Source organism: Pelophylax lessonae, assembly GCF_965119305.1.
Source record: "Pelophylax lessonae genome assembly, chromosome: 6".
NCBI lineage: Eukaryota > Metazoa > Chordata > Amphibia > Anura > Ranidae > Pelophylax > Pelophylax lessonae.
The window spans coordinates 59,707,057-59,851,235 of NC_138773.1; the positions used below are offsets into that span (position 1 = coordinate 59,707,057).

General features: G+C 39.9%; 1 protein-coding gene across 1 annotated transcript; it reads left to right on the top strand.

Moving 5' to 3' along the window:
• The first annotated feature begins 33,257 nt into the window (after window positions 1–33,257).
• Window positions 33,258–117,498, top strand: LOC309558589 (uncharacterized protein). The gene is made up of 54 exons (XM_082261667.1): window positions 33,258–33,305; window positions 35,727–35,823; window positions 38,013–38,050; window positions 39,644–39,742; window positions 41,194–41,215; window positions 41,313–41,343; window positions 42,994–43,072; window positions 45,485–45,637; window positions 45,885–46,093; window positions 47,009–47,100; window positions 49,170–49,276; window positions 50,094–50,443; window positions 51,300–51,403; window positions 52,133–52,248; window positions 53,752–53,937; window positions 56,388–56,599; window positions 58,479–58,576; window positions 60,149–60,252; window positions 60,696–60,878; window positions 65,781–65,980; window positions 66,376–66,485; window positions 68,487–68,605; window positions 68,927–69,100; window positions 71,008–71,207; window positions 71,506–71,606; window positions 73,474–73,586; window positions 74,552–74,731; window positions 75,041–75,243; window positions 76,319–76,425; window positions 77,312–77,427; window positions 77,745–77,912; window positions 79,463–79,665; window positions 81,016–81,119; window positions 82,465–82,583; window positions 84,757–84,915; window positions 87,194–87,393; window positions 88,144–88,250; window positions 89,027–89,145; window positions 89,236–89,397; window positions 89,718–89,923; window positions 90,392–90,495; window positions 91,498–91,613; window positions 93,127–93,294; window positions 94,463–94,680; window positions 96,016–96,119; window positions 97,102–97,217; window positions 98,943–99,101; window positions 101,148–101,356; window positions 102,929–103,023; window positions 104,675–104,790; window positions 106,059–106,223; window positions 111,930–112,132; window positions 114,247–114,350; window positions 117,220–117,498. The coding sequence occupies exons 2-54, from the start codon at window positions 35,766–35,768 to the stop codon at window positions 117,369–117,371; spliced, it is 7,440 nt and encodes a 2,479-aa protein (XP_082117793.1). The 5' UTR covers window positions 33,258–33,305; window positions 35,727–35,765; the 3' UTR covers window positions 117,372–117,498.
• The last annotated feature ends 26,681 nt before the right edge of the window (window positions 117,499–144,179 follow it).

Here is a 144,179-nt window from a genome sequence, read left to right on the forward strand (position 1 = left end):
GCTCTGCTGCAGGCTATGGAGGGAAAGAAAAATTCCCCTTTTTAAGTTTTTAATTTTTAACTAGATTAGTACAGACTATGCCACAATTTAATTTTTTTAACCCAAGGGTGTATATTGAATAGTGGAATAGAAAAAAGTGTATAACTTTTGAAATCTCTCAATAATAGCACATGATGTGAACACTGAACACAGCAGTGTATGATCACAGTCAGCACAGCACAGCACTGAAGGTCGGAAAAACGATGCACACAGTGACTGATAGAAAAAGACTTTTCTCCCTCCTCCTCAGTGGGCAAAAAAGATTGTGTTCACTACACCCCACACACAGCAAAATCGATGTGGACCACTGACACCTGCCTATCTCCAGCCTCTCCCTAAAAGGATTGATAAGATCGGTCACTGCAAACCCCCCCCCCACACAGCAATATCGGTTGTATAACACTGACCCTAAAAATCAGCAGCCTCGCCCTAAAATGCCCTACAACTCGCCCTGCCTAAAACACTCCGACCTGTCCCTCAATTCTATCCGGACACAAATGGTTTTTGCCTGTCTGCCCCTAATCAGCAGCCAGCACGTATGATGTGTGCTCTGTCCCTGAACTAACACAGCAGAATGATGCAGCGGCACTCCGTCTCGAACTTATAAAGACTTGGTCACATGCTTCAGATGGCCAATCACAGCTACTAATACATTTGTAGGCATGGCTGGGATGGCTTATGGCACACCAGTTAAGCGCTTGTTGATTGGCTGTTGAAAGCCCGCCATGAAAAGCGCGCCAATGCATACAAAACCCGGAAATAAAATGACCGAACACGGATTTTTACCCGAATATACAGTAAAGTTTTCGGGTCCGTGTTCGGCTAACAAAAATCCAATTATTCGGTACGAACACGAACAATACAGTCCGTGTTCGCTCAACCCTAGTACTAACCCTTCTTCACTCCAATATGAAAACATTTTTCTCTGTACCACCTGCTGACCGCTCACATAAATATAATGCAAGCGGGCAGCAGATACAGGCACATGTACGTGACCAGCCATCTTTCAGGTATGAGACACGCATGCATGCGCCCCCTTTCCAAATAATGTTGTGATTGGACACAGCACAAGTTTGGCACCCGATTTCAGCTGAAACCTGCTGATCAGCTGTGGCCAGTCACACACAGAGCTCTGTGTTTATAAACACACAGAACTCTGTGTACATACGAACAGCGATCTGGCTGTTTGTTCTCCCTGAAAAGCAGGGAGAAAAAACAGCCAGATTAGTAAGTAAAAGCAGCATATATTACACACATTACACTTGTTAGGCACACAGTTAACCCCTTGATTGAGCCTAGATGTTAACAGCTTTCCAGCCAGTGTGATTAGCCCAGTGTTAGTGTACAGTATTATCACTGATCACTGTATTAGTGTCACTAGCAATGTCAGTGTCAGTTAGTGACCCTCCCAGATAGTGTCTGTTGGTGCCAGATTTCCCCCAGTTTATCACAGTCACACAATAGGTCGCTGATCACCGCTATATACAGTATATATATATATATATATATATACACCATAGACGCTCTAACTTTCACACAAACCAATAACCAATTAATATTATCATAGGGATTTTTTTTACCAAAGACATGCACCAGAATACATTTTGGCCTAAATTTATGATTCCGTATGCAACAGAGTGCCAGAACTAGTGCTGCTCTAACCTTCTGGCAAACTGGTGAGCACCAGCAGCCTAGTACATTTGGGTCTTTTACATACCAGCATTGCAGTAATACTTAGTGATATGGCGAGTCCCATAAGTGCAGTCCAAGCTGGTGTGGTGACTAACACAAGTATCGTCAGAATTAGAACACAGCCACATAGAGCTCATGGTGTCCTTCCTGATGTGCTTCCAAATCCTGATTGGCAGCCTACACATTCTGCAGCACCCGTACTTCCCCTATTCACTGCCCAACCTGGAACTCAGGTGGAAACAGCAAATTTAACAACTCTCCTCGATTTTTTTGAGCTGTTTTTCACGGAAGATCTGTATCGATCAATTGTGGACCAAAGTAATTTATATACCGGTGAATTAATCGCCGCCAACCCGAATTTGTTCCTTGCCAGATCACTTAATGGAATAGTATTACTATTTTTGAATTACAAATATTTTTGGGCCTAACCCTCAACATGAGCATTACTGAAAAGAATGAGTTGACGTCATATTGGTCCACAGACTCCATTGATTATATAAAGACAGACAGAGGCGCCTCTAAGTGTAGACTTTATGCAACAAATGAATCAAATGAATCAAATGAATCAAATTAATTAAATGAAATTAATTAATTAAATTAATTAATTAAATTAAATCAAATTAATGAATCAAATTATGCACTCATGTTAGTAAACATATATTCATGCCAATAAAACAAGGTTCCAGTGTGGAGAAGTGTACATCATTCGGTCATGGACATCCATCCTGCTGGAGCTGAAATCCTTTCGCCGTGGCTGGCTTGTACGGCAAGGTTAGAACCAGGAAGTAGGCTCGGTGTATTTGCTTGACAGCGAGGCTTGGTGGATAGTCGAACCTGGATGATGTCATCTGCATGCGACGTGTTTCAGAGCGTGCTTGCTGCCTGGGGGAGGGCAGCTGCGCTCCTTCTTCTCTGCTGCCATGGCCAGGGGTAGGTACAAGAAAATAATGCAATTTATGCATGTCAACGACAATGAACTCTATCATCCTTCGGGTGACCCTTAATATGATTGGCTCCACAAAACTTGGCCCCTCATATATTACTTTAACTAGGAATTTGCAGACTTGTATATGCCCCAACAAACCGTCTGTGTAGATAAGTCCCTCATTCATTTTTCTGGCCGCTTTACTTTCAAACACTTTCTCCCCAGCAAGTGTGCGAGATATGGGGTCAAAAATGTATAAGCTCTCTGAGAGGTTAACAAGCTATACGATGCATCCAGAAAGTATTTAAAGAGCTTCACTATTTCCACATTTTGTTATGTTACAGACTTATTCCAAAATGGATTAAATTCCTCAAAATTCTACAAACAATACCCCATAATGACAACGTGAAAGAAGATTTTTTGAAATCTTTGCAAATTTATAAAAAAGAAAATGAAAAAATCACATATACATAATTATTGTGATACCTTTGCTCAATACTTTGTTGAATCGCCTTTGGCAGCCTCAAGTCTTTTTGATTATAACGCTACAAGCTTGGCACACCTATTTTTGGGCAGTTTCTCCCATTCTTCTTTGCAGGACCTCTTAAGCTCCGTCAGGTTGGATGGTGAGTGTCGGTGCACAGCCATTTTCAAATCTCTCCAGAAATGTTAAATGGGGTTTAAGTCTAGGCTCTGGCTGGGCCACTCAAGGACATTCAAAGAGTTGTCCCATAGCCACTCCTTTGTTATCTTGGCTGTGTGCTTAGGGTCATTGTCCTATTGGAAGATAAACCTTCGCCCCAGTCTGAGGTCCAGAGCGCTCTGGAGCAGGTTTTCATCAAGGATGTCTCTGTACATTGCTGCATTCATCTTTCCCTTGATCCTGACTAGTCTCCAAGTTCCTGCCGCCGAAAAACATCCCCGAAGCATGATGCTGCTACCACTATGCTTCACTGTTGGGATGGCGCTTTGCATTCAGGCCAAAGAATTAAATATTTGTTTTATCAGAGTAGAGAATTTTGTTTCTCATGGCCTGAGAGTCCCTCAGGTGCCTTTTGGCAAACCCTAGGTGGGTTGTTATATGCCTTATACTGAGGAGTTGCTTCTGTCTGGCCACTCTTCCATACAGGCCTGATTGGGCGAGTGCTGCAGAGATGGTTGTTCCTCTGGAAGGTTCACCTCTCTCCACAGAGAAATGCTGGAGCTCTGTGAGAGTGACCATTGGGTTTTTGGTCACCTCCCTTACTAAGGCCCTTCTCCCCCCGTTTGCTACAGTTGGCCTGGCGGCCCGCTCTAGAAAGAAACCTGGTGGTTCCAAACTTCTTCCATTTACTGATCATGGAGGTCACTGTGTTCATTGGGACCTTCAATGATGCAGACATTTTTCTGTACCCTTCCCCAGATCTGTGCCTCAATACAATCCTGTCTCAGAGGTCTACAGACAATCCCTTCGACTTCATGACTTGGTTTGTGTCTTTCCAAATCATGTCCAATCACTGAATTTACCACAGGTGGACTCCAATAAAATTGTAGAAACATCTCAAGGATGATTAGTGGAAATAGGATGCACTTGAGATCAATTTTGATTGTCATGGCAAAGGCTGTGAATACTTATGTGTTTGTGATTTTTTCGTTTTTTATTTTTATTAAATTTGCAAAGATTTCAAACAAACTTCTTTTATGTTGTCATCACGGTGTATTGTTTGTAGAATTTTGAGGAAAATGATGAATGTAATCCATTTTTCGAAAAAGGCTGTAACACAGCTAAATCCAAACTATGGCCCTCCAGCTGTTCAGGAACTACAATTCCCATCATACCTAGTTATATCTGTGAATATTAGAGATTTACAATGCATCATGGGAATTGTAGTTCCTGAATAGATGGAGGGCCATGGTTTGGACACCCCTGCTGTAACATAACAAAATGTGGAAAAAGTGAAGCGCTGTGAATATTTTCTGAATGGACTGTACATGATATTTCCAGGTTTACGAGGGAAAAGATAGCCACGTGGGGCCCTCCAACTGCCCAGACTACATGGGGAGCTGTGGCAAGATAGCATGGGACTTGGTGTCACCCTAATTCCAAAAGGGGTAGCACTTGTACGTGGGCAATTTTTATACTGGCGTGCCACTTTTTAGACACCTTTTTTTAATTTGGAATTGGCTCATGTGGCACTGTGCGACCTAACCTAAAACTAAAGGGACAGTATAAAAAAAAAACATATGAAATAATAATAATAATAAAAAAAATATATATAAGCACCCTCATTCCCCCGTGCTCACCTACAAAGGCGGATGCAAGCATCGATCTTGTGGCGGTATGTAAACAGCAATTCCACCATGCATGTGAGGTGTCGCCTTGAACATCAGATCGAGGACACTAATTCTAGCACTTGATTTCCTGTGTAAACCTATATTGGTAACCCGTAAAGGCTTTTAAAGCGCTGCCTATGGATATTAACAATGTACGTAGTTTGTCACCATTGCACGGGCGGTATGCCATGTTTGGTATCTATTTACTCGACTTAAGATAATCTTTTATGTTTTCCCAAAAAATTGGGCAATATACTACGTTTTTGTGCATTAAAATTCAAATAAGTGTATTTTTTCCATTTGAAAAAGAATTCTGACTACACCCATGGGCAGTCCCAGGGGGTATACTCGCTCGCTCTGCTATAGCCACTCAGTTTTTTTCTGCCTAGTCAGGAGTAAGGACCTATTTCCTTGCTGGGATCTTTGGTCCTGGCAAAGTTGAGACATTGCATTGATTATAGGGACCTCAATCGCATCACGGTCAAGAACGCATACCCAATTACGTTGATCACTGAATTGTTTCACCGCCTCAAGGGAGCAACGGTCTTTATCAAGCTTGACTTAAGGACCCCTATGGATCAAGGAGGGCGATGAGTGGAAGACCGCGTTTAATACCAGAACCGGTCATTACGAATCTCTGGTGATGCCTTTTGGCTTGTGCAATGTGCCTTCTGTCTTCCAAGAGTTCATCAATGATGTCTTTCGTGATATGTTGTAGCAATGCGTGGTGATCTATTTGGACGACATCTTGATTTACTCAGACTCCTTTCAATCACACTACCTTTAGTGTATTTAGAATCTGTGTGGGTAGAACTCCATAGGGAAGGAGAAAAGGGAAAAGTAATTGTGGGGGTTTGCTATAGGCCACCTAAACAAGAGGAGGAGGTAGAGCTGGAAATTTTAGCACTACTGGGTAAAGGGGCAAAACTGGGATCAGTCATTATATTGGGGGACTTCAATTATCCCGACATTGACTGGGAAGAGGGGACTACACACTCACAGAAGGCCCGTCTATTCACGGAAACCTTACAGGACAACTACATTTCACAGTTGGTGGATTCGCCTACTAGAGAAAACGCAGTCCTGGATCTATTGATCACTAATGACCCAGACCTAATCTCGGAGGTAGAAGTCCAGGACAACCTGGGCTCTAGCGATCACAGGATGATCACATTTAGTGTAAATAACAATATAACAAGGCAAGTGGGGAACATAAGAACCCTAAACTTCAGAAGGGCAAACTTTCCAAAATTGTGCTCATTGATGGAAAGGGTAAACTGGGACCAAACCCTGGGATCACTGACCACAGAGGAAAAATGGGAATGCTTTAGGAACATATTAAGCAAATGCATCTTGCAGTGCATTCCTATGGGAAATAAATTTAGAAGAGACAAAGCCAAACCTGGCTGGCTAAACTGTAGCGTTAAAAAACTTATTAGGGGAAAAAAATTGGCCTTCAGGAAATATAAATCAGAGGGCACAGTATCGGCTTTCGAGCAATACAAGGAGGCAAATAAGAAAAGTAAACACGAAATCAAGATGGCTAAAATCAACTTTGAGAGACAAATAGCGGAGGATAGTAAAAAAAACCCAAAGAAATTCTTTAAATATATCAACAACAAAAAACTAGGGCAGAGCATATTGCACACATAATTAACAATGATGGGAGGATGGTTACAGAGGACACTGAAAAAGCAACCGTGCTGAATGCTTTATTCTCGTCAGTCTTTACGCAGGAAAAGGAGGGGTACACTGACCATGACTGTATGGTTAGTAGTAATACACAGGACTTGCCACTATGGCTAACAGAGGGTGAAATCAGGAAAAGGCTGGATAAACTTAACACAAACAAATCACCAGGCCCAGATGGCGTACATCCGAGAGTACTCAAAGAACTCAGTAAGGTTATATCTAGACCACTGTTCCTGATCTTTGCTGACAGTATTAGGACAGGAGATGTACCAGGGGATTGGAGGGAAGCTAATGTGATTCCGATTTTCAAAAAGGGGCAATTTTCCCGGGAAATTATAGGCCTGTCAGTTTGACATCGATAGTTTGTAAACTTCTGGAGGGGAGGATAAGGGACTATATCGTAGAGTTTGCTAAAGACAATAACATCATCAGCAGTAATCAGCACGGGTTTACAAATGGGCGTTCTTGTCAAACCAATCTCTTAACATTCTACGAAGAGGTGAGCTGTGAGCTAGATAAGGGCAGACCAGTGGATGTGGTGTATTTCGCTAAGGCGTTTGATACAGTTCCCCACAAGCGCTTAATTTATAAAATAAGGTCTGTAGGTATCGACAGCAGGGTTTGCACTTGGATACGGAACTGGCTAAGAGGGCGTGTCCAAAGGGTGGTAGTAAACAGCGCATACTCAGACTGGTCTGAGGTAGTAAGCGGGGTCCCCCAGGGCTCTGTCCTGGGACCAACCTTGTTCAATTTATTCATAAACAGCATTGAGGACTGGATCAGTAGTTCAATATCAGTTTTTGCAGATGACACAAAATTGGCCAGGGCAATAACTGTACAGCATGAAGCAGATATCCTACAGAATGACCTGGACAAAATAATGGAGTGGGCAACGACATGGCAAATGAGGTTTAACGTGGAGAAGTGTAAGGTTTTGCATTTGGGGACTAAAAACATAAAAAGACAATACACGTTAGGAGGGGAACCCTTGGGGGAATCAAAAATGGAGAAAGATCTGGGAGTCTTGGTTGATGATAGATTAGGCAACAGCATGCAATGTCAAGCGGCAGCTGCCAAAGCCAGCAGAATATTAGCATGCATAAAGAAAGGGATGTATTCCAGAGATAAGAATATAATCCTTCCACTTTATAAACTCTGGTCCGACCGCATCTGGAGTATTCTGTCCAGTTCTGGTCGCCAGTCCTCAGGAGGGATGTGTTGGAGCTGGAGAGAGTCCAGAGAAGGGCAACTAAACTGATTAGGGGATTGGAGGACCTTAACTATGAAGATCGTCTGCAATCGCTTGATTTATTCTCCCTGGAGAAGAGACGCCTGAGGGGGGACATGATAGCAATTTATAAATATCTCAATGGGGATCTCAGCTTAGAAAAAAAGCTGTTCAGTCAAAGGGATTGCATGAGGACAAGAGGGCATACAATGCGATTAGAGGAGAAGCGTTTTAACCGTTCTTTACGGTTAGGGCTACAAGATTGTGGAATTCTCTACCACAAGAGGTGGTTTCTGCGGGAAGTATGGTGGCTTTCAAAAGACTCTTAGACGCACATCTCAAGGATCAGGACATTAAGGGCTATGTGAGATGATTACAGCCACACACACCTACACAGGTTGAACTGGATGGACTATTGTCTTTATTCAACCTCACCTACTATGTAACTATGTAACTATATAACCTGGATGTCAGATGGGTGCTGCAACGGTTACGTGAGAATGGGCTTTTCTGTAAACTTGAGAAATGTAAATTTCCCCTGTCTCAGGTTGTCTTCTTGGGCTACATTATTTCTGCTGAAGGGATCTCCATGGACTCTCAGAAGGTTTTGGCTGTTCTACAATGGCCTCGCCCCAGTGGTCTCTGTTCTATTCAGCATTTCCTTGGGTTTGCCAACTACTATCACAAATTTATCAGGAACTTTTCCTGTTTGGCCAAACCTATCTCAGATCTGACCAAGAAGGGCAGCGATTCCCACAGATGGACGCCTGCTGCTATCCAAGTTTTTGAGGCCCTCAAGTCTGCTTTCGCTTCGGCTCCCATTCTGTCTCATCCCAGTCCTGGTTTGCCCTTTGTCCCAGAGGTGGATGCATCTGAGACGGGAGTAGGCCCCCTCCTGTCTTAGCGTCGGACACCTGATGGACCCTTACTTCCTTGTGGGTTCTACTCCAAGAAGTCTCCAGCTGAATGCAATTACAAGATTAGAAACAGAGAGCTCTTGGCCATTATCCTGGCTCTCAAAGAGTGGAGATACTTGCTCATAGTTTATGTGGTTCCAGTTCTCATTCTCAGCGATCATAAGAATCTGACATATTTCGCTCGGAGGTCAAGAGGCTCACGCGCTGTCAGGCAAGATGGGCTTTATTCTAGTCTCATTTTAACGATGTGGTCTCCTATTTGCCCGGCTCCAAGAATGTTAAGGCTGATGCCTTATCTCACCAGTATTCTGAGTTATCCAGGGAGGACTCAGTGCCGACGCCAGTCATATCTTCAGATCATTTCCTGGCTGCAATCCAGACCAACTGAATCTCTCCTCTTGGGGAACAGATCTTGGCTGCCCAACCTGATGCTCCCCTAGAGAGACCTGCTAGCAAATGTTTTGTACCTGAAGGGTTACGCATCAGAGTGTTGAGCAGGTACCACAATTCCAAGACTGCGGTCATCCTGGTAAAAACCTGATGTTCTGGGCTATTTCCCGTCAGTTCTGGTGGCCATCTCTCTGCACTGATGTTGCTGTGTATGTGGCTGCTTGTTCCATCTGTGCCCAGAACAAATCTCCTCTGCACCTTCCCTTGGGCCTACTGCATCTCATTTCCAATGGGGAGCATCCCTGGTATCATCTGGCCATCAATTTTATTGTGGAACTTCCCGCGTCTCGAGGTTACACGGTTATCCTCATGGTTGTTGACCGGTTCTTCAAAATTTGCCACTGTGTTCCGTTTAAGCGGCTGCCTACCGCTTAGGAGCTTGCCTCTGTGTCTGCCAGGGAGATCTTCTGTTTACACGGTTTGCCTAAGGAGATTGTCTTGGACCGTAGGAGCTAGTTTGTCTCCAGGTTCTGGCGCGCCTTTTGCTCTCAGTTGAGTATTCGACTCTCGTTCTTCTTGGCCTACCATCTGCAGTCCAATGATGTCGCTGAGCGTTCCAACCAAGCTCTGGAGCAATTTCTCTGCTGCCTATGCCCTTGGTCTTCCCCCTGGCATGCTTATCTCCAATGTCTTTCATGTGTCACTTTTGAAGCCACTGGTTTGCAATCGCTTTACTTCTTCACTTCCTCGCCCTTGTCCCATTCCTGTGGGCAATCATGAGTAGTATGAGGTTAGCAGCATCTTGGATTCTCGTCTTTTTCCAAGGTCAGGTTCAATACCTGAAGCATTAGAAGGGTTATGGTCCTGAGGAGCGTTCCTGGGTTCCCTCCACTGATGTTCATGCTCCCGCCCTTCTCCATACTTTCCATGCTCGCTTTCCTCAGAAACCGTATTTCACTCCTCGGAGGAGGGGCCATTGAGGGAAGGGTACTGTCAAGGTCTTACCTTGCCCTGCTGTTGGCAGCCATCTTGGACATGTGCAGACTGCTGCCTCTTATAAACTCAGATTGCATCATCACTTGCCTGATGCCTGGGTGTCGCACAATGATGATGCTGCATACCTGAATATATATTTTACCTGATGGGTTGCAGTCCTTGCCCTTGTGGTTGTGCTCCACGGTGCATTTCTGAAAGCAGTCTTCTGTTCTCTCTGTGTCAGGCTAGGAGCAGATAGCAGGAAACAGTTCAGATGTGCTGATATGCAAAGAGTTCAATAAACAAGAGCACATACCATGAGCAGGTCTGAGCAGAGCAGGTCAGCTGGAACTTGTAGTTCACCGCTGCAGATGTAGCAGGAGGTTGGCTGTTACTTGTGGTTCACCGCTGCTGATGTACCAGGAGGTTGGCTGGTACGTGTGGTTCACCGCTGCAGATGTAGCAGGAGGTTGGTTGGTACTTGTGGTTCACCACTGCAGATGTTGCAGGAGGTTCAGGGCAGCCAAGTAGTAATGCTGAGTCTGGCACTATAGTAGAATCAGGCAAAGTCTAGACAAGCTGGGTCATACACAGGTAGATGAGAGTCCAAACAGTACAGAATCAGAAGCGAGCAAAGCAGGGTCAAAACTGGCCGGGTCATATACGATATAACTATAGCAGATATTAGCTGGGTCAAGCAGGAGCATACAAGGTAACAACGATATCACGAGCACTGGTGGTGTGCTGATACAGGTTATTGAAAGGTGAGCTGGCCAATCACCGTTAATTTACAGGCAAAGGCTGTGTCAGGTGAGGTTCACTGGGTCTTAAAGTGATCCTAGTACTGACATTCGGCATTGGCAGGATGACCCAGCAACGGCAGACTACCCGCTTCTGGACTCTACCCCGGCTTGGATGCAGGGCTGTGGACATGGTACAGGAGATGCAGGGCTGCAGACATGGTACAGGAGATGCAGGGCTGTGGACATGGTACAGGAGATGCAGGGCTGTGGACATGGTACTGGAGATGCAGGGCTCTGGACATGGTACAGGAGATGCTGGGCTGCAGACATGGTACAGGAGATGCAGGACTGTGGACATGGTACAGGAGATGCAGGGCTCTGGACATGGTACAGGAGATGCAGGGCTGTGGACATGGTACTGGAGATGCAGGGCTGTGGACATGGTACAGGAGATGCAGGGCTGTGGACATGGTAAAGGAGATGCAGTGCTGTGGGCATGGTACAAGATAATCTTCTGTACCATGCCCACAGCACTGCATCTCCCGAGAAGATGCAGGGGCTGCGGAGGAGTTTCACTTACCTTTTAGTGAGGCGCCTTCCATTTAAAAATGGCGCAGCCCGGCGCCAACATATCACCGCGCATGCGCCGTCTGCCCAGTAATAGCCGAACGTGTACGGCTTTCCCGAGCGGCGGCGGAGCATGTGCAGTGCGCATGTCAGGCCGGCTGCGGCCATTTTTTTTTTACAGGTTTTAGCAGCCTCAGCGCAGGGGGGGCCTTGCCGGCCTACTGGGAAATTTCCAGACCATCCAGGGGTTTACAAGGGGAGAGACTGCCACATGTAGCAAATTTTCAAAGGACAGCGCTGTGCCTAACCCTTTATCCCTTGACCTGGGAGATCTTCGGAGCAGCTGGGTGGGCTGGTAGTCAAGCAGCCAGAAGGCCTGCTATTTTACTAAAAGGGCTAAGAGGTTTTGGTCCGTAAGGGACTTAGCCGCTGATCCAAAGAGACTGGGTGTTTCTAGCAAGGAGTGCAGTTCAGGATCTTTTCTCTGTAAATATGAAGAAAGTTGTCCCTTTTGGTTGTTAGTCAAGTCAAGTTGGGCATCCCATAACCCTCCTACCCCATCCAGGTTGTTTTTCCCAATAAAACAACAAAAATAGCCCATAGACTGATTTATTTTGTCTGGATGCAAGTGAAAAATGCGTGTGGCTTGGCTAGCCAGGAATAGGGGAGCCAGTTAGTGCTACACTTGCTGGGGTAGTGCTACACTTGCTTGCATTAAAAATGCATTAAAACATTTATTATTTTTATGATTTATTACAGAGCTGCATTCATTTGTGTCTTTTAACTATATCCTTATCTGTTTTAGCTTTAGACACACTTTATAAGATAAAAGACTGTGTTACAGGTTTGGGTAAGGTTTTTATTTTGGAGGATACTTGCACACATTTGGTTTTGGTGCAGAAGCCCAAAGCAGAAAACTTAGTTTCAGGTTCTCGAATCTGAATACCTGACACCAACATATTACCAGAAATACATGTCACCGAACACATTACAGAAGGCATGTTATTAAAAACAAAAAATGTCTCCACCCTTTTAAAGCCACTAATAAAATGTTCACTTACAGTGGAATATGATTTTTACATACTAAATAATGACAGCTAAGGCAATGAGCCAAAACCTACAGCACGTACCGACTCTTGATATAACATCAGAATCAGTCAAAATATATAATTAAAGCTTTGTTGATTGGAAATGGAAAAAAAAAATTATTTGAGCTTACAGTCTGTGCAAAACGTGACCCTGGATCCAGCCCAAAACAAATATTACAAAGTCACGACAAGGATGTCCCTCACAGCTAGCTAGCATCTTTAGTTATGAGTCATTATCTTTAGTTATGAGTCATTTTCAATATGGGGAGTTCATGAGGGGAATGTGACACCATTATTCAACTAAGTAACAATCGACAGAACCCACAGTTTTGGTGGAGTTATTTCACCACTTAGAATTAGATAAAATGTGGTTCAAACTGATAGCAGCCACACCAACGGAAACTATCCCTTTAAAATAGAAGTATGAATTTAGGTAAAAAAAAAATATTATACTCACCTAGGTGGACGCCGCATTAATCAAACATTGCTGACCGCTCAGCTCTCTGTCTTCAGACTGCAGAGAGCTGGTGACTGTCACTAGCTCTCTACTCTGCCCCTCCAGTGCTCACTGGAGTGCTGGACTGTGGAGGGGCAGGAGCGGCTGGCCCGGGCTCTCAGTGGCTCTCTGATTGCCTGAGCCAGCTGCCAGTCCAGACATCTGAGTGGATCACGACCGTATAGTCGGGATCTTTTCGAAGCCTGAACCTGCTCTATGACATCAGCCAACAGTGGACTTTAGCCCACTGTTGGCTGAAAACAGGTCACAGAAGTACAGAACAAATGGCACTTATCTGATCAATAGGTGAAGTACAGCCAAAAAAGCTTTGGCTTCACTTCTCTGTTAAAGTCCTGACCTCAAATAAATAGAACACCTTTGGGATGAATTAGAGTGGAGGCTGCGAGCCAGGCCTTCTCCTCCAACTTCAGTACCTGACCTCACAAATTCACTTCTGGAAGAATGGTCAAACATTCCCATAGACACACTCCTAAGCCTTGTCGACAGCCTTCCCAGAAGGTTTGAAGCTGTTATAGCTGCAAAGGGTGAACCCTTTGAACCCTATGACTAAGATTGGGATGCCATGAAGTTCATGCGCATGTAAAGGCAGGCGTCCCAACAGTCCTGACCTTAACCCTATAGAACCAGGCCTTCTTGTCCAACATCAGTGCCTGACCTCACAAATGTATTTGAAAGAACAATGGGTCCCCCAGATCACGCCCCCTCCCCCATTATGTGGATCGGTATCGGGTACATAATACCCCTATCCATTCACCAAAAAAGTGTACAAAAAGTAATAACCAGACAGTTTTTGACAAATCCTTTAATAAAAAATAAAAAAATAGTGTCTCTCGATGTAAATCCATTATTAATCACTCCCCTCACCGACCCAAAAAAATATAAAAAATTAAAAACGCTCTCGTCTTCTGGGAGGCCTCCCACCTTATGCCTGCTCTGTGCTTTGACATTTCTTATATAGGAAAGGGGCAGGGCCACCGGGCTTCATCACCCGGGGGCACCGCCCCCTACTGACATCACATGAGAGGCAGGTAGGATAACAATTACAGTGGGGATCGAAAGTTTGGCTAAAAATTTGTATTAATGTGCATAAAGAAGCCAAGGAAAGATGGAAAAATCTCCAAAACGCATCAAATTACAGATTAGACATTTGTATAATATGTCAACAAAAGTTAGACTTTATTTCCATCACTGACACTTTCAAAATTACAGAAAACAAAAAAATGGCATCTGCAAAAGTTTGGGCACCCTGCACAATTTATAGCATGCCCTTTGCAAGGCTGAGACCTGCCAGTGTCATGGATTGTTTTCAATCATCATCTGGGAAGACCAGGTGATTTCAATCTCAAAGGTTTTAAATGCCCAGACTCATCTGACCTTGCCCCAACAATCAGCACCATGGGATCTTCTAAGCAGTTGTCTAGAAAACTGAAACTGAAAATAGTTGACGCTCACAAAGCTGAAGAAGGCTATAAGAAGATAGAAAAGTGTTTTAAGATGTCAATATCCTCTGTTCGGAATGTAATTAAGAAATGGCAGTCATCAGGAACAGTGGAAGTTAAAGCAAGATCTGGAAGACCAAGAAAAATATCAGACAGAGCAACTCGCAGGATTGTGAGAAAAACAATTCAAAACCCACGTTTGACTGCACGATCCCTCCAGAAAGATCTGGCAGACACTGGAGTTGTGGTACACTATTCCACTATAAAGAGATACTTGTAAAAATATGGTCTTCATGGAAGAGTCATCAGAAGAAAACCTCTTCAACGTCCGTACCACAAAAATCAGAGTTTGAACTTTGCAAATAAACATATAGACAGGCCTGATGCATTTTGGAAACAAGTTCTGTGGACCGATGAGGTTAAAATTGCACTTTTTGGCCAGAATGAGCAAAGGTACGTTTGGAGAAGAAGGGGCACAGAATTTAATGAAAATAACCTCTGTGCAACTGTTAAGCATGGGGGTGGATCAATCATGCTTTGGGGTTGTATTACAGCCAGTGGCACAGGGAACATCTCACGAGTAGAAGGAAAATGGATTCAATAAAATTTCAGCAAATTTTGGATGGTAACTTGATGCCATCTGTGAAAAAGCTGAAGTTAAAGAGAGGAAGGCTTCTACAAATGGATAATGATCCTAAACACACCTTAAAATCTACGGGGGATTACATCAAGAGGCGTAAACTGAAGGTTTTGCCATGGCCTTTACAATCTCCTGAAAAGAGCAGTGCGTGACAGACAGCCCAGAAATCTCAAAGAACTGGAAGACTTTTGTAAGGAAGAATGGGCAAAGATACCTCAAACAAGAATTGAAAGACTCTTGGCTGGCTACAAAAAGCGTTTACAAGCTGTGATACTTGCCAAAGGGGGCAGTACAAGATATTAACTCTGCAGGGTGCCCAAACTTTTTCAGACACCATTTTTTTGTTTTCTGTTATTTTGAAAGTGTAAATGATGGAAACAAAATCTAATTTTTGTTGACATATTATAAGAATGTCTAATCTGTAATTTGATGCCTTTTGGAGATTTTTCCATCTTTCCTTGGCTTCTTTATGCACAAATTTTTACCTGGGGTGCCCAAACTTTCGATCCCCACTGTACCTGTCATTTTGGTGTACTCTAGATTGATGAATACAATTTTGCGCAGGAGGTTAAAGTATATATTTTTTCCTTACGCAGCCCTGAGAAGGCCAAGGATGCTGGGGCTAAGAGCAAGACATCTCGTCCCTTGGGTAAGGACAATGCTGGGGACATCCTCCTTTATGCTAAAAAGTTCTCTGAGCTCCGTGCCCATGACAATCCTGACGCTGCAACCTCTGCTGACATGTGTGCCTTTGATGAGGCAGCACAGGACCTGGGTGCTGACTGCTCTGCTATGCAGCATGAACCTGATCCTGACACAGACGAGGGCATGCTGGAGGAAGATCAACCTACACTCAGCCAGATACTGCAGGCTGTCCACAAATGCACTGCCTCAGTTAATTCTGTCAAGGACAGGCTAGGGGGACTTACGGAGAAGGTAGCCCTCCTGCGCCACGACTTACGTGAGAGAACCACGGCTGCTGAGAGTCGCATCAGCGACTTGGAGGATCAACTGCCGGCCTTGCTCACTGAGTCCAGATCAACTGCCAGACAAGTACAGACCAATAAGGATAAAGCTGACGACATTGAGAACCGCCTGCGGCGCAACAATGTCTGCATAGTGGGGCTCCCTGAGAAAGTGGAGGGCAGGGACCCCATTGACTTTATTAAAACCTGGCTCTGTGATATTTTTGGCAGGGAGGCATTTTCTCCCCTGTTTGCGGTTGAAAGGGCACACCGAGTTCCCGCCAGGGCCCTACCGGGCAACGCCCCCAGACCCATGCTGGCCAGGATCCTGCATTATAGAGACAGGGAGAAGGTGCTGTGCTTGGCCAGGGAGAAGGCTGATATCAAATTTAATGGTGCCCAAGTGTCCTTCTACCCAGATTTCTCGGCAGAAGTGCAAAAAGAATGAGCTAAGTTCTTTGATGTGAAGCAATGACTCATTGGTTTGATTTATGCCATGCTGTACCCAGCACGCCTACAGGTCACTGCGGAGGGCAGGGCACACTTCTTTGATTCGGCTGCGGACGCGGCAAACTGGTTGGATGTACACGAACCTGCCCTCCGCCAACGCAGATGGGATGATCCGGGAGAGTGAGGGATTCTGTGCTGCTGACCTGCCACTTTTGATGTCTTAGTTCTCCTGGGAATTTACCCCGGCCGGGGACATGGCCATTTTTTCCCAAGGAACTGCTACGCTCCTACCTGTGTGAATTTCTACCGTCAACGGCGGATTGTTTTCCTCCACCTTTTTGGTCTCCTACAGTTTTGGTACGTGGTTGCGCACGACGGGATAGAATAACAGTTTTGGACTTTATTTTGGGCACCGTTATATTACTCCTATTTATAGGAGTATCTCCTTCATATTTCATGTTTATATTTAATTATTATATTTAATTATTATTTTTCACTTATTGTTTTTACTTGCACTGCTGGTGTTTTCACATAATTAGGTGTGAGTTTCAGTTTATGTTTATATACAGTATACAGGTCCCTCTCAAAAAATTTGCATATTGTGATAAAGTTCATTATTTTCTGTAATGTACTGATAAACATTAGACTTTCATATATTTTAGATTCATTACACACAACTGAAGTAGTGCAAGCCTTTTATTGTTTTAATATTGATGATTTTGGCATACAGCTCATGAAAAACCAAAATTCCTATCTCAAAAAATTAGCATATCATGAAAAGGTTCTCTAAACGAGCTATTAACCTAATCATCTGAATCAACTAATTAACTCTAAACACCTGCAAAAGATTCCTGAGGCTTTTAAAAACTCCCAGCCTGGTTCATTACTCAAAACCGCAATCATGGGTAAGACTGCCGACCTGACTGCTGTCCAGAAGGCCATCATTGACACCCTCAAGCAAGAGGGTAAGACACAGAAAGAAATTTCTGAACGAATAGGCTGTTCCTAGAGTGCTGTATCAAGGCACCTCAGTGGGAAGTCTGTGGGAAGGAAAAAGTGTGGCAGAAAATGCTGCACAACGAGAAGAGGTGACCGGACCCTGAGGAAGATTGTGGAGAAGGACCGATTCCAGACCTTGGGGGACCTGCGGAAGCAGTGGACTGAGTCTGGAGTAGAAACATATAGAGCCACCGTGTACAGGCATGTGCAGGAAATGGGCTACAGGTGCCGCATTCCCCAGGTCAAGCCACTTTTGAACCAGAAACAGCGGCAGAAGCGCCTGACCTGGGCTACAGAGAAGCAGCACTGGACTGTTGCTCAGTGGTCCAAAGTACTTTTTTCAGATTAAAGCAAATTTTGCATGTCATTCGGAAATCAAGGTGCCAGAGTCTGGAGGAAGACTGGGGAGAGGGAAATGCCAAAATGCCTGAAGTCCAGTGTCAAGTACCCACAGTCAGTGATGGTCTGGGGTGCCATGTCAGCTGCTGGTGTTGGTCCACTGTGTTTTATCAAGGGCAGGGTCAATGCAGCTAGCTATCAGGAGATTTTGGAGCACTTCATGCTTCCATCTGCTGAAAAGCTTTATGGAGATGAAGATTTCATTTTTCAGCACGACCTGGCACCTGCTCACAGTGCCAAAACCACTGGTAAATGGTTTACTGACCATGGTATTACTGTGCTCAATTGGCCTGCCAACTCTCCTGACCTGAACCCCATAGAGAATCTGTGGGATGTTGTGAAGAGAAAGTTGAGAGACGCAAGACCCAACACTCTGGACGAGCTAAAGGCCGCTATCGAAGCATCCTGGGCTTCCATAACACCTCAGCAGTGCCACAGGCTGATTGCCTCCATGCCACGCCGCATTGAAGCAGTCATTTCTGCAAAAGGATTCCTGACCAAGTATTGAGTGCATAACTGAACATAATTATTTGAAGGTTGACTTTTTTTGGATTAAAAACACTTTTTTTTATTGGCCGGATGAAATATGCAATTTTTTTGAGATAGGAATTTTGGTTTTTCATGAGCTCTATGCCAAAATCATCAATATTAAAACAATAAAAGGCTTGCACTACTTCAGTTGTGTGTAATGAATCTAAAATATATGAAAGTCTAATGTTTATCAGTACATTACAGAAAATAATGAACTTTATCACAATATGCTAATTTTTTGAGAGGGACCTGTACACTTTAATAGGGCTATAAAGTGAGCTTGCACAAGACAGAGCAAGCAGATAACCTAGATATATGCAGCGGAGCAACCTTCATTCCCATGGAGCAAAGAGAAATGGACAGCCCCTCACAGTATGAGGAGCATTTGACTTGCTCCCCCTACTCCAATGGTGAAGCAATGGGTATCTGAACAGCCAATTGTCAGGCCCCATCGCTGTCACATGTAAGCCCTGACCAGACCAACTTGGACCTTGTACTGGAATTCTGAGGATGAATGAAGAGTCAAAGGAGCAAAAGGAAGGTAAATGGAAACATTTGATAAAGGAAACAAGGAGGTAGGTGGCATCTAAGTGATGGACAAAACACAAGTTCATTCTAAACAACTTGTTTTGACCACAGGTGTGAATAAACAGCAAGAAGAAATTGTCCAAAGGGCAAATGAAGACCTTGATACATCTGAAATATTACAGTTAGTCATATGTTCAAATCAGTGCCATGTGTGGAACATATTTTTGTATGCTATACAACATTGTTCAGCTTTTTCTGCTTCGAACATGAAACACAAGTGCGTCACTCCAGATATTTGTGAGAAAAATGTCCTCAGGGGCACATGACCCAGTTTATATGACCCCACCCCACCTGCCACTCAACCCCACCTGAGAATATTAAAAATAGCTGAGAAAGGATGGATGAAAGAAAATTATTAGAAATCGCAGGGCATATTCTAGATTCTGCCTTGCCTAGGGTAACATTATAAAATGCCAATTCCACCCAAGTACTGATATTAAAGTTTTAACTGCTGGGTGGAAAGCTGAATCATTGTGTAAGTAATTATAGCTCTCAGTTACCTAAAGCAGTATTAAACCAAAAAGCAAATCTGTTATATTGCAGTTTACCAATTCCTAGATGTGATGGCTGCGTTTCTTTTTTTTTAAGCTTTCTTTTCTTTATTTTCATCTGGTAATAAAGCTAGTAAGTCTGTTCTGTTTCAGAATAAGCTCTCCTGCAAATGTAGCAGTTAGTGTGTTGAGATAAACTATTTAACACTGACAGGGGCTCTTACAATGATCAGCTTTAATTTATTCATGTAAAACCTTTATCCCAAAAGAAAAAAAAAAACTCTTTGCTGTCACTGCTTGTGTAACTACAGAGTGAGCTGGAGTTTGGCTTCAATTTGCTACAGTGGATGCAAACCCACTCTGCAGGCTTGTACCTACAGGTAAGCATATAATAAGGCTTACCTGTAGGTTCTATGCATATCTCCTAAGCCTTTATGGTTTCACACTTTCCCACAGAGTGTCAAAAGTGTCAGTTGGTGTCAGATTGTCCGCCGCAATATTGCATTTCTGCCAAAATTCGCTAATCACTGCCATTATTAGTATAAAATAAAATAAATAAATAAAAATTCCAGTATATATACCATCGTTTTTAGGACAGAGATGTATGACAAAAGATGAGGATTGCTCCAGGACAATTTTTCCGTTACACAACTTGGCAGTACAGTTCACAGTACATACACTATATTACCAAAAGTATTGGGGCGCCTGCCTTTGCACACACATGAACTTTAATGGCATCCCAGTCTTAGTCATTAGGGTTCAATTTTGAGTTGACCCACCCTTTGCAGCTATAACAGCTTCAATTCTTCTGGGAAGGCTGTCCACAAGGTTTAGAAGTGTGTCTATGGGAATGTTTGACCATTCTTCCAGAAGCGCATTCGCGAGGTCAGGCATTGATGTGGACGAGAAGGCCTGGCTCACAGTCTCCGCTCTAATTCATCCCAAAGTTGTTCTATCGGGTTGAGGTCAGGACTCTGGGCAGGCCAGTCAAGTTCCTCCACCCCAAACTCACTCATCCATGTCTTTATGGATCTTTGTGCACTGGTGCACAGTCATGTTGGAACAGGAAGGAGCCATCCCCAAACTGTTCCCACAAAGTTGGGAGCATGAAATTGTCCAAAATGTCTTGGTGTGCTGATGCCTTAAGAGCTCTCTTTACTGGACTTAACGAGCCAAGCCCAACCTGAGAAAAACAACCCCACACCATAATCCCTTCTCCACTAAATGATTTGGACCAGTGCACAAAGCAAAGGTGGAGGAACAGTTTGGGGATGGCCCCCTTCCTGTTCCAACATGTCTGCGCACCAGTGCACAAAGATCCATAAAGACATGGATGAGCAAGTTTGGGGTGGAGAAACTTGACTGACCTGCACAGAGTCCTGACCTCAACTTGATAGCATACCTATGGGATGAATTAAAGTGGAGACTGCGAGCCAGGCCTTTTCATTCACATAAGTGCCTGACCTCACAAATGCGCTTCTGGAAGAATGGTGAAACATTCCCATAGACACACTCCTAAACCTTGTGGACAGCCTTCTTAGAGGAGTTGAAGTTGTTATAGCTATAATAATATAGTGTATCTCACTGATAGGAGTTTGATAGGAGTTCATAGAAGTGCAGAACTCTCTCCATTTTCAATGAACTTTCTATTCATTGATCAAGATTCAAGTGCAGAACACTTTCCATTTGTTACAGCTATCTTCCCTAGATGTTGCAGTCTATTTAACTGTAGTGCTACCCCCGTAGGAGCCGCTGGTAGTAACTGGTTCTTCCCAAATAGCACAGAGGCTGCTTGTCCCCCACAAGCACCAGTCCATATACATCAGCTCCAACAACTCTACAGGGGTGTCAAAATCAATTTGATTGTGCCACATCAGCATTATGTTTTCCCTCAAAGGGCCGGTTGCATCTGTAAGACTATATAAATGTATCTACTGTTTATCATATTAAATTGCCTCTGCATTAGATTATTACTGGTTTTAGTAATAAGAATAAGTGCATCTTCGGGAACATATTACATGTTCCACACATATTACATGTTTCTACTCCTGCAGCTGCTCGGCGATCCACTGCCTCTATGTAACAGCAGTACGGGGAGAAGTTCCATATACCAGCTTTCACTTTTTGAAGAGAGGGAGCTCCACACGGCCAACTCATTCATTCACAAAGGTCTGTGAATAAACAGACTACACGTACCAACATCCTTTGCGGCTGATGGCTTGTAGTTCTTAATGAACTACAATTGTTTGAATTCATTGACTCTCCCTGTCAGTGTGAAACTGTCTGCCTGTACAATGTACAGACAGCTTACACTGACAGTCTGCAGGAGTCCTGCATGGCACCACCGATTTGCTGCTTTCTATGCTCCAAAAAAAATTAAAAAAATAGTAAATTCAGATTTTTTACCTGCAAAAAAAAAATACGCATTTATAATTTTTTTTTTTTTTAAAGGTGAACTTATCCTTTAAGACTTAAGCTGTGAGTGGGCAGGTGCAAACCCCACTCCTGTAGCAGATGATGCAAGTCTGAAAAGGAGGGTTGGACACCACTTGTATCATCCACAAGAAACTTTATTGGAGACTGCTCAGACAGAATATGGCTTTGCCATGGTGTTCTGTCTGAGCAGTCTCAAATACAAATTCTTGTGGTTGATACTAGCAGTGTGCGGACCTTCAATGCACGTGAACTGGGATAGATTTTTATTCTCATAATAAATATAAGCAGATGTCCAGAGCATCCCCCCATTTACATCAGATGTCGAGAGCCCCCCATCTTTAGAAGTCAAGAGTTACCCACCCTCCCTTACATCACAGTGCACCATGTGCTGCTGCCAGGAGGACCATAGGAGGGTTGGCTTTAGCTGCAGGATACTGCTGAAAGGTGAGACCAGGAGAGGCATAGATGAGGGGGTGCTGCTGCTGCACTGAGATCAGTATGAGGAGTTCTGTCTCCCCTTCTGTTTCCGACTGCTGAGATGGGGGGGCAAAGACAAAAGTCTCCATGGCTGCGTGGAGAAGGGCAGGATCTGATGGAGTCAGGGTCTTCTCTGCTGTCGACTGCTGAGACAAGGTGAGGGTAGAGACGAGGTGTGTGGCGCAGCTGCAGGAGTGGTGAGAGGGCCACATGAAATTACCTGGTGGGCTGGATTTGGCACACGAGCCTTGTGTTTGACACATTTGGTCTAAGGCATGTCCTTTTTAATATTTATTGCTTGAAGAACTTTGAACAGGAGAGGGCTTAGGGCATAGAATACTCCAAAATGCTGGGCAGTAACAGGAGGACTCCTTTTTCTATATTTCTATATATATGGATTCTGCTAAGAACACAGGGGAATGGCCAGGACTCCTTTTTCTATATTTCTATATATATGGATTCTGCTAAGAACACAGGGGAATGGCCAGTACCCTGAGACAATATGAGAGCCTTTTCAGTCCACAGATACCTCTGGCACTTACATCCCAAGAGCACACAGTCACCAGGGCTCACAATTCAGGATTCTGTTTTTGAAGTCACACAGCCAGCTCCTTACAAGAAATGGCCTCTGGCCCTCATCTCTGTCACTGCTGTGGTCTCACAATCAGGTACACTGTCCACAGGCTACTTCAGGGGGCAGCAGCCCCAGAAGCGTCAGAACCCTCCTTGACAGGGAAAGAATGATCTCTATAGGGCTCCATACTATTTATCATCTCCCCAGTCACCCTCTGGACAACTCCCTGAAGGAAGTGGACAAATATACAGACTGGCCAAGGAAAAAAAAACCTAAAAGTTATCATTCAAAGGAGGGAGGCCATTTTGGAGGGGCTTAAAGGGCAACATAAAAAATATGCAATATAGTGCTTGGGGAATGCCTCAAAGTTATATGTGGAATTACAGAATCTTATGACTCCGAAGGACAGCAACAGGGACACCATATTCTAACATTACATAAGTTGCATGTCTATTAATTTTCCTTACTTTTACATATAGTAATGTATTACATGCAGAAGCAGCAACCACATATGACTGATTTCCACCCAAAAGTAAAAATTATATATCAAATTGGTAGTATCCCCGTACACAAAAAAACCCTGCAAGACAATGGCATAATGTGCTAGTATGCATCACATACTAGCACATTATGAATACTTACCCGGACACCACTAAGGGAGCTGTCATGTTCCCTCGGCGTCTCTTCTGGGTTCGGCGGCTCCGATGCTGTAAATGGCACGCGGGAGTTCACTTTCCGGCAAGGAGCCGGCAAGGAGCTCTGAAGGTCCGCCTGACCTTCAGAGCGAATGCGCCGCTGGTGTCAGCGGCTGCATGCAGGGTGAATATCTCCTAAACCGTGTAAGCCTTATTATAGGCTTACCCGTAGGTAAAAGTTAAAAAGCGGAGTATACTACCGCTTTAACTGAGTGTTGGAAGCAGCAGAGGCAATACAGCCAAAAACTATTGTAAGGTATATTCTTTAAAACTAAAAAGCTAAAGCTATCAGTATCATATGAATTGCAAAACAGGAGCAAAACAAGTCACAAACCATTTTTTTAAAAACTCACATTCTAGAGTTTAGGCAGTTGGTATGCTAAAAAAAAAAAAAAATCAAAATGCAATGTTTCGGAGAAAAGAGCAAAATTTAAGAGCAATGCAAGAGAAAGAAAGAGGAGTCAATTTTTTCCAAGAAAAAAGTACGATATTACAAAAGTGGCAAGCCTAAATATTGCACAGGCTAGCTGCCCTTTAGGTAAGCATATTTACGTGTCCACTATGTCAGAGGAAGTAATTAGGAATACTTTTTTTTAGATGAACCACTTGCCTACTGGGCACTTTACCCCCTTCCTGCCCATGCCAATTTTCAGCTTTCAGCACTGTCACACTTCGAATAACAATTGCGCAGTCATGCAATGCTGTACCCATATGGAATTTTTATCATTTTTTTCACACAAATAGAGCTTTCTTTTGGTGGTATTTAATCACCACTGGATTCTTTTATTTTTTTGCTAAACGTACAAAAAAAGACTAAAATTTTCTAAAAAAAAACAAAATTTTTTTGCAAACAGGTAATTTTTCTCCTTCACTAATGTGCGCTGAGGCTGCACTGATGAGCACTGATAGGCTGCCCTGATGGGCACTGATGAGGTGACACTGATGGGCACTGATAGGTGGCATTGATGGACTCAGATAGGGGGCACTGAAGGGCACTGAGAGGTGGCCCTGATAGGCAGCACTGATAAGCGGCACTGATGGGCACTGATTGGCACTGATACATAGCACTGGTGGTCACTGATTGGCAGCACTGAGGGGCACTGATTGGCAGCACTGGTGGGCACTGCTGGGACTACACTGATAATCAGGACACCTATAATCAGTACCCTAATTGTCAGTGCACATATCCCTAACACAAGCCAATTATCAGCTCTTTTATTCTCCTCTCACACTGTCAGCGTGAGGAAAAGAAAGAAAAGCCGATAAGCAGTTTGTGTTTACATCCTGTGATCCGCTGTCATTGGTTGATAGCTGATTACATGGTAAAGGGCCGCTGTGATTGACCCTTTACCCCGATCTGTGATCAGCTGAGTCTGAAGGACTCGGGGACCACAGAGCACACCTTTCAGCTATAGCACGTGCAGCAAGTGGTAAAGAGGTTGTAAACCTCCACCCCCCCCCCCAAAAAAAACCTGTAAGACAATGGCATAATGGGATAGTATACTAGCTCATTATGAAATACTTACCTTAGAATGAAGCCCTCCAGCGGCGCCCACACACCGCAGAGACAGCTGACATCTTCCTCAATGTTTCTTCTGAGTTTCCTGGGCTTCGGAGCCATGAGTGGCAAGAGCCACGATGACTTCACTCCCGCGCATGCGCGCAGGAGCTGCCGTTTACGGCACGTGCATTGAAGGTCCGGCACGGTAAGCAGGACCTTCAAAGCACATGCTCCAATGACGGCATCAGCTGCATGCACTATGAATATTTCCTAAACTGTACAAGTTTAGGAGGTATTCAAAATACCTACAGGTAAGCCTTATTTCAGTCTTACCTGTAGGTACAATTGCAAAATATGACTTTACTTCCTCTTTAAAAAAAAAAAATCAGATTATTTAGTTATAGTGAAAAGTCATAAATATTGTATGGGCATGCAGCACACCATGTAAGTGTTTTCACTAAGCTGCAATGCAAGATGGAGAGAACTAAGTATTAATTTAATTTACTAACTAATAATTGGACAGTACTCCTTATTTGCTAATATTCTATGTCAGAGGGGCATCTGGCAGAACTGGTCTGGGATAACCAAATCGCTTTGTCTTTTTTTTTTCTCAAATCATATACCTAACTCATTCTTAAAAATTTGATGTAGACTTCTTGAAGCCTTTTTGCTATTTCAATGTTCCAGGGGAAATGAGTAAACAGAATATATGTAAAAAATAGAGCTATCTTCTTGTTTGAAGCCTGAAAAATGAAACAGAGGCAGAGGATGAGCAAATAAGCAGGTCCTTAGGTGCCCAATGTCCTCCTTATCAACCCTTTGGTCAATGATTGTTAGGAACTGGCAGCTGGCCTGCATGATGCCCAAGGTTCTGATGGTGCACAATAAAAACCTGTGACTGTGGAACAAAAAAAAAATCAGGTTTGATGCACCTGCCAGCTTTTGAATAGTGAGACCAGGCCTTTTTTTTATAGTGAAAGTCCAGGCTAAACCTAATCCTTAACCTTCTCCCACCCTCATTATAAGTCCTATACTAACTAGCCTGAAGAGGAAAGGTGTCTATACTTACCTATTCTAAGGGTGGTCCAGTCCAGTCACGTGTTCGGCTCCCAGCGCCAGCTTCAGAGGAGAGGAGACAGCAGCGACAGCGATGGCTGTAATGCCTGGGTGGTGACATCACCCATAGGCTTGCCTGTGGGGCATCTGTTTTTGGCTGTCCCTCATCTCCCCTAAAACCAGCATTGGGAGAATGTCATGTGCCCTAGCCAGAGTGTCCTGTAAATTGGTAAGTGTAGAAATATTTCCTTCACAAGCTAGTTAGTATAGGACTTAGAATGGGGGTGGGAGCAGGTTTAAGATTAAGTTTAGCCCAGACTTCCACTTTAATTAAGGAATGGCTGTTAGGCCACACTATTGTAAAGAATTAATATTCTAAATTTCACTGAGGAGTCTGCATGAGAACACAAACTATTGGTCAGTTTTAATGCTGATGCACTGCAATTCACCAACATAATTTTTGACTAATGCAGTATTTACCTAGCCCCCAAATGGAACAATTTCTACATCCACAAAAGGAGCTTTTAAAAATTAGGTTTTAGGTATTTTATAATGCCAAAGCCCCGTAACCCAACACATATATTATTGCACAGGAGAGGCTTGATTCTAGGTTTAAATTGTATATTTTGCTCATCTGTCAACCCACTGTGGAAAAATTGTTCTTGGGTATTGGTGGTACCCAAACACCATAACTAGACAGACTTCTTTCTGCAGAGGCCAGGATAGACCATTGTAGAAAAAAAAAATATTACAGCCTTTGCAACTGTTAAACAGCTGCAGAAAAATCGGTGGTGCTACAATAATATTGCTTTTGCGAATAAGAGCAGCTATGGCTCAATTTTTTGAGGTAACTCAGGCCTACAGCAGAGGCATGAAATGTCAACAGGGGCAGGTAGAAGGATGTGCTCACAGTGGTTGGGAATGCTCATGGGGAATGGACATAGCTATGGTGGCAGCACCTGAGATTTTTTTTTATGGCCTGAAGCGGTGAAAGGAGAAACTTGGGATGCAGCAAAAACAAAAAATCTGGGAGGGTGACAAGATGCCCCACATTAATTTAATTAACAGCATCTGCACCAGGGGCCTGGTAGCTGCTGCTGACCCAGGACTGAATAATTTTCAAATAATGTCAGCTGGTCAACAATGTCTATGATCAGAGGCACTCTGGCACTCTGGATTCCAGGTTGGAAATGTTCAGCGGGTTGAGTTTCTCCTAAATCAACAGATCTGGATCCAGCTTATCCATCAGAGGGACCCCGGACCGTAGGGGACTACAAAGCCCAGCAGTCACCTCTTTGGCCCAGGAGGCTACAAGGCTCTAAAGGTCTTTCTCCTGTACGGTAATTAAGACCCACAACTTCTGGTGAGTGCATACCCCCATTATTCCATAAGGCCAATAACACAAGTACCAGCAGTTGGACTACTGGAGGACTCAGCACAAGCACTTGCACTTTCCCCACTTGGCACCAAAGTTTTTCTCATGCACCAAAGTCACTTCTGAACTTTTAATTGGACTTATTTGGCACTTATTTGCACTTAATGGCACATATGTGATTTGATTGATTTTTTTATGATTTGATTTATTGTGACCATTTATTGATTTTATACTGGAAATTTTATTGTGATTTAATACTATCTAGTCACATGCTATACACATCTATTGAGTCCAATAATTATATCTCATTTATTCTATATTTAATTTATTCATCTAATTTATTTCTATCACTTTACATTTGCCTCAACACCTCTACCCAGGCTATTGACAAGCAATTTTCCATCCCTGGCTAGTAAGCAATTTTCCATCCCACTTGGCACCAAAGTTTTTCTCATGCACCAAAGTCACTTCTGAACTTTTAATTGGACTTATTTGGCACTTATTTGCACTTAATGGCACATATGTGATTTGATTGATTTTTTTATGATTTGATTTATTGTGACCATTTATTGATTTTATACTGGAAATTTTATTGTGATTTAATACTATCTAGTCACATGCTATACACATCTATTGAGTCCAATAATTATATCTCATTTATTCTATATTTAATTTATTCATCTAATTTATTTCTATCACTTTACATTTGCCTCAACACCTCTACCCAGGCTATTGACAAGCAATTTTCCATCCCTGGCTAGTAACAGCAAGCGCTATATTAAATCCCAACTACTTTGGGGTTTTTCCTTCTCACTCAATACTTATTCTATAGCAGCTGCTATCACCACCCCCCTCCCTTTATTTATTTCCACACAACCCCCCCCCCCCCCCAATAGGCCATCCATAGGATATACACCATTTGGAGTATATATCTTTACCAAGTACTACCTGTACTTGCTGAACCATGCAGTCAGCAGCAAGGTCCATGTGACCCCAGATGCATAGTCCAGCAAGTACAGGTAGAGGTAAGGGGACAGATTGCCTTCCATGTGATGGTGAAGTATAGGGATGGTCTTACAGGCAAATAAATAGCAGCTTGGAATCTGCCACTGCAGTACAGCAGATTCTGCAAGTTCTGCAGATTCCACCAGCTGAAATGGAGGGAGTTGTAAAGACAGAAATTTGGCCAAGCTGGCATTTAGAAGCTAGGAATGGGTTGGCTAGGGTATATTTTCTTTTTTGCTCTAGCAGCTTGGTCAGTGTCATTTTCCTCCTCAATGCTACAGCTGGTGGTAGGGTGTTGGCAGAATTGAAGCAAGGCTCTTGCCTACGCCTACCCCTACTCTGCATTGCACCATCTAGACCCTCTTCCCTACTGAAAGAACCAAAGTGCAAGACCTCCGACACCCCTTTTATAGTGTCATCCCTATTGCTGGAGGCTGCTGAGGACGCATGTGGTATAGTGGGGTAGAAATGGAATGCGAGGAGCTGGAAGGGATAGAAGAGTGAGGCCTTTTTCCTGATGTGCAGCTTTTCTGGTGGTGCTCCCAACAAGCTGCATAGTGAGGAGTCAGATATCTTTTCATGCAGGTGGCACCCAAGTGACTGATGCTATTGCCACTCTTGATTCATTTAAGACACACACTACAAATAACAATGGTGCAGTCTGCTGCACACATGCTAAAAAAGGCCCACACAGCTGAGCACTAAGGAATGGACAAGGGGACAACTGTGCCCTGCATCTGTGAAGCTCTGCCATCTGATGGAATAGGATAGCTTCTTCCTCCAAATCTCCTCCAACTGCCCCTGGGATTGTGCCCCTACCTCACTTTCCTGCTCTGTTATCCAGGGCTCCCAGGTACAGTCAGAGACCTCACCATTAGCCCTCGCCTCATCACTGGAGGCAACTTCGCAGTATGCTTCAACTGAGAGAACATCACTTTCAGTTGATTGCCCATTACTAGCGTCGCCTCCCTCTAAACTCCTGCTACTCTCCTCCTCAACTTCAGTTCCAATATCAGATCCAATTAAATGCTGGGCAACCTCTTGCAGCAGGTAGCCGATGCTATGTGCTCAAATAATTCAGCCAACACATCCATGCTAGTTGGCATTGCATTTTTAGGAGCAGCTGTGGATGAGGAATCAAAATATGCCACCTTGATAGCTGTGATGCTGTGTGAGCTAGTCTGGGCCTGGGTTAGAGGAGGAGGGTGGCTTTGTTAACCTCCTCCATGTGCTGTGGCTGTATAGCAGACTAAAAAAGGGCAAGCATGCACTGACTGAAGATGATGGACCATACCCATGACAATTACTTTTGGCCTGTGAACACAGAAACTGCTTGCCCCCTCATTGCTGCACGGGAACCTCTACCTCTTCCTTTCCCAGACATGATGCAGGACTTTTTTGAGAATGTTATTTGCAGATAATGGAAGACTGCATGGTGATGAGGGGGGGGGGGGGGTGTTTGGGTGCACTGTAAGCTTTGGTGCACTATGAATTGTGGCACTTGGGTTTATTAAACAACTAAACAGCACCTCAATGATATGCGCTGCTCTGCTGCAAATAAAGGGCTGCTATTGTGATAACTCCAACAAATTAATGCTGCTGTTGTAGCTCCTGAACCCTTAAAAATATGTATATAAATAAATAAAGGACCCTAACAAAATAAAGCTAAAAACTACCACAAGGTCAAAAAAAAACCCAGACACCCACCCAATAAAAAGAAACTAAAACCCTTTTTTATTTGCTTATTTTTGGCTTAATGGAACAAAAAGAAAAACACCAAAATTAAAAAAAAAGGGCAAACAGCAGTGCCATGGGAACAGAACCTGCCATTGGCACACACACACAAAAAAAGTAGTCCAAAAAAGGCCTGTTGGATTGCATTTACATAGATCTATTCATCCCAAAGGTATTTAATGGGGTTGAGGTCAGGACTCTGTGCAGGCCAGTAAAGTTCCTGCACCCCAAACTCGCTCATCCATCTTTGTATGGACCTTGTTTGTGCACTGGTGCACCATCATGTTGGAACAGGAAGGGGCCATTCCCAAACTGTTCCCACAAAGTTGAGAGCATGAAATTATCCAAAATGTCTTGGTATGCTGATGCCTTAAGAGTTCCCTTCACTGGAACTAAGGGGCCGAGCCCAACCTCTGAAAAACAACCCCACAGCATAATCCCCCCCTCCACCAAATGATTTGGACCAGTGCACAAAGCAAAGTCCTGACCTCAATCCAAAGACACCTTTAGGATGAATGAGAGCAGAGACTGTGAGCCAGGCCTTCTCCTCCACATCAGTGCCTGACCTCACGAATGCGCTTCTGGAAGAATGGTTAAACATTCCCATAGACACAAACCTAAACCTTGTGGAAAGCCTTCCCAGGAGAGTTGAAGCTCTCTGAAGTTATAGCTGCAAAGGGTGGGCCAACTCAATATTGAACCCTAAGGGCTGGGATGTCATTAAAGTCCATGTTCATGTAAGGGCTGGCATCCCAATACTTTTGGTAATATAGTGTATATATTCCCCAAATGCCTGTTCAATATTTTCAGTACTGTGGTGATGTTCTCCAGTGGAGATTCCCAGTAAAGGGCTCCTCAACACAATGGGGTAGATTTACTAAAGCTGGTGCACTCAGAATCTGGTAGCCAGTCGCGTCACAACTTCAACTTGTGATTAAAAAACCTGAAAGCTGATTTGTTTCTATCCAGAGCTGCACCAGATTTTGCACCATGCAGTTTTAGTAAATAACCCCAACTGTGCACAAGAGTGGGGTTTTCTATTACAGCAAGTATTAATATTTTTTCCCTATGGCAAAATTTAGTGTCTATGGTATCAGAGGGAACCCATGGAGAGTACAGCCCCTGAAATTCCTGTACAATTTAATTTTATGTGCACAAATATTTCCCAGTCAGATCTTTAGCTATAAGCTGAGTGTATAAGAGGAGAACCTTTAATAATCTTCGCCAGGATGGATGAAGAGTACACCCATTGTGGTACTTATTCAGATACTAAAAGGTACATTTTAATCTAAATTAGGAATTGTACAAATCGAGAAAAGTTTTAACAATAGTCTCTGTTGTTAACTCTTAACTACATTATACCCATGTACACTGATGAACTGTTGGTGGCAAATCAGTTTACCATAATGGGAGATCAAGAATCTTTCATGTCACTGCCCCACCAAGAAGCACTGGGGATGCCAAAGAGACAGGTGCCAAAATTGGCACCATTGCTTTGGGGATTGCCCCTTTTTTGGGGGGGAGACCCCCTTGATGCAACCCCATCAAAGCATTAAAGGGTATGGCAAGAGGCTTCATGCTTAGTGCCATGGTTGATACTAGTCACCATCGTTGGTTTGCCAGGCTGGCCCTGAAATCCCTGCACAATTTTTTCTCAGTCAGATCTTTAGCCATAAGCTGAGTGTATAAGAGGAGATCCTTAAATAATCTTCGCCAGGAGGGATAAATAGTACACCCATCATGGTACTTATTCGGATTCTAAAAGGTAAATTTTAACCTAAATTAGGAATTGTACAAATCGAGAAAAATTTTAGCAATGGTCTCTGTTGTTAACTCATATCTACATTATACCCATGTACATTGATGAACTGTTAAGAGGTAGCAAATCAGTTTACCATAATGGGAGATCAAGAAGCTTTCATGTCACTGCCCCACCAAGAAGCACTGAGAGTGCCAAGGAGCCAGGTGCCAAAATTGGCACCATTGCTTTGGGGATTGCCCCTTTTTTTGGGGGAAGACCCCCTTGATGCACCCCCCAAGCATTAAAGGGTATGGTAAGAGCCATGATGCTTAGTGCCATGGTGGATACCAGTCACCATGATTGGTGTTCCAGGCTGGTAGCACTGGGAAAGGGGGTCACATAGATGTTTTAACTTTTAGAGTTTTTAAATAAAAATCTACAATAATTAAATATGTTTGGTCACCCACAACTGAGCACAGATACAGATCTCTACAGCCAATGATTACACTTCCATTGGGTAATGTAATCTTTCACTGCCTTGCCTGGTGAATTTGCAAAAAAACACTTGTCATGCAGCCAATCTGTTTATAAATGTGTTAAACAGGAGGGAAAGTAGAACCCTCCTTTAAAAATAAATAAATAAAATCACAGAATTGTTGAAATAATGGAATAAGAAATAAAACAGATAAAATGACAGAATGGGTAAAATAACAAAAAAAAAAAAAAAAAGCGTACATATTAAATTAAAAAAATTCCTGTGTGGTTATATTTTATAGGTGATATTTTATTCGGTTATTTCTGAAGAAAATAAATCCCCTTTTTCTGGGGTGCTGTGACCTAGTTATAACTAGGGGTCCTATCATTTAACCCCTCAGGTACAGGGCAGGGACAGAGAAAAGTACCTAAGGCCAGAGAATGTCCCCTGATGTATAGCACAAGCTAGGAATGCAGTGACACACAGAACAGACTTTATCTGGGCTGGGCCATTTGACTGCTGTCCAAATAGCTAAGAGCTGCAACCTTAAGCCTTATGTCAGGCTATAAGTACTCCCTATGTAGGTGACAAAGCACCAGTCTGCATCGTATTTCTTCTAAGGACAGGTGCAGAGGACTGAAATCCAGAGTAAGTACTCCTTCAATTCTCAATAGCTGTATTACCTCTACCTACCCAATCATTAGACATTAATGGCAATATAATGGATGATCCAGGTAAATGCTGGACTATCACAGTTTAAAAAATACTTTGCTATAAATGCATTTTTTTTTTTTTGCAACTTTAGGGTACTATAAAAATACTTGATTTAAGGCATAGGTTTCAACATTATTATTTCTTAATTAAATTAAAACAAAATATAAACTTAATTCTCATGTAAAAAATAATAATCAAAAAATATCTCAGCTGCTTCTTGCATTATTTGCATTTAATAACTTCCTAGTTTAGGTATTGTTTTGCACCTATATTAACTATATTTCTTAAAAGAACTGTAATTACTAGATAATACCTTTTCCCCTGATTGATGCATTGAATTTTTTTTTGCATTTTAAGCATTGTCACACTTTTACTACTGATAATTTTTATTTTGGCACTGGACATGTGTATGGAGTATAGATTCCCCTAAACATTAGATCGCAAGTCAGGTCGATCTAATGTCTTTGTGGCAGCACCAAACAGCCTCGGAAAACCATTCTCTGGGGAAACCACTACAAAAAGATGTGAAATTAATTTCTATGGTTTTACCAAAGATAAGTGGGAAATGGAATTGTCAGCTATTCTCCGTGGAGTAACTCCCTGTTTAAGGTGGAACCTGGTCCAAAAGGCCGCCAAAAACGATTGGATCTTTCATGCACTATTAACCATTGTCGATGTATAAGGCCAGCTTAAACAATCAGTTCTGTCTGAAAATCTCCTTTAATATCCCCATGCAATTAAGAAAAAAAAATGTGTTTTGCTTTCCATCTTAAAACATATCTTGGTCTAAACAGGGAATTAAAATGTATATGTCTACAGGAATAAATTTACAGCTACATTAGATGAAACTCAGTTTACATTCTTTTATTTATACAAAAATGTTTTTGAAAAATTGTGTGTGCAGCTGTTACTAATCCAAGCCTATGTTGTGTAATACAGATTTTAATATCAGTTATGCTGCTGATCTGGTTTGAGGCGTATTCCACTACCGTTATGCATAGTGCCTTTTCCATATTCAACAGCATGTGGATTCAGTGTTATTAACTATGATGATCAGTTCCACAGTAATTAACATTGATACAGCTTTTATACTTTATTTGGGCTGATGTCTGAAATATAAAGAATTTTACCCCAGTGAAATTTCTAAGAAGGGTTGTGTTTTTGATTTACAGTTAAAAAAAAACTCTTTAAGAAAATGTAAATAGCCACTCCCAAAGGTTTTTTTTTTTTTTTTTTAATAGTGCTTGTTCTGGTTATGTAAGTGTAAACCTGTAGAGCATAAATAAAATGATAGATTACTGCATTCTAAAATGTTAAAATTTAAAAAGTTAGATGATGCCCAAATACTATCATCAAGCAGTCTGGTTTGTAAATTTAGAAATCTTACAAAATGTTGCTAAATTAGTTTAAATATGGATGCATTTAAACAATGTAATATTCTGCTATTATGTCCATTCAAAACAAAAACACAGTTGGAGAGTTGGAGAAAGGACAGGCCCCCATGGCAATACTTGCTTGTTTGAACCCATATAGATTTTTTTTTTAGAAACAGTCATGAAGTAAAAAGTCAGTTCTTTGTTAAATGTATCTTTCTAAAATAATTATTTTTTTTTTAAATGGCCAATAATCTTAGTTTTGGATGGTGTTGGCAAGGGTTAGACCGCTGTTAATTTTGCTTTGCTTTCTGTGTTCCCAATGGGGAGATTTGCCCTTTAATTGTACTGATGACCATTGTCATCTAGAATTAAAGCAAGGGGAAACCCAAAAGTTGTCCCCAGAACAATCAGTAAGGGTACATTTCTACATTTCCACTTGTTCTGGGGACAACTGTCTAAGAGAGGAATTCACCTTTAACCTTGGGATATTTCCCCTCACTTCCTGCTGTGTTATTGGGACAGGAAATGAAGGGGAAGTTCCCCAATTGGACATAAAGAGCAAAAAATAAACTGGCAGGGGTTTTAACCCTTTCAAACACAATCTAAAATGAAAAAAGAAGGCTTTGGATATACATATGCCCTAATGAAAGCAATACAAAAAAAAAAAGATTAGTTTATAAATATTTCAGAATGACATAAAATTAAATATAAGCCATAACATTTTTATATTAAAGCCTTTAGAATGATTTTCCACAGTAAATCAATGTTACAGAGGGATTTAGAATTCTATTGGCTGGGTCATGTTTGACCAGTTCTTTATTTTAATTCCAGGTAGAATGTTCAGGAGTTATTTGCGCCTGTCCCACATTTACACTAGATTGATATAATCTTTCTAAATTGAGATTAGGTAATACACATACCTCTATGACAGTTAATCAACCAGTTTATATTGATAACTACAAATATGTTTATTTGACAGTAGAAAGAGGAGCACAGACACAGCCAGGTGTCTGGAAGGATGGGCAGGATATCGGCCTCAACTGTCCTTATATTTATATCAGGATTACTGCTTTCAAGTAAGTTTTTTTTAATTGTAATTCTCTACCTTTTTATTGTACTTTGTTAGCATTTTGTTTGTTTGAAACTAACCTGGCCAAATTATTAAAATAAGAATTTTGGAGAACTTGCCTCCAGCAAAATAAATGTAGTCATCTAGATTTTGGCTTGGCACACAAATGAAGGGATATTATAAAACATCATGTTAAATGATATACTGGTGACTTGGATTTACTGGAACTACATGCACCCTATTCCCAAGCCTGTGTGCTCATTTTAAAAAATATTTGAAACGTTTTGCATTTAGAGATATTTGGCCCCCTAAGGGGTTAATATAGCGCTTTCTATTAAGCAATCAGGGGTGAGCAATTTCTTGTTCACACACCTGAGTGATAACTAATTTAGTGAGGGAGTATTGCTATTCCCTAAAGGTGATAGCAGGTATAGTAAAGTGCAAGGTGCTAAATAATTAGAATAACTTAAGGTATGAATATACAATTGAAGTGATGACAAATAAATATAGTGAAAACTGTATATATATAAATATAAAATTATAAAATATATTGGATGCAAAGGTGATCAAAAATATGTGCAATAATATTCCCAAAAGTGATCTTGTGCAAAAATGTCCTAATAGGATTTCTCCAATGTTCAAATTGCTGGTATAATCGGCATGGCTTCTATCATACCGGGTGCAAACTCACCGGATTTGGTGGGTCTTGAATGCCATATAGCAACAAGACCTTCCGAGCTTGTGGCTTCACAAAGCCTAAGGTGACTGCTGGTCTCTGTGGTTCACTGTGGTCCTCAACTCCTGTAATGGAAACCGATCCTCAAGGTCCAATCCAAGGGGGGACAAAGAAAGTGCTCCAATAGTGCAGTACCGTTAAAAGGGTAATTTTATTGCCAATGATTAAAAGAAGCAGAGTAAAAACAAGTACAAAACAAAAGCACGTCCGCTCTAGGTATCTGCCGGGGAATGGAGAGCGGCGACCCGGTTTGCGTCCCACCAGGCTACCCGGAAGTGTGCGGCGTGCGTTTCACCTGCATTTAGGCCCGGTTCACACTAGTGCGACATGGGATCCAACTTGTGAGAGCACAAGTCGGATGACATGTAAAATTCAATATTTCCCTATGAGAGCCATCTTAACGGATCCGACACAAGTCGCTCTGACTTTAGAAGAGGTTCCTGCACTACTTTGGTCCGACTTTGATATGACTTCATTGTAACAAAGTGTAAAAAGTCACATTAAGTCTGATGAAAGTCAGACTAAAGTTGCAGGGCAAAGTTGGATAGGAAGTTGCGTGACTTTCATGTTGGAGCACTGTGAACTGGGGCTAATTTACATTTATTCCATATATAAAGTCAGGTTAAAAAATGCCCATGGAATTCAGTCAAAAGACTAAGGCAGCCCATAGATGAGTCAGTTTTTGTCAATCAACCAGTGGGTTGACTTTATTTCCCCTACCACACATTCAATGTGGATGGGGCAATCCTGCTGGCTGAGCTATTGTATTCTCACAGCAGAGAGACTTCTCTGCCATCAAAATACACTGATCAGCATTGCAGGTTTTAGCCTGCAGCGCTGATTAAGTGGGGAGAATCCGACAGGCTGATTGTACAAAAGTCGATCTATAGATCGACTTCTGTACAGCCACAGTGGCATACATGGATCGGAATTTGACTGGTCCCTGCTTTTTATGGCTCGTATGGGCTTAAAATAAATAAAAAACGGAAAAATCGAAAGGAAGTTTGATCAAATTTGCTCCAACAAGGAATAACTTCTTTGCTGGCCTTCTATGACAATCAGATACTGCCCAGGTTACCAATCAACAGTGTTATTTTTTTTATAAATGTTAATAGCCAATTATAGTTTGTGTAAACACATACAGACTTTTTTTTTTTAAACCATCAACAGAGATGGCTAGGAGTAGCTCTAGTGGAAGTCTATTCCAATTTTTCACATCTGTTACTGTAGAGAAAACATTCCATATATGGAGGTTAAGCCTCTTTTCCATATGGCAAAAAGAGTGCCCCCTTGTGTTTTGCAATTAGCTAAAGGTCATTTATTATTATCTGTAAGCAGTCATAGAAACTACTCACTTATTAGATCACATGCTTTACTATCAGAGTATACATGACGAACAATTTTTCAATTTCTAAGTCTTGCTCTAAATAAATATTAATTGTTATCTGTGTTATGTTTAGATCACTGTATAAATGGACAGGAAACAAGACCCAACAATGTAAGTATTTAAAATGTGTATTTATTGTTTTTATATGCTGCCCAGTATTGGAGAATTCAAGTTTTGTATTTAAAATTAACGAATGTATGTCAAATTGTGTTGCTAATTTTGAAATCGGGGCCTGGATAAAAGTCATACCATAAAAATGACATAATGCTTGAAGGTCAAAGGATCATAATATGATGGCATCAACATTTTTAATTACTGAAGATTAGGGGTTTTTTTTTTTACCAGTCTTAAAGAACTTATCTAGTCTTAGCTCTTCATGGTTTTCTTTCTTAAAAAGGAGATAGTATGATTTCCATAAAAAAACATTTTGAAGACCAACCTTATAATATTGAACTTCCTAGTTACATTTCCAGTACTTTATATGATAGAAGACAAACTGAACCTTCACACGCTAGTTGATGCCTAAATGGGTCATAATGAGCAGGTAAAAAAAATGGGTGTAAGCCCCAAGCTGTGTTGTTAGACTACATGTTGCTTTTATCAAAAACTCCTTATGCTTGTGCACAAAAAAATGCACACAATTGTAAGAGTAAATGTAAAAACAGCAGAATCCCAGGTCTAGCTTAGACAGGAATGCGATCATATCCTTGTTTTGGGCTAATTGTCGGATTTAGTAATCCTATAATATACACACATCCCTAAAAATTTTCAGTCTATGTTTAAGTTAGCAAGAAACCTCAAATGCCCTTTTAGATTAGTTTGAAGTTTTTGGGCACAAAACGTTCTTTGTGCTTTGTCCGAAGTCCTGTACCCAAATAGCTACCTTATCTATCTATGCACCGAAAAATCAATAAAGAAGTTAATTTCTGTGTACTAACATCCCAGACAAAGAGACACATGTAATAAAACTATTGTTATAACCTTTGTTTTACTAACTGAATAACATATCCCCTATTTTTTGGTCACTTGATTTCAACCCATAGAAAAAATTTGGCAATTCCACATTTGGTTTTAAAGCTTAGATGACAGTCTTGCTCAGTTTTGTCACTATGTCCATCGAGAACTTATTTTTCTTTTATCATTCAAAAATTGCCTCAGGGCACATACTGGAAATTACTTTGACTTTGGTAACCATAATTGATTGATGAACATGAAGCACCTTCTACCCCCGAGGAAAAAAGAACACACGCAAATGTAAAGGAATTCACCACGCCTTACACCGAAATAGCGCACAGTCTTTACATTTTTCAGCTTTATTCCCTTTGTACATTAAAAAGATAAATAAAAACAATGGTATTTACCAAACTGGAAAAAACTCCTATCAAGTATACCTTGAATTTCTTGGCAAACCTTTTGGGTTGTTGTTTTCCACTTTTTTGCCTGTTGCGTTTTTTTAATTTTCAAGTATCGGTATACTCTAGTACATACTACACAACATTTTTATTGTCCTGAACTAATCAAAAACAGCTTAAATAGTAGCTTCATGAAAATGATTAGGGCATGCCCTTCCTTGGCATTCTTATTCCTGTCCTTATTTTCACTGTAACTTTATAGAGGCTTTGCATTGCTATACTTTAAAAACATCAGTTGCGTTTGTTTTAAAATACAGTAACCTTTAAACTATGTTTTTTTTTTCCAAAAAAGGTATCTGGAGAACCTGCAAATGAATCTGCAGTAGAACTAGGCTCTTGGACATTTGATACAACGACGGTAGCGGGAGTTGTAGCGACGGATTCTCCAAATGTGAGGACCCTTTATTTTTTTTTACATCTTAGTTTCCCATGATAAGACCAATGTTCTACATATATTAAATATGAAGCATGAACCCAAAGTTTAGGACTACAGTCACTACTGTCATCACATTGTTATAGGCGGCTAAACTGTCATACGCCTTTTTTTTCAACCTCTTCTTTGTGTCCATGTGGATCCATACCTTTCAGTCCTTGGTATTTTGTCTGCTCTATTCCTGTTTTACATGTCCCATGTGTTCTGTCATTTTTGTCTTGATTTGTCGCCAGATAGGCAATGATTTATTAAATTGTGTCTTATTATTCAACATTCAGTGGCAAGTGACTGCTATTAATACGGCCATGGCCAGTTTGATCAAGTCTGCCCAACTTGTGTATAATTTTTCAAGTGACACTACCTTATCTCTGGTCATGTCTTATGGCATTTGTTTATAGTCCTGTTGACCTTCTATTGTTGACTGTTGGTTTACCTGACTCTGCAATTTGACTTTTGATGACTCCATTCTGTCCTTTGTTTCCTGCCTTCTGGACTGTTCATGTTTGTTGTATTACACTGTTTCACTGTTATCCCAACACTCAGTGAAATTGGGTGGCCTGCTTTCTTTGGTGCACTGCTTCTATTTTCTTTGGGGCTAAGAATAATCCTGAGAAAGAGAAAGAAAAAATTAAAGAAGGCATGTACAAGTATCACGGTGTATTTATAGTTAGATGACAGTTCCTTGCCCTACTGACTTTCCTGCTCTATCACATCAGTAGATGGAAATGGAAGCCCAGAAATAATTACCTGCCATATAAAAAAAAAAAAAGGCTGGTCACATTACCAAATTCCTTCTCATCTGGTACTGTGACGGGCCACAGTGGGATCTTGGAGCAGTAATATCTGGAAGACAAAGTATTTCCTGGATCCAATTGTATCCCTTATTATTCAGGATATGCAGCATGGCAGGGGTAGATCAGCAATACACTTTGAAGGGTCCATCCATACAAATTAGATTTTTCAGTTGAGGATGGAGAAAGGGTCTTTTTATTACCCCACCAATTGCTTTGATTTTTGGGGTCTTTAGATTTTCATCAGACATCCCTGTTTTACTCCACCAATCCGTGGAGTTTTACTAAAATGAAAAATCTAGTGGGAAGAGCAAATCTTTCTTCTTCTTCTTTGCTGCTACATGTTGAAGTTTTTGGTTTTTTTTTCAAACTAAGGTGCAAATGAATATTTTAAAAAATCTACACATAATTTAAATATTAATTTCATGTGGATTTACTCTTTACCTGTATCTGTATCTACTTGAAAAGGAGGTGCTCAACTAGAGGATAAAAAAAAGGTTATCTTGTATTCATATTAATGTTTAGTTTTTATAAATGTATTTTTAAAATGATTGAAATGGAACATTGAAAACTTTGTCAAAAGCAAAATAATTAACTGTTATATCTAACACTTTGCAGTGCCCCTCTTACGTTCAATCTGGTAAGTACACATATTGCTATTTAGGTATTATCTTTTTAATATATAGGTAAGAACTGGCTAAGTCAGTGCTTAATTCATGCATGTTTCTCCATGACAGGTCGTGAAATCTGCTCCTCCTATGTTGGACTGTGAGTATCCTCTTGAAATAAAATATTCTAAATGATGAACATAATGCTCAGAAGCATGGAAAGAACTATGTGGTGTGTTATATGATTCATCATACATAAACATCATATATAAACTACTTTAACAATAAATTTCACTTATCTGGTTCCTTTTGGTTCCTTTTGGTTCTTTAAATATAAAATTGAAAGCATTTTGTTTTATCTGTTTGATAAGTACAAAAAAACAAAACAAAAAATGATTTTTTGTGCCAGAGATCAAGTGCTGTCCTGTGTCCTGTGCACTCTTAAGAGTTATCTCAAGCAACATTTTCAGCCTTTCCCAATTTACCTCTGTGAACTACAGAACACCCCCTCCTGTTATATGAGAAGAGGGATGGTTTTTCTGTAGGCCCGCTCCACCTCTAAATATAGTGCAGTGAGTTGGCAATTTAATCCCAAGACAGGATGTATTTTCCTGGCAGGATTACTAGATAAAAAATAAAATGAAAAAAGTCTGGAAAAAAAAAACATTAATTCAGCTACCACATCTTAGAACTGATAGACTGTTCTTTGGATATACTTGAAAACCCCTCCTAAATCCTCCTAAAACTAAATGTGTATCTCCTTGCTTCTAAATTAGGAGCTTATCGTTGGATCTTGTTAAGATGGTCATCCAGCATTTTCCCCCAAAGTGTATCTAAAGCCCAAATTTTTTTCTTGCTTTTTTTTTGTTTTGGGCAAGGTAATTTGCTTTTTATTGCTGTCCTTGTCCCTCCTGAGGTGATTTGCCTTGTCTATTTGTCCTTCTGACCATTATCACTGGGACGAGAAAGTTGGATTTTCACTAGAATGGCAATAGAAGGGAAATCTTCCAATTGGGATACCTGTTCCAAAAAGAATGGTGCAAGAAGTAATTTATTTTACGTTTAAGAGATTTCCTCTACTGGTTGTGTCTACAGGACAGGAAGTAAAGATAAAAAGAGAACCCCCCCACGGGGGACACAGAAGGCCAAAATAAAAACTCAGAACCCTTAAGAATACCCATTCCCTTAAATTGGCACTTTACCAATAACAACTTAAAAAAAGTAAAATTGTCTCCAGCATTGTTACCGTTTCTTCTTCCTGGAGGCTGCCATTTTGTTGAAGCCCAGAGCCCCTGAGCAGCAGTAAATCATTAGGCTGTCAGCAGACTGACCTCTAAAAATTTGGCACAGTGTCTAAAAATAGAGAGCAACTGAGAAGCAGGATGAGGCAGTGTATTACTGGATTTTAAACAGTATAGGAAATTATTTTTAATGTTTTACATAGCTTTAATGGCAAAAGGGGCCAGCATGAAGTGATCTAGCAGGACTTAATTTTCGGACTAAAGTTCCACTTTATCTTTAAATATTTTCTTAACTTCCAAAACAAAGGTTTTGCCTCTAGATTTACCTCAATAACCTAAAATCCCCTTCTATCTAATTGATATATCCCTTTTAAATAGAGTAACCCTTAAAACAGAGGAAACAGGGAATATTTGTAGCACTGTTATTGAACTGTTTCTATGTCTTGAGTTTGGCATTTTAGAAATATTTTTCACACTATATCCACTTTATATTACTTTCCATTACTCTGTTCTCATTTATAGTATTCTTTGTTTAATTATTGTTTTTTTTTTTTTTTTTTTTAAACTAGTGATGATCTAGTTATACTTCTAGCAAAGTCCAATTATGATGTGTGCGGCAATTCTTTTCAACACTATGCTTGTGCAGACGTAAGTTTGATAGTGTTTTGTGTTTCATTACCTCTCATGAATGCCAAACATTACTGTGGTCATTGTTCAGCAAATGCATCAGCAAAGACTTGGTGTGTATTTAAGAAGGGGTTTACTTAATTACCTGTACATTAATCCCCCCCCCCACCTTCACTTATGATGATAAATAAAATATTCAGATTCAGAATACGTGATTATTAATCCCATGGGGAAATTATTGCAACACATGCTACACTCAACAAAGACAACAAAAGACCACAACAATGAACAGAACAAGAGACATAACACAATTTCCAATAACAGCCATTAGCACCAAATAAAACAAATTAAAACTACATGTTAACCACTTCTGGACCAGAAGGATTTTACCCCCCCAGGCCATTTTTTATTATTCGGCACTGCGTTACTTTAACGGAAAATTGCGTGGTCATGCGACGCTGTACCCAAATACAATTTATGTCCTTTTTTTCCCCACAAATAGAGCTTTTTTGGTGGTATTTGATCACCTGTGCGATTTTTAGATTTTGCTCTGTAAAAAAAAGTGACAATTTTGAAAAAAAACACCATATTTTTTACTTTCTACTATAAAACATTCCCAATAAAAAAAAATGTTAAAAATGTTTTTATCAGTTTAGGCCAATTTGTATTCTGCTACATATGTTTGGTAAACGAAAATCCCAAAAAGCGTATTTTAAAATTGGTTTGCGCAAAAGTTATAGCATTTACAAACTACGGGATAGATTTTTAGACTTTTTATTTGTTTATTTATTTTTTTAGTAATGGCGGCGATCTGCGATTTTTAGCGGGACTGCGACATTGCGGCAGACAGATCGGACCCCTAATTGACATTTTTGACACTTTTTGGGGACCAGTGACACTAATACAGTAATCAGTGCTAAATAATATGCACTGTTACTGTATAAATGACACTGGCAGGGAAAGGGTTAATACGGGGGGTGATTAAAGGGGTTAAATGTATGCCTAATGCTTACTGACTGTGTGGGTGGGGGGTTCTGTGACAGGCATAGAGAGATCGCAGTTTCAGCTTAGCTGAAACTGCTGATCTTTCCCTGCCTGTCTGAAAGAAGATCCGCCTGCTTTGTTTACATAAGCAGGCGTGTCTTCTCTCAGTTTCCCCGACGATCGCGGGAGGGCAGCGGCAAAAGCCGCCGCTCCTCCCTCGCGCGGCGCCAAAACCACATGCACTCCAGTCACGTAGTACTACGTGACTTGACGCAGCCGAGCCGCCCTGCCACAGTAAAAATGCGGCAGGCTGTCGGCAAGTGGTTAATAAACATCCATACAATTAAAATACGACATGGAATAAATAACACAGATTAATAAACAACAGAAAATCAAACTACCAAAAAGCAAATATTACACCACTTTCTCCATTACCCCAAAAAATAATAACATAATACCAACATACTATAAAACTACATAAAAATCCTGATCATAAACCATATTTTGATCTTCACCTCCAGCCCTTACAGAGAAGAATTATATACCATGATGGCCACAGGCAAAAATAATTTCCTGTGTTGCTCTGTGGTGCATTGGGGTTGTAGCAATCTGTCACTGATGGTACTCCAAAGACTGACCAGCATATTGTAGAGTGGGTGGGAGGAGTTGTCCAAGATTTAACGTACCTTGAACAACATTCTCCTCTCCAACACTGATGTTAAAGACTCCAGCTACAATCCAACAACAGCACTGACTTTGCAAATCAGTTTATTGAGTCTGTTGGTGTCAGCCACCCTAAAGGCCCGTACACACGATAAGAAATTTGGAAGGGAAAATTCGTCCGACGACCGATCTGCCGATTTTCGGATTGTTAGTATGGTGCTTTCGACAGTCGACTCCGACTTTTCGGCTGACAAAATCCTGGTGTGCAGGCTATAAAATTTTTGTCCTCCGTCAACACACGTTTTCGTCTCATTAGTACAGATTTCGACGGGGCAAGACTAGGCATGCTCAGAGACGAAAGAACACATACAAAGCAATCCAACACATGACATCACTTCTGAAGTAGAATTCTGTCGTACGGGAAAATTCGTATGAAAATAACCTCTTCACTTTCCACATCAGACTAGCATGCCACAAAAAACGGACGACAGATCGTTCAATAATCTGATCGTGTGTCCGGGGCTTATGCCTGCTTCCACAATTTGCCACTGCATACAGGAGAGCGCTTGTCACCCCAGACTCATAAAACATCTTCAGCATCATTTGGCAGATCTTAAAAGACATTAGTCTCCTCATGGTTGTTGGTATATCAACCATAAGGTTCTAAAATGTGAATTATGTTTAAGTGCAGTGCCAGGGCAGACTCGAGTCATATTCAGTGTGTTATGGACAATGGGAAAGGGTCACTTTAAAATTGTTTAATTGTTTTTGCTTCTCTATCCACAGTTGAGAAATGTGGCAGACAACAAAATTTATAACATCCTCAACTGCTTCATTACAAACCCTGATGCAATCCTCACACAGGGAGCATTCTCACTTTTCTTCAGCCAACTCAGTTTGGACACAATTGGGTCTGTGCTGAACAAGATCAATCGTATGGTAAGTTACTTTCTTGTCCCCTGAAAATGAAGCAATAGGTTCCCTTTAATAGCAGCCCCATTGGTAGTACATATTTACCTTCGGATTGCTTTCTCTTCATCTGATTGGTTGCTGGGGGAGCAAATAGAAATCCAGTACCCCCAGGTATGGAGGGAGCATGTCAGTGAAAGATCCTTTTTAAAAATGTTTGTTAATCTTGGGGCTGGAAGGAAATGCAGCATCACTTTAACAAGCTTCTGTCTTTCAGATTCCGTCTTCATCCATTACAAAACAAAGCAGAAATTATGTGTTGACAGCACTGTGGGAGAAACTGAGGCAAGATCCAGAAAATCTGACCCCTGGTTTGCTATCCACTTGGATACAAGATAGACTGTATGCCTTCATACCCGCCATCAACAGTGAGATCCTGAACTGCATAACCACCACCACAGTGACATGTGATGGATTGGAGGCCATGTAAGTCCAATATGTTCTCATTACATGGGCTGTTCAAGTAGGAGTAGATCTAAACCCTAACTGGGTGACATTAAATTTACTTCAGCACTGAGTACCTTAAACTATTGTCACATGTTTTTTTTTTTTTTTGTCTTTCCTATAACTTTTTTTTCCATCTCAGTGCTGCCAATCTTTCTCCCCTTGTCTCCAGCATCACATATAAATTGTTCCTGTGGGCTGTCTTCCTGACAGTGACAACAGTGGGCCATATCTGCTCAATGTGTGTCAGCATGGCCTCTTGTAGTCTCTATCAACAGGGTGTAGTTGCACAGTTGGGTGACAATTGTCACTCCATAGCAAGATGTGGCTGAACAAGAATCTTTTTTGGCAGGATCACCAGGTATTCTTTCAACGAAAGCTGCAGACATGAAATGAAAACAACTTTTGACATGGCACTAACATGTGAAAACATGTATGGGATTTTAGGGACTGAGTTTAGATCTACTTTAAAGTCGAACTGCAATCAAATTGTTAGTTGAGGAAATAATGGCAATTTTTTTTTGCTGTCCGACTCCACTGGGGACATTCCTTGTCTTGATCGCTTGAGCTCCCTAAAGCTCATCACACACATTACAATCTGATTGCACAATCTCCTTTAGATCTTCCAAGATGTATGTAATACAAGAGCCTGCCATATTGGATTTAAATGAGTTGGATAGTTCAGGTAGGCCCTAATTTTACATAGTTTTGGTAGATCTAAAGATAATTGTACAGAGATTGTATGGTCAGATTGTAACATGTATGGTGAGCCTGGCTCAGCTGCCACTATAGGCTGATCTAATCCCCAGTACGGTGGCAGCTGTTGTCTCTGCCTGGCGTTGTGTAAAACAGACGTAGGAAGTAAACTTTGTTTGTGTCCTTTTTCCTTCCTTTCAGTGTCCAGGGACTGGATGTGCAGTATTCTTCATTAAGCAATCAAACTAAAGATGAAATTGGAATGTGGATAACCACATTCATCAAGGCAAAATGTGAGTATGCAAACTTAGACACACACAAAGTGAACCCTGCCAGACACACCCTATGACTAAACACGTTACACCATGTATAAGCTATATATAGTTTCTTTCAATATTTTTCTTTACATATATTTGAATAACCCTTACGGCTAGACCAAAATGAACCAAAAAACATTCCACAAATGCATTATGAAGCCTAACATTATTTTCTTGAAAGGATTGCATGATGTATTTTCAGCAAGCACATATTTCATGTTCTGTACCTTAATGAGACCTTGACACTTTCCCAGGGAATGCATCTTTATACCTTTCCCACTGCCTGTACTGCCAAACATTGCTCTGATCCTGAGAATAAGTCCCCTGAACTAGAGGAGACAGGCGGGACGTAGAAGTCAGCAGAAGGAACCAATGAGAGCTGCAGTGGACCCAGTAGATTGACATTCCCAGAGGTGTCAATTTCCCAGTGAAATTTGGGGGACCACTTCTCAGGATTGAAGCTGAATTTAGTGGCACAGACAATGGGGAAGGTGGGCAATTACAGTTTCGCTTTACTGGTAAACCTTTGAGCAGTGAAAGGGCTACTTTTTATCTTTTCATTTGGCTTTCACATTTTTTTAAGCTTGCTCTTCCATATTTTTGCTGTTGCAATAAAACCAGAATGTGTAGATTAACCAGTAGAGGGAGCTCTCCATGTCTCAGTGCAATACCTTTGTTTCTCTCTCTTTTAACACCCCCTGAGATATGATTTTAGCCACGGTTGTCTTGTGACATGGAACAGTAAAGTGCAACTATTGTATAACGCTGGAAAGCAGTAAGCAGGTCCTAAGTATGTAATGAAAAAATAACGCTATATATATATATATATATATATATATATATATATAAAAATATCTGTGCAAATCAATGCAAATGAAGGTGTGAGCCAGACAAAGGTGTAAAGTTGAACCTCAATGTGGCACCATCCCCTTCAGATACATGTCAAAAACGCAGTATAACCCCTGTAAAAAAAGTCCTACAAAAGGGAGGGGGCCTCAACAAACACAGGGGAAAGGACTCTAAATGTGCCAACAGAGGAGACAAAATGAAATATTCAATCATATAAAATAATCATTTTATTGTATCATAATAAAAGATAAAGTGTCATCACTCATCAGAAGTAACAATAAAACCATGTCACATAAAACCAATACAGTGTTTAGACAGTCAGTCTTAGACAATATAAGCATGTAGAATCAACATGTTTCACTATAGTAGCTTCCTCAGGATTCATGCTTAACGTTGCACACTGCTAAAACAAAGAAACGCTTGACAAAAATCAAAGTAAAAACAAAGTGAATGTAGATATTACGATACAAGGTTGATCATCCTACTTATCCAGGAAGGACTAAAAAAAATTATAATAAAAAATTAATATATTAAAAATGTTTTTTTTTTTTGTTCTTCCTGGTTAAATAGGATGATTCGGGTGCCCCCTCCATAAAAAAAAAAAAAACAATAAAATAAAAAAAAAAAATAGGATGATCAACCTTGTATCCTAATATATACATTCGCTGTTTTACTTTAATTTATGTTGTTTCTTTGTTTTTGCAGTGTCCATGGTTAAGCGTGAATCCTGAGTAAAGATGTTGATTCTACATGCTTATAATGTCTAAGACTGACTGTCTAAACACTGTATGGGTTTTATTTGACATGGTTTTATTGTTACTTCTGATGGCACTTTTTATTTTATTATGATACAGTAAAATGATGATTTTATATGATTGAATAATTCATTTCTCCTCATCTGTTGGCACATTCAAAGTCCCTTCCCTTATGTTTGTTGAGGCCCCCCTCTCCTTTGTAGGATGTGGTCCTCCCTCTTACAGGGGTAACATATATGTGCAAACTATACACAGAAACAATGATTTCTAAATAAAAGCAAATACTGATATGTTTTTTACAACTCTCTCTCTCTCTCTCTCTCTCTCTATATATATATATATATGAAGTTTCTATGTTTGCAGAATTGCAGAAGGTTAGATCTTATAGATACTATCTAGTTATCTACTTTATCATTTACTGTATTGTATTTGTCTCTGTAGCTTGCAGGAAAGACACCATAGCAAACTCAATCAATGCCTATTATGCATACTTTAAGAGTAACATGAACTTTGCAGACTTTCAAGTGGCCTTCGGTAATCAGAACTGGGTAAGTTTCCTACCTTATATAAAGAACCCTAAATAGACATCCTCTAACTAACTCTTTAGCCATTCAGGTATTATTACTTACACAGGGTGCCATTTTATCTTATGGTTACATTGCAATACCAGATTTCTCAAGAGGTGACAGAAAGGTTACTTTTATAATAAACCCAAACTTTTCACCCTGAGACAAAAAAAAATCATAAGTGATCTTAATTAAAGTAGGAATACATAATACAATTTCCTTTGAAAATACCATGCCTCTTTATGTTTGGTTAACATATTCTACTGAGCTTTCACCTTTATTCTGTATGAAACTTTAATACCTATTTTACTGACAAAAGTAGGGAAAGGGGGGGCTGTGTTAGGTCTGAGTGCCTACTTGAAAATGGACGTGCTGTGATGGACTGGATTTCCTGGGAAGGCATTATAGTTGATATGCAGATACCTGAACTGGCTCTATAGCAGCATTACTCAGCAAAACTATCTCAGCACTAACTTCAGATTAGAGTTTAGACATCACACACTCCGGAGTCAAATCAATAGAATGAGTATCACTAATCTACTGCTCCTATACTGTCCAATTAATGGGGCAGAGAGGTGACTAAGATGAATTGTTCAACTGCAGTAGGCAAAAATCAGGTCACCAACTTGGCTGTGCTACCTGGTGGGGCTAGGCAAATATCTGGATAGGCAAACAATCAGTTCGTTTTGGGAGGTAAAAATGTTTGCTACATATATATTTCCTCTTTGTGTCTAACAGCTTGACTCTGTGTTTATCTTTAAACGATCCAATCTAATCCTACTTTTTGTCTGTCTTGCAGAACTCCGCAATAAGCAGCTTCACTGAGATACAATTGCACCAATATGTTGAAAGTAGCACTGCATTTAGCAGCTATGAATCCTCGACTGTGGTGATTAATCTGCTGAACGGCAATGACTTTGCCTACAATTTTGGGTTCCTGAGCAGCTTGCCAGCCAGCAATTATGATAGTAATGTCCTTTTTTCCTTGCTGAATAATCTTGCGGACAAACTAAACAGCATTCAAGATCCCCTCTGTAAGCCTCAGCTAAATACCATCTTCCAGGGAAAACTTAGTTATTTGCTCGTAGCCGCCAATGAGACCATCCTGCAGAAGCTTGTTACAACAGACTGCTCTGATTTCCAAGCCATGTAAGTTGAAACAAAATACAAAGGCATGTCATGTTGACTCATATTGCCGATAGGTTATAAGATGTCCATTGACATATGAGAGCCTTTAGAGATTCATCGATGCTCCAGCTACAGTTAGGCAAGCGTTTCTGCTGACTACACTATAAAAATGCATGTTTGTCTTGACTGAGTGTCCTTTTTATGCCTATTGCTAGTTTATATCAGTATTATTATTTTAGGGCCTTGTGAAAATCAGTTTTAGCCTGTTCAAATTATGGCCAGGTTAGGAGTGACTTTTTGGGGTTGATCAAGTGCAGAGCTAATGTGAAAGTTAGGTAGGAGATATTCTACCACTTCCCTAACTGATAACTTTGACCCTGTTTTTTTTTTTTTTTTTTACAGTCACTGTTTTCCCCCTGGGGTTCCCCTTGACTACCATGCCCCCCCCCCCCCATTCCTCCATTCCTCCTTTCCTCAAGAGAACATTCATTTAAAATACTTCTCCTTCCATAGCAGCTTATCCTGCTCATGCTTGGGACAGCTTACAAACACTATGGGGAGGGCTCATGTCATGTTCACTCCATGGAGTTAAAGTGTCTATTAATCAGACACTGAGCCCCCTTGTTTACCAGATTTGCCAGCCTAAAATGTATATATGTTTACAGACTGGAAAAGATTTTGTACAATGTAAACATTTTACCAGTTAATCGTTGAAGCAACAATAAACTGCCCAATATGATGTATACCTGTATTGCAGTCAAGATATTATTTGATTTGATTCTTTAGTTCTGATGCCTGTTTGATATATGTAGTGAGCTTTAAGCCACTGCTGCTTTCCTTGTCACAGTTTAGTTTTCACACAGTTTTCTTTTTATAGCTACCAAGGATTCGATAAAGTCTATGATCAACTCTCTGATGACCTCAAACAGCTAGTGTTCCAATACAGGTTGAAGTTTTTGGATGCTGAGGCTGCTAATTCAGGTAGTAATCAACGTTTCTGCTTTTGTTTAACACAATCATTGCATCTTAAAGCAAAATAAATTGCTTCATTTATCAAATATATAACCTTAACTTTATCTACATCATGCAATACAATAAAAACGGAGGTGTGACTTATCAGCTGTAGCACTTTCGTAATAACCAGGAGCCAATCAGTGAGGTTCTTGGTCACATATGCAGATGGTGACAGCCAGTTGAATTAGTCACAGTTTTGTCTCAGAATAGAGAATTTTCTTCCAATTTTGTTAATATTGAAAACTATAATAAATTGCATAATATTTATGTATTTTTGTGAAGACATCACTATTTAAAAACAGTTTTTATATTTTTTTCAAATGTTTTCTGTATGAAGTAAACATTAAAGCAAAGTTCAAATGGCTAAGCACACAGCTAACAGAGGGATTGGATTTTGTGATTCTCATGTCACACTGCACATTAAAGCAGGTGACACCTGGTAGCGTTGTTTGGTTTTGCGACTTCCTGTGTAACCTCTCTTTTAGTCCATATATTAAACAGTAAATTAAAAGTATCAAATTGTCCATTTGTTTCAAGTGAGCACGCAAGTAGCATTGAAGGCTGTAAAAACGTTGTGGTTAAATAAGTTTAAGGTAGACTGAAAAGCAAAATAACCATTGTCAGGCAAACCATGACATCTGTAAAAGTTGTGTCCAAATTTGTGATCTCATGCGATAAGTGTTTTGTTGTCCCTAGGAGCTGCATGCACATATGGACTCAACAGTGCCAAATGGCTGGTGCAAAATTTGGGGAGATCAGTTGAATACGCAAGCTATGCTGACCTAATTCGTCTCAATTCGCAGTTTGATGGCGTAAGTGTTTTTTTTGTTTTCAGCTTGATTACTTGATTCAGCCTCTGCCACAACTGATATGAGGAGGCCCTCACTATTGTTTCTGGTAGTGACAGTCAGAGGAAAGCTGTTAAGGGCCTGTGTCAAATGACATCAGAATTAATTGACAGGTGCATTTGATCTGCAGTTGACCCTCTTCTGGCCTGCATTTGACTTGCTTCCAATGGGTTTGGCATTTCCTTAGACTTGCGAATGCAAAGCCTGCTTGTGGGGACTAAAACCCTATAGACACATGCCCCCTAACACAGCATAATTCTGAAGGGATTTTGCTGCTTAAAAATTAGTGGTCAATGTCATCCATCAACATGCAACCAAAGCTGAATTAACATCCCTCGTCTGACTAAGATAGGCTTAGCAAGTTTTCATTGCTGTCTGTGTTCCTGTTGGAGAGACTCATTCGGTCTGTTGGTCCAGGTGACCATTGTTTTTAGAGGAAATCTTCCAATGGAGATACCAGTTATCAGATACCCCCTCTCTTTGGAGACATCTCCTCTAAATTCCTGCCCTGTTTCTAGGACAGGAAGTAAAGGTAAATCAAACCAAAAGGACACAGACAACAATAAGTAAATAAACTCAGACAGGATTCTTAAACACTTCCCGCCCAACCCTGACATCCCTTTAACAGAGATTAGAGACAGGGAGCGGTCTTTGACTGGGTGTATGCAGGAGTATGCTCGCAGTACAGAAACCACAGCTGTCTATGCCATACCTGCAGTGTGTGGGCATTAAAGCCTTGCTGATGCACATATGCATTTCTTGGGCGGCAAGAGGTTAAGCAATCTTCACTGTAGGGTGTCCCTAAACATTTTAGTACGAGGGCTACGTTACAATTTTTTAAAAATATTCGAAGTCCAAACAAAATCTCCATGATGGTCCCTCTTACATTTGGGTTCCTATCTGAGTTCCCCCCCTTCACATTAGAGTCCCTGCTTACATCAGAGCCCTCCTTACATCAGGGTCCCCATCAGAGTCCCCTCTTGCACTGGGGTAACCCTTTCTATCAGGGTCCCCAACAGAGTCCCTCTAACATCAGAGCAGAAACCATAGGTAGCTTCTGATGACTTTAATCCCCAGTGCACATTGAGGATACACCACTAGCCCTAGCTGTGGGCTGAATAAAATCTCGTAGGGGGCCAGATGTTGTCCACGGGTCATAGTATGGAGACTCCTGCCTTAATGTATCCAAAATAATACAAAAAAAATATGGTTGTTTTACATAAACTTTGGGCATGCAGGAGCTTAGTCATTGAATGAGAAATCAGGATAGAACCAAAATTATAGAAGGCAAATCATTCTACTAAATGATATAGTAAATTGGCCTAATACTTAGCTACCCAATATCTTTGCATTGGTGAAATATAATTTTTAGGTAGAATAACCCTTTAGACAGAATGATATATTTTTGATTTTTGTCATCTCTCATTTACTGATAAAGTATTTTCTTTTTTTTTTTTTTTTTACTAGTACCAAGCTATTACATATCTGAACATAAATCAGACTATCGATATGTTCATATATACCGAAATCTTCACTTCCGCCTCTCCCAGTGACATTCGAAGTCGTATTACATCAGTAACTGACACCTGGTTGACTAAAGGATATGAGTACACAAGGTTGCTTCTAGTGGAACTGAGAACCGTCTTAATTAGGGTGAGTTGTACAGAAAATCAAAGATACCAGGTTGTATGTTAGAAGGAAGAACTTTGGCCTAATGCAGACATGTCTACATGCACTGCATTGATAGTTGCATGTAATTTCCCAGGGCAGGTTTCTTGATGGTGACAAAAGTGGAACATTGCAATCTCCAATACTAATATGATTGGGCACCAGCAAAATTGTGTGTGTCTTGTCATAGGAAAATATAAGTTTATTGCCAATTGTCCATAGCAGCTGGAGAGTATCCTTGAGATTCCGATCAGCAGTATACTTAAAAAAAAGTTCTCACAAAAAAAGCGCTTTAGGATATATTGCTGCTCTTGTGACTCAAACCATTGAGAATCATTTAAAAAATCAAAACCAGCTTGCATAAAAACAAGAAACAGTTTATTCAAAAGACATAAAATACAGAAAAATGATAATAGAGGAGACATCCAAAACGTATTCCTTAATGGTTATGGGATGGTAAGTGACTAGAATCTCAGCTCTTTCTCTCATGAAACAAAGCTAACCACTGAAAAGTCTACTTGCCTCTGAATGGAGATGTTGCTGACAATCCTGGGGGTGATGAAAATGGACTGGAGCGGGCGGCCGTGATACCCGCTCCAGACTTGCAAGGAGCCTGTGCACAGGATGGCCCATGGTGTCAGAGGCAGCCCGACCACAGTGGAAAGCTGCTAGGCTTCACAGCACCGCCAGTAACAGACACCGCAAGTGTCTGTTAGGCGGTCACCAGACGCGTTTCGCTCGATAGAGCCTTGTCAATCGTGTGACCATGAGGAGAAGGAGGGCTATTTAAAGAAAAAGGGGGGAAGGAAGAAAAAGAAGGAAAGGGGAGGAGCCCAGGGGGGAGGGGGAGGTAGGGGACTCTGAATATGATAGAACGCCTCACGATTGCCTACTTCCATCTTCATCCTTTGTATTTAACCCTTTTAGCTCCTGCATCCTTACTGCTAAAAAAAATATTTTACACAATATATGTTATTACAATAAAAAAAATCACTTAAAACAATATTTGTATATTATAAGATAAATTATTGCAACAGCTGGTTAATTATTACCAAGAAATAAAAAGAGGAGGGGAGTTATAAAAAAAAAACGTCAAACTTAATTTGAAACAAAAACAGGTTGGAACATGTCTGCCTGATGTATGTTGTGAAACACCTACTAATAGTCTCAGTCAGAAGCCCATACGTCAAGGTGACATTGTAGGAGAACAATTCAGAGACAGGGACATAGCATTGTCATCCTATTATAGAAAGTGCTCAAATTAGTACCCATTCACACCTGAGCATTTTGTAGCTTGAAGCTCCAGAACTCTCAGCATCCTAATTCCCATGTATTTTAGGGGTGGCTGTTCACATACAAGCACTGGGACGCCTATAGCTTGGTGACTGACACTCCAAAACCTACAGTACTTTTGAGACAGATTTGGATGTTTTTGGCTCCATAGACTTCAACAGATATGCTTGCAAACATTCAAATCAACTGTATTTTAACATTTTCACAGGCATATTGCAGGCATTTTTAGCCTGTAAAAATTGGTCCCCTTCCCCTAGTGCTTTCCATGGGCTAAAAAAAAAAAATACCTGAAGGTTTAATACACATGAAAAATGCTTGTAATAAACTTCAAAAATTCTTGTATACAGATGAAAAAAAGTCCAAATAAAAAAAAGAAAACACATGAAAATCGCTTTGCACAGGTGTGCTTAGGCTCTATTCACGCATGAACATTTTGTAGCTTGAAGCTCAAAGCTCCAACACTCAACAAGCCAAATCATTGTTTCCAATAGCCCCTGTTCACATCTGAGCATGCTGATCAGGCACATATGAGCTAGTTTTCAGAATTTACCATTTTTGTTCCTAAAGACTTTAATGTGACTGCTCAATATGAGCATTTTTGAGTGTTTTTTAGGTGTATAGCAGTTAACTTATTCTTTGTATAGTGAAATTAGGTTAGCAGTGCCATTATCTTGAGCTGTTTAGGTATACTCAGTGCCATAACTATGTGCCATGAGGCCCTAAAGAGAATCTATTAAAAGGTTCCCTTTGCCTTCCGAAACATATCAGGAAAGTGCTAGTTATACAAAATAGTTTGCTTCCATAGAAGTCCTCTAGGGGTTCCTAAATGATATATACATTATTTTTCGGCTAAATGCTATAGTTGCCTGTTTTCATCACTGTGTAGCCAGAGTCCAAAGTAATGTTTTATTCCAAACATTAATATGATAGAAGGGCAAATGTGCTTTAGGGGCCACACTTTGGCCCTTTCATCAAGGTTTATGGAAATATGAGGTATGGTTGTTCACACTTGGGCAGTGAATTATTCTCTGAAAATGGCGTGCTATCAAAAATGACTCAGTATTGTTAAGCAGTTGGTGTAGGTAACACCATTTCAAACATCTTCAAGTTTACCGGCTGAAATGTTCTCTTTCCCCCAACAGCTTAACATTAGGATAATTTTTAATTTCCAAGTACGGTTCCTATTCCTGGAAGGCATCTGGGGAATAATGAAGACACAGTTTAATCGTTACCAATCAAATGACTGGTACAGCTTGACTGAGTCCCTGAGCTACTTCGTTTCAGCAATTAGCACTGAACAACTTTCAGATCTGTCTGTCAATGTGGTTGAAGATTGCTCTAATCTGCAGACAATGTAAGTATGAATGGCAGAAGGGGGGATGTTTCATGACTAGGTGTTGGGATTGCAGAGTTTCCACTTTGAGTCAAGAAAGGTTTATAGTAAACCTCTGCATTGACTATGAAGGGCAAAGTAACAGGTTGGCTTTAATGCAGACCTCCACAGATGCATGTACTTATTTCATTTTCACTCCACTACCACTCTGCTCAGCCACGGGGAGTGAAAGCCTTGTGTGAGCTATGAGTCACTACACTCATATATAGATTGATAGCACTGGTTGGCATTAAATTAAAAAAGTAAACAAGCCTCATATACTGTAGTAAACAAAAATGTTCAAAAACAAAAACCCTCCCTGACTGAGCCAAATGCATCTTCATTTGTGTTTCACAGGCTCCTCTTCCCAGACACTGCAGATAACAGTGGGAGGATTTCAGTAACAGAGGCACAGTTGTCAATCCAGAAATCAGTACGTAGGACTAGGTGTGGCCGGGTGCTAATTGGCAAGCTACAGACTTGTGAATTAGCAGTGAAAATGTTGAAAGTCATGCCCCCTGCAATATTTTTTTCAAGCCACTGTGGTGCAATTAGACACAGCCTATATGAGGGTGGCAACTCTGCTCAGAAGTGAGGAGCAGTGCAATATTGTTGGCACACCATCCCAGGAAGCTGCATTAGGTAGACGTTCCTAGCAGCCTTAGCAGGCATTTGTGGGACTTTGCAGGGGAGCTAAGAGAAAACTGTAAGTGCAGATGCACGTATTAGGTTCTGCAGCCATTTATATATTATGAGGGTATACTTCTATTTTAAAATAATACTAAAAATAATACAAAAAATATACAAAGCAGTATTAGAGAGAATGTAGAAAAGCATTCCATGGTGGAACTTTATTCTAGAGAAGTCTTCTGGCAACCAAAAGAAGTCCTAGGTTCAGAACCAAAAGAGAAAAAAATAATATTTTGGTGAGAACAGGATTCCCTTAAGTTAAACACGGGGAGTGAAAGCCTTGTGTGAGCTATGAGTCACTACACTCATATATAGATTGATAGCACTGGTTGGCATTAAATTAAAAAAGTAAACAAGCCTCATATACTGTAGTAAACAAAAATGTTCAAAAACAAAAACCCTCCCTGACTGAGCCAAATGCATCTTCATTTGTGTTTCACAGGCTCCTCTTCCCAGACACTGCAGATAACAGTGGGAGGATTTCAGTAACAGAGGCACAGTTGTCAATCCAGAAATCAGTGCGTAGGACTAGGTGTGGCCGGGTGCTAATTGGCAAGCTACAGACTTGTGAATTAGCAGTGAAAATGTTGAAATTCATGCCCCCTGCAATATTTTTTTCAAGCCACTGTGGTGCAATTAGACACAGCCTATATGAGGGTGGCAACTCTGCTCAGAAGTGAGGAGCAGTGCAATATTGTTGGCACACCATCCCAGGAAGCTGCATTAGGTAGACGTTCCTAGCAGCCTTAGCAGGCATTTGTGGGACTTTGCAGGGGAGCTAAGAGAAAACTGTAAGTGCAGATGCACGTATTAGGTTCTGCAGCCATTTATATATTATGAGGGTATACTTCTATTTTAAAATAATACTAAAAATAATACAAAAAATATACAAAGCAGTATTAGAGAGAATGTAGAAAAGCATTCCATGGTGGAACTTTATTCTAGAGAAGTCTTCTGGCAACCAAAAGAAGTCCTAGGTTCAGAACCAAAAGAGAAAAAAATAATATTTTGGTGAGAACAGGATTCCCTTAAGTTAAACACAGGAAAACACATCTTTCTTTTGCTTCATCAAGTTATGTGATACCTTTTTGTGAGGGGGCTACATCTGTGTTTCAATATATGATTTTTACTATAAAATAATAATTGTTTTCTGATTCTGATTCTCCTTTAGTGTGGGTGGTTTTGGCTCTGGGTACAGTGAAATGAATGATAATTCAGTCTCAGAAGTCACCAACTGGATTTCAAATTTCCTCAGGAATGAGTCAAACCGTAAGTTTTTGCTTCTTGTCTTTATGAATTAGAATGGATGGATAAAATTATTTTCTATTGCTTGAATGATGCTGCCAAATCTGGGGGCATTTTACAACAGGATATGAAAAGTGGTGGTCAATGGTCATCAAGTGGTTCAAGTGCTATCACGATGGTTGGGTGTAAGTGCTATTAAAAAGTTATCTATAAGATGGAGAATTGTGAATATTTCAATATGTCATCAACATTTTTATTTTACTTGCATTTACTTGCTAACTCTATATGTCATCAACATTTTTATTTGCATGTACTTGCCAGTTTAAATAAAAGTTTTGCAGACTAACTGTATACTTAAAAATCTTTATTCACAAAAGAAACAGTTATTACAGAGTGCCACCAAGACATAAGTTGCAAAGCATGGTGTTTTTTCTAAAGCTGACCATCCACTAATAGATTCTCAAATGAAGGGTTTGTACAAACATTTTATGATGAAAACTCTTAGTACATATGATGACTTGATGAATGACTTTTAAAAGTACTTCAAAATCTAGTTTGATTTTAGAAAATTTAAAGAACGTTCTTAAAATGAAAAATCTCAAAGTTCTACTAGTGTATGGAAAGCAAAGAAAAGAGATGTTAAAACCCCATGCACACTGAGCGTTTGCCCAGCTCTTCTGAATGCCTTATTTCCTGGCAGGAGAAATACATTTAGGTACATTTAGGTGTGTCAAGCATTTGGCCGTTCATTCATTCCATTGGCCAGAGTATTAATTTATTCTGGCTGTTGAAATGAATGAACACTGAAGTGTTAAACCCGCATAGCGTTTAGGCGTGTTTAGATGTGTTTAGGCGCGTTTAGACGCATTTAGACATATTTGATGTTTTTTTTTCTGCCAAAACAACCTTCTCTTGAATGGGTAAGTATTTTTTGTTTCTGCCTCTAAATGCTCATACATTGTTATGGCTGTAAACGCCTATGTGTCCTTGCACACATAAGTTAACATGGAAGGGTGTTTAGAGGCAAAAACAAGGTCAAATGCTCTTAAAAGTGGTGTTTTTCATGCTCAGTGTGCATGAGGCCTAAAATCAAAGCTATACATTCCATTAAACCGATCTCTGAGCAAGTGTCCCCCCCCCCCACCCACCCCTTTTCTTCTTCCTTGCTGCTGTAAGGAAAGACTCTTCTTTGGAGTCTGAATTGCATCAGCACACAGGCTTTTTCTGGTTTGGAATCTTTGTCTTCCAACAGACCAGAACAAAAACCTATGTCACACGGGTGCTCCCTGCAGAACTAGTGGGAGACGGGTCATCTAGCATAAAGATAGTTGGCTGGGGGTTACCAGTCACTTCAATAGGAAATGCTGCCCAATTAGAAGGCTACATTTCCTAATGATCTGTGGGCAAAAAAGAATCTAAAGCCAGATTAAAAAATGAACATGTAAAAGTAAGGTGTCACACTTGCTGCTATTGGTGAAAAAAAAAAAAAAACTAAATTGCCCACACAACAATATTCAAGCTGTAAAATTGCTGCTGATTTAGAAGTTTCTAGGGAAGGCAGTGGTCAATTTTTAATTTCTCATCTTTGATTTGTAGACTGCACAAGTGAAGTGGGAGATTGGCTGGCTGACAACTACAAGGAATTTAAACAAGACGTTAGTGTTACTGTAATCAAAGAAATCAACCCTAATTACGATTTGGTAAGGAAACATGGAAAAACAAAGTGGACCTATGATCAGCATCTAACGCCACATAAGACACATGCTTAAGCAGTCACTTCATTTAAGTAAACATGTCTTACAATGCTTGTGTGTTTTATCTGTATCAGCTTACTATTATACTTGCATGGAACTTCAATCATTTGTAGCAGATATAAATATGGAGAAAGAGTCAGCAAGCTATATACTAAGTGAATGCTGGACATGCTTCTTTATGTTTATATTTTATATGAAATTGATCTTCTGTCAATCTGCTGCCAATTGAGAATTATTGATTAAGTGAAAAGAGTCAGAGACAGCTTAAATGTAATAATAGCCTTTACTTTGTCATTACACAAGCAAGCAAACAAGATCTTTGACATTTTCCACAAAGCTATGACTTTAAATATCTGATTGTATCTAACTTCCAATATCTTTTTTTTTAGTCGGGTTCCATCGACATATTGGCTTCAGACCAGCTTGGACAGTTTATCGTGCTGGACTCGGAGGCACACACCAATGTAACAATTGTAGAAAGGGTCTTTAACATACTTACCAACGGTACTCATGTGGAAAACGTGGAAAACTTGGGCAATTTCTGGGATGCTTTCGTTGCTGAGTATGAAAAGGTAGTGTGTTAATCCTACTGTTATATGAATGTTCTTTCAAGCCAGTTATATATACAATTTAGTGTGTAAGGACCATGGTAGTCTCACTAAACAACCCTTTTTCTGGTTAGTTCCAAACAGTACAGAAATAACGCTGAGAGGTTACACAGAGCAAAAGTAGATGCTTCCAGAATTTTTTGAAGATTATTTAAAAAAGTAACAGCTCACACTGGGCACTGATATACTGCTAAACATTGTATAGGCCTACTAGCAGATATACTGTATCAAGATGAATGCCATGAGCTTTACAAAACGATGTTCAACTTTGTCCTCAGGGGGCCACAATCTTTCTTAGTTTTAGATCTTCTGGAATCAATTGTCAAAAAGAGATTAAAGACTAATTTAACCCATTTTTATTTGGATGGGCACCAGTGGATTGAACCGCCATTCAGCCTTCTTCATGTCTTGGAATATTCAGTGGTATTGGTTTCCCTGTAGTAGTTTGTGTCTCAACCCTTCCCTTTTTAAGAATGCTGCCTAGGGATAACTATCTGTAACTGTAGCTAACAAAGAAAAGAAAACAACAAATACTTACTTTGATAGGTAAATGGAAAAAAGGTAAAAGGAACAAAAGTGCAGATTTCCAAAAGGAGACGAAGGAGGTCTCTTTATCAGGTAAAATATGGTGTGAAAAGAAATCACCAGATGTTGTACGGGACCTTGAGTTTCTCTGTTACTCCTCTAGTACTCTTTTTTGTGTCTTAGATCAGTTGTCAGATGTTTTTACAGGTTAACAATGTTTGTTCGGGTGGCAGAACAACTTGGAGATTTCGGCTTTTCCTTCCAGCAAGAGTGTTGCAGGAGACATAATTTGGCCATTCAGAGTTATAGAGAGCTAATCAGGACATTGAATTGCTAAATTATTCCATGTAGTAAAATACCTAAAAAGGGGTTGTAATGGGATTGAAAAGGTGCTCATTACAGTTTCTATATTTTGGTGGCTTCATCATTTTTCACCAATTTGTTAATCGGTTTAGACTTTAAAAATGTATCAGAAAGTTAAGTTTTACGATTTTAAATACATATTACTTCATTTGTACCAGTACAGGAATATAAAAAACAGATGTTTGACACATTTCAGTAACCTGCACCCTCTTGATGTTAAGGAATTTTCTGTCTATGCAATTTTTGTGAGCTTTGCAGTTGCTTCATGTTTTTACTGTAAAGGGCATTAATCAGAGATGAAAAGCCATAAAAATTACTTTTATTAAAAGACTAATTAGTCTAATTTATAAAACTCAGTGCATGAAATAATAATATAACTAATATCACCTGTCTTTAATATCTAACCTTATTAAAAAGGTCTACTTATTTAAAATAACCTCATAACTATATTGCAAAATGGTTTCCATTGGGGTTTCACTGCTCACCCATACTATGTGCAGTTTAAAAAAATAAAAATAAAAACATCTAAATTATTTTGATTAAAATTTGACACAACAAAACTGAAGGCATACTAAAAAAACAAATAACCGCCTAACACCACTTTCTGCTTCTAAGCATTGGCTTAACACTTAACACAAACCTATAACCTAAGTATTCTTAGTTAAACATTTTTTGTAGGTTCCAGTTTGAAGAATATTTGATATTTAATAGGTTAGTGTAGGATATGGGGATATGGGGTTATTTTTCCTTATGTTCAACCTGCATTGTTTATGGGCCTAATTATCATGCCCATTGCTTTGGAACACGCTATAATGAACTGAACCATATAAAAAAAATGGCTGAACTGTGTGCATATGGCATACAGGTTTAACTGGATGTATAATGCAAAAAGCAATGGCATGCAACTGTTTACCTGTGTCAACCAATCACATTTTTTTCCTACAGTTGCATTGAGCAGTCATTCAACTCAGTAACTGATAGCTGGTTGCTATAGGTTACTACAATTTGCACAGTACTCTTGGCCTTATCAATTTAAACTATACTCAATAAATATTGAATAAATAAAATAAAATAAAAAATTTGTAGACTTTAAATATTGTATCCATGGTAAAAAAAAATGAAGATTGATTTATTCCGCTAATGAGATACTGTAACTGCTAAGGTTTTGCCTACAAATATTGTCAAAGGATCTGTGAAAGGGCTAAAACTGGTTTAGAACACAAAAGGGGTTGCCCAAGGTTATATTAGTTTTTGGAGGACTGCCATTGATAATGTTTGGCGGTCTGTAAAAATGTGACTAAAAGCATTTACCAGAAGTACAGTTCATATTTTATTTTGCATAGTTTTGGATATGACAATTGCTTGTTCTATCAAGCTTTGACCATATAAGTTAGCAGTTCTAGACATAGGAGGTCTATTGTACCCTGCTTGTCTATTTGCCTTGCAGTACCGCTTTCTGCCTCTTGTGGCTTCGCTTACTTGACTTCCTTTTTATTGAATCTATTACCATTTATGAACACTTTTTGAGCCTTTGTTAAACAAGAATTTTAAAGTAATGAAAAGCAGGGCAAATTGCATTACATGCAATGGTTTATGACACAAACTCAACAAAAGTGCTTTTGTTTGCTAAAATGTACAACAAATAAGAATAAATACAATGGGAGATTTACAGTGGGTAATCCAATGCTTGTTGCAAATGGGTGAGAGGGTCCTGTCTGGGAAGAGAAAAAACTTCTTCAGACTTTAACTGATTTGCAAGTTTCTTGAAACACATTGCAGTGGATTCATTAAAGTGTATCAAACTCATACATGCATATTTGATAAACAGCACAAAGCTCAAAGGGTATGCAGTAGGCACATTTTTAATAATTGCAGTCAAATTAGAGAAGAGAGTGAAGAGAAATAGAGGGGATACAAGAGAACCCTTTATTGTGTAGTAAGGTTTGTTGAACTTTCAACTGGGACTTTGTAAAAAAAAAAAAAAAAAAAAAAACCTTTGGAGTGGTGATGCAACCAAGGGTACCAGCTTGTGGAGAATATTTCTTTCTCCATGAAGGTTTTTTTTTCATAGATCTGTAGTTGTGCTAGTCCCGTTTCCAGGGTAGTAGAAGTGGTGTGGATGGAGCAAAAAACTTGTGGCTTTGCAGAAGCACCCAGAGTGGTGCGTATGGCCCCAGTGGTAAAACGATGGAAAATGGGCACTTTGATCCAGTTATGGTTTAAAGTAATTAATAGAATGTTTAAAAGGCCAATAATGATTTTTTTGATGATTGGTCACTTCTTCAAATTTAGCTGTGAATACAAATGTTTAGCAGCTGATGAGAAGAACCTTTAGCTGTGTAGCAAAGTGTTCTAGTCTTTGATAATTTTTCAATCTGCACATCTTCACTGCCTGTACCACCTTTTAAAAATGGTTCAGGCAGAGAGGGGGGTTCATTTTATATCAGTTAAATAGTAATGATTAACAAACTCAAAATGAAAAAACAAAGTAGCTAATATAATAGCTGAACATAATAGTTACAAATTTGTGTTATTGTACTCATACCTGCAGAGAAAGTGTGACACTTAGGCCCCTTTCAAAATTGTGGACCGTTCAGATCCACCCGTCAGTTTTTCAGGTGGATCTGAACGGATGCCCCATGCATCTCTATGGGGCATTGGATGTCAGCGGAGACATGTCCGCTGACATCCGATCCGATCCTGTCTGTCAAATCCTGGTGGCTGGAAACCCTTTTTTCCATCCGTCTGGCGGATCAGATCAGACAGGCGGTCCGTTCTCATCCGATTCCCCCATAGAGGACAGTGGTTATCTGACAGCTCTGTCTCCACACACAGAACCGAGACAGAGCTTCCATCTGCCTGCTCAGCGGGGGATCGGCGGATCGATCCCCCGCTGAGAAAAACAGAGTTCGCCAACAGAGCGGCAAGTGTGAAAGGGGCCTTAGTATGCACTAGAAAATGTCACCTACTGTTCTTCAACCTTCATTTCAAATATAATTAGCACTTAAACATTTCTGTAACTTTATTGACAAATATTAACAAAAAATAACCCAGATTTCAAGGGGTTAGCTATGCAGACTCTCAAGTCTTAAAAGGTGTTCCCTGCTTCATCAAAAGTGTAGGTATGCTCATTTGCCTTTAAAAAATAGGCTTCAATTGCAACTAATCTAATAATTGTTTGGCCGCGTTTCTTTGGCTTGGGAATAGGACAACATGGTATGTACTCCTGTGGAGTTTGTTATCACTTCCAGGACCAATCACCCTTTGTCTTTCTATTCAGGTGTCAGATTTTTCCCCATAGAGTTCAGTTTTACTGTGCTGCTACCTAGTGGAGTTAGTGGGACACACATGCCCAAATGAACCAATAGTAGCTTACTGTAGACCTGCAAAAAAAAAAAAAATATGGAGGCTGCCATTGCTGGCCCCCTTCTAAAAATGCAAGCTGTCTAAAAGTTGTGCCAAGCCACTGGCTTCTGTTTTTTTGGGGTCATTAACATGGAACAGCAGATCAGCAAAGTCCAAGAAAAGGCCTTATCTGCATAAATCGCTAAATCGAGAAGGCCAGTATAACAGCCAGAAAATCAACATTTTTAAATGGACAAGTCAGCAATGGCAGCCTCTAGGGTTTTTCCTCAAAAAGTTTACTTTTAAAGGAGTTTCAAGCTTGTTCCATGTCTCTAACTTAGGCATTATTAAATCTAGTGGACCTACTTGACAGCCAGGGAACTAGAATTTTGAAAAGAAGGTCAGCATTGGTTGCTCTCATTTAATTCTTTAAGGCGCCACAATGGCAAAAATGTTAGCCTTGATTTTATTTAAGTGGTTAAACTTTAATCAATCTCTGCAAGTGTTTCATGCGTTGTCCACATTTCATACCACACAGCAAACCCCATAAGTGAGACCCCAAACTGGTTTATGTCATACTGTACTGCTCAGACAATTAATAAACTGTGTCCTTGTCTTTTTTTTTCTTTTTAGGTTGAAACCTTCACCTACCAGGTGAAGAGTTATATGTTGTCTGAAACCGTTTCTGAACTGTCCACAAGTTTTGTAGAGTTTACTTCAAATGAGACCACTCTCTGGTTTGAGAAAAGATTGTACCCTGTCTTGCCTGTAATTGACTCTGAAGTTCTAAGTGAAATCACTGTGGACGTAGGATGTGAATTCCAGACATCTTTGTAAGTGTTAATTTTTTTCACATTGAACCACTAAAAGAAAAATGATTAAAATCCAGAAATTGTGACTCATAGAGTCACTCATAGAGATCTCCAGAGGCCACAGGGCAATCAGTAAAAAAAAAAAATACTTTGGTTGTAATAAATGTATTTAATACTAAGAATCACTGGAGGAGATTTTACTAAAACTGGTGCACACAGAATCTGGTGTAACTGGGCATAGTAACCAATCAGCGTTCACATTTTATTGTCAAAACCTAATTGAACAAGCTGTAGTTAGAATCTGATTGGTTGCTATGCACAGCTGCACCAGACTCTGTTTGCACCAGTTTTAGTAAGTCTTCCCCATTATGTTTATTGGTCAATAAGATTTAACAACTGCAGCTTCTCTCTTACAGCGTACAAGCCATTAGCTATGTCTACACTGACACACTTGATACAAACAAGGTGGACGTCCTTAACTATATTGAGAAGTACCTGAGAAATGACCAGCAGAACAGGCCAGAAGGTAATTGCTGTTGAAAATAGTTATTTTTAACCACTTTACCACTAGAGCATTTTGCTGTCTTACGTCTGGGCCACTTTTTGCGATTCGGCGCTGTGTGAATTTAACTGACAATTGCGCAGTCGTGCGACGCCATACCCAAACGAAATTTACGTCCTTTTTTTCCCCACAAACAGAGCTTTCTTTTGGTGGTATTTGATCACCTGTGCAATTTTTACTTTTTGCGCTATAAACAAAAACAGAGCGTAAATTTTGAAAAAACAACAATATTTTTCACATTTTTTTTATATGAAATTCCCCCCAAAAAAATGTAAAAATCAAAATTTTTTTTAATTTTTGGCCAATTTGTTTTCTGCTACCTATGTTTGGTAAAAAAATTCACAATAAGCGTATTTTGATTGGTTTGCGCAAAAAAGTTATTGCGTTTACTAACTAAGGGAAAGATTTCTGTCATTTTTGGTGTTTTTTTTTTTAACGCGTAATGGCGGCGATCTGCGATTTTTTTGCGGGACTGCGACATTGCGGCGGACGGATCGGACCCTTGACTGACATTTTTGACACTTTTGGGGGTACCAGTGACATTACTGCAGTAATCAGTGCTATATATATGCACTGTTACTGTAAAAATGACACTGGCAGGGAAGGGGTTAATTTTATTGGAGAGGGAGGGGTTAATGTATGCCTGGTGCTTACTGATGTGTGGGGGGGGAGGTGACTGAGTGAGCCAGGGACAGATTGGAGTGTTCAGCTATGCTGAACACTCCGATCTGTCACTCCCTGTCACTTGGGAGATCCGCCCGCTTGTGTTTACACAGGCGGGCGGATCTCCACACTAGATCCCCGACGATCGGGGCAGAGCAGCGGCGATCGCCGCTGCTCCTCCCCTGGCCCGACTCCCGCTGTGACTGAACACAGCGGGAGCGAGCCTCCGGCGGCGCGCGAGCGCCGCCCACAAGGGGGAGTGTCTGACGACATAGGTCTACGTCGTCAGACGATAACGAGCCACTTTGCAGCAGGAGTACTACGGTACTCAGTGGCAAAGTGGTTAATGGAGATGAGCCATACGGGCACACTATTGTACTATTGTATTCAATATGAGTTGTCAATTTTACCATTAGGCACAGTAGGCCTGTGCCTCTAGGCATTAAATGGAAAGAGGTGGCTTTTAGGTACCAAAACCTGTGTGCTTACAGGCTCCAGTGCTGGAAATCTAGTCTTATGAATAGGGTTCACATTGTTTGTGAACTCTGATTCAGACCAGTATCTGTGTAGGATATGAGTCCACAGAAATACGTTTAATCCAAAGATTCTCTAATCCTGAAACTAAATTAAACCTCTCAACAATTTTAAACTTTGTAAAGTACTGCCTAAGAATAAGATCAAAAGCAGGTTGCTATTACCATTATAGCCAAAATACCCTATGGCACAAGATGGAACATTTTACCATAGATATAGCCAGAGTACTACTAATGCCTGTTTGGTCTGGCTTAGTTGTAGCAACGTCTCACACTGTATTGCTGCACATATCTGAAAGATGTACACAAAGCACACTAAGATTCAGGTAAGCATGCCTCTTCTATTTAGACAATATTTATTTTTTCTGGAGTTCAGCTTTATTCTCCCTCATAGCTTCAGTTACCATCTGCTAGTTTCATTATTATGATCTTCCACTCCTGGATCTCCACTTGCATAAACTGAGATAGGAATGTGGAGATGCAAATTAAACACAACTTCACTCCTAACTTGTAAATGCATGAGCAGATGATAGCAGGCTACCAACAGGAAACATAAAGGCCCCATCTCAAGCTGCCCCTAAAGTGCGCTACCGGAGACCTTTGCCTTATGGTAGACATAAACCCTGATGGAGTAGGTGGTAGTAAAAATAGAGGGAGCAAACTGTTAGTTAGATGAGTAGCGGGCATGCGTATCCATATTTCCCATGTATCAGAGCCGTTGTTTATCCCTTACTGCATATTTCTCTAAGTGTCATTTTTTTGCCTCTAGCTGAAAGATGCACAACAAAAGAAACCAGCACTGTCAGTTATATTGAAAACTATTTTGGAAACTACTCTGTGAACGTCACCTATGAAGAATTGACAACTTATTTCACAAACTTCAACGTGGTATGTATTTGACCTCTGCTAATAGTCATTAAAAGGTATCAGAGCCACACAGTATCAAGAAGTACAGCCAGCATCCATGCTGAATAACTGCTAAGATAAAATACCCGCATAGAGAACATGTTTTAAGTCAGTCTGAAGAGGTAGATTTGCACTAAGAGAGAGAAAACTTGCCTTGGGAGAGAGCATGTGTGCTACTACCATGAGCATTTAAACATGATCTATAAGGTTATCTTTAATGGAAAGGATATTTTTAGGAGGGCTTAATGGCAAAGGTTTAAGCATATTTACCTAATGCTTTTCTTTTACACCCTATTGCTTTAGTTCCAGTCGGGAGTCTTTCAGATACTGACCAATACCCAGTTTGGAGACATGCTTGTGCAGGAGAATGTTTATGAGAGTGACGTGCAAGTCAATCAAGTATTTACTTACCTCCAGACCCAAACAATTGAGACTGTAGATGCTGTTATGGCCCGCTTCACTGAGACTGGATACACGGTAGGTATTTTGTTTATACTATTTACTTGCCAAGCCACACTGGGTAGAATCTGCTAAGAAGATGGAAAAACCTTTAAAAAAAGCTGGATAAGCTGCTCCATAGAATCTATCTCCAAATACAGAACCATCTATATGTGTCTACCATATAGTTATTTTAACTTTGTAAACATAAAGGCCAGTGCTTGAGTGTTTTTCTTATCCTGTTTTTATGGTAGTTGCAGGGTTTTGGAAACCCGTATGATTATTTTAGACCTTAAGACTTATATTTTGCCTTTTTACCTAAAATCGTAATGTGAGCTGCAATTTACGTATATCTAGCTATGGAGAAACAAGAACTAATCAGTCATATATAGCCTACTGGTGGCCTACTTTTTAATCTCGGGCTGGTGCTGTGTCTGGCTATAACCTACCAGTTTTGTGAAAGCTGTATTGTGCAGACCTCATCAGTCATATAAAATTATGTCTGCGCTGGTTGAACACTTTTTAAGCTGCTTGTAAAAGGGGATCATATATGTGAATCCCCTATGACATAAAAGGTAAAACCAGCAGCCTCACAACATAAACTGAGACCTCGTTCACACCCAGAGTATTGGAATTGAAGGCAAAATCATGCAATTCTGCCAACAGTTCCAGATTTTGCTAAAATTGAGGCAAAATTCTCAATGCAGGTTTGGGTGCCATGACACAAAATGGGTGTTTTGTCACACAAAAAAACACACTAAATAGCACTGTCCAAAGATGCTCCAAAGTCGGATCCAAAAAAGGGTACAGGAGTTACTTTGGCACGTTTTTGGAGTAGAGGGCAGCCCATTCAATTAAATGACTTAACTCCAAAAACACAGCAAAAAACGCTCAAAAAAAGGTACGGAAAAATGTTATATATAATATATATAATATAAATGTAATATTATAAAGTAAACATAAAGCGTTACATACAAAACAAAAATGAATAAAACCCCTGCATTGAAAACATGACACCATACCGTTGATTTACTAAAGGCAAATAGACTGTGCACTTCGGAAGTACAGTTGCACTCATTTTCCCAAGAGCATGGTAAATGTTACTTTGTAAAGAATACCCAATCATTTGCAAGAAAAAACAGCATTTTTGCTTGTACATGATTGGATGATGGAGTTCTACAGAGCTTCACCACATTCACTAAACTCTGGGGAAAATGAGTGTTACTGCACTGGTGAAGTGCACAGTCTATTTGCCATTAGTAAATCAACATCCAAGTATTACAATCAGGTTGCAATCAAAACATATTATGAAATAAAGCATATACAGGCGGTCCTCGGGTTACAAACAAGATAGGGACTGTAGGTTTGTTCTTAAGTCGAATTTGTTTGTAAGTCGAAACAGGTAAATTTTTTTAGTGTAGCTCCAGCCAAAAGAATAATTTTTACATTTTTTGGATAGCATAGGGAAGGGTTTCCACCCCTGTAACATTTGTTTTGCTGTCTGTACCCCTGTTCAGAAGATTTCTCCTCACTTTCTGTCCCCATGACAACTGGATTTTGAAAATTTGGGGTTGTTGTGGAAACAAGGATTGGTGATAAAGCTTAAGTGGAGACACCTTTTTCCCATGAGAACTCTTCCAGGAGTGAATTTCCCTTCCTACGTGTAGATTTCTCCTCACTTCCTGTTGTCTCCCTCTGTTTGTAAATAGGAGTCGTTTGTAAGTTGGATGTTTGTAACTCGGGGACTACCTGTAATGTGAAATTAAAATTAAATAAAGTTTAACGCTAAAAGAATCATATGTAAGCCAGGTGCAGACAGAGGTAATGCTCAATGAACGACGAACAGGATCGTGCACCAATTGGGCGGGAGAGTTGCTTTTGGGGCTGGGTTGATAAGATTAGTATCTTCCATAGTATGTTAATTGCCAATCTCTTTTTTTTTCCAGAGAAACATCCAAATTAACATCACTATCGGACAGCAGATACTCCAAAGTTATTTCAACATAATTAGGACTCAAGTGACAACATACAACAGAACACAAATAGAACTACTGTTTAGGTTTAGGATCTATATCCTGATTCAATTCTTTACAAGGGAGACTCTGTCGATATTCGTTATCCGGGATTGTGACACACTTTCTGTCATGTAAGTGCTTTCTACAGGGGTAAGGTTGATCTGTTGGACATCCCATAAAAGAAAAGCAATTGGAATGTACTGTTTGCTGCTACTCTCGTAAAGCAAAATTCTCTTCCCTGACCTATTCCTTACAGCATGCCTGAGCCTCCTTTTTCAATTTATAGACTATTTATAGATTATTGTAGAGAAGTTAGATTAAATTATAACTAGGAAATCTCCTGGTACTGTAACATTACTAGGTAATCTACTAAGTGTTGGCTGAAGTCAACTTTTTAATGAAATTGCCATATTCTAAATTATTTTGCAGTGTGACCGAGTTAAACAAAGGTTTTGGTAAAATGACTGATTCAACCAGAGCAGAAATTATCAGCTGGATTCTCAGCCTTCTGAAGGATTCATCCCTCAACGGTAAATATGGCCATATTGCCTAATCACTGCATGTACCATTATTTGTGTGTTCACATCTTTGAAATTAAAGCGGTAGTATCATGCTTTTTTACACTTTTACCTACAGGTAAGCCTATAATAAGGCTTACCTGTAGGTACAATTAATATCTCCCAAACCGGCAGGGTTTAGGAGATATTTGCAGTGCATGCAGCCGCTCACGCGAGCGGCGCATGCGCTCTGAAGGTCCGGGGGACCTTCAGTTTTGCTTGCCGGGAGCTTGCCGGAAAATCACTCCCGTGCGCATGCGCGGGAGTGACGTCATCACGGCTCTGGCCAATCACAGCGCCGGAGCCGCCGAACCCGGTAGAGACGGCGAGGGATCATGGCGGCGCCCGCAGCGATGTCCGGGGGTCCGTGTCGGGGCTTCGTTCTAAGGTAAGTAATACATAATGGGCTAGTATGTGATGCATACTAGCTCATTATGCCTTTGTCTTGCAGGTTTTTTTTTTTTTTTTACATTTTGGGTTTACAACCGCTTTAAGATGAAACAGTGCTGTGGTGATTTGTGAGATGATGATCTCATCACAGACCCAGACAAATCTAATGCTAAACATGATTTAGAAAAACTCAATATCTCCCCATTTAACATAGGTTTCTATGCACAGTATGGATCACAATTACATTCTTGCCAAGGGTGGCATAGGAACAGAGTTCTTATGACAGGGGTTAGCCAGGCTCTTTCCCCATGGGCTCTTACCAGCCTTTCTCAACCTTTTCAACACAGAGTAATCCTTGAAATAACTTTCCAGTCTCAGGAAACCCCTGCTAAAATTAACTATATATACAACTCATGATACATTAGTGTGATAGTTACTAGGAAGAACCTTACACTTGTTGTCATTGGGAAAATTACCCCCTTACAAATAGACAAAAAGACGTCAGTGGAAAGTTATCTGAAAAGGAAGATATTGCTCAAGGAACCCCTAGCAACCTCTTGAGGGACCCTAGGGTTCCATGGAACCCTGGATGAGAAACTGTGATCTGAATAAATGAAAAAGGAAAAGTGCATCGAATTTTATATTCACGTTGCCCTATGTGTTCATCAATCTAGTCTTTGTTGAGGTAGGACAGTGGGGCAGAGGGGAAGGTGATGTGGGGTAAGGTGATGGTGGGTTAGATGGAGTAATTATTGGAGATTGCTGGATGTAAAGTATAAATGTTTAGTAATTCCAGGAGCTTCAGATGTTACAGTGGTGTAAAAGGATTGGATTATATGGACAGTAGAGTTGTTAGATACAGGCACTCATAAAGGATATAAGAGATATTGAGTAGGCGCCAAGGGACTTGGAGGGTAGTAAAAGTTATTTAGGAGGTAGTAAATACTGGGTGACTAAAGGAAAAAGAGGTATTAAATGCGGGTGTTGAGATGAAGGTGCGGGGTACTGTCACTTATTGAAGGCGCTGAGCATGCACTCATGCATGCTCACTACCGAACCCGCTCTATGTGTCCATTGTCTAACTCTCTACTCACTGGCTGTTATTGACAGCAGCCGGGGCTAATGGCTTCCGCTGCTATCTCTGAGCCGATGAGGAAGGAGAGAGTGGAGAGAGCCTCTGCTCTGGGGCACATCGCTGAATCAAGATTGAGCTTAGCGGGTAAAAGTATTGGAAGGTGGGGGGGGGGGCTGGGGGGCTGGGGGGGGGCAACACACTGAAGGCTTTTTAACTTAATGCAGAGAATGCATTAAGGTAAAAAGCTTTCTGCCTTTAGAACAACTTTAATTTCCAGCTTAACGTGTTGGCGTAGAATGACTATCATAGGTGAATCTCAGATCTTTTTTCCATTAGCTAAAAGGCTGTAAACCTTTGACATTCTTTGACTTTCAGGTTGTACACGTACTTACACCACCACAGTTGAATGGACAAACAGCCTGCTAGGTGACTTCTTCCAGTACACTACTCTGAAACAAGTGCAAGAGATTTATTCCCAATTTGATGTGGTAAGTTAGCTGACAGACTGAAGCATGGCCTTCAAGAGATGGCTGATGAATATTGACTTGGGTAATGATGCAAAAAAAGTCCAACGTCTTGGCATTTCAGTCTTGTAGATTCACAGTCATTGGCTCAAAACCACTTGTTAGTTGGTTAGTTTTATTTGCTCTCCTTCTCACGACCATGAAGTGATCATATGAATATCTGCCAGTGTAGGCATGTTTTGAGACAACTGCCTTATATGCACTTAAACTAAGCCAGTACTAGCTCTTTACAAGGTTAAAGGGTCAGTGCACCCAAAACGTATATTTCTGTTTACTGTAACTGCTGGAAAATTTAACCAAATAACTGTTCTTTTTTAATATCTTCAAGGGACTCTTTGAGGGCTGTTTCACACCAACGCGTACCGTGCACGTTTCCCACACCGCAAGTAAACACGCTTCCCTTGCGATCTGCATGCAAGTGCCAATGTATTGTTAATGGCACCCCAAAGCAGAATGCAAATGCAGCTCATCTGCGGGCACCAAATTGCATGGTACCAGAGTTCCATGTGGTTTGGCACAGTGGATTTTGAAATACATATGTGGGAGATGTTTATTTGCCGAATGATTTGTATTTCTATCATTCAGTCTTAAGATTTACACAACACAGTCAGCCACTGGACCAAAATTTTCCTCTGCTCTAGCTAAGAAAGAAAAAAAAAAAGTAATTGCTTTGCCCCCAGCCTGTGATTGGACAGTCAAGGAACAGCAGCAATTCACCCATCTGTCACCCTTTTCTCTCTTCCTATGTATTGTTAGAACCCTATTGCCTTCTATAGTTGCCCTGCCCTTTTTCAGTCTTCGTGCTGCTGTGAAGGAGATTAATGAGGCTGATATCAAGTTTTTTTTAACATTTTTTTTTTTCAAGATTTGAAATTTGTGTTATATTATAGGTAAAGCTAGGATGATAACTTTGAACATTCTTATTCCAGTTACAAATCATCTCAGAGACCAGCGTCTCACAGAAAGTGGAATACCTTTGTACAACTAACGCTTTGACAAATGTGACTGTAACTTTGATAGTCCTGGATTCTTTGAAGGGACAGGACAATGTCACCTCTGCACAGGAAGTGGTCACGTTCTTGGATGATTTCAACATAGAATATGAGAAGGTAAGGGTACATGCTATACACAGGCCCGCAATAAAGTTTCGTAACTTTGTAACTTGGCTTACACACAATAACTGGGAAGGGAAAGAGGGCAAAGCCAGTATTGATGTGTAATTGATAGGAAAAAAAAAACTACACTGGAATACCTTTTGGCATAGTAATAACAAAAAGCATAATAATAACTAATGATAATTCCCATTTCCCAGAATTGGGGTAAATAGAGAAGATATTTTGCTATTCTGCACTGCATTAATTATTAAAACTAACTCACAAATAGCATTACACTTCAACTTTGGACAATTTCTTTCACAGCTCAATGTTAAGACTTTGACCACGGAAGTGAGACAAGAAGCCATAACTTACCTGTTCGAAAGCTATATATCCGATTTGAATTCTTTGACGACTGAACAAATTTCAAGCTTCCAGGAGACCTTTCAATATTTCATAGGGGGCATCACAACTGAAGTGGTCCAACAGATCCAAGTCACTATAAACTGTGACTCCTACAAAAACATGTAAGTACCAAGCACTTAAAGCAGGGTTCCCACTTTAAAAGGAAATCCCTGATGTAGCTCACTTGCTTAACCAAAAGCTTTGCCTACAATTATGGATTTGTTCTTCAGCTCCAGCTATTGAAGTATACTTTACTAAATACTTTACAGAAATATTTTGGCACGGTACTAACAATAAACATCTGCAAATGTTAGAGTTTGTTTCAACCAGACATGTATCACAAAATATAACGTGGTATTATCTGAATCAGCTGGGGGATTCCCATTATTAGCTGCCGCTAAAACTCTTTTGAAGTTTTGGTTATGGTGAGGAGGAGTTAGAACCTCTGGTTGGTTTTCATTATTGTTTGTGGCCCTACTAGGAGGATAAACGTCTGACTTCCTGTCTTCAAGTCGTCACAGGTAAATTAAGTATTGGGATATCTCTCCAATGGGCAAACAGATAATGACCAAAATATTTATTTTTGTAAAATGGAGAGTTAGATCCTCTTTCAGCCTTTATAGTTATCTGTGTCCTCTTTGGGGAGATTTACCCTCCCATCCTGTTGCTGTGACACCCTGCCACTCTTTGGTGCTGAGAGTGTCACTTGAACAGAAAGTGAGGGTAGTCACAAACAGCAATAAATATGAAAAACTGACCACTGCAATTTTAAAGATTCCGAATGGAATGTTTATTTCCTCATATACTATGAGTTAACAGGTTTTGGGGACTTCCAAGTATCCACTTTATCAAGTCTTTGATGTTGGTTGGAGGAAGAGAGCACAAACTGACTCTTAGTAATTAAAGATCAGCTTGGTGTACTCAAAATAATATAAATATATTAATACAAGTTATTATACCAAGTTTCTGCAGCTGATTCCTGCAGCAATAAATACACAACAGCAGTTCTAAACCTTACCTACTATCTCTCCAAAATGACAATATTAAGCTCATATTTATCATATACTCTCTACTGAATACCAACGCTGCTTGATATTGGAACCCACTGGGCTGCGTATATGTTAGAAATGGCCACTGAAATCATCAAATTCTGATAATGCTTTAGTAAGCTTTTTTTCATGTATTTTCTTATTCCAGACTCAGTGGCATTAGCAGTGGGTTTGATCAATTTTCAGAAGACGTCAAAAGAGCTGTGTTTGATTGGATCCTGAGATACTTAGATTACAATTACAAAAGCTCTTCAGGTAAGAGGAAGAGTGAACCAATGGAAAATAAATAAATAAATAAATAAATAAATAAAAATGGACCTTGGTCACATCCCTCATTTCAGGTCAGCATCGTATTGTTGGAAACCATTAACTTCAAAAACAACAGCAATGTTGGCAGCTCCCGTAGTTCTGTCCTAAAAATCTCACATCAAATATGCTGTTTGAAAAAAAAAATCCATCCTATATAATAGAGGGATTAAATCAGTTTGGATATAGTGATTTTGTTGTAGAAATCAATACATGACCCTCAGAATACCTGTTGGTACATCTAAAGCAGATTCTCCAATCAGATTGTAAGGTGTCTGTGATCAGTTTAAGACTTGAATTCTGCAATTTTCTTTCTTCTTTATAACACTTTTGCAATTCTTAGAACAATTTTCCGCAATGGGCTGCCATTCTCTACACACCATATCCATATTTAAGACCCAATGGATTTTTTTTAAATACAGTTTTAAATAAATAATGTAACACAATGTCCAAAAATAGATCAAACTGGTGTATTCCTCTTTATTTCCTTGGGAAAGATGGCTTTAAGAAATAATAGGGTTGCCAGGTCAGTATATGTGAACACAAATCAGCAGGAATAGCATACATATATACTGTCAATATCATGAACAGCATTATGGTGCAAAAAAAATAAATCAGTGGGTTTAAAGAAGGAACTGATCATGTATCATGATTCTTCACCCTGTTATAAATAGGCTCTTTGTCTCAACTGCTGAAACACATTTACTATTAACTATTAACACTGCCCAAGTCTAAGATGTACACCTCTTTCTATTGTTGCTGGCAGGAAGGAATACACTATTTGTACAACTATTACAAATGTCATGTAATCTCTTTTTCTCCCCTCTACTTACAGGTGCCTGTAGGAGCTTGTACACAGATAGTAGGAGTTATATCCAAATCATGTTCCAGAGCTTTTCTTTTGAAGCTACAATCTATCAATATCAGTACTACTACAACCAGTTTAATGCGGTAAATACAGTTCTTGCTTTACAATATGTCACTCCCAATGTAGATTGGACAGATAATTAATACTGCATGTTGGGACGGGATTGTGAGATCTGTTAGTCATGGCCTTGTAGTGGTCACCAAGTCTGAAAGTGAAGGAAAGCTACTTAACGGTGACACAGACACAAATATATTTCTGACAGTTTCTAACTTTTCTCTGCTCTGTCTAAAACCATGACAATAAAAGTAAAATATTAGTCTGGATTTTCACTTTACCGTAACTGTATATCAATCAGCTATCCTTCTTTTTTTTGTCTAAATTCTTGTTCTTTCCTTTCTAGTATTCCTGCCTAGACCTCTTCTCTGGTACACAGCTGGGCAGCCTTATTGCAAATACCACAGCAATCACAAACACACTGGACGCAGCCCTGATCCTTGCTGAAGTGAGAAGTCGTGATATAGAGGATGTCCAATCATTTATGACTGAAGTAAACTTGGTGTCTAAACAGGTCAGTTAAAGCTCTAGCCCTACCTTCACAATTGCACAGTTGTACAGGTTCGCCTGCTTGTAATTTTTTACTCAGATTTCACTAAACACTATGAGCTTCACACAATGTGCATGAGAAGCTGCAGCAAGTCAGATAGAGCCCACCTCATTTCCTGGTTGGAAGACACCCAACATCATCTAGCCTTTCTTAATCACATGGGCTGTCCCTTGCTCATCCCTTTCATTCATTGAATTCCAGTTTATGCAATCATGGAGGCACAGCATTAAATGTGGGTGTAACCTAGGAGTCTGCATGCAAATGCAGCCTGCCCAGAAACACTCATTCCTCAAGACTGACATTAACCCATCAAGGAATTGCGATGTTTGAATAAATCTTCACAATTGGCAACTCACTGCATACATTAGTGCTGAGGGCACTTGAGAGACGTACTAAGGCAGGGTGCTGTAATGTTTTTAATAAGCTATGTACAGCACCATTCTGGATTCTCCCATTAGTTATAATCTTCCTGTATTCCAAAGAGAAGCACAGAGACCCACTGATGATGTCACTGGGTCTACAATAAGTTAAGTACACAGAAAGGTTGAATTTAAAAATGCCATTAGTATGTTGATAAGGGCAGAGGTATGAACCAGGGAAGCAAAAGTATAAGTGGAATAACCTTCAGCCTTAAACATGTTAATTACTACAGTATCTTTTCCATTAAAACAAATAAAAATTTAGAGATTTTCAATTTTGGAAAATTCGGAATGGAAGCATAAGCTTTATATGCTATGAGATAACCTGAAAACAAGTTGTAAAAAGGTTGTACATGGTCCAAAAAGCACCAGTTGAACACCTTGCCTTAACTAGATTGTAGCGACGATGTTCCATAATGACTACTAGCACTGCCTAGTAAGAATGTTTTGCACAGGGTTTACTTCAGCACAATGAGTTCTGATCAGTTGATGTAGGTTCCTTTACATAAAGTGACTCTGTTGCTTCCCAAACCCCCCCAAAGAATGGCCCCTGAAATACAAACAAATTTGGGAAACATATTTCTCCGGCAGGCTGTATTTAATCAATACAGCTTCCAGTAATGTCTTCACTCTTCAGCATTTGCCACTTCTGGGAGTGTTGAATGCCTATAACCTATGCCTTGAATGCCTATGTCCCTTCCACTAGACAACGTGATGACATTGGAACTGGCAGAAGGAACCACTGAAGGCAGCTGGTCTGAGCACTTGAGCACTTCAGACTCAGAGAGGTAAGTATTTACAGTGGTCTTTTGCAGGGGCCATTCTTTGGAGATTTTTTCAGAAAGGAAAAGAGTCAATTTAAGAGTTACTACTTAAAAAAAAAAAGAAAAAAAGCTTTTTGTTAGCTTTGAGAAGACAGAGAAGCCACGCACTAGTTCAATTCATATAATTCTCCCAAATGTCTACACAAATGTTTACTGACTGTAAGGGATGCAGTTTGTTTAAAATGTCACCAGATGTTGGCAGTTTATATGTAAGTGGTGCATAGAGAAGCTTTTCCTATCTTTTAACTGTGTTTCTCTTTGTTTAATCCAGAAAAACATTACAAAACTGCCAGACAGTAATATCCAGGATTTGATTTTCACAACGGTGTGGTCAAAGGTGACTGAGAGCATACAGACCTCAGCCGAATATAAGTTATGGTTTGGAGAATTATTCAGCTATGTGATCTCAAGTTGTAAAGCCTCCGACATTGCCTCCCTTAAAAAGGATGTTTCTTGTTCTTCCCAAAGCTTCGTGTACGTCCACATTGTTATTTAAACTTTACTGGGTTTTTTTTTTGTATTTTTTAAGAAAATGGAGATCTTCTTTTAGTCTTTACCTGATGAGCACAACCTTCTGCTGACATATACTGACTCAAAATTTTGAGTCATGTTTCGAGGAATTACATGTAATATTTCTTTGCCTATTAACTAAAGGTTCACATCAGGCCAGCAGTTGTAGTATAAATGTTAGGGATAACTTGCGCCACCTCATTAATTTTTGCATTTTACTGGTTTTTGATTATAGTTTATTATTTGAGTTTGCTTTTTAGAGCCTCCTCATGCATACACAATTGACAGTGGTGTTTAAAATGGGGTAGGGAAGTCAGGACTGGCTCAGAATGATGTCAATAATAACTTCTGTCTGCAGCTTGGATGATGACATGAGTTCAAGGCACTGAGTATAGAGAGGATACAAAATGGACCAAAGCCGAAGCAACGCAGGCACTCCCAGAGATAGCACCACTCTACGGAGTCAAAGGCTTTGTCAGCGTCGAGAGGATACAAAATAAAGCAGGAAGAGCTAGGGCAGGTGTCCATAGCAAGTGCTGAGACTCCTTGGGGACATTTTTGTAAATTTGTTCTCAGCCTTCAGGATGAAGCACTTGTATTTTACAGGCAGACATATAGTTATATAGTCAGATAGTCATCAAAAATGTGTTTTTTTTTTCCTTTCTGAACTAAGCGTACCTTTTAAAGGGCAGTCCAGTTCGCTGAAACATAGATAGAACCCGTTATATATTCCATAGCCTAAGGAAAGTAGCAGTGCTCCTTCTGGCCAGGAGTTCTGCTGACTTAGTACCACTGCCCCACCATTTACCACCTGTAAGTTCCCAAAGTAGGCCTACATAGGCATCCTCAATTCATAGTATTGTTTTCTACTGCTGAAATTCCAGGGCCTGGGTATCTTTTGGATAGCACAGAGGGTTGGCCTTTGGCACAGAGGATCCCAGTGCAAAAAAAGTGACTATTATAATAAATTATTATATTTAAAATTGAAAGGGTTAGTGTTAGGATTACAGATGGTGTTAGCGGTAGAAGTATGGATTCACGGAGGGTTAGCCTTAGGGTTACAGGAGGGGGGGTTGGTGTTAGGGTTACATGTAGGGTTAGTGTTCTGGTTATAGATGGTGTTAGTGTTAAGGATACAGGGAAAGTTAGTGTTAGGGTTACAGGGAGAGTTAATGTTAGAGTAACAGGTAGGGTTAGTGTTATAGATTGTGTTAGTGTTAGATTTAGGATACGGGGAAGGATAAAGGTAATGTAATGAATTGTGCTGAATTGATTTAATTGAAGGTTTTTAATAGGCTTCTGCTCTCTATGCAGGGTTGAGAGCTTCAGTAATGTCTATTCCGACCTGGATGATGACCAAAAAACAGCTATGTATAACAGAATCAAATCATTCAACAAAGAAACCTTGGATAACAAAGGTATTGTTAAACACTTAATAGCAACTCCCTTGTTATTAAGAAGACTGTCTAGCAGCATTTCCCTGTTCACTCCAATCCTCTCCTTACTATGGTCACCCTGACCCTCCTGGTACAATCCATATACAGATGATTAAGAATTATCAGCGACATTAAAAAAAAAGAGGTTTTAAAAAACAACACAAATACAAAGTAAACTACCAGATTCAATTCAATCAATATTCATAACATTCATAAGATTATTGAAACACCTAGCTTTTTTTTTTGTTAGTTTTGGATCGAGGTGAAGAGTTCAAACATCTGTAAGGTTTTCTATTAAGTACATGGTGGATGGAAGAGGGGCGGTTTTCATCAAGAGAGACAGTAATTAAACCAATGTTAGACATTCCAATCTATCCTCACTCTACTAAAAAATGTTTTTATGTCTGTGCCCCCAATGGGGAGACTTTCCCTCATTTCCGGTCCTGACAAGTAATGTGCAGAAATCCCCCTCTCCCCATCAAGGACGACAGGAATAAAAAACCAACACTGGTTTTAACTCTTCCCCGCTCTATACAAAGCAAAATAAAAAATTTTGGCTGCTGCTGGTCTTAATGAAAAATGCAATGAAGATTGCAACTTAGCAGTCATTTGGTTTAGTGGCTGCATTAGTCCTTTTTTTTTTTTTCAGGCTAAAATCATTTCTGCAAGTACAGGAAAAATATCTGTTGATTAACAGTTCCAGTGCCCTTGTAAGTTCATTTGCACTAAACTGATACTGTATCTCAATGTTATCAGTTTTCCCAGCTATTGTCTATGAACTACAAAACATGCTGTCTCTATTTAATGGAGATAGAATGAGGAGAAGGTGCTTTGTAGTTCAGATCAGGAGAGCAACCTACAATGACAATGCTGCTCCTCCAAAGATAATGCTAACGTTGAAGATACAGTGAAGGGGTTGTCACCCTAGGACAGAAAATGTGTTACTGGTAGGATCATTAGGTTAGAACAAAGAGAAAGGGGGAAAAAAAGGCTTAAAAAAAAACTAGTGATGACATCTAAATCCTGGTAAGCTGCAATGTGTTATATTTTCATTTTGGGGTGTAGATACTTTTTAAATATCTATCTATCTATCTATCTATCTATCTATCTATCTATCTATCTATCTATCTATCTATCTATCTATCTATCTATCTATCTATCTATCTATCTATCTATCTATCTATCTATCTATCTATCTTTACAGTATATATATATATATATATATATATATATATATATATGTGTGTGTTTTTTTTTTTTTTTTTTTGCTTTATTATTGATTTTGACATTTGCAGACTATATTGTTATTGTCAATGTTTTTGTCCAGGATCTGCTTGCTCAACTTCTTCTGGAAGCAGTGGTGAATGGGTTAAGACATTCTGGGGAGAATTCAAGGAAAAGGCTACACTTGAGGATTTCAAAACAGGCAAACCAGACTTTGATGCAGTAAGGATTCTGTAATATATTCCTTTTTTTTTTTTTTTTCAAGAGAGGCATTCAAGATACTAAAAGTAGGCATTTTTAATTTCTTATTCCATTTGCATGGTGGAAATTTCAGATTCACAGAACAGAAAATATTATAGTACATAACTCCTGATTTGAGAGCCTGTTCTGCAAAATACCTGACCATAAGCATAATTAAATAAATAAATAATAATGAAAAAAAAAAAATCCTATACTTTCTCTGCTGCATTGCGGCTACAGCCTTCCCCTGCAGGGAATAGTCTGGGAACAATTTGTTTAATTACTATGACCAGGGCTACAAAAAATAAACTGTTCAAAGGGCTCGTGTACACTAGTGGCGACCTCTGATAAGTAGTGGTGAGGAGGCATTGCATATGGTTACGGGGTAGTTGTGGTGTGCCCCTATTCAGTCGAATGGATCACTCACTTTCAGTGGGCGGGATATTTCCTGCTGCACAGGTGTATACCCCTGTTGGCTGCAGTTGGGGGGCAGTAAAAACACCACAATTGTAAACCTAGCTTAAGGAATATAAAATATTTCTTAACATTATTTTTCTCTTTTTGAGCCATCAGGTGTAGCTCTAGTGACCATTTCTTGCACGTTTAGCTAGGTATCCTTCCCAGTGAAGTCCATTGATCACAGAATTCATGTACAAAACTCAAGTTGAATGAGTCAGAGCAGTAAATCCTCCCTTATCCAGTGGCTTAGTCTGAAGTTTCATTCAGACAGATAATGCCCTAAAGCAGGCAGTGACTGTTGTGCTGTCACTTTAGATAACTAATAGTGTTCTTTTAATCCTTTCTCATTTGTTAAAATTAGCACAATTAATATTGTTAGAGTGTTAAAACAAAACAATGGTGTAAAATTGTTCCCCAAAAAAAAAAAAAAAACAGCCAAAATAAACTCACCCCAAAATTATTTTAGTATCCCCTCAATGTATTACAAGTAGCTGCCAGTTGGGCTATCTATAGTGATGAATAGGAGCTGTGCTTCCAGCCTGCCACATCTCCCAGCCAGAGGCATCTGTCCTTCCAGGGGATTTAAATATAACATCATGCTTCCTACAGAAGCAAAATAAAGATGAGTAATGTACAGGCAATATTGTATAAATCCCAGGCAATAGCATCTTTTTTTAAGCACCTGGATCTTGTTCTTAATCAGCTCATTCTTCTATAGGCCAATCACTGCATAGTTATAGTGTGCACTAGCCATTGCTTTTTATTGCATGTCAATGGATAATTCTGGAGGGCTGTAAGCCCCGGTACTCTTTCCTTGGGGCATCCTTGAGAAAAGCCCCATGGCTGTTAGTCAATCTTTAAAGTCAACTTCTCAGGAAGTTTTTGATAGTAACAGATGACAAAATGCTTTCTACTACATTAACTAATAAAAGATAAAAAATACTTTTCAGTGCACCTCTCTGGTTCTGGTTTCACTTTGGTACTAAGGTACTTGGTAATTTGGTACTAAGGGCTCAAGTTCCACATACTACTATACCATGAAAGCACACTGTAGCCAGTAAGGGTGCCATCATCACACAGAGAGGTTTATTTTAGACCTTTTAAACCCCTTGGTTTGCTCCTAGGCACAGCTTTGACTTTTCAAGTTTAAAAATGGCTGAAAGGAATGGATTAAGTGAACTTGCGTTTTGTCCAGGTAGCTCTACATGCATAACTTCAAACTTTAAATAAGTAAAAAAAGATTTTAAAGCCTCTACATAAGTAAAAATATCTATCTACCTTAAGTACATACTATTTTTTGCTATAAATTTAGAAGGGGATTCTTTACAGTAAGAGTGCTATCAAATCCTGTATCAAAAAAAAAAAATAAAAAAAAGAAGGGGGAAGCAATAACTGAATAAAAAACAAGGACTGGATCTTTTTCTTACAACAAATATTAGGCAGAGTTATACAGGTTAAAAATTGACTCTTCTGATCTAGAGTCAATTGATCTTAGAGGAACCAAAGGAGAATTATTTTCTTTCTGTAAAGCATAATTGGCAATGCTTGCCTAGTTGCCTTCTTTTGGAGCAATGCAGTAAGCATTTGTGTGAGGTTGATGGACATTTATTTTTAGTCTTGTTGACTATGCAACTTTACTCAGCAGAAAATGATAATGTATTTGGATGTTTACATATTGTCTAATCATTTCTTGCAGGCTTCTTCCCTGGACGTTTGCAGTGGTTCTCAGGTGGCTGAATACGCTATTAGCTCTGGAGCACTGAACAGTGAATCAGCGATTACTCCAGTATTGGAGAGCATAGACACTACTAACAAAGTGAAAGACTTCTTAGAACAGTGCAACAATGAGGCTCCGGTAAGCTGTAAACTGTTACGCAAGACAGTTTTTCAAACAAGAATGTGTCAATGCTATTTCCACTTAATGTGGTATTAAAAATCAAAACAAACATTTATAATGCAACTTACCAATTCTTAGATTTGTTGCCTGCATTCATTTTATTTCTAAAGCTTTCTTTCCTTTATATTCACCTGGTGATCCAGCCAGTAAGTCTATTATTTTTCAAAAAGTAGAGGCACTCTAATACAGGAGGTGTGTTACTGGTCAAATCACCAGGTGAAAATATCCTAAAAAAGCGAAAACTAATGCAGCCACAACATCTAATAATATAATTAATATTACATTTTTGTTTAAGGTTTAATACCTCTTTTAATTTCAATTAACCTTCCTAGCGGTATTCCCGAGTGTGGCTCAGGGTTAAATTTCAGTGCCAAAAGCGGTAACCCCGAGCCACACTCGGGGTACCGCTAGGAAGATAGCTGGATCCTGGAAGAGAGGGTACTCATCTTGTCCCCGGAATCCAGCGATGTATCCCGGCAGCGGCGGATCTTCCTCCCGATGCTCTGTGCCCCGGCTTCCGTCTCCTGCGACGTGAGGCTCGCAGGGGGGTGGAACCCGGCGGCAAATTCAAATAGTAAAACACACCAAACACACTGATACATTGCAAAATAAAATAAATTCACATTAGTTTGCCCCCAGTGCCCTTTCCTGCAGTTTTACTGTACTTTTTATGTATATATATTTATATATATATATATATATATACGTGTATATATATATATATATATATATATACATACATACTTTAACTTATTTATAGTTATTTATTATAATATCATTTATGATTTTGTGTTTCAAAATTTATCATACCCGAGATGTTATAAAGAAGAACGCACAGTAAAAAAAAAAAAAACGCACCTAAAATTGGAAAGAATCATACCGCCAGGGAGGTTAATAGTGCTTATTTCCCAGCTATTATAGTTGAAGATTAACAACTGACCACATTTTTTATTTTAATTTTGGATTTAGAGTTCAAATTCCTGTTAGATTCTATATTCTGTTTGTGACATAATTTGATTTTGCCTGCAAATTGAAGGATGTGGTATATAGCCAAAAACATTATATTCCAAAACTGTAGACATTAAATGGAATTTGACCCATACTTTGAGGCTCCAACAGCCTCCTCTCTTTGGGGAAGGCGTTCCACATGATATTTGAATGTGGCTGTGGGAATTTTTGCCCATTCAGCCAAAAGAGCACGTGTGAGATCAGGTATTAATGTTGGATGAAAGGACCGGCCTGGCAGTTGGTATTCCAATTCATGCCAAAGGTGTTCATCTGGGTTCAGGTCAGTGCTCTGTGCAGCCCACTTGAGTTCTCTACACCAAATTCATCAAACCATGTCTTCATGGAGCTGGCTATTGCACAGGGGCACACACAGGCTGGAACAAAGTTGGAAGCACATTCATGTCTAAAGCCTCGTACACACGATCAGATTATCTGACAAATTTTCGTCTGTTTTTTGTTGCATGCTAGTCTCATATCGAAATTGAAGAGATTACTTTCATATGAAAATTCTACTTCAGAAGTAATGTAATGTGTTGAATTGGTTTGTATGTATTCTTTCGTTTCCGAGCCTGCGTAGTCTTGCTCTTAGGGCTTTTTTTTGGACGAAAACTGTACTAATTAAATGAAAATCGGATGTTGTGTTCATGTGCGATAAAAATTTTACAGCCTGCACATTGCGTTTCTGTCGTCCGAAAATTCGTAATCGACTGTCGAAAGCCCTATACTAACAATCCGAAAATGGGCAGATTGTTTGTCGTACAAAATTTTACTTCCGGTTTTCTTATCGTGTGTACGGGCCATAAATGTTTTCAGTGTACTGTAGCATTAACAGTTCCCTTTACTGGAAACACCTGAACTCAACATACTTAGCGCTCATACCACCAGTTTCTAACCATAACAGAAATATCTGTTTTACATGGGCTTGGCCTTTAATTGTAAAGTGCTCATTGGTATAGAAATGTGGTTGGATGACCCCTATTGGTCAGCAGGACGAATAGAGAGAGTAACTTTTCCTAATGGGGACACAGCAATGGAAAGCTAGCATGGGCTCCTCTAGCCCTATACCACGCTATCCAAAACTTAAGAGTGTTGGCTATAAATACACTTTAATGGTGCTTAGCTCATGTAGTCTAAGGAAAAGGGCAGGCTAGGTTGATTAGTTGGCTTTTATTTGTTTTGCTGTCTTTTTTTTTTTTTTTTTCTAAACTGCATGGTTAATGATTTATAGGAGCAACTGAAGAACAGCCCTGTGGGAGATCTGATCCTGAACAAAACCTTTGAAGTCCTCACTCCAGTCATAAATACTTTTAAGACTTCTGATTGGCAGGAGTGGACCCAGGTTACACTGAAGAATGTCTTGCACAATATTGGTGAAACAGAACTGGAAAAAATCAAATTCCCCTTGTCCTGCGCATCATATCAACAAGCGTACGTGCATGTGTTGTTTCTAGATGCTAGTTGTTTTATTGAATATGCTGGTTGTCATGTGCACTTGTATCCTAAGTTTGGTTGTAAATATTCCATATGGACACTTTTTATCTGCCACTTGCAGTCAGACAGTGGAGCTGTATGCAAAACTATTTTTATGCTTTGAAACATTTCTCTCTGCAGGGGTGGGCTAGAGGTAGACCTGCACAACAGACACACCCTCTTCCCTCCCTCTTAGCAGAGAAAGCTGTTCCTTGACTAGTAGTCAACCCAGATAGGCCCATAAGGCACATCAGCTGTGCTGAACCTCATCATAAAATATGTCATGCTTTTCAAATTTAATGTCATGGGTGCACTCTTTAATGAACTTTTATTTTTTAAGTAAGCAAGAAAAGACACATTATGGTTAGAGAGAAAAAATATAAATTTTTAAAGAGTTTGTGTATTTTTTTATTTATAGGGGTAGCAAACTGTATTTAATTTAGAGATATAGCAAGAAACATAGTTACTATATTAAGATGCATGTGTTGAGCAGGCAGCCATTAATGCAGGCACCATCTGACTGTCCTCAGAACTTGCATGGAGATCCTGCAGGCATAAAATCGATACCTGATTCCATAGCCTTATTTTTAAGGGTACCTTTATGATCTAAATTTATGGTATAGCCAGTATGGAAACTTGACCTGCGTAAGGAAGGTGGTGTATATATATAAGTATATATTTATTTACAGCCATTTTATTTACCAACAGGCTGACTGGATTTAATAACGTGTTTGATTCAATGAGTGAGGACTCACGAAAGTCTGTATATAACAAATGTATCCGACCACAGTTTGAGTCAGTTGCAGCTAATTCAGGTAACCTAAATAATCTGTGTAATGGCAATGTTGACATCGTTGGGCAAAAAAAAAAATCATTAAAAATCATAATGTTGTTTCAAGCCTTGAGAGAATGAGAGCATTTTGAATTTGTTTATAAACCCTTGAAATTCAATTGTTCCTAATTTTAAAACATGAGCATTAGAAGTTCCTGTAGTAAAGTTTAAAACTCCCAACACCTCTAGTTTCCAGCCAATCATACTAATCCCAAGCACTGATTATGGGTGATTATAGGTGCCAAACACTCCGCCACTCATTTAAATCCCCAGCATTGACTGTGCATCTTTCTGCACCTCCAAATCCCATTGGCTATACTAGTAAGTAGTAGATTTTGGGTGTCTTCCTGCACCCCATTGGCAATGATTGTGATTGTGCCTACCTGAGACTCTAGGTTCTATTGGCTATACTAATTCCTAGCACAGATCGGGGGTGTTTTTTTTTTTTAATGCACCTCCAATTCCCATTGGTTATAGTATTCCCCAGTGTAACTGTGTGTGTTTCTGTACCTCCATTTCACTTTGGCTATACTAATACCCAGCACTGATTGTAGATATGTTTTCCTCAGCTCTCATAATTCCTAATAAGGAAATATTATATTTTAATAAAATTCGGTTCTGTTCTTGTAATATGGAGCCATTTATATAATTTATACATGCTTATTAGGATAAACTTTTGGGAAATAAGTCTGTATGAAATAAAAAAAAAAAAAAAAAAAAACAAGGAGCAGTAAAATAAACAAGTCTCTTATGTTATAGGTGTCAGGTGCGGAAAACCAACAGACAATATTGAAGTCTGGGTTCAAAACAACTTTGCTAAATTCTCTTTGTACATAGAGATCAGTGAATATAAATCATGGAACAGTTACTACAGCGCTGTGAGTATAAGTGAAGTCTTCGCAGCTTTTCTAATGATCTATTTTTCTTTACCATCACTGATTGTATTTTTGTTACTTGTCATCCTTCAGGTTAATGATATCAATAATTTGAGCCCTAACCAGCTGGTTGATGTTGCTGTCTCTGCGGTCAACAATGAGGACGTTGCTTGCCAAGTTGCAGCCAGGGTGCGGCAGTTTGGTGTTGGTGATGTCAACAGCTTCCTGGATACACTGTCTGTGACTCTGAAGGAGGTATGGTGACACTTGCAAAACCCTTAAGGGAAACTATAGCATGTTTTCAGCAAATACTCATTTTGATTCAATATTACAACCTAAATGTGATTTTAATATCATTTTCATATTTACTTGCCCATTTGTTATGTCAGGCAGCACAATCTGTGTTCTTGCAGTTTAAATAAGATTACACATAGATATTAAATTGTGTCAAGTTGGAGGTGACCCATACATTTTCAAAGATCCAAAGAAGAGGTGTGTGTGTGTACTGTGTAGATCTATATATGCAGTATATGACATTTTAATTCTATGAATTTTGTGCTTGTCTTGTTTTACAGAAAAACATAAATTTGGTGTCAAATACGGTCGGCTCTGATTTCCTGTCTTCATCTTTCTCCGTCATCAGTAGCTCTCTGACCTCTTATAGCTCTAAAGATTGGCAAGACTTGGTGTCTGTTAGACTACAGCCATTATTTTTCAGCATAAACTCTAACCAGTTGTCCACCCTGTTGGGATCTGCTGACTGCAGCATATACAAGTTAATGTAAGTCTCACCTATGTTTTAAATTTACTTGGAAATTTTTTTTAACCACCACTGTGGTCGGAAAGCATGTACTATAATCCAAAGTGCCCATGTATTAAAGTGTATGTAATCACAAAACTTTTTTTTGTCTTAGTTCTGGATATATCGACATGTCATAAGTGCAAGAAGTGAGGGGAAATCATCCAATCTGACAGCTCTCCAAGATGGGATGATGGGATGTCCCCTCCTATGGTGGGAGATGTCCTTGCACGTCCTGTTGAGCCATAGTAAATGTAAAGGGAAATCTCCCCAGTAGGACTCAAAAAAAAACTTTTATTTAACTTTTCCCTACTCCATTCAAAGCTAAAAAAAAAAAAGTTTTGACTATACATACACAATATTAGTTGTGTGTTAAAGACTTACATTTTTTGTGAAATGCAAAAGCAATGTTTGACATACTCTATATGATTTATTTTTTGTGTCTCACAGTTTGCAGCAGTTGAACGATAATTATGGCAGCTTCACACCTGACACTCGCCAGAGTCTATTTGGAGTTTTGTATGACTATATCAGCAAGAAAAAAACAGATTCAGGTATAGTCAGCATATGAATGGAAATATTGCACTATAATGAAATTAAATTCCTGGAGTGTTGCCATCCTGGTGAGAGCTCTGAGATTGCATTTTTTTGTATATACCTTTTTTCCTTATTATAAAATGATATTTTTATCTCTATATATACTCAAACAGTGCTGCGCCAGATAAAATAATGTGTATAAATATAAATCATAAAAATCACAATGCATAAATCACCATTCCTTCCATATAGTGCTAACAAAAGTCCTTGAATAGTGAGGATTATATAATGTGCAGATAAAAGTGACCCAATACCAGTGACCATTATATAATCTGCACTATTCAAGGACCTTTGTTAGCACTATATGGAAGGAATGGTGATTTATGTATTGTGATTTTTATGATTTATATTTATATACATTATTTTATCTGGCGCAGCACTGTTTGATTATATTTAGTTTTGGATTGTGAGGAGTGAACACAGTTTGGTGTGTGCAGCCGGATAGTAATTATTATTGAAGGATCTCTAACTTTATTTTCACTAAGTATTTTCACTATATATTGAATTATTTCTTTATTTATCACATTTTTGCGCTGATAGTTTTTTCACTATTTTTATCTCTATAGTTCAGGGATCCTCAAACTACGGCCCTCCAGCTGTTACAGAACTACACATCCCATGAGGCATTGTAAAACTCTGACATTCACAGGCATGACTAGGCATGATGGGAATTGGAGGGCCATAGTTTGAAGACCCCTGCTATAGTTCATGCTTTGACTCAGTTTTCTCAGAGTATGATGTTTGGTGCAGGGAGACATTTTTTTCCCTTCCTGCTGTAATATGCATGAGTTTCACCAACCACATTAGGGTAATTCAGTACAGAATAAAGGGATTACTATGCCTGCTGCCATATCACCAGAAATGCACTGCAAATGTATGTTACAGATAGAAAATGCAAAAAAGATGAATTTGTTTTTCAGACATGTGATGGTCAACTTTCTGTTATTTGTTTCTTGCAGGCTTCTGTTCTGAGAGTGGAGATAACGATTCCACTGCAATCATCAACTCAATAGGCAAATTTTCATCCTATTTGGATTATTCCCAATTCAAGGGAATCTTTCCCAGTTTCAATTGGGTAGGTGTGCCTTTACTTCATACTGACCAGGATGACCCTTAGGCTCAGTTTACACTGCCACGACCCATAAGTTGTGCGAGTTGAAGTGCGACTTTGCGAGGCGACTTCCTGGCGACTTGAGTACTACTTTGATAGCAGTACAGAATAGAAGCCCTATAGAAGTCACTTTGAAGTAGTAAAGGAACCTTTTCTAAAGTTGGAGTGACTTTAGTAGTGCTAATTAAGACAGCTCTCATTGACTAACATTGAATTTGACATGTCATGCGACTTGGGGTCTCACAAGTCATATCCCAGGCTGTGAACTCAGACTTAGAATAAAATAGCATGGCGGGAAGAAAGTTTGTTGCTTACAGGATTTAATCATATTGGTCTAACTGTAATATAGTGTTAATAATATACAGGATTTCCAATATAGTGCTAACAGTTTGCACAGCTCTTTACAAAAAAGGGAGACAATACAGATGCAATACAAATCAATACAAGATGATTAGGAGGGCTGTAAGCTTACAGTCTACCATAGATTAAAGACTTATATGATTGGTTGTGGTGGGTCATGACTCCCCTTTTTTGCCCTCTAGGTTTTTTCTTATTCAAACTGGATGAAGGGGCTTCTATTGCAAGTGTCTTCCTTAGTGTCCCTTACACTAAACCTGAACTTTCTGAGTCTTCGATCCAGAACAAAAGCACCCATCAAGTGTAGTTAACCAACAATCAATAGCCAAAACCTTTTCTTTTAGTTTTGAAAGGGTTAAAAACCCCTTTCGGGCATATATTGCTGTTTTTACTGCTAAGGAGAGTTGTTTTCTCTATTTGTCCTGATGACTATTGTCACCAAGACAGAGAATGATGGAAAATTCAACATTTAACAATAGTCACTGCACCAGTAATAAAAGGGAAATCTTTCAACAAGGATACCTGTTCTGGTGAAACACTTCTTGCTGGGACACTGAAACAGAAAGGAAAAGTAAATCTCGCTAAGAGGATAAAAAAAAAAAAAAAATCTCACATTCTGTTACAATAAAAGTTTTCTCTATAGAAAGGTCAGTGTGTTTTTTTTTCCTACTCGATACAGAGTAAGGGCATGGTCTTGTATCATGCTTGGTCTTCACTGCAATCCAGCACTCCAGTAGGGATAACTCCCATTTTCCTAAGGCTGTGTGTGACTTTTTTAGTGAAGACAGTTGCTGTCATTGTCCAGGGTGTCCTGAGTACATATACACCTTTACAGAATCCACTAGAGGGTCGGGGGAGCAAAGATATTTTGTAATAAACCTTCTAGTAGAACGTACACCTTTAGAAAATGGGGCAGCAGTGGTTTTTCCAATATTCCTATCAAGACAGGTTTTCTTGTAATGTAGTTAATCTTGGAGTCTTATGTCACAGAATATTTGTCTATTTTGTACAACTGTCTATGAAAACCTCTTGAAAATAAAAGCAGAGCTACACATGCAAATGGGTCATTATCAATGCCTTTTCACTTTGCCTAAAAAAAGATTTTGCTTTCTCCATGCAGGTGAATGCAGTGAGCTTCCTGAGCACCAGCCAGCTGGCCGCTTTGACCCTCAATGAAAATGTATTTACTGATGAAGCACAGGCCAACGCTCTCAGTAATAGGCTGTCACAGTTGTCTTTCACAGACATAGATGCATACCTCCGTACCTTCCAAGCAACTGCACAGGCGGTAGGTGGCAGGTGTATCTTTTTATGTTACAAGTGTTACACTGTCTTTATGTTATTTCCAGAAGAGTTTTGTTGTAAAGATTCTCGATCATGTAAGAATACAAACTTCAGACAGAATAATAACTGGTGTGATAAAACAAGTGTGCGAGACAGTGTACAGTTGTGTGATGTCACTGGCTTTAATAAGTCCACATCACAGCCCAAAACCAGACAAGATTTCTTTACATTTTGGATAGAGCGGGGAAGGATTAGACCCACGGTCAGCTTTTCTCTGCTGAACAATCAAAATTAGTATGTAGAGTTCATTTGAATCCTGACTGAGGTTCAGTGGCGACTGGTGCTCCATGGGCCGGGGGGAGCGGCAGACGGACCGCACCATACACCCCCCTGGACCACACCAGGCCGAACACCATCCCTCGCCAGGACCACAGCAGGACCCTGCCCCCTTGCTCACTCACCACAGCAGGACCCCGCCCCCCTGGCTCACTCACCCTGCATGGACATCTGGACATGTGCAGCAGCAAATGGCGGCGGCGGCTTAGGCTTCTTCCCCCTCATTCTTCTGCGTCTCCTCCCTCCTCCTTCATGCCCAATGGCATGGCTTCTCCTTTCGGCCAATCAGGAAACTGATCTCAGTACCCGCTTCCTGATTGGCCAATAGGAAGATCCGTGTGACAATAGTGAAAATTAATTCGCTATTGTCACACAACTGGGTGGGCTCTGGGCTTTTTTTTTTTTTAGCCTATTAGAGTCTCTGGCTCTAATCACATGGTTAAAAAAAAGCCCCATTGAACTCTATGCGTCTGGTGCCCCACATGTACATTAAGGGGCCGGATGCATGGATGGGGGGGCGGCGCCCTTGCGCCCCCAATGTACCAGCCGCCACTGCTGGGGTTCTAACCTTTTGCTGGTTTGCTTAAAACTAAAACAAGTAGACACATTTGTCACCAGCCAGTCAGGATTGTACAAATCTCTGGACCAGATGGACAGAAATGCAATGCTTTGACAGCTAAAACTCATGAATGAATTTTAACTATGTAGTTTGCTGTTTGTTTAGAGGTCACCTTTATTAGAGGATATTTCAGATATGCGTCCATTCACCAACTGTATGCAGAATGTTTTCTATATATTTGATAATTTCACCAATCTCCCCTTTTTCTTTCCTACAGAAAAACTATGTGGCCATTCCAGGTGGTACCATCTCACAATCCATTTTCAGTCCCATCTTCTCCACAGTCCTGACAGAATTTAGCTCTTTCACCGATAACCAGTGGAATGATTATTTTGGCTCTAGCTTTGCCTTATTCAGCTTGTTCTTCCCATCCTTCCAAGTGGACCAAGTTGAAAAGATCCCTGAAAACATTGACTGCAGGGCTTTCCAATCTGTGTAAGTAAAGAGCAATAGAAGTGCCTCAACAGTCCTCATCTATTAAATGTTTAAAGGGTAATTCTCATTGTGCTCCATGCCAACCAGTCAGAATCCTGCTTCAATTGATTCAGTACAGAATAACAATTGTTGCCTGAATCTATATAATGGCTTATTTTTTAGCCCACAGTTCCCACTTGATTAGGTTCTATGGCTGCTCTAGTTTAAAGGTTTAGCATAAATTACGTTTTAGTGGAATGTATTTTCAATAAACTTTTTAGAACGTATGCAAAACAGATCAGCCTGGTGTAAACCTTATCAGTGTGTGTCATAAGTTTAAACATCATTTTTTATATACATTTTATAAAAAACATATAAACACAGGGGCAGCCATATCTACTTAGTACATACATTGGCTCTGCTTTCTGCTTTTCAGTGCTAAACAGGGTTGTGTTTTTTTTTTTGTTGCTAATTCACACAATGCAAATCTATGAGTCTGTGAACTCATTGACACATACACTCCTTGTGTGGCTGATACCTTTGTAGCTAAAAAGCAGAGGAAAGCAGAGAGCTTCCTCTAGTGGCCAGTGTACAAATCTCTATGTTTCAACAAAAACACTTGAAAAGAAAGAAACAAATATGTTAAAGTCATGTTCACAAAAATACAGATTGTAAATGACCTCTTCTGAAAATGCTTATTGTTTGGCTATCACACAATGGCTTAGCTAACTAGATCTTGAAAAAGCATGCAGATTGGTTGCTGTAACTATAATAGCTGGATATTTGTTCAGGGTTTGTGACTCATTTAAGTCAGAGGCAGTCAAGAAACAAGTGCTTTCAGAAAAAAATGGGAGCCAACATGTTTCTTCTAAGACAGATATCTTTAAAGATATCACCTGTTCATTCTAGGTTTGTGTTCACTTTTGTTTTTTACCCTGGCATGAATCTGGACACCAGGCTACATATCTATTTAAGTGTTTCTGTTAGGTTAAGTTCTGGAAACACTTGAATCTGAACCTGCGATTCCTCAGGTCAAGGACCTAACTCTGTCAATCAACATTCCTCTACCTCCTAATTGTGTATACCCCTCTAAATGTAGAGGGAAAATGATTCATGTATTTGCTCCACTCCTACTGCAGTCTGCATTTTATGCATAGAATGGTAGATTTAGGGAGAGATTTCCGGTATGTGACATATGACTGCTGTCTTGCCTACAGGCATAATAAAAGCCTTGTCTTATGAAATGTATGCACAATAAATAAGGTCAGATAGGTTTACTTTATAACTCTTGTTACCCGGGTGTTGAAAATGTTGATTGTAAATAGCTGTATTATTCTCTCTCTTCTCAATATGCAGCGTTTCTGGGTTTAGCAGTTCCTATGGACAATTGCAAGACGGCGTAAAAACAGCAATTTATGCAAAGATAAAGTCATACCTCACAAAACAGCAAGGATTAACTGGTAAGAGAGCACATGGTAATGCATGGTTTCTCCCTTTAATGTCCTTGTTTAAAAACAAGTCATCCTCTACTATTTAATTTTTAAAGGTCAGTCCACTTAAAACTGATATTTCAGTTATGGGTAGGTAAAGATTTGCTTTAAAAAAAGTCTACTTTTTTTTGTTCCTTTTTAATAGGAGGTTGTACTAATTTAGCTAAGGGGGTGGTTGACTGGGTTTTTTTTTTTAGGGTCATTTAGTTTAATTCATGTAGTATTTTTTTTATTTCAACTTTTCCGCTTTTGTGTGACTTTGAGTATTTCTGTACTAGCAATGTAAATGCTTTATTTTACTTTTTTCTCTGCCTATTTTTCTTCTGTGAATAAACAGCATAAAAATAAGGAGGCTAATGAGATGCTTTTTGGCACAAGAAGGGGTCCATGATAGACAAAACTAGTGCTATGGAGCCATTTAAAATTGTTAAATGTGACTTATCTCTAGATATGGGTGAACTTTTCTATGTGCACTTACCCACTGATCACTAGGAGACACCTTATGAGAGATACTGAAAAGAGTACAGTGATTACTTCATGAATCATATAGATAAGCAGTCCTACCTTTTACGTCTGTGTTGATGGGTCTTAGGCTTGTATCAATGACATTGGTTTAAGATGCTTGGGAAATTATTCAGAATTAAAGGACAGGTGCATTTGATCTGCAGTTCTCCTACTTTTGACCTATTTTTGACCTTCCTCAAGAGAATTTTGCATTCACGTGGACTTGTATGAGAATGAAAAATACATCTGATGCAAAAAAAAAAAAAGGTTGTCAACAAAGGTCTATATAGTGTCCATGTTAGATTGGCAGAACTTCAAACTCTAGTTCATCTTACTGTCAGAGTCCTCAAGATGTATTTTAAAGCTGTCCACCTAAAACTAAAATACAGTTTCTAATGAGATAAGCAATTTGATTATTTTTCATCCTTCTTTTTTTTTTTTTTTATAGGTTCTGCATGTCCTACCTCAGGCAACAGCGGCAAATGGCTTGTTCTCAATTTTGGTGAAATTCGTGTGCAAGCTTCCATAGCCGATATTTTTGCTATAAATCCAGGCTTTATTGTTGTAAGTACATGTGTTGAAGTTCATGTTTTACAAGTCCAACTCCCATCAAACATTTTTAGGTAGCTTTGGACAAAACAGAAAAGGGCTAGAACAGATAGAAGCTAACATTTCTGTCTGTGTTTCCCTTCACTTACTCTCAAGCCAAGAAGTGATAGGAAATCTCTCTAACGTGGACACAGACGAATACTTAAAAAAAAATATTTTAGCATAGTGTGAAATGGGTGAACTGTTGAAAATGTTTTTATTACTGGCCATGTTTTCTTATCTCTGTGACAACTACACCCCTCAACATTTCTTGCATGGGGGTCACAGGGACAGAAAGTGAGGAGACATCTCCCCAGTATGGTCACAGACAGAAAACAAAACCCAACAGACACTGTAAGTCTTCGCCATGCTATATACAAATTGGCACACTGGATGACAGTCAGTTAGAAAACAAATGAGCAGTGACGGGTCCTCAATATTGACCTTATATGCCACTGTGTTTGTGACACCATTCTTAGTTGGTGCTATGATTGGCTGTCACACAATAATCCACGCTAGACTTTAACTCAGGCAAGAATGTTTGCTAGGGCCTACAGTAGACACCTGCATTGTTTTCCAAAGAAGACATCTACACTAGCCCACTAGACATCCCAGTTTGTTGCTTTGGCCATGGCTATCAGAGGGTGGTGGAGATAAGGTCCAGCTAAGAGAAAATTCTTTATTTGCACATAAATAGGATTAGGCAAAAATCTAAAAGCCCAAAACCATCCCGACCTTTTTGAGACACTATTTAGACCCTCTCAATCAGATTTGTGTTGCACTTCTTTTTTACTATTCTTTTATTTTTGTTCACCTTCACTTTCTGCCCTGATGACTGGGTATCACCCGGAGAGAAAGTGAAGAAATTTTGTCAGGTATTGCACAAAAAGCATAGTTATTTAGTAGAATGGCAACATTTAGCCCATCTATCACATTTGTATTGCACACTTTATCTACTTGACCCAGTGACCCTCATTTCTTGTGCCAATGCTACAAGGACAGGATGTGAGCACAAATTCCCCCAAGGAGGACACAGGTATCAATACAAACTAGACATACTGACTGTTCTCAATGCTATTGAAAAAAGTTGTGAGACTTTTCACTGGATTTGGGCTTTAATATACTGTATATAGGCATCCATTACATTTTAATTCACGTAAGAATGATGATGAACAATGGTTGGATGAATGGATTGATAGATGGAAGAATGGATGACTGAATGAAATGGATAGACATGGATTCAATTAATGGAAGTTAATTGCATGGTTGGATTGATACACAGTAGATAACTAGGCATAGAATAATGCATCCAAATCTGGGCAATATAATCTGAATCAGAAACAATGTAAAATGTGGCTTCCGATTGCTGTATTAGGAAAACAATTTAAGAAGCACTGTGTGACAGCCGGTTTGTGTACAATAGGCCGCCACCTAAGAATTATCACCTTGGGACACCAACACCAAAAGAAACAGGATCTTCAATGTTGGAGGTTTTCCTCCAATTCCCCATGGTTTATAAGTAGTGCAGGAATGGGCCACTATTACACTTTCCAGCTTATACTTGTGTGACATGCACTCCATTTGGATGTCGGCATCTAGTAAAGCAAAAGATATCCATTATTTATAAATGCTAACCCACCCGTTATAAACCATTGTTTATGGCCAGCGTTATAGTAATAATGGTTGTTTTCACTTTGGCAGACGGATGCAGTATCATATCTTACTGCTCAGCAGCTGGGTACTTATGTGGCCAACAACAATGTCTTGTCAGACCAAGACAAGATTAATGCAGTCTTTTCGGCATTGAACAGCAAAACCATTGGTTCCTTCCTGGATACTTTCAATGCAGCAGCTGCAACGGTAACTTTTTACAATCTGTTTTACCTTCTGCATCTTTTTTCCTTTATTTTGCTTTCTTTGTTTTTTCTACATTTACTTTTCAATTCACATTTTTTCTATATTTGTTTTACATATTACTGTATTTTTTAGCACTTCTTCTGTTGTACTCTTTTCATCTACTTTGTTGAAATATCATCAAAAAAAATAAAGTAACATGCTTGATAAAGCAAGCATGTTACATTGTTACATAGTTAGGTTGAAAAAAAAAGAGTCTATCGAGTTCAACCAATAGAGGAAAAGAGCTAATAAATAAGTTGAAAACCTCCATATACAGAACCCTCGACCCACAGTTGATACTGAGGAAAGCAAAAAAAAAAAATACATTATAAAGCATGCTCCGGCACAGAAAACAAATTCCTTCCTGATTCCCCAAACAATTGTATATTCCCTGGTTTAACAATCTTGTGTGTTATCTTTGACAAATGTGTATTACCAGTTATATTCTGTGCATTTAGGTACTCATCCAGTTTTCTTTTTTTTTTTTAACAATCAATTGAGTTGGCTAGAACTAGATACTGAGGGAGCCCATTCCACATTTGCCCTTTGTCCTTTGTGCACTTTGTCCTTTGCAATGACTTTAAAGTGCATGTAAAAATGATGTCCTTTTTTTTTTTTCAAAGTGGTTCTAAAGGCCATTTGTTTTCCCAAAAACAAGTAGTTATACTTACCTGATCTGTGCAATGGTATTGCACAGAATAGCTGATCTTAACTCCTCTTCCAGGGTCCACTCTCGAAATTTCCTTGTCTCCAAGTGCCCCCACAGCAACCGTGTGCTGAGGGGGGCACTTGTGTGGCCACACTCCTGAGCCAGGCTGTGTGCATTCATAGACATACACAGTCTAGAGCAGTGATGGTGAACCTTGGCACCCCAGATGTTTTGGAACAACATTTCCCATGATGCTCAACTACACTGCAGAGTGCATGAGCATCATTGGAAATGTAGTTACAAAACATCTGGGGTGCCAAGGTTCGCCATCACTGGTCTAGAGCAGTGTTTCTCAACTGTCAGGGCCCACTAACAGGCCAGATTTTAGGTATTACCTTGGGGAGATGCAGACTAGAATACTGCAATCACTGAGCAGCACCTGTGATGTATTTCAGTTTTCTTGCAAACCTGGCCTGTTAGTGTGCTCTGAGGACCGGAGTTGAGAAACACTGCTCTAGACCAGTGATGGCGAACCTTGGCACCACAGACATTTCCCATGATGCTCATGCACTCTGCAGTGTAGTTGAGAATCATGGGAAATGTAGTTCCAAAACATCTGGGGTGCCAAGGTTCGCCATCACTGGTCTAGAGGAACATCCAGTGGGCCATTTTTTTCTCAATGCAAGGAGTGCATTAGGGTAAAATATTGTCTTTAATTTAGAACCACTTTACAGTTGGGACATACAGTAGTAGAGAATGATTAAAACCTGTTCATTTTTTTTGGTTATATAGGGAGATTTCACTTTACTTCTTGTCTTATTGACTCAAATAGAAGCAAGAGAAAAATAAATAAAAACTGTTACTGAAACACATGTCCCCATTTGAAAATGTCCCCTTTATTTTTGTTCCAGTGGCAACTGTAGAGTTTGCCATTTAACCATCCCTTTAATTCACTTTGACAATAGTTCCAGAGGGGCAACTCATCCGAGCAGGAACAGAGACAGCAAAAAAAAAAAAGGGTTCTAGCTCTTTTCCAGTCCAAACAAAACAACAAAATGGCTTTAAATACTCTTTGAAAATTACATCCAAAGTGCACAGTAATTACTTTGCTCATAGTGCCTTACATGGTATTATTTGTAACTCTGACACAGTTTTTAACAGCTTTATTTTTAAATATTAATCTTGATTCCCTTGGGAAAGCCACACTCCTTTCTACACATACACCTTTTTGAAAAGGATTAAATCACACCTTCCATCCTAATTGTACAACTTGCTTTTTTTTTCACCAAATTGTGCAAAATTCTCAATGTATGAAAGCATAGATTAAAAACGTTGGTTTGAAAAATGTCTTTCTCTCATAGAATGGAATCACTGCAATCAGTAATAGTGCTGTTAGGAAGCTCTTCCTTGGCGAAATCTTCTGCAAGGTTGGATCTGGCTTTTCGTCCTTCACTGCGGCCGATTACAATGACTTCTTTAGTAATAAGCTCACGCTGTTCCGCTCATCCCTCGATGCCAGGTCCTTCGGCTACATTCCAACAGCTATAGGCTGTGATTCCCTTGCTGATATGTAAGATTCAGTTTTTTTTGCATACCTATATAAAAATGCATACTCTGTGCAACCCTATTAGTCTTCTTTAATACTGGTGACCATATTTAGCAGAGCTGTATTACACTTTATATGACCTCTTTTACATTCTCCAACAGTAGACACTGTCCCTCCAAGCCCCCTAGCAGCTGCATGGACTGAGGTGGTTATAGTTAAAGCGGTAGTATCCTCAGCCCTTCTTTCTCTAAATTTCAATTATAAGTGTGTAATATTGTATTATAAATTACTTAGACCATAAAGTATGTCATATAAATGTAGCCTACTTCTTTTTTTTTGTTCCTTTATGCAGCGTTTTTTTTACATCTTTAGCGCCGCCATTCATACTGTGGTCTTCTTGTAATTTGTGGGCACTATTTCCGCCCGCTTTCAGCCTTACTTCCTGAAATTCCACGCATGTGCAGTAGCCGCCGTAACCAAACCTCATTTGGTTCACAGTTACCAAGTAAACAGTTGGACAGCCAATAGGAGATGTAGCGAGTCACATGGGGTAGTGGAAAAATTTGTGAATGGAGAAGGAGTCTCGCGTGAGCACGGGGCTGGTGTCCAACAAAGGAAATGACGCATAGACCCTCCAGCATAGACTCTGCATTTTTCCGGCAGCATAAGCTTGCCGGAAAATCAGGGATAACTGCGCAAGCGCGGGTGACGCATTCTACAATAAAAACAGCGATATCTTAGGAGGGAATGAGGTAAGGGAGGAAAGAAAAGTGTAAATAAATAATATGCACTGCTATAATTCAACTAATGGAAAGTAATGTGAATGAGTATACTACTGCTTTAAGCCAATGGAGGACTGGGCTACAAGTTAGAAATGTGAAGCTGGTGGCCATGAGTGGAGATAATTAATCATTTAGACATCATTCCGAGTAGGATGTACAGTCAGTGGCACATAATGAGCATTAGTTGGCTACTTGTTCCCCTTTAAGACTTGATATTACCACCAGTCTTCCAGCACATGCTTAATTTGCAGCTCTGAAATGTCATGTAATGAAATGACAAGAACTGCAAAAGAAGCTGAAGTTGCAAGATAGGTAACAATATGTATTGTTCGTCTATAACTACTGCCCGATGGAACACTGGGTTCAAAAGGGCCAATGGGTTGTGTTTGCCCCCTATGCTGATACTTCCAAGTACTCCTCTAAGTCAAGATCATGCTCTGACCTGCCTGTGGTACTTTCTTTAAATTATATTGGTGTAAAGAAAATTTTATAAGATCGAGGCATATTTTTTATCCACTTCCACTTTTCTCAGGATTGGTTGAGCTGGGAGTAGGCTGTGTTAAATGGATTAATATATTTGGGGAGGTAACCCAAGAGTGATGTGTAGCCATCCGTCTCTTTTTTAACGATAGTTGGTTTCTTTAAGTGCTTACCAGATAGCACCTGTGTCCATTAATGTCCACCAGCTAATGGCAAAAGGTCCATCCCTCACAATCAGTCTTTATTGATCTCTGTGATAGAAAAGGTGATTAAAGGTAGTATATTTCCACTTTCCAGAAAACCCCAGATAACTCTTTTTTTTTGTCTTCTATAGCATGGAACCCTTAATTGGTGTTACAAATCCTGAAAACCCCACTGCTGTCTTTGACTTTGTGAACTCAGTTCTGTCAGCACAGCAAACAAGCTCAGGTACAGTAACTGACATCCAAAAACTTTGAGAGAAATTACACACCAGCGAAGCTTGCTATATTTTGCCTCACCTTCATGACATTCCTATGAGTTGTCTTACTAAAGGAACTGAGAATGTTCACATTGCAAAAAGAATGTTGCATTAGCTTTGTGAATAAGGTGAAATTATGTTTATTTTGACTCTCAGTCATGTGCAAAGGATGGAAAGGAGAATATATGCTTGTACCTCATATGATAAAACAGAACACAACTTAAACTTTTTACTAATTTAGTTAAACATTTTGTACTTCTTTGGTAAATCAACCCCATAAAATTGGTTGCAGAAAGAAAGAACAGTTTTTAACTAGTTCCGGACCGCCCGCTGCCGATTTACTGGCCCTCCTGCACGAACCGACGTAGGTGTACGTCGGCCGCGCGCCTGAAGCTAGGGGGCGAGCGTGCGCTGCCGGCAGCGTGCTCCCGTCCCCACTCGGCAGCGGGGACTTTGATGCACAGGGCAGGCGGCTCTGATTGCCACCTGACACCTGCGATCGCTCCCCGTTGAGAGAGAAGAACGGTCAGCTGTTGTAAACACAGCTGACCGTTCTTCTCTCTGGAATGATCATAGAGCGCCTGTGATCCTTCTATATAGGATCACAGGTCTCTATGTTCATCCCATAAGCCCCGCCCCCATACAGTTAGAATCACTCCCCTAGGCTCACATGTAGCCCCTTGATCACCCACAGTGTTAACCCCTTCCCTGCGACAGTGCATATTTTTTAGCACTGATCACTGTATTAGTGTCACTGGTCCCCAAAAAAGTGTCACTTAGTGTTCAATTTGTCCGCCGCAATATCAAAGTCTTGCTATAGAGTCCTGATCACCACCATTACTAGTAAAAAAAATAGGTAAATAAAAATTCCATAAAAAATATCCCATTGTTTGTAGACACTATAACCTTTGCGTAAATTTAAAATACGCTTATTGGGATAACCTTTTTATCGAAAATATGTAGCATAATACATATTGTCCTAAATTGATTAATTCGATTTATTACATTTTTTATTGGATATGTTTTGTAGCAGAAAGTAAAAAAATATAGTTTAGTTTTTCAAAATTGTTAGTCTTTGTTTGTTTATAGCGCATAAAATAAAATTTTGATCAAATACCACTCAAAAAAAGCTCTGTTTGTGGGGGGAAAAAAGGACATACATTTTTATTGGGTACAGTGTCACATTCTTTTTTAATAGAAGGTCTGCTTTAACAGACCAAAGCAAAATAAGAAAAATGATGTATTAGTGTGCACATCCATTTTAAGTAAATGAGACTTTCAATCTCTATTTTTTTATTTGGGTACAGCGTCGCACGACACGTGCAATTGTCAGCTTAAGTAACGTATCGCAAAAATGGCCTGGTCATGAAGGGGGGGGGGGAAACCTTCTAGAGTTGAGCTTTTCATTTATTCTTTTGAGGGGGCGGATCAGGAGGCTGGCAAAAAGGTGTACATTTTTTTTTTTTTTTTTACTGGAAGGTTTGCTTTAACAGACCAAATCACAATAAGAGAGATTATTTATAACTTTGCACATACATTTTGAGTAAATGAGACCTTTAATCTTTATTGCCATGCATAATCTTGACCTTATGGTTCCTAACAAAACAAATGTATGTTTAGGTTCTGCCTGCCTGGGTAACCTTGACACAAGATCATGGGTAGTGACATACTGGGGAGGATACATCCAGGCAGGATCGTGGAGTGTTATCAACGCATTGAACCCTACCTTTGATGTGGTAAGTTTGTTTAAAATATATTTTTTGTGCTTCTGCCACATCCTGCCATGCTAATGAAATAACCTGATAGTTGCAAAGAGTTTTTACAGTGTTACTTTGTATTGCCACCTTCCAAAGCAACTGGAGCCATTCACATTAATCAATTATATTAATCTCAGAGTCCAAAGCATCTTGGGGGGGGGGGGGATTTGGCGAGGTGAGACAGAGACAAGGAGAGACAACAAGAGAAGGAAATATAGTGAAGCCCGGCTGACTAGTTTAGGGAAAGGATGTAAGCTATAATCGGTCTAGAGGGAGTTTCTAACAGCAATAGGTAGCTGAGGTATTTTGGTGGCCAGCTTGTGCCCACATGTTCATTAATTCGTTAAATCTCAAGCCACTGGCGGCATGTATTGCCACCATCCCATAGATTAAACAGCATGTATAAAAATAAACTTCTCCTCTAAGTTGGGATTTTAAGGGCAATTACACAAAATAATAAAATAATTCATATTTATTTAGAAAAAACAGATAAATTCAGGACCTCCATAGTGTCCACATTACATATATAGACAGAAACAACAAAGTCATGAATACAGCAATACATTGAATTGATCACCCCTAGGAGCAAGGAGCACCTTAGTATAGTTTTGACAATTTTTAGGACAAAAACCATCCCTACCCTTCTAGTTGTGCTGAATGTATTTTATATAACCTACTAACCTCTTCAGCCGGTATAATGGCCAAGCACTTTAAAATATCACCACACAGGCCGGGAGGCTGTGTACCAACAGAATGCAAGCAATGGGAAGTGCTTATTGGTCAACACTGGCCATCGGACTGCACTGATCAATGAGAAGAAAATCCTTTCTTCCAGCAGAGAAACAGAGATTCACATTGGTATATGCAGTCACGCGGCCAGCACTACCCAATTAGCACTCGTCATTGTGAACAATATGCTGCTCTACAGCATCTAGCGTTGTTTTGTGACCTTTTAAAGCACCTGACTGTTATACTGGCCATCGAGAAAAGCAAAGATGGTGATCATATAAGGTGCATGCAATGGCCAATGAGGGAGTGGGGAGGGCTGTGTGAGTTAGGTCACCTTTTCATTTTTTTTTTTTTTAAAAGGCTAACAAACTCTTTCAGGTACGTGACTGACAGATAATTTAGGACAACATATTTTAGAACAATATAATATCAAAACACAGTGAATCTGGATGTCTTGGGCAATGAGATGGGAACTGATCTGAAATTATGAATTTATAAGTATTTCCTTTGTTTTATAGGCGGCTTGTGCAGATCTTTTGAGCTCCACCCAGCTGGCTGCTGTAACTTCTGTAACCACTGTCATCAAAAATGTTACAGTTATATCAAGTGTGATTGTCACCTTCAATGGAAACATAAACGATCTGTCCAGTTTCATAGATGGGTTGCGACAAAATCTTGCATTGGTAAGGAACTAATTGAAAAAATTTTTTTTAGGGTTGTTGAGGATTGATTGGTTCAAGATACGAAATCAGTGCAACTAAGTTCTGTCTCTCTTTTTTTTTTTTTTTTTTTTTTTTTTTTTTTTTTTTTTTTTTTATTACTTTTTTTTTTTTTACTTTATTTTTATTTGCATATAAAATCTCAATATACAGAGTTCCACCAATTTGGTTTAGATTCACAAGTTACATAATTACATTATGCATCAAAAAGGCACACAAAAGAAATACATATACATTTTTCCCTTCCCACCCTCCCCCTCCCTCCCAGAATTCCTCCCCTACTTGCCAGCCGTTTCGCTCTAAGATGCTTCCCCATAGTAGATATGCTAATTATTTATCTCAATATATTTAGTTGATTTTTTAAATTCTTTCCATTTCCCCCATTTTCTTATCATATTTCTTGGAATCTCCTCTTGTGTATTACATAGGTATTCCATATTATATTTATTATTTATCTTTTTACACCATTCCTTTATTTTCGGACTCTCCTTTTCTCTCCATTTTTTTGGTATGGTTCCTTTTGCTGTATTCAGCATTGTTGGGACCAGAGTCATTTTATATTTCTTTAAAGGTATTGTTGTTTTGTGAAATAGGCATGCCCATGGATCGTCCGGCACTTTTATTTCGGTGATGTCTTCAATCAGTTGCCTTACCTCTAGCCAAAAATCTCTTATTTTGGGACAGTCCCAAAATAAATGATAAATTGTACCTATGTTGCCGCAGTCCCGCCAGCATTTATCTGTCTTGCCTAGTTGGTATTTGTTTATCACTTCTGGGGTGATGTACCACCTGTATAGACATTTGTAGTTTAATTCTGTAGTACTGACATCTATGGCTGTGGATCCTGCCATCCCCAGTACAATCCCTAGCTCCTGTCCTTGCAAGTGTGTTCCTATTTCTTTCTCCCATTTTCCTATATATGGAGGTTTCTCCATACTGTGCCATTCCGTCAGCATTTTGTAAATCTGAGACACTCCATGCCTTTGCATGAGAGAGTAACTCAGTTTCTCGATATTGTTGAGATTTTTTTCCGACCTAATCGGCTGTGGTAATGAGCTGACAAAATGTTTCAGCTGGAGATATCTCCAATTATCTATTTTTATATTATTATTTTCTTGTTTTAATTTCTGAAGTGTTTTTATGTGCCCTTTGTGTAAAATATCTTTTAATTGAGTGTTCCCTATCCAATTTCCCCCCCGTTCTTCCTCCCCGGGTGGGAAATATTTAGTGCCATTTAATGCTATCATTGGTGAGTTATATTCCCATTTCAGTTGCTTATTTATTCCATCCCATATTTTATAAACTACTTTTGTCAACTCATGTGCTCCCTGCGTTCCCCTATATTTTGGTGGAATCCAAATTGTTTTGTGTAACTGGTTATTATTTTGTGTACATTCTATCTCTACCCATCTTTTTTCTCTCCTTTCTATTTTTGTCCAGTCCACCATTCGTGTAATAATTACCGCCTTATAATACCTCTCTATGTCTGGGGTGGCTAATCCTCCCTGTGCTTTGCTTCTTGTCAGGATCTTGTACTGTACTCTGGGTTTTTTCCACTGCCATATATACTTTGTCAGTAGGTTTCTAATTACCCTAAAAAAATTTGCGGGGATGTTTATTGGCAATAAAGAGAAGGTATATAAGATTTTTGGCAAAAGAAACATCTTAACAACATTGTTTCTTCCAATCCATGAGATTTGACCATTTGATTTCTTTCTTATTTCTGTTTTTATTTCGTTCAGTAACGGTATATAATTAGCTTGATATAATTTTTCAGTTTGAGGAGTTAAATATATCCCTAGGTATTTTAATTTTTCTTTTGTCCACATATATGGGAAGTGTGTTTTTATACTTTGTTCTTCCTGAGTATTTAACCTTATGTTGAGAATCTCTGATTTTATTGGATTTATTTTAAAATTTGACAGCTTTCCATAATCTTTTAGCTCCTTTTGAATATTTGGGAGAGTGATCCTTGGATTTGTGACAATGAAAAGCAAGTCGTCGGCGTATGCTGCGACTTTGTGTTCTTCTTGATTTACCTTCACTCCTTTTATGTCTACATTTTGTCTAATTTTTGCCAGTAATGGTTCCAGGGTTAACACAAACAATAGGGGTGACAGAGGGCACCCCTGTCTTGTCCCATTACTCATTCCAAATTTCTCTGATAAGCTTCCGTTTATTTTTATTTTTGCTGTGGGGTTATTATATAATGCTTCTATCCATTGCCTCATTCTTAGCCCAATCCCTAAACTTTTTATGGTTTCTTTCATGAAGTCCCAGTCGACCCTATCAAAAGCCTTTTCGGCATCAATTGATAATAGGATGGAGGGGACTTCATGTTTTGTTGTTTTTTGTAAAAGTAGCAAGGTGCGTATAACATTATCCTTACCTTCTCGACCTGGAACGAATCCAGTCTGGTCCGGATGGATCCACATTTTTAATAAATCTTTTAATCTCGTTGCCAAAATTTTCGCAAATAATTTTGTATCTGTATTTAACAACGCGATTGGCCTATAACTAGAGCATAGGGTTTGATCTTTCCCTTCTTTCGGTATGACCGTTATATATGCCATTAGAGATTCTTCTCTTAGTTCTTCCTTCCCTATTTTATTCAGATATTCTAGCATTTTTGGTATTAATATTTCTTTAAATCTTTTATAATACTTTATTGTGTATCCATCTGGACCTGGACTCCTTCCATTTTGGGTGGTTTTTAATGCTTCTCTTATTTCACTTTCAGTAATTGGCGCTTCAAGAAGTTCCAATTTATCTTCTGGGATCTTGGGCAGGTTTGCTTCCTCAATATATTTTTGGATATTAATTATTCTTTCCTGCCTTATTTTTAAGGTTTCTTTCTTCCGGACGTTATATAGCGTACTATAGAAGGCATGGAACGCTTTAGCTATTTCTGTAGTTGGATTTACTGTTTCATTTTTACTGTTTTTGATTTTTTCTATATAATTTTTTGATTTTTTCTTCCTCAGTAATCTTGCTAGGGATTTCCCTGGTTTATTTCCAAAGTTGTATCTGTATCTAGCTATCCTATTGAAGTGATTTCTAGATTCTTCTTCCAATAAATCTTTTAAATCATCTCTTTTAATTATAAGGTTTTCCTCTGTTTCTTTTTTAAATTCTTTTTTGTGTTTTTGTTCTAGATCATATATTTCTCTTATGAGTGTATTGATTTGATTGGACCTCTCTTTCTTTTTTTTTGAGGCACTGGCTATTAATATCCCTCGGATATACGCTTTGTGTGCTTCCCAGAGTGTAGCGGATGATATTTCTGGCGTATCATTCTCTTGAAAGAATAGCTCTAGTTCTTTTTCTAATCTATTTCCTATTTCTTCATCTAGAATTAGTTCTTCATTTAACCTCCATGTTCCCATACTTTTGTGGTGTGTCGGTGTCTTGATTGTTAGGGTTAGGGGGGCATGGTCTGACAGTGTGATTGTGCCTATTTCTGTAGTTTCTACAAATTCCAACAGGCGGTGGTCAATAAAAAAGTAATCCAGTCTTGAGTACATCGAGTGTATTGAGGAGTAGTAAGTATAGTCTCTTTTTTTTGGATGTTGAACCCTCCATGCATCTACTAATTGGCTCTGATGTAACTTTACCCTTATTTTCCTCAGTTTTTGGTCTCCTAACGTCCTTACTCCCGATGTACTATCGACATTTGGATCTAAACAAAAATTTATATCTCCTGCCATTATCAGGTAGCCTTTTTTAAAGCTCTCTAGATCATACAGGATTCTCCCCAGATATTCACTTGGTTTTTTATTTGGGTTATAAATATTGGCCAATGTCAGCTCCATCCCCCTTATTTGTCCCTTAAGGAAAATGTATCGACCGTTCGGGTCTGTTTTCATTTCTTCTAAGGAGAATTCTGTATTTCCAGCTATTCCTATTGCTACTCCTCTTGCACGTTCTATTGGTGAGTCTCCGTAATACCATTTAGGAAAGTGTTTAGAAAAAAGTTTTAAATTCGAGTGAAGAGAGATATGCGTTTCCTGTAGAAAAGCAATATTTGCTGCTTCTCTCCTCAGCTCTTCCAATATCTTATACCTTTTTGTATGGGAGTTTAATCCTCTTACATTGTACGTTATTATTTTTAGTTGTTCATCTTTCATTTTTTTTCCTTCTACTTGATCCAGTTCCTCCACAAACAGGGGGGCACCGGATCAATTTAAATTCCACTAACAGCATACTACCAGTGTTGTTAGTCTGGCAGGCTTTTAAAATTCCTTTTCTTTTTTGGCAGTGGAGAGTTTCCCTAACCCTACCCTTCCCCTCCTCTCTCACCCTCCCCCCCCCTCCCCTCCCCCCCGCCTCCGTCCCCTTCCGTCTCATGTTGATGTTTTTCTGATCCATTTTTGATCTTAGGGTATTTAGTTGTTTCTTTGGGTCATTCTCCCTGATACCCATTCCTTTGGGGTGGTGCTCTAATGGGTTAGCACGATATACCTCCCTCCTCAGTTGGAAGGACGTTCCGGCTTTGGGGGGGGGCTATCCTGCTTCCTTTGTATAGCTTACCTCCCTTCCCCTCCCTCCCTCCTCCCCCCACTCCCCCGACCCCCCCTCCCCCAGTCCCCCCACACAGTTCGCATCTGTAAGAAAGGCCACTCCCCGCAAAGCAGGAGAGGGGGAGAAAAAAAAAAAAAAAAAAAAAAAAAAAAAACACACCCCCTCCCGATTTGCATTATTTGGGCAGTGTTCCGCGTATTTTATCGTTTGTTTTTTCTGGCTAATGTCCATTGCTGTTCTTCCGTCTGTGAGTCTGTGTTCTGTCTCTCTTAACAAATAAATGGGGTTAGGCAAACTCTTACCCTGGCTTCCCATCTGCGCATTGCAGTAACAGTGTACAATGTAGAATTTCAGTCTACTCTGATATCTTTAGGACAGGAAGTGAAGAGAAATCTCCCAAATGGGACATAGACTGCAAAGGCCAAAAAGTCTGAAACATACAAAACAAATAGAGAGGGTAACTGGCAAGGGGCTTTAAAGAGTATATCTGCATTAGACTAGAATGACCATTCCTAAACAGGAGTGACAACCTTCAAAACCATCTATTACTCATATTTAATGCCATTTTAAAGTTTCTGCCCCAATGATTTGACCAAATGTAACTCCCGCAGCCTTTAACTTGAACAATTCACACTTTATGACATCATAGAATATAAAAATATAATTTTGGCAGTGTGTTTTCACACACATGTTCTTGGACAATCTGCTTTGACTTATTCTAGGTTGACTAGGTTGAAATAACTGAGTTACCCTTGTTCCTAAAAATGCTGGTGTACGTTCCTGATACTTATTAAAGCTAAAGAAACTACTTGGATTAGGAGTGAAACATATTCAACGTTATGTAACAAGTTCAGTTGTAATATAAATGCTACTTCTATCTATACAATGATATGGATAACTAAGGATCTTCACAAACATCCAAAACAAACAAAATGTTTTGGCTTTAGATATAATTTACGAATTCTTCTTAAAAAACTATGCAGATCGGGTGTTTAACCAAGCAGTGGTTATGACATCTTAGAGGTGCCTTAGGAACTCACCTAGGAAGGTTATGTACAGTATGTATGCCATGTATGCAAAGTGTTAAAAGAACAATTTCTACAGGGTTTGCTGAACTCAGGATAACATTTGTATTTAATTGTCTTTAAGGACCCAACTCTGCTATCAAACTCAAAAGTGAAAGAAGCTTTGCTGGATGCCGTTGCGCAGACCGTGCTCAACAGATTTGATACCTTTACTGTGGCAGAAGTCCAAGAATGGATGAACAGAATCTCTTTCCTTTTACCATCATTCAATGCAACCATTTTAGAGTACATACCTCTCACCATTGACTGTCCTCAGTTCAAGGCCTTGTAAGTAATTATGTAAATAAATAAACTGCCATACAGTGTAATAACATGTAATATAGTAGTCCCCTGCGCTTAGATAACCTAGTAGTGACTCAATATCTGATATAACCTACTTACTGCTGCTACATTAAAAACACACATATAATATAAAAGCAAATCCACCATGTGCCTGAGGTAACACAACAAGGAAATCAGTAGCGCAATCACGAAATATGAAATATCATGAAAAATGTCAAAAAATATTCGGTATCATTAAATTGTAAAAAATAAATAAAGTTAATCCTTTATGCATAGTCCTTTTGAAAAGATAGTTCGTCATGCAAAATTTTCAAAATGCATATAGGTGACCCGCTCCGGAGAAGAAAACGTTCTCCAGTGTGCAATTGTCAATACACCTCACACGCCACCACCAATGTGTGATCCACTCCTAATAAATTGGCCACTCACCGAAACTCAATGCCTTTCCACTCTCATGGACAAGGCTAAAGTCACTTTATGGGTTAATCCTGGCTGCCCAGATGATTAATGTGCAGACCTCTCACTCTCTCCACTCCTCCCATATATCAAATCCGGACACCTGAAAAAAGGAACAATTACCATTAGTGTGATACCGTTTTCAATTGTTTACATTTATTAAAACTTCAATGTTTTCACTCACACAGTCATAATAATAAAACCGCCAATGAAACTTTGCAGGGACAGCTTGAGCACCTCCTTAGTGATCTCACCCTCTCCACGCTGGTGTGACAGATCATTAGGAGACACTTGCCAGGTGCTGTCGGCTATTTTCGGATGCCGTATAGTCACTCCTGACGTGTTTCGTCATTTCTGACTTCATCACAGGGGGAGTCAACCTTTATTTATTTTCACAATTTAATGATACCATTTTTTTTTGACATTTTTCATGATATTTAATATTTCATGGTTGTGCTACTGATTTCCTTGTTGTGTTACCTCAGGCACATGGTGGATTGCCTTGTAAGTAATATTTCCAATTTTCCAGTCTTTAAGATGGTCATACACAGCTGATTTTAGCAGACAATGAGGCAGACTTGAGCATAACTTGTGATAATAGAGCCATGTTTTCAGGTGTGGATTAATTATACCATGAGCCACAGCTGTTTTAACTTCATGACCCTCCCACTTGCTTAAATGGATCATTTGTATGGATTAGTGAACATTGACATATGTGATTTCTGTGTCTAACATGGGTTTGTGAACTGCTTCTTCAGGATTAGGATGCATTGTTTGAATTTTAAATGGGATCTTTGATGGAGCAATGAACTCTTTGAAAATGACTCGATATATGATGGCAGATAATATCTAACTGATGCTTCCACGTTTTCTGAGTGTTCATTCTATTGTGTATGATCTTTATACAAAGGCTGCAATTGCTGATCACCTTTTTTTTTTCATCTTTATTTATTTTTAGAGATTATAATTCAAATAGAGCCTATTGGGCATACCCAGATTCATCAATGACCAATATACATAGAAACATGAGCAACCCAACTATTCTACTTGATCAACCAATTTTAATATTTTTTTTCCCCTTTATTCTGTCTTTACATGGAGACTCCGTATGTGTATACGGGCCCACTGAGGGGGTGGTCACACTAGCTCCTTAGCATGTCCACACACTCATTGACCCCTTGGGGCCTGGTTTTGGGCATTTTTCTTTGTCTAGTTTTTCCATTTATCTCCTTCATAGGACAGAGCCAAAGATACCCAGATTTACTTAATCACTTTACAATACCCACCGGGGGTATTGTATATCTAATATACATAATATATTTCTTTACGATCATTCCTTAACTATAGAGGAAAGAGTAGATAGAGAGGAAGGGCCAAACTTGTATGTTATGGGTCTGCTCGATTCAAGACTACCAAAACAAGATAAAAGCCATGTCTCTGTAAAGGTATATCACTTATGGGGGGGTTCACTGCAGAGCCCCTTTGATTTAATACATCCCCCCCCCTTATTTTCCTTATTGTCCTTATTTTATTCTGCCACTGCATGTAGGGGACAAAAACTGAGCAAGAGCAATTATTTGTGAGTTTATGAAGCATTAGTTGCACTGGATACCTTATACAATGCTGTGTCTTTTGTTTTGCAGCGTCTCTGGCATAAATGCTGTGCACTCAAGTCTTTCATCAGTAAAACAGCAGGCTGTAGCAAACTTCATTCAACAAGTCTTGCATAATAAAGTAATCAGTTCAGGTAAGCGTAAGGGGGGGAATATTGGTTTTGTGCTACTTCAGAACAAAATGAGACACATGTTCTCGTGGATAGAAGAATTATTTATAACAAAAAATGATGCTATCAGGCTATGAAGCCAGTGTCCTAGGACTTCAAGATTGGCAGGAGAAATCTATGCCACTTAGAAAATCCAACTGAAAATAGTGTTAGGGTTTCAGGGTCTGCCAGAACAAAAATAAACATATGCAATACATCTCTGCAATGCCATTACATTTCCTCATGTAGAGGAAAATACCTGTTGATTGGTCAGAAATCCTGGGTACATTTAACTTTCTTTTGTGAGGTGACAACATAGTGATTTTGCTGCCCAAAAGGCCCCACCAGCATTATTAGCGCTAACTGCTGGACTACAAAACTTGACTGATCCCCCTTTCCTCTCTGTTCCTCTCCACAAGCATACATTGATTTAATTCCCAGTGAAGCAATGCTGTTGAATTGACTCCCAAAAGCCTGCTTAAAGTGACACTAAAGTCTATTTTTTTTAGGTGAAAACAACAAACATGTTATACTTACCTGCTCTGTGAAGTAGTTTTGCACAGAGCAGCCCAAATCCTCCTCTTCTCGGGTCCCTCTATGGTGCTCCTTGCTCCTCTCTTGTTGAGTGCCCCCACAGCAAGCAGTTTGCTATGAGGGTACATGAGCCAAGTCAGTGCTTCCTGTGTCCATTTGGCCGTGGCCCAACCCCACCCCCTTTCTCTCCTCATTGGCTGACTGACTTTGCTTGACAGCAGTAGGAGCCAATGAGGAGGGGAGTCCTAGGCAGCTGAGACACTCCTGCACCATTGCTGGATCTAGATGGACCTCAGGTAAGTATTGGGGGGAGTGGGGCTGCTGCACACAGAAGTTTTTTTATTCTAATACACAGAATGCATTAGGATAAAAAACCTTCTGCCTTCCCAACAACTTTAAACACTCTATAAAGGGAAAGGGCTCTTGGGAGATGTAGTTCTGGGTGCACATTTATATCAGTAGAAACTGACTTCCCTGCAGCTGCCACTGCAACAATTTTACATTTATTATATATTTATATTTATCATTATATTTAATGATAATGTCACACAGAGTAAGAAAAGCTGTTTTTTGCCAAAAAAAAAAAAAAAAGAATAAAAGGTAAAAGAAAAAAATAATAATACTGGGGCCTGCTCTAGAGGGGTTGCGGGATGTTTGTGGGTAAATTTGGGTCATTTCTATAAAATTTCTGTAGGTATCCTAGCAGGTTTGTACATGGAAACACCACAGCCCCATCAACTTAACAAGCGTGTAAGCACTACATTTTTAAATCTTTAACACATCTGCTTTGACAGTGTAGTGATGAGGATAACACTATTCTCTCTGTTAGCATTCAGTTATATAGTGGTGTTACTTTCCCACCCCCAACCTGCTGAATGGACAATTAAAGAGTGCAAAAAACCTCATCAATCTCATCTTTTCTCCTGTTAGGAGGGTGGAGAGGTGAGAGGAGAGGGGAGGGCGGTCTCTCCTCTGAGTCATTCCAGACTATCTTTAGTCACAAAATTTGTAAGAAGGAGCCTTCGGAGACCATAGAGAATGCATAAAGCCGGCCATAGACAAGTCGAAAATGAAAAGGGCGTATTCGATTGTGCCATCAATTTTTTTGTTTTTCTAAAAAAAAAAAAAGCCAGCATGTTGGATGAGGCACTTTCGATTGTGGCACCAAAATCGTATTTCACAGCTAGTACACTAAAGATGCAAAACATGAACGACCTGACAATCGACAAGAGTTTTTGTTCAGTTTTTGACTCGTCTATGGCCTGCTTTAAGCTTCTGCTGGCTTCAAATTGAAAATATAAAACAACCATACGCAGTATTTTATATTTACTTGACTAAAAAGGTATTTAAAAAAATATTTTTACTGTGAACATATGTAAAGCAAACCATGGATGATGCAATTTTCTTTCCTGCAGCCATGGGTCAGTGTTGATGGGGGAATCCGTCCCGCAGCACTACTGTGTTCTGCTGGTGAGGAGCGCAGGAATCCTTCCATGCGAGCAGAACACAATGATTACTGCTGGCAGCCATAGACGCTGGCACTAATTGGGTGCTAGAAATCTGACAGACTGGCTGTACTGAAGTCGATCGATGGATCGACTACAGTACAACCAGCCTGCCCATAGATGGGTGGATTTTCGTCCCTTCACTATTGTTTAGGCCAATATTTAGGAAAGAAAATATACAAAATAGCATATTATAATCTCTAAGAAAAGATGGATTTCACAAGCTTAGTAACCTGTGTTATGTAAAATTGTCATTAAAAGTGTATGTCTGGGCAAATAAAAAAAATAAATAAAATTTGGTACATCTTTGCAATACATACAGATTTCCCCATGATGATGTACAGAAAAATATCTGATCGTATGCCAGAAGTCCAATGGGCTCCCAACTTCCTGTTTGGACTGACAACACAGTGCCTCTGCTGCATTTAAATACCAAGCAGTGTTATGAGTCCTAGTTCCCTCCTTCTGGACTACAACCCCTCTCCTCCCCCTCATCTTCGCAACCTTAAGGAGAGGTGAAAACTGGGCAGAGCTGACAACACTGTTTGGAATTTAAGTTCAACAAAGGCACAGTGTTGCCAGCTCAGAAAGTTACGAGCTTGCTGGTTTTCTGGCAGAGCAAGAGGTTTTTTCTTTGTACTTACAGACTTTTTTAAAGCGATCAAGCATGGGAAAATGTACATGTATCGCAGATATGCACTGAATTTACACATTTGTTTTTTTGCATTTTGTGTCTCTTCATTTTCAGTTTCACTTTCATTTGACCTGTGAATAGAAAAATTCATTCAACATATACACTTTTTTTCTTCTTCCAGAAGATCCATGTACCCTTAGCACCTCAAGCACAGCTGAATGGGTGACGTCCTACATTGGCAGCTATTGCTTCCTTCTGTCAGTTGACACCATAAAAGAGATTTACCCAGGTGTAGACACAGTAAGTTATTCAGAGTTATGCAACTTACCCTAAACTTGAACAAGCTAAAAGATCCTTCTGGAAGACTAAATATGAGCCCTCGTCTCGTTCCGCTCTAATCCTACCTGCTGATGCTGTAAGGGTCTCTTGGGACATACTCTAGTTTGTCACCTGATTTCCTGGATTTTCTCTCTTGAAGCTTTTGCAGAAGTTGGTAATACCCTAAATCTTGTAAAAATGTAATAACCAGACTGTATAGGAGATAGAAGTATACTGTTTAGAAAACCAACATCACGTCATTATTTAACCCAGGACTTGCCAACTTAATTTTTGAAGGCCATGGGCTTTATGTACCTAAAACAAAAGTGAATTTACAGCCCTTTTTTCTTCTTTTTAGTTTTGGATAGTGTAGAGGAATGTCAATGCCAAGAACAGGTATCCCTAATATTTGTACAAAATTCAACCTAGCGCTCACTCCAAAGGGGAAGACTGGCGTGCTGCTCTCCTCAGGCAGGGAACTCCAACATGGGTACATGGAAAAAAAGAGAAGGAGGCGCAAACACCTAGTGCATTACCCGTGGTCACTGTTTGCAAAATTTTAATAAAATGCCTAATGCATACTCACAGACATAAAGATGATAAAATCGTGTTACAAGCATCCACCATATGTGAACTGGAACAAGTCCTTCAATCAGGACCGCTAACGAGTTTCGGGGGTCAAGCCCCCTTCTTCAGAGCTGGTCTTACCAAAAGCCACTTGTTCCAGTTCACATATGGTGAAAGCTTGTAACACGATTGTATCATCTTTATGTCTGTGAGTATGCATTTCGCATTTTATTAAAATTTTGCAAACAGTGACCATGGGTAATGCACTAGGTGTTTGCTCATCCCTAATATTTGTGTTTCGCTTTGAGAATAACCCTAATATTTTGTATCTCCTCACTTTCTTTCCCTGTGACAATGGTCACCAGTACAAAGAGAGGGTGAACATCTCCAATGTGGGCAATGATAACAGGAAAATAAATTAACAAAAAGTTTAATCCTTCTTTATTCTATTAAAAAAAAAAAGGATTAAAAAAAAAAGGATTTTGGCTTAGATACCCTTTAAAGTGTACAAAAAAAAGAATCAAAATGACAGAAACAGTATATCTGTACATGCCCACGTCTTGAGCCTCTCAAAGATTTCAATGGTGGCATATTCTTGTTTGAATTTATGGTCAGTTAAAAAATCTGCTTATGCTTATTAGGCTATTTAAAATAGTGCTACCGTGTCCTTATTAAAAATGAAGTAGGCATAACACCTTCAAACTCCAGCTGAGTGGTTTTGTCACTGTCCTTTACTGAAATCAGTGTTGTGTTAGCATCATCTTTAAGTAAGGTGTTGTTATTGCCAACCTCCCTTAACAAATAGTCCATCTAGTCATAGCTTCACATAGCCCTTAGCTCTCTTGTTAAAGTTGTTGAGTTGGGGCTTCTAAATCAATATGCAGCTGTGAGTAAGAGTAAAGGGTTTATCAATATTTACAGAAGCACAGTTATAAAGTTGTCTGAAGGCATTAACATTACCAAAATTCACAAATTCCATAGATTGGATATCCAGCTGTATATTAGACCAGTCAATGTAAACCTGGAGTTTAAAGCTTAAATAAACTTTACACTGAAAGGAGTTAAATACATTCCGGGTACATCAGAAAAAAAGACGTTTAATGTGTTATAGTTTGTTTTCTTTAGAAACCAGCCATAGCCTGTCTCCTTCCAGCATCCTTTCTCTCTATATGGAAGCTATGGTGTCTCTGTGGAGGTCCACCATGCTCCTGGCTGAGTCACATCTGCTGATGGGAAAGGGTGTGTTGAACCTCTTTGGAGAGACCACTGCCTCCACACAGGGAGCCAGGGTTCTTCTATATAGCATGCTGGCAGGGGAAAGGCTTTTCAACTCAGACTGTGGTTGCTTTCTAAAGAAAATGACTGGTATGATTTTTTACACACTTTTTTTGTTTTGATGCACTTTGAATGTATTTAGCTATTTAAAGTAAAAGTTCAGATGCACTTCAGATGAAATTCAGTTCAGATGATATTTAGGAGCTATTTAGTTCTCTTTCTACCCATTGAGGCTAATGTGCTTAGAGATAGGCAGACAATCACTTAGGCCACTTGTTTTGTCCTGGTTTTATAACGTGTTGTCAATGCAATTTTTGGTTGTTTTTTTTGCTCAATTCTTCATGGACACTGCCTTTGAAGGTACTGTACATCACCTGAATGGTCTGTCCAAGTGCTTCATGTTAGCAGTAGGAAGTTTAGTTTGATCAGTAGCAATGTTGTGTCCTGTGTAGATTCCAACTTCTCTTGCTGTCCTCTCCCGCTTCCCCACCTTAAGGTCCACTCATTATTTACTGAGAAGACCACTCTCCAGCTCCCAAAAAAGACATCTTTGGATGCCTATACAGTATTTCCCTTTATCATAACATCCACAACAGCTGCTGGCGTAGGGTAACTTGCAAACAATTATTGTGAGATAGGTCCACTATTGCACAATTCCCTAAGCTTTACCTATTATAACTCATTGTAAATATTTATAACCTGGGAGTAATGTGAAATCCTGGAGTAAACTTTAATACATACATATATATATATATACTATATACGTATATTCCCACAATGTCTTGTTAAATATATAACTATGAACTGGAATATTGTATGTACATCAATCATGGAAGACATGGGAGTTTTGTGTCATCATATAATTTCTCTATGTTATTGTGAAGATCAGCTGAACATTGTACAATTGTTCATTGACTGTATTCCCTATAAGAACCCGCCAGCAATGCTTTTTTTCAACTATACTTTTTTGTCTGTGTAGCTGTCTGTTTGCTTATAATAAATGTTCATTGAAAAAAAGACCTTTGTTGATCTTTTTTCGTGTGTTACAATGATGCATCTTAGCCACTGCTTTTGTGTTGCTCGAGTGTTGTCTAATATAACTAACCTGTTTGCTACTGGTTAAACTAAACCAAAACAAAAGAGCACTAGGGTGTAAACCAACTAACCTGGTTTGGGGATACTTGTACTTATAACCTAACCCGTAATTAAATAAAGTCTACTCGTTGGAAAAAACAGTTTATAGGCAAGCAAGGCGAGGGCTTAGAGACCTAGGAAGTAGTCCTTTAAGGCATTTGCTTAGCCTACAATGTCAAAAGCACTAATTTCTTATTCTTCCTCTTTATATTAGTTGTTTTATGTATTTTTTGCTATGTTGTTTTATGTTTAATTGTTGTCTGCTTGCTATTTGCACATTTTTAACTACATATACATTTATGCTGCTGCTGACCTCCTTCTAAGAATGCTAGTTGTCATGTTGATCCTCTGGCTTCGGTGCTTTTTGGGTCACTTAGCCAGGACAAGTTTTCTGATCAGGAAAATCAGATGTGTGCACCTGCGCCTTGCTCCACATCTGTGGCCCAAACCAGAAGTCTCCGAATGTGGCCCTTTGCTTACCTTTATCCTTCCCATTGGGAACTACTGTATTCTTTCCACTGACACCAATGATGGGGCACTATTCCTCCTACTGACATCAATGATGGGGCACTATTCCTCTAACTGACACCAACAATGGGGTCATTTTCCTTCCACTGACATAAGAGATAGGGAACTAGTTCTCCCACTGAAACCAATAAGGGGGCGCTATTCCTCCCACTGAAACCAATAATGGGGCATTATTCATCCCACTGAAACCAATAACGAGGCACTATTCCTCCCACTGACATCGATGATGAGGCACTATTCCTCCCAGTAATACAAATGATGGGACACTATTCCTCCCACCTACAACAAAGATGGGGCATTATTCATCCCACTGACACAAGAGATAGAAAACTAGTTCTCCCACTGAAACCAATAAGGGGGCACTATTCCTCCCACTGAAACCAATAATGGGGCACTATTCCTCCCACTGAAACCAATAATGGGGCACCATTCCTCTCACTGAAACCAATACTGGGGCACTATTCCTCCCACTGACACCGATGATGAGGCACTATTCCTCCCAGTAATACAAATGATGGTACACTATTCCTCCCACCTATAACAAAGATGGGGCATGATTCCTCCCACTGACACCAGAGATAGAGAACTAATTCTCCCACTGACACCAATGATGGGACACTATCCCTCCCACTAATACCAACAAAGGGCAACATTGCTTCCACTGACACAAGAGATAGGGAACTAATTCTCCCACTGAAACCAATAATAGGGCACTATTCCTCCCACTGACGCAGATGATGAGGCACTATTCCTCCCACTAATACAAATGTTGGGACACCATTCCTCCCACCTACAACAAAGATGGGGCATTATTCCTCCCACTGACACCAGATATAGAAAACTAGTTCTCCCACTGAAACCAATAAGGGGGCACTATTCCTCCCACTGAAACCAATAATGGGGCACTATTCCTCCCACTGAAACCAATAATGGGGCACTATTCCTCCCACTGACACCGATGATGAGGCACTATTCCTCCCAGCAATACAAATGATGGGACACTATTCCTCCCACCTACAACAAAGATGGGGCATGATTCCTCCCACTGACACCAGAGATAGAGAACTAATTCTCCCACTGACACCAATGATGGGACACTATCCCTCCCACTAATACCAACAAAGGGCAACATTGCTTCCACTGACACAAGAGATAGGGAACTAATTCTCCCACTGAAACCAATAATAGGGCACTATTCCTCCCACTGACGCAGATGATGAGGCACTATTCCTCCCACTAATACAAATGATGGGACACTATTCCTCCCACCTACAACAAAGATGCGGCATCGTTCCTCCCACTGACACCAGAGATAGAAAACTAGTTCTCCCACTGAAACCAATAAGGGGGCACTATTCCTTCCACTGAAACCAATAATGGGGCACTATTCCTCTCACTGAAACCAATAATGGGGCACTATTCCTCCCACTGACACTGATGATGAGGCACTATTCCTCCCAGTAATACAAATGATGGGACACTATTCCTCCCACCTACAACAAAGATGGAGCATGATTCCTCCCACTGACACCAGAGATAGAGAACTAATTCTCCCATTGACACCAATGATGGTGCACTATTTCTCCCACTGACATCAACAATGGGGTAATTTTCCTTCCAATGACACAAGCAATGTGGAACTAGTTCTCCCACTGAAACCAATAATAGGGCACTATTCCTCCCACTGACACCAATGGTGGGGCATTATTCCTCCCACTAATACAAATGATGGGACACTATTCCTCCCACCCATAATAAAAATGGGGCATGATTCCTTCCACTGACACAAGAGATAGGGAACTAATTCTTCCACTGACACCAATGATGGGGCACTATTCCTCCTACTGACACCAATGATGAGGCACTATTCCTCCCACTGACACCAATGATGAAGCACTAGTCCTCTAATTGACAATGATGAAAAGGCGCAATTCATCCTACTAATACTAATGATGGGGCACTATTCCTCCCACCGATACCAGAGCAAGAGAGTTATTTGTCCCACTGACACCAAAGATGAGGCACTATTCCTCCCACTGATACCAAGAAGGAGGAACTAATTATCCTACTGACACCAATAATGAGTAATATTCCCCTGCCTGACTTCAAAGATGGGGCACTCTTCCTCCAATTGAAAGGGGGAAATGTTTCTTCCATTGACACCAGAAAAAGGGACACAATTCTCCCACTGACACCAGTGATGAGGCATTATTCCTCCCACTGACACCAATGATGGAGCAATTATTTTCCCACTGACACCAATGATAGGGTACTGTATCTCCTACTGACACCAATGATGGGGCACCATTACTCCTACTGACACCAATGATGGTGCACTGTTCCTCTCACTGACCCAATGATGGGGCACCATTACTACTACTGACACCAAAGATGTAATTTTTTTACTCCTACTGAACACCAAGCCTATGGAAGTGTTTACTCCCACCAATGTCAGGGTATTTTCTACTCCCACTGGCCACATTCCAGACCCCTAAAAGTTTGGAGGGCAGTAAACTGGCCCTTTGTTTCAAAAGTTTTGAAACCCCTGGCCCAAGGTATTGAAGCCTGAGGGCCAGATTGACTACCCGAGCAGCTTTTAGTTTTAGAAAGAGAGATCAGACAGGGCAGCCTCCATTTCTCTTATGACAGATGTACATGAACTCCAATGCCTATACATAATAACTCAGCTTAAAGAACTATGATATGCAGCAACCTACAGTAAAGCGACTCATAATTACATTTTTATTACCCTTTGCTTCTATTTATAAAAGCTATAAACTAATCTTATAATCTTCAAGAAAAATATAAACATGAAGACTTCCATATTAGATTTTGTAATACAGTCTAGTAAACCTAAAGCTGAAGCTTAGTGTTTTTTTTTTTTAAATCAGCACCAGATATGGTACTTACAGTATATCACAAAAGTGAGTACACCCCTCACATTTTTGTAAATATTTTATTATATCTTTTCATGTGACAACACTGAAGAAATGACACTTTGCTACAATGTAAAGTAGTGAGTGAACAGCTTGTATAACAGTGTAAATTTGCTGTCCCCTCAAAATAACTCAACACACAGCCATTAATGTCTAAACTGCTGGCAACAAAAGTGAGTACACCCCTAAGTGAAAATGTCCAAATCGGATCCAAAGTGTCAATATTTTCTGTGGACACCATTATTTTCCAGCACTGCCTTAACCCTCTTGGGCATGGAGTTCACCAGAGCTTCACAGGTTACCACTGGAGTCCTCTTCCACTCCTCCATGACGACATCACGGAGCTGGTGGATGTTAGAGACTTTACACTCCTACACCTTCCATTTGAAGATGCCCCACAGATGCTCAATAGAGTTTAGGTCTGGAGACATGATTGACCAGTCCATCACCTTTACCCTCAGCTTCTTTAGCAAGGCAGTGGTCATCTTGGAGGTGTGTTTGGGGTCGTTATCATGTTGGAATACTGCCCTGCGACCCAGTCTCTGAAGGGAGGGGATCATCCTCTGCTTCAGTATGTCACAGTACATGTTGGCATTTATGGTCCCTCAATGAACTGTAGCTCCCAAGTGTCGGCAGCACTCCTGCAGCCCCAGACCATGACGCTCCCACCACCATGCTTGACTCTAAGCAAGACACACTTGCCTTTTGTACTCCTCACCTGGTTGCTGCCACACACGCTTGACATCATCTGAACCAAATAAGTTTATCTTGGTCTCATAAGAGCACAGGACATGGTTCCAGTAATCCATGTCCTTTGTCTGCTTGTCTTCAGCAAACGGTTTGCAGGCTTTCTTGTGCATTATCTTTAGAAGAGGCTTCCTTCTGGGACCAAAGGCATGCAGACAAATTTGTAGCAGTGTGCGGCGTATGGTCTGAGCAGTGACAGGCTGACCCCCCCCCCCCCTTCAACCTCTGCAGCAATTCTGGCTGCACTCATACGTCTATTTCCCAAAGACAACCTCTGAATATGACGCTGAGCACACGCCCTCAACTTCTTTGGTCGACCATAATGAGGCCTGTTCTGAGTGGAACCTGTCTTGTTAAACCGCTGTATGGTCTTTGCCACCGTGCTGCAGCTAAATTTAAGGGTATTGGCAATCTTTTTATAGCCTAGGCCATCTTTATGTAGAGCAACAATTCTTTTTTTAAGATCTTCAGAGAGTTCTTTGCCATGAAGTGCCATGTTGAACATCCAGTGACCAGCATGAGAGAGTGAGAGTGATAACACCAAATTTAACACATCTGCTCCTCATTCACACCTGAGACCTTGCAACACTAACGAGTCACATAACACCGGGGAGGTAAAATGGCTAATTGGGCCCAATTTGGACATTTTCACTTAGGGGTGTCGCCAGCTGTTTAGACATTAATGGCTGTGTGTTGAGATATTTTGAGGGGACAGAAAATTGACACTGTTATACAAGCTGTACACTCATTACTTTACATTGTAGCAAAGTGTCATTTCTTCAGTGTTGTCACATGAAAAGATATAATAAAATATTTACAAAAATGTGAAGGGTGTTCTCACTTTTGTGAGATACTGTACATTACTGAATAGTGTTCTATTTACTGGTGGCTGCTGTGTACAGGGGGACCCTTTCATTTGTTCTGCAGTAGGATTGCCACCTTTTCTTGACGCCACCTGAAACACTTTAGTGACGCACGGCAAATTATGTTTTTGTAGTATACACTATACATATATTTTGTGATTAAATAACATTTCTAATCATACAGATTTAATCACAAGAGTCCACAGAATCCCCCCTTTATATCTGAATCCAGTGTTCCCCTTTACATCTGAATCCACAGAGTTTCCACTTTACATCAAAATTTGCAGATTTCCCCTTACAACTGAATCTGCAGTTTCCCCTTACATCTAAATCCGCAGCGTTCCCCTTTACATTTGAATCCACTGAGATTCTCCTTACATCTGAACCTGCAGCATTTCCCCTTACATCTGAATCTGCAGAGTTCCCCTTTACATCCTAATCCACAGAGTTCCCCTTTACATCTGAATCCACAGAGATTCCCCTTACATCTGAATCCGTAGCATTTCCCCTTACATCTGAATCTGCAGAGTTACCCTTTACATTAGAATTCACAGAGTTACCCTTCTTCTGAACTCACAGAGTTCCAGACTCTGCAGACTCTAATATAAGGGATAACCCTAGGGACTCTAATTTAAGGGGGAACACTAAGAAATCTGATGTAAGGTGGTAACTCTGATGTAAGAAGAATTGCTGCAGACTCTGGAGTAAAGGGGAACTGTGATATAAGAGGGTATCTGGTACCCAGAGCCCCCACTTATATCAGAGTCTGCAGAGCGCCCCTCACATCAGGGTATGCAGAGCCCCCTTACATCAGAGTCTACAGAGCCCCCTTTACATCAGAGTCCACAGAGTGCCCCTTACATCAGAGTCCACAGAGTGCCCCTTGCATCAGGGTCTGCAGAGTGCTCCTTACATCAGAGTCTGCAGAGTGCCCCTTACATCAGTGTCCACAGAGCACCTCTTACATCAGAGTCTGCAAAGCCCTCACTTACATTAGAGTCCGCAGAGTGCCCCTTTACTTTAGAGTCCACAGATAGCCCCTTACATCAGAGTCCACAGAGACCCCCTTACATCAGAGTCCACAGAGCCTCCTTACATCAGAGTCTGCAGAGTGCCCCTTACATCAGAGCCCCCTTACATCAGAGTCTGCAGAGCCCCCTTACATCAGAGTCTGCAGAGACCACCTTACATTGGAGTCTGCAGAGTGCCCCTACATCAAAGTCCACAGAGCCCCCTTACATCAGAGTTCTCAGAATTTCCACTTACACTGAATACAGAGTTCCCTTTTATATCTGAATCTGCAGAGTTCCCCTTTACATCTGAATCCACAGAGATTCCTCTTACATCTGAATTCACAGAGTTCCTCTTTACATCTGAATTCACAGAGTTTTACCTTACATCGGAATCCACAGAGTTTCCCTTTACATCTGAAACTGCAGAGTTCCCCTTTACATCTGAATCCGCATATTTCCTCTTTCATCTTAACATGCAGATTTCCTTTACACCGTAGACTCGGATGTAAGGGAGAACTCTGGGGACGCTGATGTAAGAAGGGAGGCTGCAGACTCTGGTGTAAAGGGGAACTGTGATATAAGGGGGTCTCTGGTAACCAGAGCCCCCACTTACATCAGAGTCTGCAGAGCACCCCTTTAATTAGGGTCTACATAGCCCTCCTTACATCAGAATTGGCAGAGTGCCTCTTGCATAAGAGTCCACAGAGTCCCCCTTACATTAGAGTTTGCAGAGTGCCTCTTACATCAGAGTCCACAGAGTGCCCCTTACATCAGAATCCAAAGGGTGCCCCTTACATCAGAGTCTGCGGAGCTTCCGGTACATCAGAGTCTGCAAAGCACCCCTTACATCAGAGCCTGCAGAGGACCCCTTACATCAGAGTCCACAGAGCCCCCACTTAAATCAGAGTCTGTAGAGGGCCCCTTAAATCAGAGTACACAGAGTGTCTCTGTCATCAGAGTCCATAGAGTCCCCTTACATCAGATTCAACAGAGCACTCCTTACATCAGAGTCTGCAGAGCCCCCCTCACATCAAAGCCTGCAGAGTGCCCCTTACATTAGAGTCCACAGAGCGCCCCTTACATCAGTGTCTGCAGAGCCCTGTTACATCAGAGTTTGCAGAGCTCCCCTTAAATCAGAGTCTGAAGGCCACTCCCTACATCAGAGTCCGCAGTGTCCCCTTACATCAAAGTTCTCAGAATTTCCACTTACACTGAATCCAGAGTTCCCCTTTATGTCTGAATCCGCAGAGTTCCCCTTTATATCTGAATGATCAGATATTCCCATTACATATGAATCCACAGAGTTCCCCTTTACATCTGAATCCACAAAGTTTCCCCTTACATCTGAATCCTTACATCTGCTTTATGTCTGAGCCTTTTTACATCAGAGCCAACAGAATTTTCACTTACACTGTAAGGGGATCTTTGTGGACTCTGGAACATGCACAGATAAATAAACCCTAATTTAAGGGGTGTTTTGATGTAAGGGGTAATGCTGCAAACTCTGGCGTAAAGGGGAACTCTGATGTAAGGAGGTTGTTGCTCACCAAAGCCCCCCATACATCACAGTCCACAGAGCTCCCCTTACATCTGAGTCCCTCTTACATTAGTTTACTCACTGGGAGGCAGGAGAGAGAAGGGGGGGGGGAGACTTCACTCACAGTAGATGAATATAGAGCTCATAGGTAGCATTGGTAGTCAGCACCTTTCCTCATCTGGCTGTTGGGCTTCAAACTTCCCACCCACACTCCCCAGCAGTGTTGTGCCTCAGAGAAAAAGAGGTGTGAGTGGGAAGTTTGAAGCCTTTTTTTCTCCTGCCTCCCAATGAGCAGACACAGGAGGAGAAGAAAGAAGTAGGAGGAGCAGAACCAGCTCGCTCTCTCCTCTCCTATCCTTGTGGGGGAGGATGGAGGGGGGAACTGTCAGTGCTGGCTCTGAGCTGTAGGTAGAGATTTTCTTAGTTCAGAGACCTGTGGCCACTGGGGAGCCACAGTCTGGGCTCTTGAGGCCCTTCAACAATGGCGGAACACTGGTGGCCATGTAATAGGACCCCCTTACATTAGCGGTAAGTGGAGAAGTACACCATTACATTAGTAGTTACTAGGGTGATGTTCCCCTTATATTGATTGCCTTCGCAATGCCCCTTTACATTGGAGGTCAAATGAAAAGTGACACCTATCATTGGTGTTCAGTTCACCTATTAGCAAGTAAGATGATTAAAACATTTGAAGAGCTCATTGGCTTAGGTTAGGCTGCTTAGAACAAACAGGGCTAACCCTCGTGGTTACCCAGCAGGTTACAAGAAAAAAACATGCACCAATGGAAGGAGTGCCAGACTAAGGCCCCTTTCACACTTGTGCAACTTGTCCTGTGATTTGGGACTGCAAAATCGCATGACAAGTCCTTCTCCATTATTTCCAATGAGTACCGTTCATATCTGTGCGATTTGAACTTGCACCGACTTCAAAGTAGTCCCTGCACTACTTTGGCCTGATTTTAAAGCTTTTTGAAGTCCAAAGACATAGGCATTGCTTCAAGCCCAGTTAAAATCATATCAAAATTGCGGGAAAACCGCGGTAAAATCATGTGACTTTTAAGTCGCACAAGTGTGAAAGGGGCCTTAATGATAAAACAGTCCAATTTAATTTATTTGTTAACAAAAAAAACAGTTAACACATTCCGGGGCCCAGAAAAAACTCCCCCTTCATCAGGGCTTCATTAAAAATAAGAAACTTCTTATCTTGATTGCTCACACAGATGCTGATGGCTGGTAACAACTCTCCTAGTCCAGTAATAAGCTTCCCTACACAGATTAACACAAGAAAGCCCTATTCTGAGTCCATTCAAGTGTTTTATTTTAACTGAAGCCCTGATGAAGAGGAATATTTCTCAGGCCCCTAAAACGCATTGGCTGTTTTTTCATGTAAGCCAGTAAAATACATTTGGGCTCCTTTATAATTTTGTCTGGCACTCCTTCCATTGGACCCTCACATCGGTCGTCAGTGTAGAGGTGCTCCCTTAAATTAGTCACTAGGAGAAGGACCCAGTCAAAAGTTAGCTACTGGGAGAAGGACCCTTCTACATGGTTGGTCAGTGGGAAGAAGGTCCATCTTATGTAAAACTGAAAAGATTTATCAGTAGTTACTCCCCTGAGAGGCAAGAGGAAGTTACTTTCCTGAGAGGCAAAAGGAGAGGTTCTGCCTAAAGACAATGGTGCTCAAGCTAAGGAGGTACAGTTAGGCAGGAAATCAATCTGCCCCACAGCTCAAAAAACCCCTGGAAACATCTAGAGATTTCTGAGGGTGCATAGAGCCTAAGTAAGGCCTGTACATTTTCCTTTAATGATGAGTCAGTTTTGATCAATTAATAGAAGAAAGATCACATGGATTCATCTCTTAAAGTCAGTCCACTCAGAACTGGTACTTTAGTGATGAAGAGACACCAGTGGTCCTTCCATCTCAAGGGCTCCAGCAGCAAGACCTCCCTGGCAGAACTCAGGTTTTTCACCTGATAGCCACAGAGCCTTACATTACTAGGAGGAGTCTTAAACAAAGGTGCAAAGATCCAAAAAAGAGACATACTGAAGCCATAATCTTTACACTGAGCATACAGTAGCTGGGAACTCAGGGCCAGAGACCTTATTACAAGTACCCCTGAGAGAAGTAAAAATGAATTTCACTTTTTGGTGGTCGAACCCTTTAAATCTATCTTTAAACAAAATTATTGAACAAACAAGTAACATTATTAAGCACACAGCTAAGTATGTAGTATGATAATATATATTTTCTATACATAAAAAACATAATCACAACATTAATTAATAATAAACAAGCAGCGCTTTGAACACAAACACGCAAAAATTAAAACGGACACTGGTGGACCTTCACATGCAAATACACTAAAAAGGAAGAAGAGGCACTAGTACCAAAACAACACATGGTACAGGGCTGTTATCTATTAAACAAAAAATAAAAAATAAATAGGTGTACTGGGAAGATATTTATATATAAATCCATTAAGAAGGGCCACTAGGCAGTTACCTATATATAAAAAAAAAATAATAATGCAAACACAAATAAAGAAGTAGCAGTGTGCAATTAGAAAGCAAAGCAAATAAAGACATTAGGCTACCAATGTTTTCTATAAAACATACACAAGAAATCATTTATTTATATAAAAATAAAATAAAAATGCATTTGACAGTTGTCTAAAAAATAAAGAAGCATTACTGAACAGTTATGTATAAAAAGTAATATAGAAGTAGTGCTGGGAAGTTATCCAATAAAACATAAAGAAGTGATACTAGGCACATAATCCATATAGAACAATAAATAAATGGCAGCAGGCAGTTGAAAAAACAAGGAATTGATACTGGGAATTCATCTATAATCAATAAAAAAGTGGCCCTGAGCAATTATTTTTATAAGCAAAAAAAGCACAAAAAAGGAACATCTGCATCTTCCTGTAAGCTCTGAGAGTAAAATAAATACTGTAGCCTGCCTAAGAATAAAATGCTTGTTTTGGAAAAAATGTGCTTGGTCTAATGGTCTTACACATTTAGGCCCCTTTCACACTTGTACGACTTGTCCTGTGATTTGGGACTGCAAAGTCCCATGACAAGTCGTACTCCATGATTTCCAATGAGTACCATATCCGTATTCCAATGAGTACCGTATCCATATTCCAATGAGTACCGTATCCGTATACCGTATGAGTATCTATATGACTTCAAGTTGCAACGACTTCAAAGTAGTCCCTGCACTACTTTGGGTCGATTTTAATGCATTTTGAGGTCCATAGACATAGGCAGTGCTTCAAGTCCTGTCAAAATGGCATCAAAATGGCGGTAAAATCGTGGTAAAATCATGGCAAAAAAAATTGTGTTAAAAATCGCACGACTTTTAAGTTGTATAAGTGTGAAAGGAGCCTTAAGGTAATAGAAAAGGATGCAGATAATGATGGTGAAAAACTGCTCACCTCAAAGCATTAAAATACCAGCTTATTTATTTAAATAATTAGAAGCATGACACCAGAGCAGCTACACAAGGAAAAACCCAGTTGATGCGTTTCACACCCAAAATGCTTACCTTTAAGGCCTCATGCATACAGGGTGTTCTGCCAGCTCTCCTAGACATATTTCCAACTGGCAGCAGTGTTTTGACAGAAAAAAATGCTTGTCTTGTCTAGGCATGTTTTGGCCATTGAAATCAATTGAAGTTCAAGCACTAAATGCACCTAGCGTTAGGTGCATTTAGACCAGGCATGTCCAACCTGCAGGCCAGGGGCCACATGCGGCCCAGAACCCCAGGCAATGTGGACCACTGCCCCCTGACAATTTTTTATTTGCTGGGGAGAAAGGAAGTCGGGTCGGGGCATGGCCACAGCAGCTTCCAACTAACGGTAGGCAGAGGCTGCCTCGGAGGGGGGGGAGGCGAGCATGTGTAGTGTTTCTGACTCCTACCACCATGACCACTTCTTCAAATCACTGAAGTAGTCATGGTGTTTAGAGTGTTCCTTTAATATCTCTCAGAAGAAGTAAACCTCTGTATACTGATTCCATTTCATTTGATCATCCTCTAGTTGTGTTAAATTAGTGCGGGGGGTGCGGCGGCGCGGGAAGGGCGTGGCGGCATTTTATTACTTGTATACCTTAACTATAGTATATATTTTATATGTGGCCCGAGAAAATTTCTCTACACTTAATGTGGCCCAGAGAAGCCAAAAGGTTGGACACCCATGATTTAGACGCATTTAAACGTCAGGGGTTTTTCTGCCAAAATGCTGCTGTTCCTGGAAGTGCTGGCAGTAGTGTTATTTTCTGATTCTAAATGCTTCTAAACGCCTATGTGTGTAAGTACGAATAGGCTAACAGGGGAGTTTAAGGAAGAAAAAACACCAGATGCCCCTAACTGCAGCATTGAAAACTTCCAGTGTGCATGAGTCCTAACCCGCCACATCTGTGTTCAGAAGGCACATCTAGAGCCATCAATCAAAGCTTAACCCTGCCTCAGTTGAACGCAGATTGACATTGGTTCCTGACCCCATCATCACCATACATATAAATAAAATCAATGAATAGTTGAAACCAAGAAATCCCACTCTGCTCTTTTTGGTAAAAATACCAAATGCCCTGCTGTCTGATACAATACTAGCCTAGCCCTTTGCCCTCATGATCTCTGCTCAAGGGGAGGATTACAGTTAGTCAGTTAGCACTTATATTAATTCACCACCTGCTCTGGTGGAGAATAAAAGAGTCTGATCACCTTTACAATTAATATATACAAATTATATATTGGCAAGCTAGATTAGCTGCAAGTTCCTGTCAAGCTGGCCAGCTTCTTCTTGAGATACGTACATACCTGTTCTTTGAGAAGTTACTTGCCATTTAGTGCCTCACTCACTTCAGGTCTGAATCCCACTCCCATCACAGTACTCACAGTTTTCCAGTAAAAGGCCCACCTTCTTAACCACTTAAGCCCCGGAAGATTTTACTGGCCAGGGCCTATTTTGCGTTTCGGCACTGCGTGACTTTAACAGACAATTGCGCGGTCGTGCGGCGCTTTACCTAAACAAATTTGACGTCCTTTTTTTCGCACAAACAGAGCTTTCTTTTGGTGGTATTTGATCACCTGTGCGATTTTTACTTTTTGCCCTATAAACACAAAAAGAGCGTAAATTTTGCAAAAATAACAATATTTTTCAAATTTTTTTATATGAAATTCCCCCCCCAAAAAAATGTAAAAATCAAAATTTTTTAACATTTTAGGCCAATTTGTTTTATGCTACATATGTTTGGTAAAAAAAAATCGCAAAAAGCGTGTTTTGATTGGTTTGCGCAAAAGTTATTGCGTATACTAACTAAGGGAAAGATTTTTGTAATTTTTGTTGGTTTTTTTTAACGCGTAATGGCGGCGATCTGCAATTTTTTTTGCGGTGCTGCGACATTGCGGCGGACAGATCGGACCCTTGACTGACATTTTTGACACTTTTGGGGTTACCAGTGACATTACTACAGTAATCAGTGCTATACATATGCACTGTTACTGTAAAATGACACTGGCAGTGAAGGGGTTAACTTTTTTTTAGAGGGAGGGGTTATGTGTGTCCCTAGGGGCATGATTCTAACTGTGATTGGCTGTGGCTTGAGGTGTAGGAACAGTGATCAACAGTCCTACATAGTAGAACCATATGATCACTATTCTTACACAGGGGAGAATGACAGGCGGCTTGTTTACATTAGCCGCCTGCCTTTCTCCTGCTCTAACGGACGATCGCGAGTGACCGGCAGACATCGGGTCCACCGGGCACATGCGCGGGGGGGTCCATGACACCGCGCGGGAGCGCGCCTCCAGCGGCACGCGCTCGCTCCCTAGACCCTCACAGGCTAGCGACGTAGCCCTACGTCGCTTTGCTTGTGAGGGGCTGACTGCCGACGTAAATAGTCGTGCGGCGGTCGGCAAGTGGTTAAATAAAGATTGCTGCTTCAGTGATTTATTGAAGAACTTCAAAGACAATAACTTGGCATACAGCGTCTCAAACCCACATCTCCATCATTACGGTCACTTCTAAAGTTCAGCCATCTTCCCAAATGTTCTTTCATGTGTCCTCCAGTGGTGGGTGCTCACATGAAGTCTGTTCCATGGCTGAGGCTCAGTAGGCCTAGTAGGCCTACCACTCCTCCTAGCTACACATCTACATGGTGTAAGTAAGGGATAGCCAAGTCCCATTCACCTTCTACCCAGGGCCCCACTCACACCAGAATATAAAGGCTACAACACTCTACCCACTGACATCATCAAGGGAGTGGTTTCTCACAACGGGTGCTACCACCTGCTTAGAAATACATGCACATTACCCTATGTCTATTCTCCTTAAACTTACTGGAATTACAGAAAAATATCTGTTGATTGGCCAGGAATGCACCTGGCTCCTATGCCCTGTTGTGGGCTGACAACACACAGTATCTTTGTAGATTGGGTGGTGTCAGCCCTGCCAAGTGTCTTTTGTTAAACTATATGACCCCTCCCACTCTCAGATCTTTACAGCATAAAGGTTAATCATTCTGTAGTCCAAGATAGGAAATAGGATAACACAGTGAGTGTGCAGAAGGGACAGGACAGGTCTGGATTTCTGACAAGAATAACAGCCTTTTTGCACACAAACAGACATAACAAAATACTTCCCATGGTATATAAAACAAAATAAAGTGGATCAAATAGGATACGTTCATTGTTAGGGTCTACACATACTTAAAAACTGACCACTGCCAGAAATTTTGATCCCTGTTGCACAATTGATGAGAATAATCAAAAAGCTGAGATAAATGTTCCTTGGCAAGTTCTGACAGACAATCAGCCCAAGGTCTAAGACCAAGGATCAAGATTGTGCAAAGTGTCACCTTATGCTGATGCTATCATAGTAGAAATGTTCTGCCCTTTTCCCCCTCCCATACTCTTCCAACTTGCAATGCTATGGGGTTCATGCTCATCAAGGGTGATGACTACACCCGCCCTTTCTGTACATTCATACGTAGGAGCTGTACTTAAGCTTCCTTGAATGAAAATGATTTATGAACTGAGGAGATGGACCTTTCTTTGATCTGCCTGTCCTCTATTCATAGATTTCCATTTCATTTATTGAAGCTATAGTATAGCTACTATGAATGGAGGAGGGGGGGGGGGCGGAACATGCAGACATAGTCAGCTAGCTTGATGAATGCCTGTCACCGGTCCAGCACTGGCATTAACCCCCACAGCAACAGAAGATTATGGCTGTGAGGTACAGTATGGGAGGTTGGTAGAGGACAGAAAATTTCCACTACGACAACTTACACCAGCACAAGGGCACACTTTACATTAAATGTAAGTATCATGATTTTGAAAAACATTTTTTACCTAAACTTTGGCTTTAAGATCCAGCCAGTAACCCACTTCCTATCCCAGGGGGACAGTGCTCACTCATGGTACTGTATCTATGGAGGTCCAGCACTGTCACACTTGGACAGGACTACAGAGCCCCTCCCCTTCTCCATAACAAAGTCCTCAGAGGTAGCTAGGAAAAGTATAGAGAACACGGGACTTTATCAGCAGACAGGGAGGATCAACATGTATTTTTTGCACTTATCGAACAGATAAGTGCAATTTCAGCAATACATTTACCAGATCAAAAGAGAGCAATTAAAAAGATCTTAATAGATATGGGTAGAAGAGGGTTTTTATATTAAGCACCACATCATATTTAACCACTTCCCGACTGCTTACGTTATGTTTACTGCAGCAGGCTGGCTCGTACAGGCAAAACAACGTAGGTCTAAGTCGCTCTCCTGGGAGGAGCTAGGGGTTGAGCACGCGCCGCCGGCAGTGCGCTCCCACCCCAGATCGTCAGCGGGATGTTACTGGTACCCCCAAAAGTGTCAAAAATGTCAGTTAGGGGCCCGATCTGTCCGCTGCAATGTCACAGTCCCGCTAAAAATCGCAGATCGCCGCCATTACTAGTCAAATAAAAAAAAACAATAAAAATGACATAAATTTTTCCGTAGTTAGTAGACTTGATAAATTTTGCGCAAACCAATTAAAATACGCTTATTGCAGTTTTTTTTACCAAAATATGTAGCAGAAAACAAATTGGCCTAAAATGTTAAAAAAATTTGATTTTTAATTTTTTTTTTAAATGTTATATAGCAGAAAGGGAAAAATATTGTTTTTTTTTTTTTTCAAAATTGTCGCAATTTTTTTGTTTATAACGCAAAAAATAAAAATTGCACAGGTGATCAAATACCACCAAAAGAAAGCTCTATTTGTGGGGAAAAAAGGACGTAAATTTTGTTTGGGTACAGCGGCGCACGACTGTGCAATTGTCCGTTAAATAACGCAGTGCCGAATCGCAAAATAGGGCCTGGTCATTAAGGGGGCAAATCCTTCCGGTCTTAAAGTGGTTAAACACACAGAAAAAGGGACTTTAAGGGTGCTAACTACCACAGCATTTTCATTAAAGATTTAAAATGTATTATATTGATTTAAGTAAAATCAGGTTAAAATAAAAAAGCATGGTTAGATTTCATTCTACAGTAAAAGACTGGATTTACAGTACATATTGCATGCTGTAGCATTGAAACAATAAAATTAGTTGTTCATCTTTTTAAAAAGTTGATTAGCATCCTTAAAATCCTTTCTTTTGAGCATCAGTGAGCAATTAAAAAAAGTTAATTGTTAGTGTTTAAATACCTTTTAAATTTGTCTGGGTAGGGTTAATGCCTTTAATTTTTGGGAGATGATTTGTTCTCACTTTCTTTTTGGATAGGAATTGTTATAAAATTTCTCCGACAAGGACACAGGCAAAAACACATTTTAGTATAATGGGAAAGGTTAGAACTTCTGACAACGCTTTAATGCTGTCTGTTTCTTCCAGTTCTAGTGATCCCCCCAAAATAAAAACCAGGCAGAAAATTTCACTTTTTTTTTCCGTGTTATCTAAATCATAGAAAAAAATATTGCTTTAAAAGTGTATAAAATTAAAAATATTGAAATAAAATTGCAGAAGTACCTTCAAAGCTTTCTGGCAGTGACGCAAACATTACTTTCATAATGCTGTAACCCATAAGAAAGAATCAGCGTTGTAAAATTATGGAGATGATATGCGAGCCTTTATATATCAATAACCTAACTGTGGGTAGAGGTATGAGGTCATTTAGACACAAATGTGAATTCTTAGAGCTTCCTAACTATCAAGTGTTTACCTTCTTCACAGATGCAGTTGGTCTTTTTTCTGGGTCCAAAGGAACTGGCAGGTGTGACTGTAAACCAAACGCTCGACAGCATAAATTACAGCCGCTTGATCATTGCCAACATGGAACGAAAACCCTACAGCAACTTTTCTGCCTTTGCCGGGTGGTTTAATTCCTATGCTCGTTCGGTAAGTGTAACCTAAACTTTAACCAGGCAGATTTTACTGTATATACAATACATGAAGACATGCTGATTAGGAAAGAACTTGGCTAAGGATTCTAAAATAGTCGCCTAATGTATAACCCCCTATTTCAGAGAGAAACAACCCTTACAATTTATGAGCTACTTTCATACTTAAAAAAAAGCGTAAAAAAAAACATAATAGAAAAAGATCATTGAAAAATTCAAACAAATATAATAAATATTTATTATATTCCTATATTCCTATTATATATTCAGTAGATATGCTTTTAATTACATTTTGTGCATGGCAGTCTTGCATTTTTTGTGTGAACAAATATTCTAGATACAAGAAATATGTGTTCATATCTTGGTTTCCTTTGTATATTTCTTCAAGATCTGTGCTGTAATTCAAAGTAAGACTCCTGTACTTTGCCTCTGTGAAGGAGTTTTCTGTAACACAGACCAGTCACCGGTGCTCCCTGTGTTTGTGCTGGGTGATTGGTCATGTATCCGCCCCCTCCTAATGTTTTCTGCAGGCAGGCTGTTGTGGGTGGAGCCTGCAGGGCCCCCTCCACAGCTCTGCTCTCTGCACAGTGCAGTGTTGACGCAACTGTTACGTATAGAAGGTAATATTCTGGTTTGCAAAGGCAAAGATTTTTTTGCGTGTTTCAGCGTCAGTTTTCTGTAGATAGAAATTGCTGAAAATGCATGTACTTAATATGAAGAAATATACGTGATGCTGGGTCCACTTTTAACATTCCAGCATCTACCAAAAACTAAAATATGGGTTTCAGGTGAGCTAAAATAACATTATTTTGATCTTACTCTAGGCCAACTTGACCGTTCTTCCCAATGCCGAGGTTCGGGATGCCTTCTTGTCCATGTTTCTTGACAGATTGAAGCCCCACTTTAAGTACTTTCCACCAGAACTATGGGGTGTGTGGTTTGACGGGTACTTACCTCTGTTCCTTCCTGGAATAAACAGCACACAGATATCATGGCTCTCCACGGTTATTTCATGTTCTTCCTACCAGTCAGTGTAAGTAGATCACAGTGCTCTTGTTATACTCTGTCTATAGTTGTCTGTTTTCATATCCTACCTTTTAAATTAGTGATAAATATGGGGACATTATATTCCAGTGAACCCTACCTTGGTCTTACAAGAACAAACAGGGTGCTGGGTTCAGACTTTCTAAGGGTCAGTGAAATTGTTACTGGGCACACTGGTTCCTGATTTGGCAGTATGAAACAGGGAGAACCCTCAGGAAAAAGGGAAAGGACCCTGAGTTGAGAATCCATACACATACAATCCAATGAGTGTACCAAACAAAGTGCACTTATTAAAACCAAAAGGTATCAGTTTTCAGAGAGCTTTCAAGCCATATTGGCACCTAAGAAAACCTGGTAAATGACTACACAAAGGACAGTAATAGTGCAGATGCAAAGCAGGCACCCCTCAAAGCCACATCATACCTTTACAGCTCCTGCCCGCCTTGCCTTTGCAAAAATGGTACAGTTTGAAGAAAAAACAAAACTTATGGGTAAGGGGCATAGTTCTCCCACAATTTACTGCTCAGTAGACACAGGCACTACCATACGAGAAAAGGAAATGGTTGTGCCTTTGTGTGGAATTTTAAGTATTATCTTTTGTTTTTGTTTTCTTTTTTGGGGGGGGGGGCATCTTTATGTTGGTGCTGCAGGCTAGGATATACAGCACCAGGGAACATAGCTTTGTACTTTAATGGACCAAGTGTGCTTTAGTTGCCTATCTATCTATCTATCTATCTATCTATCTATCTATCTATCTATCTATCTATCTATCTATCTATCTATCTATCTATCTATCTATCTATCTATCTATCTATCTATCTATCTATCTATCTATCTATCTATCTATCTATCTATCTATCTATCTATCTATCCAGCTATCTGTCTATATAGCTATTATCTATCTATCTCAGATGAACCTTCATATTTTGTGCTTATTTTTTTCAGGGTCAGAGGATTTAATCAAGCATACGAATATTTGCCCAATAACATAAAATTTGATTTCTATGACATGTACATTAGAATGTTTTTGAAAAACAGAGCTCTGGCTAAAGGTAATCCCATGCATGTACATATACTAACTGTTCCTGTGCTGCTGCGTAAATCAGTTTCCCCAATTTAGAGCTTGCTTGCACAAAAGTGATTTATACAATACCGCAATAGGTATTGTTCTGGTATACCATAACTACAGCACGTATATATATATATATATATATATATATATATATATATATATATCAGTGTTGGGGTAGTTACTCAAAAAATGGAACTAGTTACTAGTTACTTCTGTAAATTGTAATGAGATTACTTTACTAGTTACTGCATTTGAAAAGTAACTTCACTACTATTACTTTACTTTCCTCTTTCTTAATTGACCGTGTAGAAGAAGATACATGACACTCTTTCTGCATAGAGTTTATTTTATAAACACAGGCTTTGGGAAACATAAGAACAAAACCTGAAAAAACAGAATAAAACATAAAGTGCAACAAAAAGTCATAAACTTCATCCCTCTCTATTCTTCGAAATAACGATTGTATCGCACGGCTTGGGTAACGCAGGAAAGCGCGTTCCTATAGCCTAGTAAAGTAGTTACTTCCTATAGCCTAGTAAAGTATTGTAGTTACCAATATTAGTATTGTAACTAGTTACATTACTTAGTTACCAAAAAAAGTAATGTAGTTACTGTAATCAGTTACTTTGTAACTAGTTACCCCCAACACTGATATATATATATATATATACTATATATATATATATATATATATATATATATATATGATCTCTGAAAAATTCAATAATTTCATATTATTTTACATTATTATATAGAATATTCAATTTGCAAGTAAATAATTAACATAGGGTGCATCCATCCCTGGTATTTGGATTGTAATGTATGCTAAGTCTTCTAGTAAGAAACCCAGAAGTGCCTGCATACTTGATGGCACCTGTGTATGACCTACTAATCCAAGTGATATTTTCTCTGCAAGGAAAAAAGGGGGGATATGTCACTCCCATTTTGCAGACTTTGTAATCTAATCTTAGTTCTCCTAAGTTTTTATTAGTTCTGTAGATAAATCAAAGTAACATATTCGGTGAGGCTAGCACTCAGGATTATATTTATCTTTGTTCGAAGTCAACGCATCAGCTATTTGATGCAAGGCTGATGCAAATAGCTGATGCTGGCGACCCTAGCATAAGGAACAAACTATTCAGAGTAAGGAGATACAATAAGACACGTGGCCACTCACTAAAACTAGAGGAAAGGCGGTTTAGCCTTAAAGTGCGTAAGGGGTTCTTCACTGTAAGAGCGGTAAGGATGTGGAATTCTCTTCCACAAGCAGTCTTATCAGCGGGGAGCATTGATAGTTTCAAAAAACTATTAGATGTACACCTTAAAGACCACAACATACAGGGGTATACAATGTACGGTTAAAAGCAAACACACACATCATAGGTTGAACTGGATGGACTGGTGTCTTTTTTCAACCTCACTAACTATGTAACTATGTAACTATGTAACTATGGCTGCTCACATAACCTGGGAACACTGAGAAACCCATAGACTTTGTAGAAAATTAGTCTTTAGAGATCTGTTGCCCTTCCTTGTCAAGACTGCAAGTATTCAATATAAATTGATATTTTTTCTTACCTGATAAACGAGTTATTACCATAAAAAAACAAAACATATTTTATTATATATTTATATATATTTTCTCCAAGAAGTAACAAAAATAACAATAAAATTTCTTAAAATTTCTTCTAGATGTATGTAACTACACGCATCCTTTGGAGTGGGTTACTGATAACCTTGGAAGTTTTGCAAACCAAGCCACCTACCAAGACTTACTGTTCTATAACGGGAATTTTAGCAAGGTGAGACCTTCCTTTAGAGTGGTATTATATAGGCTTAACAGTATCCAGTGAATTTCCTTCTCTTTGCACTGACAGGTCTGTGACCGAGACAGGAAAGTCAAAGTGAAATTATAAAATAATTAATGATAAGCTAGACTTTATCAGAGACAGAGCTGGTAAATTCTGGTAAACTAGACTTTGTATGCCTCTTCTGTCAAAAACATATTTACCTGTCTGTAACCAGTTTGTTTTGTTTGCACACTGCCTGCAGTACATGGGCAGTCCAGTGTACAGTCCTAGCCCACTCCTGACATCTGTAAGGTGCTGAGAGTAGAGGGAGGGTAGTAGAGTTAGAGTAGAGTGAGGTGTTAGGATAAGGTAACTCTGAGGTAAGTGTGCCATATTGTGCAAAATTGTGAAAATGATGGCAAATTCTGCTGTGGCCAAACCTTTTTCCCCCAAACACACACACATAAACTTTCACTAGACTAGGTTAGTGTTTATTAGGCTTTATTAAATTAAGATCAGGTATCAAGTAATGGGTGACTAGGTGATTGGGTTACAGTCAGGAGTGCCAAGGCCATGGGTGGACTATGGCAGTCAGGGACTGCAGGTTTTAGCATTCATTAGGGGCTAGTGGTGCACTTGCTCTCTTCAGGGTCTCAGAACCTCTTGTTTTTAGCAAATGAACTAGCTTTTTGATGCATGAGCATCAGTTTCCTTCTGTGTTTTTCCCTTTAGTTCCTCAAATATGATGGTGTTTGCTGTCAGGGCTGTTTTGTCAGCCTCTGTTTCTGCCATCTTACATCTGCATCTCAGGGTTTTGTGAGTGTTTAGGGGCCATTAACATTGCGGACTAGATAGATCTAAAGAGGCCCTTGAACAATCTTATTGTGATTCAGCATGATGTAGGGCAGGGGTCTTCAAACTATGGCCCTCCAGTTGTTCAGGAACTACAATTCCCATCATGCCTAGTCATGTCTGTAATGTCAGAGTTTTAAAAAGCCTCATGGGACCTGTAGGTCCGCAATAGCTGGAGGGCTGTAGTTTGAGGATCCCTGAGCGGCTGGGTGCATTTTGTATTTGAGGGTGTCAGGTAGGGGGTGCATGTCAGATACTCTGTCATTTCAAGGAAAGGAGGTAGCTTCTAAGTCAACTATGTACAAAAAAATAATAATTATTTTCATTTTTTAGAGCCCTTTTACATTGAGGCACTTGAAAACTGCCAATCAACCTCTGAACGCTTTTGCGGCACTTTTCAGGGGCTTTTCAGGCGCTAGTGGCGTGCTTTTTTTATAGATACGTGACTCAAAAAACTGCTTCAATAACCATTTTGAAGCGCTTTTCGGGCGCTTTTGAGGCACTTCCCATTCATTTCAATGGAGAGGGGCGTTTGTGGGACATTTTTGAGGCGCTTTGTTTAGTGCTTCAAATATGCTCCAAAGATGCTGCTTTGCAGGATTTTTTCGCACCACCCCAGTGTAAAAGCATTCATTGATTTGAATGGGAATAGGGTTTTGTGAGCTTTTCAGATGCTTTTTTAGCGACGAAGCACTTGAAAAGTGCCTCAGGGTAAAAGGAAACTTAAGAATATTTGGTTACTCAATATAACAGGTGAAAAGCAGCATGTGCAATGTGATGAACCCATGGCATTGGGAGAAACATCCTGCATCGGTCTGACCTGGGTAAAGTGAGTTCCAGTTGGTGGCTGCGCTTTGTTAATTGTACACTATATTGCAAGTTAACATCCTTTGGGTGGTGAAGGATTTGCGCACTCATTCTGCAACACTAGGGCCCTAGGTTTTAGACTATTGCAAAGGAGAGAATTCATATGGAATCAGGTGGCTGTTCTTTAGCTGCTCCATGTTCCTCTAACAATTCAGAAAAATAAATCCCTAAATGCACTCAAAGAAACTTGCTATATACATTTCAATGTTGGGATTTGATTAGGCCCTAGGTTTTATGTTGAAGCATCTTCAGCTCTAGTCCAAATATTCTAAATATAAATCCTAAAAAGAGTTCTGACTGTTTCTTTAACCACTTAAGCCCCGGAAGATTTTACCCCCATTCCGACCAGGGGGTATTTTGCGATTCGGCACTGCGTGAATTTAACGCACAATTGCGCGGTCGTGCGACGCTGTACCTAAACGAATTTGACGTCCTTTTTTTCCCACAAACAGAGCTTTCTTTTGGTGGTATTTGATCACCTGTGCGATTTTTTGATCACGCGCTATAAACAAAAAAAGAGCGTCAATTTTGCAAAAATAGCAATATTTTTCACATTTTTTTATATGAAATTCCCCCAAAAAAAAATGTAAAAATCAAAATTTTTAAAAATTTTCGGCCAATTTATTTTATGCTACCTATGTTTGGTAAAAAAAATCGCAAAAAGCGTATTTTGATTGGTTTGCGCAAAAGTTATCGCGTTTACTAACAAAGGGAAAGATTTTTGTCATTTTTGTTGTTTTTTTTTTTAACGCGTAATGGCGGCGATCTGCGATTTTTTTTGCGGTACTGCGACATTGCGGCGGACAGATCGGACCCTTGACTGACATTTTTGACACTTTTGGGGTTACCAGTGACATTTCTACAGTAATCAGTGCTATATATATGCACTGTTACTGTAAAAATACACTGGTAGTGAAGGGGTTAACTTTATTTGGAAGGGAGGGGCTGTGTGTGTCCCTAGGGGCGTGGTTTCTACTGTGATTGGCTGTGGCTCTAGCTGTAAAGACACTGATCAACGGATCTACATACCAGATCCGTTTTATCAGTGTCTTTGCAGCGAAGAGAATGACAGGCAGTTTGTTTACACACGCTGCCTGACATTCTCCCTCTCCCCCGCCGATCGCCGAGTGACCGGCGGACATCGGGTCCGCTGGTCACACGCGCGGGGGGGTCCGTGACCACGCGGGAGCGGGAGCGCGCCCCGGGGGGCGCGCGCTCGCTC

Excerpts from the sequence above, each read along its gene's own strand:
- LOC309558589 (XM_082261667.1), top strand. The coding sequence starts at position 35,766 with ATGGGCAGGATATCGGCCTCAACTGTCCTTATATTTATATCAGGATTA. Across the intron at positions 65,981-66,375 it reads TGTGAATTCCAGACATCTTT|CGTACAAGCCATTAGCTATG; the intron begins GTAAGTGTTAAT and ends TCTCTCTTACAG. Across the intron at positions 82,584-84,756 it reads GCAAACCAGACTTTGATGCA|GCTTCTTCCCTGGACGTTTG; the intron begins GTAAGGATTCTG and ends CATTTCTTGCAG.